The sequence below is a fragment of the Megascapheus bottae genome, chromosome 25, assembly GCF_031878675.1.
Source record: "Megascapheus bottae isolate mThoBot1 chromosome 25, mThoBot2.hap1, whole genome shotgun sequence".
Lineage (NCBI taxonomy): Eukaryota > Metazoa > Chordata > Mammalia > Rodentia > Geomyidae > Megascapheus > Megascapheus bottae.
The window spans coordinates 5847092-5949662 of NC_143533.1; the positions used below are offsets into that span (position 1 = coordinate 5847092).

General features: G+C 48.8%; 5 protein-coding genes across 8 annotated transcripts; 4 read left to right on the forward strand and 1 right to left on the reverse strand.

The window, feature by feature from the left end:
* The first annotated feature begins 208 nt into the window (after positions 1-208).
* On the forward strand, positions 209-12937 carry Gde1 (glycerophosphodiester phosphodiesterase 1). Of its 3 annotated transcripts, none has more exons than XM_090358105.1 (6): positions 209-609; positions 4243-4414; positions 6819-6924; positions 8211-8303; positions 9078-9289; positions 11960-12937. In XM_090358105.1, the coding sequence occupies exons 2-6, from the start codon at positions 4308-4310 to the stop codon at positions 12105-12107; spliced, it is 666 nt and encodes a 221-aa protein (XP_090214231.1). In that variant the 5' UTR covers positions 209-609; positions 4243-4307; the 3' UTR covers positions 12108-12937. The 3 variants fall into 3 exon arrangements, with proteins under 3 accessions (XP_090214231.1, XP_090214229.1, XP_090214230.1); XM_090358103.1 differs by having other exon boundaries at positions 273-609; positions 4239-4414; XM_090358104.1 differs by lacking the exon at positions 209-609 and adding an exon at positions 1249-1266.
* Positions 12938-14364: 1427 nt separating this feature from the next.
* Positions 14365-52573, reverse strand: Tmc5 (transmembrane channel like 5). The gene is made up of 22 exons (XM_090358106.1): positions 52501-52573; positions 41804-42595; positions 39580-39698; positions 38003-38092; positions 34069-34168; positions 33366-33453; positions 31531-31779; positions 30679-30830; positions 27812-27956; positions 26903-27058; positions 25623-25774; positions 24392-24470; positions 22992-23089; positions 22432-22527; positions 21173-21248; positions 20826-20959; positions 18687-18860; positions 17306-17384; positions 15823-15961; positions 15773-15777; positions 15250-15292; positions 14365-14548 (listed from the first exon to the last, which is right to left on the reverse strand). Exons 2-22 carry the CDS (start codon positions 42517-42519, stop codon positions 14505-14507), a joined length of 2934 nt encoding a protein of 977 aa, XP_090214232.1. The 5' UTR covers positions 42520-42595; positions 52501-52573; the 3' UTR covers positions 14365-14504.
* A 3832-nt stretch (positions 52574-56405) lies between these two features.
* Tmc7 (transmembrane channel like 7) lies at positions 56406-83671 on the forward strand. 2 transcript variants are annotated; one of them, XM_090357728.1, is made up of 16 exons: positions 56406-56527; positions 65147-65387; positions 66769-66917; positions 68055-68222; positions 69402-69484; positions 71699-71844; positions 73004-73151; positions 73795-73968; positions 75542-75699; positions 76282-76399; positions 76530-76627; positions 77520-77706; positions 78451-78581; positions 79316-79471; positions 81120-81198; positions 82220-83671. In XM_090357728.1, the coding sequence occupies exons 1-16, from the start codon at positions 56461-56463 to the stop codon at positions 82292-82294; spliced, it is 2178 nt and encodes a 725-aa protein (XP_090213854.1). In that variant the 5' UTR covers positions 56406-56460; the 3' UTR covers positions 82295-83671. The 2 variants fall into 2 exon arrangements, with proteins under 2 accessions (XP_090213854.1, XP_090213855.1); XM_090357729.1 differs by having other exon boundaries at positions 82224-83671.
* A 1462-nt stretch (positions 83672-85133) lies between these two features.
* On the forward strand, positions 85134-90199 carry Coq7 (coenzyme Q7, hydroxylase). Its single transcript, XM_090358107.1, has 6 exons — positions 85134-85284; positions 86098-86264; positions 87252-87366; positions 88112-88251; positions 88787-88855; positions 89159-90199. The coding sequence occupies exons 1-6, from the start codon at positions 85212-85214 to the stop codon at positions 89234-89236; spliced, it is 642 nt and encodes a 213-aa protein (XP_090214233.1). The 5' UTR covers positions 85134-85211; the 3' UTR covers positions 89237-90199.
* Positions 90200-94515: 4316 nt separating this feature from the next.
* On the forward strand, positions 94516-98731 carry Itpripl2 (ITPRIP like 2). Its single transcript, XM_090318678.1, is given in 4 exon segments — positions 94516-94632; positions 95563-95702; positions 95869-97777; positions 97779-98731. Coding segments are annotated over 4 exon segments (2292 nt in total). The 3' UTR covers positions 97905-98731.
* Positions 98732-102571: the final 3840 nt, after the last annotated feature.

Consider the following 102571-nt stretch of genomic DNA (forward strand, 5'->3'; position numbering starts at 1 on the left):
ATGCCCTGTGGCCTCTGGGCCCAGGTCCGATCGCTCCCGGAGGTGAAGTCCTGACCCCAGATAACCCAAAGTGTCTTTGGAACCTGAGCCTGGGGCCTAGGCCCGCCCCCGTTGCCATGGCAGCGGCTCCGCCCCCTGTCAGCGCCGGCGATCCTGGCTTCTGATTGGCTATCGGGGCAGCTTCCCTTTCCGGATGGGGCCGCCGACGCCATTGTGCGGCGCTGGTCCCCGCGGAGGGAACCGGCTACGGCCGAGTCCCCGGACGCGGCCCCCCGTCGCTTTGTGGCTGTGTGGTTCCGGGAGCCCGGCGGGTCCGGGACTCCGGTCCGTGCCGGTGCGGGCGCCGGCATGTGGCTGTGGGAGGACCAGGGGGGCCTCCTGGGTCCCTTCTCCTTCCTGCTGGTGCTGCTGCTGCTGCTGACCCGCAGCCCCTTCAATGCCTGTCTCTTCACCGGCAGCCTCTACCTCCTGCTGCGCCTCTTCAGCTTCGAGCCCGTGCCCTCCCGCAGGGTCCTGCAGGTCCTCAAGCCCCGCGACCGCGTCTGCGCCATCGCCCACCGCGGCGGCAGTCACGACGCCCCCGAGAACACGCTGGCGGCCATTCGGCAGGTGAGTCCGTCCTCCCCCCACCCCCTCCCCCCGCTCACAACCCGGCCCACCCGGGGTCCCGGCTGCCCCAGGACCCATCTACCCACCCCCCCACACACACTCACACACCCCGGCCCGGCCGCCCGGGACGACCTGTGTCCTCAGCTCCTCCTCCGGGGAGCACTGCCCAGGGATGCCCCCCCTCCCCACTCCTCCTCTTCTCCCAGTCTAGGAATCTCCCGACTGTAGGCCTTGGTATAAGCTGCCACGTGCCAGGGCCTGAGCAGGACCACTGGTGGGGTGGAGTTGGGGGTTCCCCCCTGCTTCCATCACAGTGGGGTGGGGGAGGCACCTCGTAAACAAAGAGAAGTGTAATAAAGTGTTGGGGTGAGGAGATGAAAGACTGGGAGCCCTGGAGTTTGGCCAAGGGGAAGGCTCCAAGAAATCCTCTCCAAAGCGTGGTTATGTGAGGGAAAACCAGAATTGTTATAAAGAGCCAGCAGCCATGCTTGGGATCGTGGAAAAGGTGGAAAGGGAATGTGACAAATGCAAAGATCCTGAAGTGGGATCGGTGTGGAAGGAACCAAAGAAGCTGTGTGTGAGGCCTGACTTCAAGGTAACAGAGCAAGAAGCCAGTGTGTGGATGAAGTAGGACCTGGACCAGGTCCAACAGTTTGGGTCAGTAAATGAGTTTAAATCTCAATGGACCACATGGATGGGTCTTCTTAGAAAGTGGCTTTGTTTGCCCTCTGAATTATTGGGAGCATCCTTTTATCATCATTCTCCTCCGATCTATACCTTCACACTCAACTATCCTGGCAGCCAGCCTTGGGACTAATTACCCCTACTCTACAAGGCACTGGCTGAGAATCCTGGCAGACTCATTCCCTCCTTCTCCCTCTCTCTCCCCACTTCCAGCCCTTTTAGGTTTAGGGTCATTCCCTCCCTTCCCTAAGATCTCATGTTCCCATGTTTTTGTCTTGAGCCTTCACCTCATTCTTCCCTATCTGAGTCTTCCTAGGAACTAGGGATGGACAGTATGGGACAATGATTACAGGCCTGAGCCAGCTGCACTCAGCTGAAACTTACCTTTATCCAAATTGCTCTTAAAGGCTGTCTCCCAAGTGGAGCCTTAGGTATTGATAAGTGTTGCCAGAGCTTGTGGTGGTTTGGCAAGAGTAGCTAGGCTTTCAGGTGTGAGCCACTAGTGCCCAGCGTAAGAGTATGTTGAACTGAACTCCTACTGGGTCCGGGAGGAAATGCTTAAGTGAACTACGTACACTGTTTCCTGTCCTGTGTGTCCTGGATTACAGCAAAATGACGTACATATTTGCATATTTACAGTGTGCATGTCTTTAGGTAGCATCATAATCATCACCTCGATAAAGCCACTTCTGATCAGAAGGGGAAGTGGGATGTGGTGATTCAGCTTCTTAGAATCCCAGGTCACCAGCCTTGACCTTTTTAGCTATGACAGTATTTAGCTACCCTGTGGAACAGGGCAGAAAGCCAAGTGCTGGTGGTTCACACCTATAGTCCTCGCCTCTCAGGCTGAGATCTGGATGATCGGAGTTTGAAGCCAACCCAGGCTCTATACATTGAAAATATGATTGTGTTTTATATTATAAAATACTTAACCCTCTACCATAGACTTTTTTGATCAATGTAGATGTAAGTATTATTACAAATTTCACTGGTCACTTTGCTTTACCATAATAGCAGATATGAAATGCAACCAAGTCAGGTGCCAAGCTTCATAATTGACATGCATCATTTCGTTTCTAAATCCTCACTGCATTTTTTTCCCCTTCAACATGAGGCTTAAACTCAGGACCTTGACCTCACTCTTGGTTTTGCTTGCTCAGCTTGCCTGCTCATAGCTTTGTATTCTTATCATTTAAACCATACTTGCAGTCTTGCTTTTTTGTAAGTTAGTTAGCGATGGAATCTATATAGACTTTGGGCTGGCTTTGAACCTTGATCCTCCGGATCCCAGCCTATTGAGTATCTAGGATTTCAGGCATGAGCCACTGGTGCCCTGGCTTATCTTGATGGTGAAACTGAAGCTAGGGCAGATGAGTTGACTCCACCTAGATGATAGGCCATGTGAGGCTGGAATTGGGCATTTATTTATCTTAGTACTGGTAACTAATAGCTATTGCTTTTTTATTATTATTTTCTGTAATATCTATTGTCTTTATGTATAAACTATATATAGATACATATGTGTATACTCTCTAGGGATCCAGACTTTTTTTTGTGTATACGCTAGTCCTAGGGCTTGAACTCAGGGCCTGGGTGCTGTCCTCCTGGAGTTTTTGTGCTCAAGGCATTTTACCACATGAACCATAACTCCACTCTGGCGTGTGTGCTTGTGTGCGTGCATGTGTGTGTGTGTGTGTGTGTGTGTGTGTGTGTGTGTGGTTAATTGGAGAGAAGAGTTTCATGGACTTTCCTGCCCAGGCTGGCTTTAAGTCATGATCCTCAGATCTCTGTCTCCAGAGTAGCTAGGATGACAGGTGAAAGCCACAGGTACTCATCTATGTAGATATACATACATATGCATATGTATTGTGTGTATTCACAAAGCATCCTACTTTTACCCTAAGAATCATTTCCCATCTTCACAAGCCAGGAAGCAGTTAGACAGTGGATCCCTGTACAGAGCTGGAGTTCTCCGTGTACCCTTCGATTGGTTTGCTGTGCAGGGCTAGGGATGACCCCAGCACTTGGCGGGTGCCCTCTCCCTCTGCATGTAAGCCACCAGGGAGCACCCCGACCCTGGGTTCTCCTTTAGATGCTCGCTAGCACACACCTTGCTCAGCCTGCCAGCTGGGGCTGCAGATGTAGCACATGACACCCCTAGAAGTGGTTAGGTGTGTAGCTTACAGAGTTCAGGGCTCAACTTCCAAGAGGCTGACTCATCTTGTGGAGGCTAAACTAGTTTATCATCTGCCACTCCCAGAGTGTAGGAGCTGTCAGTGCTTCAGCCATGCAGACCTGTGGTTAGAGCATCAAGGGGAAACTTGGCCTCCCAAGTGAAAGCAGGTGTCTCTACCCCACCAGCCCTGCAGGCCTTTTTTTTTTTTGCCAGTCCTGGGCTTGAGCTCAGGGCCTGAGCCCTGTCCTTGGACTTTCTCAAGGCTAGAGCTCTACCACTTGAGCCTCAGCACCACTTCTGGCTTTTTTCTATGTATGTGGGGTACCGAGGAATCGAACCCGGGTCTTCATGCATGCTAGGCAAGCACTTTAACCACTAGGCCAAACTCCCGGCCCCTTTTTTTTTTTAAATTATTGTTTTGTTTTGTTGGTTGTGGGGCTTGAACTCGGGGCCTAGGCTCTAACCCTGAACTTCTTTGTGCTCAAGGCTAGTGCTCTACCACTTTGAGCCACCAGCACCACTTCTGATTTTCTGGTGGCTTATTGGAGATGAACCAACAGATGAAATTTTGGTGGTCATTGGAATCTCTTGTGGACTTTACAGTCCCAGGCTGGTTTTGAACCATGATCCTCCGATCTCAGCCTCCTCAGTAGCTATGATTAGGGCTGTGAGCCACCAGGGCCCATCTCTGTAGGTCTTCTTTGAGTGCCTTGCTGCAAAGGGGATGTGTCCAACCCTTGACATTAACATTGCTGATGCTTTTGTTAAGGCAGCTAAGAATGGAGCCTCGGGCGTGGAGCTGGATATTGAGTTCACTTCCGATGGGATTCCTGTCTTAATGCATGATAACACAGTAGACAGGACCACAGACGGTTCTGGGCGACTGTGTGATATGACGTTTGAACAAGTCAGGAAACTTAACCCTGCCGCAAATCACAGACTCAGGTAAGTAACCCGTGGCCCTTCATAGAGCTCCAAACCTCTGGGGGGCAGGGAGGACTCCACAGAGATACTGGTACCTTCTAATTAAACCTTGTGCTCTAGAGGACTTGTTTTGTTTTGAATTGTATACGGGTTTCCCAAGTAATGAATGGGCACCAGGAACAATAAAAATACAGCGTGGGTATTTTTAATCTTTCCCACTGAGGCCAAATTTGGCCTCGGAATTATTCTCGTGAGAAGTTGTTTCTGTTCTCATTTTGATCATGTTTCATATTCGGCCTTGAGTGTTAAGTCTTTGAACTCTTCCGGAATTATCTGTAAAAGCAAGTGTTTGGCAATCACTGGTATTAACATAAGAAGCTAGGACTAGAGTCTTGATGTCCCATTTTTCAGTTCAAAGAAATGTATGCTCCTCCAAGCTATTTCTCATTTGCTTGATGTCTCTCAGTCCTGCAAAGCTGACAGTTCTTTTACATGTCTAGTTAAGTGTTCTCTTGGCATAAAATGATTTCCAAAGAGGGCAGGGGGCCTGGGAGTGTGACTTAGTGGTAGAGTGCTTGCCTAGCACTCATGAAGCTCTAGGTTCGATTCCTCAGTGACACATAAAACAGAGAAAGTCAGGAGTGGTGCTGTGGCTCAAGTGATAGAGCACTAGCCTTAAGCATAGAGAGGCTCAGGGACAGAGCCCAGGCCTTTTGTTCAAGACCAGGACCAGCAACAAAAAAGTGTGTGTGTGCATGTGTGCATGAGAGAGAGAGAAAGAGAGAGGACAGTCCTATAAAACATTTCCACAAGAAGGGAATTGGGTGATCTAAGCAAGCATTTTACTCCGAATATTCTAGAAGATAAATTGCCCACATCAGTTCTGACTTTTAATTTAGCACATCTCAAACTTACCTGCCAATGATCCCTCCCACCCCCACACAGCATGGAACTGGAATGCTGGGTAATGGGCTTTGGAATGTGGTGGTCCGTATCCCTGTCCTCTCGGCCTTGGCTTCTTTGTGCAATGGGAGCTGCTCACTGTTCACGCAGCTCATTGGCTCTCTAGGCGATGAATATGGATGTATGACCCAGCCATACAATACAGTCCTCCTTGCCCAGGGACCAGAGCTTGCTTCCCTAGGATCTGAACATAGAGGAGTTAAAAGTCGATCAAAGCAAATGTTAGGGTGCACAGAACATCAACAGCCAAGAGCTGTTGTGAGTCCAGGTGCCAGGATTGCTGCTCAGTTGCCAAATGTTTACCTGCTCTGCTGGATGTTTTATATTGAGCAGCCTTGCAGCTAAGATGCCATGTTCCACATCACACTTCAGGAAGAAAGGTACTGGCTTAGTGTCTCTCCAGTTACACTGTCTGTGCTGAGATTTACTCATCCTGAGAGCATCAGAAAAACTTGAGTGGCCATGCGCGCGATCAGTGGTGGCCAGAGTGGCTGGATTGAAGTTCCATTGAGAGAAAAGCTGATTCCTGATGTGTGGGAAATCGTGTGTGTGTGTGTGTGTGTGTGTGTGTGTGTGTGTGTGTGTATGTTTGTGCGCGCGCATGCACGTGCTGCTCCTTGGGCTTGAATTCAGGTTCTAGGTGCTATCCCTGAGTTTTTGTGTTCAAGGCTAGTACTCTACCACTTGGGCCACAGCTCCACTTCTGGCTTTTTTGGTGGTTGATTGGAGATAAGAGTCTCAAGGACTTTCCTGTGGCTTTGAACTGCAGTTCTCACATCTCAGCTTCCTGAATAGCCAGGATTGCAGGCATAAAACACTGCCATTTAGCAGTGGGAATGAGTTTTGGTGATGTGGCTGTTCTTTGGTTGGGAATAAGTATCTTAGTGAGAGCTTGGGGTTAAGGGGGATAGAGAAGGAAGTTGGGGAAACACTTGGCTTTGGTTTTTTTGTTGTTTTTTGCCAGTTCTGGGGCTTGAACTCAGAGCATGGGCACTGTCCCTGCTCAGTGCTTTTTTGCTCAATGCTATCGCTCTACCATCGAAGCCACAGTGCTACTTCTGGCTTTTGCTGTCTATGTGATGCTTACGAATCGAACCCAGGGCTTCATGTATACTAGGCAAGCACTCTACCAACTAGGCCACACTCCCAGCCCATTGACTTCTGTTTTTTTTTTTTTTTTTTTTTTTTTTTTGCCAGTCCTGAGATTGAGCTCAGGGCCTGAGTACTGCCCTTGGGCTTTCCTCAAGGCTAGTGTTCTACCCTAAGCCACCACACCACTTCTGGCTTTTCTGTGTATGTGGTACCAAGGAATCGAACCTGGGTCTTCGTACATGCTAGGCAGACACTACCACCAGACCAAACACCTGGCCCTGACTTGTGTTTTGAAACAGGCATTTGTACCCAATGCACTGAACTTGTCCCTTTCTCTTTTCCCTATGTTGTGTCCCCCACCGTCCTCCAGGAATGATTTCCCTGATGAAAAGATCCCCACCCTTTGGGAAGCCGTTACCGAGTGCCTCAGCCACAACCTCACCATCTTCTTTGATGTCAAAGGCCATGCAAATATGGTGCGTTTTACACAGCAAATCCTTCCCACAAGCAGCTGTTTTCTGTTCCTTTCTCTTCTTAAGAGATAGATGGATGCATGCATGCATACATATTTCCCACTGTTCAGCAGCTAGCACAAAATGGCAGCGTATACCTTCTTTTATGTACACAAAGCAGTTACAAAAGATGATTACAAAAGCAGTACAAAGGTGCCCCTGGACTAGACATTAGAAAAGGGAAGGAAGAATTGGACACAAAGGTGACTTTAGCTTCCCTGGAGACGAAAGAAACTTAACATACGGGTTGTTAAAGAGAATTAAATAAACAATGTGAAGCATTAGGACAGTGCAGGTGTTCCTTCCACAGCCAGGGAACGACCTGGGTCTTGTACAGCATGCTCATCTACATTAGTGAAGTCACGGCCTCACCTGAACCATCTATTTCCCTGGTACTGGAACTCAGAAGAATCAGTCTCCTTTAGCTCCTTCATCCTGGCTGGGGCTGTGATACTTCAGCCCCAGCTCCACTTTGAATTTTTTGGTGATTAATTGGAGATAAGAGTCTCACACAGGCTTTCCTGCCTCAGGCTGGCTTCAAACCATGATCCTTGAGTAGCTAGGATTACAGGCGTGAGCTGCCTGTCTCTGTTCTTTTTTTTTTTTTTTTTTTTTTTTTTTTTTATCAGCAGCGGTGTATCTTTTTGCTTACAATGTTTTGGGTACATGCCACGTTCTGGAAGCTAGTGGTATTCCAGGAGTTAGGACACACGCAGTGTCTGATTGATTGTGGCGTTCCCTGCTTTTGGTGTTAGTGTTCACAAGAGTTCCAGAATGTTAGTATTTGAATGTTATCATTTCTTCCTCATTTCTCAGCAGTTGAACTGCTACATAAAGGGGGTTTCTGTTGAATTAGAAGTTCCTCTCACTCTGGCTTCTCCCCTCACATTGGTGATGGATTGTGGTCCCCTCGGGCCTTCTTTCTGTCTCAGATTCCCCAGAAAGGCAGACTGTGTGGGTAAAAGGGCTTTCATCATGGCTAAACCAGGAGAGGAAAGGATGACCCTGCATCTTATCATACCTTCCAAGATACACATGGGGACATGTCCCCCACAAAGGGGTGAGCAGCACCCCTGGCTGCTGGCATGAATTGGAAATGTCCCAGTGGCTGTCTCCTCACTTTGCACATCACCTATGCAATATTAGTGCACTGGTTTAATGCATCAGGATCTTGCTTAATATAACTAACTACTGGCTGGGACTTCAATGTTTCATTGGGTTTTAAATACATGAATGTCTCTATTTCACAGGCTACTGATGCTCTGAAGAAAATATATATGGAATTTCCACAGCTGTACAATAGCAGTGTGGTCTGCTCCTTCCTGCCGGAAGTTATCTATAAAGTAAGTTCTGGATAACTTGTCTCATGCATGGCCACAGCTCTCCACTTCCGGCTTCTGGCTGGTTAGTTGGAGATAAGACTCTCAGGGACTTTTCTTCTCGGACTGTTTTTAAACCTTGGTCCTCAAATCTTGGCCTCCTGAGTAGCTAGTATTACAGGTATAATCCATCAATGCCTGGCTCATTTAAATATTTCTCAACCATTAAGCTGGGTATGGTGATACATGGCTGTAACCCAAGAGGCAGATGCAAGAGGACCAAGATCTAGAGACCAGCTTGGACTACACAGCCAGACCCTGACCCATTAAAAAAAAAAACCCAAAAAAACAAAACTAGGTTTTTCTGGGCACCAGTGGCTCACTCCTGTAATCCTAGCTACTCAGGAGGCTGAGATCTGAGGATCAAGGTTGAAAGCTCCATTATTGCAGACTCTTATCTCCAGTAAAAAATTGGAAGTGGCACTGTGGCTCAAATGGTAGAGTGCTAACCTTAAGCACAAAGAAGCTTGACAGTGCCCAGGCCCTGAGTTCAAGCCTCAGGACTGGCCAAAAAAGAAAAGAAACACTAGGCTTGCAGTTCTCAGCTTGTGGAAATGGCCTCCATTAAACTGCAGGGCAATGTCCTGCATCCATTATTTTCTCAAAGCGTTTATGGTATTTCATACACATAGTGCCAAAAACCATGTCTCCCTCATCAAAGCCAGCACGTCGGCTAAGTCTAAGCTATTGAGGTGCTAGAGTCTGAAGTATGATTGTTTTGTTTTTCAAAATTCCCAGATGAGACAAACAGACCGGAATGTCATAACAGCTCTAACACACAGGCCATGGAGCCTGAGCCATACGGGAGATGGGAAAGCCCGCTACGAAACATTCTGGAAGCAGTCCATGTTTGTGGTGATGGACATTTTGCTCGACTGGACCATGCACAATATCCTGTGGTACCTGTGTGGGGTCTCGGCGTTCCTCATGCAGAAAGACTTTGTATCCCCGTAAGTCAGGAGGTTTTCATCTCTTCTGGCACATTTCCAGATGTCTGGCTGGGAGGGAGGGATTGAGGAAGTGGACAGCCTGAAAAGCCCACCTGGTCTCTGCTAAGGTGAATCGCTGCTAGGGAGAGTTCTGACTCATTTTACTGTTCATAAACAGGATCGAGAGGTTTAGGGTTTTTTGGTTTGTTTTTGTTTTTGCTTTTGGTGTTGGTACTCAGCTTGAATTCACAGCCTCAAGTGTTGTTTTGTTTTGTTCTTTTTCTGTTTTTGTTTTTTCTTTTTGGCTGGTCTCAGGGCTTGAACTCAGCTTCTGGGCTCTGTCCCTGAGCCTTTCTGTGCTCAAGGCTAGTGCTCTACCATTTGGGCCACAGCACCATTTCTGGCTTTTTCTGAGTAGTTTATTGGAGATAAAAGTCTCACAGACTTTCCTGCCCAAACTGCCTTTGAACCACAATCCTCCTATCTCAGCCTTCTAACTAGCTAGGATTACAGTCATGAGCCACCAGTGCTGAGTTTTCATCAGATATTTTTTTCTTCCCTTCTTTCCAACTGTGTGCATTTTAAAGGTCGGGGGAGGGGGGAGAATCTTTATGCTAAGAGGGCTGAGAATGTGGCTTAGTGGTAGAACGCTTGTCTCGCAATCATGAAGCCCCGGGTTCAATTCCTTAGTACACATAAACAGAAAAAGCTGGAAGTGGCTTTGTAGCTCAAATGGTAGAGCTCTAGCCTTGAGCAGAGAGAGGTTCAGGGACAAAGCCCAGGCCCTGAGTTCAAGCCCCAGGAAAAAAGACCATGGTAAGTGAAGGATTGCATTTCTTGTGCTTATCTGGCTTTGAGTTGCAGCCTAGATCCAGGGTGGAACTGAAGCAGAGGCATCCTGTGCCACCAGCCATGCCCTGCACAAAACTGCTTTTTTCAGCCAGCTGGCTCTCGCCTGTCATCCCAGCTGCTCAGGAGACTGAGATCTGAGAATTGAAGTTCAAAACCAATCTGGGCAGGAAAAGTTCATGAGACTCTTTGTTTCCGATAAGCCACCAGGAAACAGGAAATAGTGTTGTGGCTCAAAGTGATTCAGTGCTAGCTTTGAGCACAAAAGCTCAGGGACAGTGCCCAGGCCCTGTGTTCAAGTCCCATGATCACTGCCACCACCACCACCACCAACAACAACAACTCCTTTCCATTCTCTTGCTAACACTTAGATTTCCCTGGCTAGCTTAGATTTCAGCTCATTACAGTTGTGCATTTCCTGTGATTTCAAGCATACAGGATTTCCATAGCATTTGGTTGCTTCCAACAATGTGGTAAGGTCCTACATTAGTCAGTTGGAGATTCTGAGAGAAAGACAAAATGATGATGCTAATTAAATAGGAATGATGTAAATGTGAAAAATCAGAGCTGAACCAGATGTATAGGAGGGGCAGGGTGCATAGACCATGTACCCTGACTTAAAGGATCCCCAATGAAGTGGAATAACGTGACTACAAAAGGTTCTGTTGGGGCCAGGAATTTGGCCTAGTAGTAGAGTGCTTGCCTAGCATGCACAGAGGTTTGATTCCTCAGTACCACATACATAGAAAAAGCCAGAAGTGGTGCTATGACTCAAGTGATAGAGCACTAGCCTTGAGCAAAGTGTCCAAGGACAGTGCCCAGGCCCTGAGTTCAAGCTCTAGGACTGGGGAAAAAAAGAAAAAAAAGCATCTATTGTACTGTGGCCTGAGAGGAACCAGGATAGGAGATAAGGCTTTGTTAGCCTCTAGCTAACAAAGTGAATTAGAAGATAAGAGGTGAATGCTTTTGTTGTTGTTGTTTTTGCTTGTCCTGGCCTAGACATGGTCCCTGAGCTTTTGTGCTCCTGGCTGGCACTGTACCACTTAAGCTACAGTTCCATTTTGAGCCTTTTGTAGTTAAAGAGAGATAAAAGACTTTCAAGACTTTTCTGCGCAAGCTGGCTTTGAACTACGATCCTTAGATCTCAGCCTCCTGACTGGCTAAGATTGTAGGAATGAGTCTGTAATCCAGCACATGGCTGGAGAGGTGAATGCTTTCAGGCAGGCTGAAAGAGCATCAGCACCAGGGCCATGACAAGTGGCCCAGATTGTTCTGAGCTTGTTGTTAAAAGGTGTGTCTAGTGTCCATTATAGCCAAACCACTTACCTTTTGCTCTTGACCTTGACTGGTAAGCTAGGAACGGAAAGCTGGGGGCATTCAACAGTTTGGGTTGGTGCATTGAACTGTTTCTATCGTTAGTTATAAAGATGTACACTGAGAACCTTAGAAGAGCCAGCATGTACGACATTCTACTTGCCAATTGAATAGAAGACATCGGGGAAGGAAACCTTCCCTTGGAGTGTGGGCCAGTAAACGAAGCCATGAAGGACGAGTGGAAAGTGACAGGAAGGCATGTGAGGTGTTTGTGTACCTGGTGTGGTGCAGGTCAGAATGTGGCTCTCAGAAATGGAAAAGGGCTCAGTAATGTAGAGAAGGAGGGGAGGTATGGGGTGAGATCGGGTAGGGATGGGTAGGGTGAGGCCCATCATTGTGGAGCCAGGATTTGGAGCAGGATGGGGCCCCGCTGGGTTGGGAGACTGCATCGCACTGCAGGAAGGGCTTAATGACCATCGCACTGAGTGACCACACTTCTAACAGAAGGAAGTTCTCTTCTCTCCCCAGGGACTACTTGAAGAAGTGGTCAGCTAAAGGAGTCCAGGTGGTTGGTTGGACTGTGAATACCTTTAACGAGAAGAGTTACTACGAATCCTATCTGGGCGCCAGCTACATCACAGACAGTATGATAGAAGACTGTGCACCCCAGTTCTAGAATTCTCCCTGGGACGAGGAAACTCAAGGGTCAGAAACTGCCTCTTGGCCTCAAACAGGGATAGCAAAATGTCCCCCTGAGTGCTGGCCCAAGCCCTCGGGATCGGGCAGGCCCACACAAGCACTTAGTAATTGCATTTTCACCTGAACACACCAAAACCCAGGGCAGCCACCATGCTTCGTGGAATGCCTACGTTCAGCTCTTGAGCTTGAGAATCTGGGTCTGAGAAAAGGCCGGATAGACCCTGCCCAACCTAGCGAGGCGCCGCCCCGGCCCAGTGAAGGGCCGGTGTGAGGCGGGTCTGCAAACGCAGACGCATGAGACCTGCATGAGTATTTGCAGTTGACCTTTTAAAGCTTGCCATACCTAAGTCATTTAATTATTTCCCATGTTTGTTCTCAGCTGTTAACTTGGTACTGTAGATATCAAACTTCTGACCATACTAATAAAAATCATTAAAAGGGATGCCAGAGGAAAAGGGTGTGCCAAGCCTTGCATCCTGCTGTGGGAGGAATTTGAGGAAGCCGCCACTGGATATAAACATGCAAACCACCAGGGGGCAGAGTTGCACTTCTACCGAGCTCCAGTGTCAACCAAGGGCCTGTACACTTCAGGCCTAAAACACTGGCCTGATCTCACTCAGCCCACAGAAGCCATTCTCTTTATTGATGCTGGAACTGAGAGCTCTCTGCAAAGTTAAAGTCAGGCATGTGAATGTGGGCTTCAAATCCAGGCAGATCTAACCCCAGGGTCACACCTTTTGCCATTCACCATTGCCCTGCTCTTTCTCACACGAACGTCTCAGAATATATTGTAAGCTTAAATCACAAGATTTAAGCTGAACCCGAATTGTTTTTAAATGCCAAAGCTGCCTCTCTTACAGACGCCCCACTTGGTCATGGTTTCCCTTTGGGTCTTCCTTGCGCTCACAGCCTCCTAAGAAATAAATGGCTGTTGGTTCCTGATGCTGATGGCTCACACCTGTAATCCTAGCTACTCAGGAGGCTGAGATCTGAGGATTGTGGTTTGAAGCTAACCTAGGCAGAATAGTTCCTATGAGACTCTAATCTCCAATTAACCACTCAAAAAACCAGAAGTAGAGCTGTGGCTCAAAGTGGTAGAGGGCTATCCTTGAGCAAAAGGCCTCAGGGACAGCGCACAGTTCATAAGCTCAAGCCTTAGGACTGGTACCTTATCCCCCCCCCCCAAAAAAAATGTCTATTAGTGTTAAGAATATTAGTGAGCCGGGTGTGGTGGCTCACACCTGTATTCCTAGCTACTCAAGAGGCTGAGATCTGAGGATCATGGTTCCAAGCCAGCCTGGTCGCTACAAGTCCGTGAGACTCTTACTTCCAATTAGCCACCAGAAAACCAGAATTGGTGCTGTGGCTCCAGGGGTAGGGCTGTAGCCTTGAGCTGAAGAGGTCAGGAACAAGACCCAGCCCAAGCCCCATAATTGATCCAAAAAAAAAAAAAAAAAAAAAGCAGTGACTATTCCTGCAAATCTATGAGACAAAAGTATCCACACAGTTAATCATCTCCCACACCTATTAGTTTTGTGTCTGGTTTGATGTATGACTTGTAGCAGTCATGTATGAGACAGACCTCCTAGGAGCAGAGTCTCCCTGCCCTCGGGCATCCCCTACCTTGGTCCAACCGCTAGGATTTTTTTTTCTTTTGCCAGTCCTGGATCTTGAACTTAAGGTCTAGACACTGTCCCTGAGCTTTTTTTTTTCTGCTCAAGGCTAGCACTCTACCATTTGAGCCATAGTGCTACTTCTAGCTTTTTCTGTGTGTGTGGTACTGAGGAATCAAACCCAGGGCATCATGCATGCTAGGCAAGCACTCTACCATTAAGCTACATTCCCAGCCCAACCCCTAGGATTCCTGAACTCAATATATACTGGTTTAGAGACAAAATCTCTGATTGTATTTCAGCTTTGGATAACCTGGGAATGTGTTCAGCTCTAAATCACAAATACAAACTCAACAATTCCAGTGTTTTAGATTCTTGATTAAGGATCACATTTTTATTCACTCTGGACCCCTTAGCATGGGTTTCAAAACCTGCCAGATCGGGAGTGATTTAGGCGTAACATTTCTTGGAGATAAAATACATCCTTCTCTGGTGACCTCTTCCCAGGTGTATGCATGGGTTAATTTCAATATCACAACCATCTTTATTGGAAAACCCTAAGTATTTTTTTGTCTTAAAAATCTGCAACCCAGGTTTGAAAAATAACAGCACACACCTCCATTTTACTTGACACTGAATTAATTTTCCCTCTTGGCTTAGAGTCCCCTCTGAGAAGCTCTTCCAGGCTCTGACTCCAGTGTACGGGAAGAAAATCCATTTTTGTTGTCTTTCCTGATTGGGTCTGCCAGCCACAGTAGTCATCAGGCTCTTAGGTTCTCTTGAACGGATCTCCTAAATCGTAGGTCTGGATTTGACACGGGAAGTTAATTGAAGATGAAGAGAAATTCATTGATAGTCACCCAGTCCCATCTCCACAATGAACATAAGCGCTTCTAGAAGATTCCACAAGCTGCTCCTGCCTTTCTTGCTTCGGTTCCCCTTTAGTTACTATAATGCCCTCTCCGAATTCCCTTTGTGGGATATCAGCAGGAGATGCTTTCACCCAAAACAAGGGAATTGGCTTATTTCCTGCCCACTTCCTTCCCCACTCTAGCACCAGCCCTCCAGATTCTTGGAAAGCCTCCTTCCTATGGGTGCCCAATCTGTACCCACAGCTCAGTCACACAACTCAGATCTGACGTAAAAAGTGCTGTGCTTTATAAAGCATAGCAACTGGCTCATAATGGCGGCGTCACCCCATCAGACCCAGGGATACACAGAGACATCTGGGCCCTGCTCTTCCCACTAGGCTAAGCCTGAGAGAAGATGGAAGAAATTGACGAAGCAGTTGCCTAGTTACTAAGAAGGGCCTGTTGGTGAAAGGAACAGCACAGAGAAAGAAGGCTCTGACATTAGACACGTAGCATAGGAGACAACTAGATTTCTACTGTAGCCAATTTGGGCCAAGTTTATGACAGAGAAACCCATACAGGAGCAAGTCCAGCATCTACAATGGGCTACATGGCTTGTGGATAAGTTATGCAGTGAGTCTGTGCTTTTACTCACCGTGGGCAGAACCACTGTCCTCCCAGTACAGAGAGTCTTGTTGCTGCCAAAGCAAAACAACAAAAAGTGAGGAATACAGTCCCTGGGTCTCGTATCATTGGCATAATCTATGCACCCCCTCCCCACCCTAGTATAATTATGTTTAGTGCCAATCCTGGGGCAGCTAGAATGATAGGTTTGAGCCGCCCAGTGTCCAGTGCCTGGCATCATTTTAAAAAGTAATAAAGGGCCGGGAGTTTGGCCTAGTGGTTAAAGTGCTTGCCTAGCATGCATGAATACCCGGGTTTGATTCCTTGGTACCACATACTTAGAAAAAAGCCAGAAATGCTGCTGAGGCTCAAGTGATAGAGCTCTAGCCTTGAGAAAAATCCAAGAACAGTGCTCAAGCCCTGAGCTTAAGCCCAAGACTGGCAAAAAAAAAAAAAAAAGTCAACTCTCCTAATTGCTTAAATATAGAAAGCCAAGTATCCCTGTCATCTCCCCTCCCCCATCCTCCCCTCCTCCCTCCCCCAGGAGAGAGAACTTGGTCTCGGTGGGCTGGGCCCCTTCTCACAGGAGGCCAGTCTAAATGGCAGGGGTTCCCAGCAGCATCAGGCCTCACCTCCAACTCCGGCTCCCTCTTTTCCAGCACAAGTGCACTGGGGTTTGCTCTCTTCTCTGCATCCTGCAGCTTCATCAACTTTTCTATCAGGAACATCTTGTCTTTACCCTCCTGCCAAGAAGGAAGGAAAAAAAAACAAACCATCAAGAATGGATGATAGTACTAGGTTAAGCAACAGTCGGTGAAAACGAAGATTCTAGAAACTGCATGGAGATGGCCGCCATCCTTTCTTCTACTGGATCAGAAAAAGGACCATTTCACAGCAAAGTTAATGGCGCCTGCCCACAAAGCCTTCCTGCCTTGGGTCCCGAAACCATTCCCTGCCCTGTTCTCCAGAGCTGCTTGTGTCAGCCCTGTTTTCATCAGTTTTCACATGGGGTCTCGTGTTTAATCCTGGCCAGCCTGGACCACGATCCTCCTGTTTATGCTTTTGTTTGGTGAAATGCAGGGCCTTGCACAGTTGTGAGCCCTGCTTTCCGCGCCCCCCTCCCCATTGGTTCTTTTCAGGATAGAGTCTTCATGCCTGGATTGCAGTCCTCCTACTTGTGCTTCCTGAGTTGCTGGGATACTAGGCAGGCACAACAGCTATTGGTTGAAATGGGAGACTCACCATTTGTTTTTCCCTGAACTGAGTTCAAATCTCAGTCTCCCAATCCCTGCTTTTCAAGTAGCCAGGATTATAGGCGTAAGCTATTTGGTGCCTGGTATGAATTTGTATTTGTAAATAGTACCTGGGTAGGTTTTTTCATTTTGTTTAACCAATTTTGGGCTTGAACTCAGAGCCTAGGTACTATCCCTGACTATCCCTGAGCTGCTTTTTTTTTTTTTTTTTTTTTTTTGCCAGTCCTGGGCTTGGGCTCAGGGCCTGAGCACTGTCCTTGGACTTTCTCAAGGCTAGAGCTCTACCACTTGAGCCTCAGCACCACTTCCAGCTATGTATGTGGTACCAAGGAATCGAACCCGGGTCTTCGTGCATGCTAGGCAAGCACTTTAACCACTAGGCCAAATTCTCAGCCCCCTGAGCTGCTTTTGCTCAAAGCCAGTGCTCTCCCACTTCAGCCACCATTCCACTTCAGGTCTTTCCTGAGTTTATTGGAGATTCTTATCTTTCTGCCTGGAGTTGGTTTCAAACCATGATCCTCAGATCTCAGCTTCCTGAAGAGCTAGAATTACAGATGTGAGCTATCAGTGCCTTACTACCTTGGTATGTGTGTGTGTGTGTGTGTGTGTGTGTGTGTGCGCGCGCGCGCAAGTGTGTGTTTAATGTATGTGGTCATTGAGAAAGGCTACTGAGAGTGTGCTCGGGATCTTTGGGAGACAGGCTCTGTGGGAGACCCTCAAGCAGGCAGGCCTGTGGTAAGATGCCCCAATCCTCAGATTACCCAGCACCGCACCCCAAGATTCTCCTGAGAGCTTCCCAAAGCTCTCACATTCCGGGTTGCTTTCAGGACTTACGTTAATGATCTGTTCATGAAGCAGTCTGATCATAATCTTCCTTCCCTCTGTGATCTGCCAGTAAAGATAGGTGATGATTCTGCAAGGAGGAGACAGAACCCCAGACATGCTGGTCAGGGCTTTGAGACTTTAAATCGCAGTGGTGCAAAAGGAGCCAGCACATTTGCTCACAAGGGTTATTTTTTTCTTTTTGTCGGTTTGTTTCTGTGCAAGTCCTAGGCTTAAACTCAAGGCCTGGGCCCTGTCCCTGAACTTTCCTGCACATGGGATTTCCAAGCCTTCTATTTGGTGCTCCCTTAGCCCATAGTAAGGCAGGAATACATTCCTGACTTCTGAAGCATCTCAACCCATGATCCAATGTGAGGAGGGGTTCTGATAACCTGGCGTCTGACCTTACAGTGAGTCAGATGCACAGCTGCATCCTGGGACTCGCCACTTACATCACAAGTTAGAACCCTTAGCTTGTGAGGTCTGAGGCCAATTCCAAGTCCACGGAAGTCATGGGACATGCCATTAGTGGCAGGGGAGCATTGCCTGTAGAATCAGTGAATAGAAAGTCTGGACAACTCAGAACAAAGCCCTGGGCAAGTCACCACTCTGGAGAGTCACTGGCAACCTGGGGTACGGGTGGGAGAGCATCAATGAAAGCAAAATGGTTGGGGTGGTGGCTAGAGTGGTAGAGTGCCAACTGAGACAATGCAAGGCCCTGAGTTCAAATCTTAGAGTGGCCAAGAAAACAAAAGAGATTAAGCAAATTATTTCAAATTGAAACAAAACAAAAATGACTTATTCAGCTAAGTGCTGGTGGTTCAAGCCCGTCATCCTAGCTGCTCAGGAGGCTGAGATGTAAAGATTTCAATTCAAAGCTAGCCCACGCAGGGAAGTCCATGAGACTCTTCTCTCCAATTAAGCACCAAAACCAACAAAAAGCTGGAAGTGGAGCTGTGGCTCAAGTGGTAAAGCACTAGCCTTGAGAGGAAAAGTCAAGGGCTGGGATTGTGGCTTAGTGGTAGAGTGCTTGCCTAGCATCCAGGAAGCCCTGGGTTTGATCCCTCAGTCCCACATATACAGAAAAGACCAGAAATGGCACTGTGGTTCAAGTGGTAGAGTGCTAACCTTGAGCAAAAGAAGCTTAGGGACAGAGCCCAGGCCTGAGTTCAAGCCCCAGGACTGACAAGGAAGGAAGAAAGGAAGCAAGCAAAGCAAAGCAAAGCAAAGCTCAGTGACAGAGCTCAGGCCCTGAGTTGAAGACTCAGGACCGGCACAAACCAGCCAACAACCCCCCCTGTTGAAGAGTAGAGTCTTGAACGTAGAGCCATGCTGTGGCAGGGTTTCTTCAGAGCTCTCCCCTCACCCTGAGTGTCCCACAAGCCTAGCTTACAGCACGATGAGGGTGAGGGTGAAGAAGAAGTGCACCCGGCCGATGAGATTCCGATAGATCCACACCACCCACTGGTAGCCGGGCGTCCTGCTCAGGGTGTCGATCCAGCGGTAGATGGCTTGGATGAAGGAAGACAGGCCTCGAAAGGGGCCGCAGTCAGCTGAAGGCTGCAGTCTGGGAAAGACAAGGGGTGGGAGAGGTCACTGACAAGAGATTGGAATGGAAGCAGCCAAGTTGCTTGTCCACTAGTGATGGCATCTCAGGGACTCTTCTGCCTGGATTGCCTCTACACGAGCTACCAGTGTCCAGTTTGTTATTAAGCAACTTTTAAATTCTGTTTTAACAACTGGGATCTGACCAACCCGGGGAGACTGTCTTCTCAGAGCTAGTCTCTGAAGCACGACTTTCATATGCAGACCAACCAACACACAGACAACCCTCTCTCTCAGCCACTACCTTTAACAGGCTCAGGTCACTGATCAAGTTCTAAAACAACACAGAACAACTATACAACTTGTAGATGGGAATGATAGGGAGAAACTGGGAGAGAGAACGAGGGGAGGGCTGACATTGTCCAAAAAGAGATGTATTATTATTATTTTTTTTGCCAGTCTTGGAGCTTGAACACAGGGCCTGGGCTCTGTCCTTGAGCATTCATAAGGCTAGAGCTCTATCACTTGAGCCGTACCACCACTTCTGGCTTTTTCTGTATATGCGGTACCAAGGAATCAAACTCAGGGCTTCATGCATGCTAGGCAAGCTCCCGACCCAAGGAATGTATTCTTTACCTGACTTGTATAACTGTAACTCTTCTATCACAACAATTTAAAAACAGAGGGAGAGGGGGAAAAGGCTAATATCAGAGGCAAGCCTGTGATCTTAGGCCAAAACTGTGAGCCAAAACAAACCTATTTTCTCTATGAAGTTACATAGCCTCCAAAATTTCATTACTTGGAATGAAAAAATGAATAAATATACACTTGTCAATATTATCACTGGTGTTAGAAGTGAGTTTTCTGTAGAAAAATGTGTTGTTGGGCCATGTGTTTCTAGCTGCATTGGTAAGTACAATCTTTTAGTTGTACACTTAGATAATTCACAATTTTAATATTTAAGAAGGGGGAAGGGGAATATGGGATAATGATGGGGATTGGGTTTATTAGGGATACATTACATGCATGTGTGGAAAAGATACAATTTACAACTAGTGTGTGCTAATAAAAACAGTAATGTATAAGACACACACACACACACACACACACACACACACACACACACACACACACACACAGAGCAGCCCTGACCCCAGAGCCTGCTGAAATTATCAGCCAATCCCAAGCCTGCTGATTCCTTGTCACCTGCTCCTTAGCATGGAAACCAAACGATCCAGGCTCCTGACCTGACTGCCTTTTTTTCCCGCTCACATCCTCTGCCTCCTGACCCATTCTGGGTCTTTTCTTCATATGTGGTCCTATCGGGCATTGACTCTCCCCCTCCCTTGGGAACTCTGAGAAACAACACAATGATTTCAGTGGTGACCATCTCAATCAAGGCCTGCTGTCCTTTCTTCCTGTTTGGATGATAATAATACCTCCATGTTTTGTTATTGTTTTGCCAGTCCTGGGGCTTGAACTCAGGGGCTAGACACTGTCCTTGGGTTTTCCTCAAGGATAGCATGCTACCACTTGAGCCACAGTGCCCCTTCTTGTTTGTTTCTGTGTATGAAGTACTGAGGAATCGAACCCAGGGCTTTGTGCATGCTAGGCAAGCACTCTACCACTAGACCACCTTCCCAGCCCAAACCTGTGAGGTTCTTTGTTTTGTTTTGTTTTTTGGTGGGAGTGAGGGTGGCTCTGGGGTCTGAGGACAGTACTCTCTACCATGTGAGCCACATCCTCCAGCCTTTTCCTTTCTTTACATCTCCTCCTCACCTACCTATGCCTCCTGCATAACAGTAAGTATGGGAGTAAACCACAGCGCCCACTTAATTCTGTTGAGTCTTACTTTTGTGGTGGTGGTGGTGTTACGAGGCTGGCCTCAGACCCGCACCTTCCTATCCCTGCCTCCCAAGTGGTTAGGGTGACAGGTACCACTAAGTCTGGGTCTCTTAAGCCTCCAGCCAAAGCTGCCATGCCCTACCTCCAGATGGTGATAGCCAGGGTACACAGAACTCCAGTGAAGGAAGGGAAGAAGAGCAAGAAGATGAAGACGGTGATCATCTGTGAGGCCCGCCAGGCTTTGCTTGGGGGCTGGAAGTTCATCATCAGGCTGATCTGAGGAGAGAGACACACAAGTTACCTCCCATAGCTCCCTGGGCAGGGACTGAGCCACACCTCCCTCAGTCTCCATCACTCCTCCTCAACCCCCGCCTCCAGGTTCCGCCCCAGTCCTGCCCCCCTACAGGCCCCACCCCTCCCAGGAGAGATTTGGGTAAAGCTGATTGGCTGCAAGCTGATTGGGAGGAAAGCAGACTGGGGCTGACTCACATTTTTGACATAAAACATGATAAAGAGCATCACCATCTGGATCAAGGGCAACAGAGGGCTGAAGAAGATTCCCAGCCTGTGAGGAAAAAAAAGGGGGTGAGTGTCAGAGGTCAGGGGAGAGGGCAGAGTGGAGGGGTGGGTGAGGAGGGGAGAGAGTATGGAAGTGTATCGCCCCTGGAATTCTTGTGATGGTCAGGAACCAGTGGCTCACGCTTGTCATCCTAGCTAGTCAGAAGGCTGAGATCTGAGGACCACAGTTTGAAGCCAGCCCAGGCAGAAAAGACCATGTGACAACTTCCTCCTCCCCCTCCTCCTCCTCCTCCTTTTTCCTCCTCCTCCTCCTCCTCCTCCTCCTCTTCTTCTTCTTCTTCTTCCTCTTCCTCCTCCTCCTCCTCCTCTTCCTTTTCCTCTTTTTCTTCCTCCTCTTCCTTCTCCTCCTCCTGCTTCTTCGTTGTCATCATCGTAGACATCATCATTTTCTTCTTCCTTCTTCTTGTCCTGGGGCTTGAACTCAGAGCCTAGGCACTGTCCTTGAACCTCTTTTGCTCAAGGCAAGCACTCTACCACTTGAACCACATTCCCAGCCTCATGACTTTTGTTTCTAACCCGCAGGAAACAAGAAGTGATGCTATGGCTCAACATGGTAGAGCTCTAGCCTTACACACAAAAGCTCAGGGACAGTGCCCAAGCCCTGAGTTCAATAACAACAAAAAAAACCAATAACAACAAAAAGTTCCTATGATGTACACACACACACACACACACACACACACACAACCTCCAAAGATGCCTGCATTTGGACAAAGGGGGTGGTCTTTCAAACAATAATTGAGTTAAAATGATTGTGGTGGGCCCTAGTGCAATGTGCTTAGTGGCCTTCCAAGAAGAGATTAGGCCACAGATGTGTGGACAGATGATCGTGCAAACCCCCAGGGAGAAGACAGCTATCAGTCAAGGATGGAGTCCTGGGAGAAACATTTCCTTCCCTCACAGCCCTCAGAATGTATGTACCACTTCCACAATATATTGACACAAACACTCAGACACCCTAGGGGACCATTCTACTTTCCCTTTTTCCTTCCTTCCTTCCTTCCCTTCTTCCTTTCTTTCAAAAAGTCACTGTCTGGGATTCAATATCCTCTCCTCCCCACCACCCCCACACCACATACATATACCACCATGCGGCTTTCAAAACAACAGATCTGGGAGTTTGCCTCCAAAATCTCAAGTCTGCATTGAGGTAGAAGCACAAAACTTACCATGCCAGAGTTTGCGAGTAGATCAGTTCCAGAACATTCCTGGCAATGTCAAACTCCTGTAAGCCACAGCTGGTAATAAACTTCGCCCCAATGAGCCTGTGAAAAGATACTGAAACTAGCTCCCCCCAATTGTAAAGACAAACAACAACACAAAACAAAACACCTCCCTATTTAAAGATCTTCTACAGACCAGAAACACTGAGTGTGAGATCCAGCACCAAAAATGAACAACAGTTGATTAATTCGAGCTATTGACAAGGGGAGGTGCAGTGTGTACCTGGGTTGTGAACAATATTTAATAGCCGATAGCCAGAGGCTCACCACCTGTAACCCTAGCTACTCAAGAGGCTGAGATCTGAGGATTGTGGTTTAAAGCCACCCCAGACTGGGGGGGTGGGTGGGTGGGGGAATGTCAGTAAGATTCTTTTTCAAAAGAAATGATCAAGGGTCACCTGGATACAGTGAATCATGACACCAGGTTGAGTCCCTAAGTCAATGGGCAGATCAGATACACACATGTGGGATCAACACTAGGAATAATTAAATAATTAATTATTTACCTCCTAAGAAATTCCCCCAGTAAAGAATCTGCTATGGAGAACACGAAGTCCATCAGGAGGAACCGGTAGATTTCCTGGCCAATCAGGGTCTCCCAACACTGGAAGGCAGACAAGAGTCAGGGTGCAGGCTCTGAGCTCATCTGTTCTGGCCCTGGCTTAGCATGTTTAGGGATGACTGGGGATTCAGCCAGTCCTGGGTATCCAGAGAAGCAGATCCCTTTTGGCACTCATGGAGCCAAGTTTATTTTCAAGGATGCTGATCCTCTTTGTGCTTCTTCTTCTGCCTCTCCCTCCATACATGCCCACTCCCCCTTCCCACTAGCCCTCCTTTTACATGATTCCATCTCTGTCCTTTTCCAGTCTACATCCTATTTCTTGGCCAAGGCTAACTGGGCTCCTTAAGAAAGTGAGAAGCACTCGTGTTAAGAATGCTTCTCTTTCTTTCGCCCATAGGCCACAGAGAAAAATCTATCAGTATCTACTTGATGGAGATAATGACTCTGAGGTGTAGCAGGCTAATGTAGACTGGAAAGCTGGTCAGTTTATGAAACTTGTAGTTAATATGTTCTACAGAAAGCCAGTACAAGGTGCTGATAGGCCAGAAGCTTTGAGATTTGGTTTAGGAAGGAGAGGGAAGTTTTATGTGTGCAGGCCAAGGATGGATAGTTGAATGGATGGGTAGATAGATGGAGAGATAAAAGGATGAATGCATGGATGGATGGATAGATAGATGGATGGACAGGCAGAAGGACAGAGAGATGGATCGGTGAAGAGAGGGATAGGTGAGTGGATAAGATAGAAATGGATAGATTGATGGATGGACAGATGGATAGACAGATGTATGGATCAATGGACAGAGGGAGGGATGGACAGATGAACAGATAGATCAGTGAATGGATGGATGGATGAGTGGATAGATGGATAGATGGACAGATCAATGGATGGATGGACGGATAGGTGGAAGTGTAGTAGAATATCTTCTCTAACCACCTAATAAGGAAGGCTAGTTTGAACTTCTTCAATAACACAGATGAAATAGTGAGGGTGTCATATTCATGCAAAACAATTAGAGTCTGTGGAAGAGCTAGGATGTGTCGAGGGTGGGACACAGCCACAGTGTGTCCAGTATATTCTGGGCAGTTGCTTATTCCACCCATGACGTGATAAGACAGTGTGCCCACTTTATAGATGGGAAGACTGAAGCTTCAGGAGGTTGAGTGACTGCAGATGATACAGCTTTCCTTTGACTGGTGGCCTCTCCTGACATGTGCTCTCTCTACCCCAAAGGGATTCGTGCCAAACACTGAGTGATGGCGATCCAAAAACTCACATCCTCCACGGTAATCCAAAACCCAGAAAAGACAAGTCAAGAAGGAGGTGAAACTGCCCTGTGATCTCACCTCTCCTCCTGACAGAGCCACGATGTTGAGCCAGTAGTAACAAAGAATGCCAATGATGGATATTTTCAGCAGGATGTTTCTAGATGAACAAACAGCTCTCATTACCCTCCATGGAGTCTCCCGCACTGCGTCCCCCGCCTCCTTTCTTCCCCCCACCACCTGTGACTGATTAGATCTAGACAATGGCAGGTGAGCAGGAGTGAGGTGGCTCACTCTATGGCCCCTAAACCAGCATATGATCCTCTCATGCTCCCCAGATATGTCACTGTGCTCTCAGCAATGCGCTGGTGACGTGGGCATGGAGTAAGCCATTGTGTCCCAGGCTGTGGAGATTTGATCTGTTTTTTTTTTTTTTCCTTCTGGAGTAATTTCATTATCTTTAAGTAGTTACCCTTCAGCAGAGCATGCATCTTGATCAAGATTGTCCCTTTCAACATTCTCACCCATCTTTCCTAACCTCCCCTCCCCACACCTCTCATCTTCACTTTAGGTTATATATTGAGTTTTATCTTATTTTATTATATTTTTTTCCGGTTGTGGGACTTGAACTCTGGGCCCGGGCATTGTCTCTGAGCTCTTCAGCTCAAGGCCACCACCCTACCCCTTGAGCCATGACGCCACTTCCAGTTTGTTGGAGGTAAGTCTCGTGGACTTTAGTGCCCAGGCTAGCTTTGAACCGAGATCCTCAGATCTCAGCCTCCTGAGTAGCTAGGATTATGGGTGTGATCCACTGCGCCCGGCTTTCAATTTTATTTTTTGCATTCGCCTTTGTTTTTCAAACTCTGGGGTCACCTCGAGAACATAGGATGCCACTGAGTGTGACCCCTGCCACCTATCTGTATGTGGGCAGCTGGGGCACATAAATGAGTCTCCCCCAAAAGTGGTACAGTGGGAACCAGGGCTTGGTTTAACACTGGATGGTTTCAATCCCCCATGATTCCTCAGTGCACCACCTGCTCATCCTTTCATGTCCTCCTGGAGGGCTATGAATACGCTGATGGCTCTTGAGAAAAGTTAAGAGATTATTTTGAGGGATCGGGACCTCAAAAACGCATCTGTACTCAAGAAGTGTATTTTCCCAGGGTTCTTCTGTGGCTCTTCACCCACACTCCGTGCACCTGCGCCACACTGGGAATTCTTTCCTTCTGGAGTTTAGAACTTTGGGATTGCAGCAGAATCTGTCTTAACTCCCTAGAAATGAAGCTGGCTCAGGGGTTACAGACACACCTACCGGATCAAGAGGACGTAGACTTCGTGCCGTGGCATCTCGAACCTCTCCACCAGCCTGAACATCGAGTAGAAGCGTGGCACAGCCAGGTTGATACAGGACACGACGAAAGGGAGTAACAGCACTGCCCCAGGGTTCCTGTGGGTCTTCAGGAACTATCAAGGTGGCAGAAGAGAGAACAAAGTGCCCGCTGAGTGCTTGCCTGTCTTTTTTTTTTTTTTTTGCCAGTCCTGGGCTTGAACTCAGGGCCTGAGCACTGTCCTTGGGCTTTCTCAAGGCTAGAGCTCCATCACTTGAGCCACAGCACCACTTCCAGCTTTTTCCTACGTGGTACCAAGGAATCGAACCTGGGTCTTTGTGCATGCTAGGCAAGCACTCTACCACTAGGCCAAACTCCCGGCCCCCTGAGCTCTTTTTGCTCAAGGTTAGTGCTCTACTGATCTGAGCCACAGCTCCACTTCCTATTTTCTGGTGGTTAATTGGAGATAAGAGTCTCATGGACTTTCCTGCCCTGGCTGGCTTTGAATCGAGGTCCTCAGAGCTCAGCTGCTGAGTAGCTCGAATGACAGGTGAGCCACCGTGGCCTGGTGGCTGTGTGATCATGGTTTACAGATGAGGATTCACTGGCTTGGAGAGATTAAATCACTTGATGGAGTTTAGCAGTTAACTACCCTTGAGGGTCTATTCTGTGTCAGGTACTGCAGGAGGCACAGCAGAAGGGAGAGGTGTTTAAAAGTAATATAGAAAGAAATGAGAACTTGATATTGGGTCTTTGGCCAAAACCTCATTTTTTCCCCACTGACCTGAAGCATGTTAACCTGAAGCCCACACACACACATGAACTTCATGAAAGCAGAAGGCTGAGCCATGGCCAAAGACAGGGGAGATGTGAAGGTCATCTTAGTTTTGGTTTGGTTTGGGGGGTCTTGTACCAGAATTTGACCTCTGTATGGTACACTTTTGCTTGGCTAGTTTGCTCAAGGCTGGTGCTCTAAAATTGAGCCACACCTCAGCATTTTGCTTTAATGATTCATTGGAGGTAAGAGTCTCACTTTTCTGTCTAGGTTGGCTTTGAACCTCAATCCTCAGATTGCAATCTCTAGATTAGCTGGGATTATAGGTGTGAGTCAGTTACCAGTGCCCATTCTCAAGATGGCATAGTTTCAAAAACACCCAGCCACCCATCCAGGCTGAAAGGAAGGGCTCTGCTCCACCTCCCCTCTTCCCAGCCCAGCCTCTGGCTCTTTGCTTCTAGACACCATCATCCTGCCTGTCTGCTTTACCTCAGAGTTGAACTCAGACAAGTAATACACAGCTACACCGCAGGCGGCAGCCATTCCTGTGGAAACAAGCCATGCCATCCCGTGGGCAGATAAGCGGGTCAGCTGCTGGTGGAACGTGAGCTTGGTATTCTCTTGACGAATCTCTGACAGGTTCTCCTGCAAACACAAGCCCATCAAGTTGACCCACAGATCCCTTGTTCTCCAAACACAAAGCCACCCTCGAGCTCCTTCTACTCTACCACTTGAGTTACAGCACTGCTTCTGGCTTTTTCTGTGATTAATTGGAGATAAGAGTCTCATGGATTTTCCTGCCCAGGCTGGCTTCAAACTGCAATCCTCAGATCTCTGCCTCCCCAGTAGGTAGGCTGACAGACAGGCAACTCTTTTGCATCCTTTCCCCCACCTACCAGCCCCTATTAATCAACAGCCTCCATTGTGATTCCTTTTATCATGCGGTTGTTAATTTTGAGACAGGAGTCTTGCTATGGAGCCAAGGCTGGTCTGGATCTCCCAGTCTTCCTGCTTCAGCTTCCTGAAGACTGGGATCTCAGGTATGTTGCCATCATGCCTGGCACAATTTAAGACTTTCACATGAATGGCTAATCTGGCCTCTAGGAAGGCAATTATCAAACTCTCCAGTCATAAAAATATCCATCTCCCTACACTATTACATATAGTGTACAAATACTACTTAAAGCACTATGTATTACAAATATTTTAATTAAAAAAAATTGCCAGCCTCAGAAGTAGTGCTGTGGCTCCAGGGGTAGGGCAATAGCCTTGAGCTGAGGAGCTCAGAGATAGCGCCCAGGCCCAGAGTTCAAGTCCCACAACTGACTAAAAAAAAAATGGCAGCTTTATAGAGGTACAGGAGCGGGGAAGGGAGCTAGTGTGGAAAACATGCCTTACCCTGATCTCAGTGCTGAGGTTCTTTTGTTTCAGCTTCACGGCCTTTCCATGGGTGACAGTGAAATCCCAGCAGAACACCAGCTTGGCGATGCCTCGGGAGTAGATGTGGGGGTTAATGAAGTTGTTCCGGAAGTACTTGGCCATGCTGGGGGAGGCAGAAAGCAGAGGCCCTCTGGTTATTAGGATGGCAGAGATTAGACCAAGGACAGCCCTTGGCTGGCCACAGGGAAGGGTTTGATGGAGCTTCTCACACAGAACCACACAGCCATCATGGTTTTGGAACAGACAGGCCAGGCTTCCAATTGTGGATTCTCCAACTGTGCCATCCTTGACTTGTCAACTGCTCTGAACCTGAACCTTGCTTTCTACCTTCACACAATGGGGAGAAAAATAATGGCACCTGCCATGGAGCGACTGGGAGTCTTCTCTAGTTGCTGCAACAGATTCCCACCAACTAACAACACACATTCCTCATCTGATGCCTTTGGAGGTCAGCATTCAGAACACGGGTTCTATAAGGCTAAAATCAGAATGCTAACAGGGCTTGGCTCCTTCTGTATGAAGAAGCACAAAAGGCACTGGACGATCCCTGTAAGATTCATTTTCTGCCTCTTCTAGCTTCTGGAAGCTTCCTACAACTCCTCGATTTGTGGCCCCTTCTCCATCTTTGAAGCCTTCAGAGAAGCATCTTCCACATCTCCCTGACCTCTCAGCCTCCCTCTTAGAAGGGCCTTTGTAATTCTATGATTCCCTCCTGAGGAAATCCAGGATACTCTCCCATTTTAAAAGTCTTCATCTTATCTGCAAAAGTAATATAACCTGTCTACAGGTTCCAGGGATTACCATATGAACATCTTGGGGGGGGGGCGGGAGGGAGACACTACTCAGCCAATCACAAGAGGCATTGCTCAGCCAATCACAAAAGGCACTACTCAGCCAATCACAAGAGAACTACTCAGCCAATCACAAGAGAACTACTCCCCCATTACAAGCATCAGTGTAGAACTTTTAATAATAGCAACTGCTCCATAGTGGCTATTGTTAAGATCCTAAGGCTGTGGTCAGGCCCAGAAATCCCTTGGTGATGACCCTGGCATGATTTAAATTCTGAGCAGAACCGGCCCTGCCTCTCCAAAATTTGTCATCCCTGAAGATGACGCATTTCCCAGTTTTCCAGGACAAACTAAAATCTCTTTTGAGTTGTAATGCCATCCTAGCAGTGAGGCTGTAATGACTGAGGTGTGGGCTCTACAATGTGCACAATGAAGTTGTTAACCCAGAATCCTTCAATATGCGACTGTGTTTGGAGCCTCTTAACCAGTGGTGATTAAGAAAAAAATAAAGTCATTAGAGTGGGTCCTAATCCAACAATCCTTCAAGAAGAGAAGAAGGAGGGCCAAGAGCATAGCCTAGTGGTGGAGTGCTTGCCTAGCATGCAGGAAGCCCAGGGTTTGATTCCTCAGTACCACATACACAGAAAAAGCCAGAAGTGGTGCTGTGGCTCAAGTGATAGCGAGTCTTGAGCAAAACCCAGGCCTTGAGTTCAAGCCCAGGACTGGAAACCAAAAACAAAAAAGGAGGAGGAGGAGGAAGAGGAGGAGGAGAGGGCACAATGGGCAGAGCTCAATGGCAATGCAAGGTCATGGCTTCAATATGTAACATAGCAAAAGAGAGAAGAAAGGCCAGATACCAATTGCTCTGATTTTGGTTCAAAGCCAGAATTGGGTAGGAAAGTCCAGTAGATTCTTATGCCTACTAAACTACAAAACAGAAAACCAGAAATGGAGCTATGGCTCAAGTGGTAGTGCATTAGTCTTGAGAAAAAGAACACAAGGACAGAGTCCAGGCCCTGGGGGAAAGAGAGAGAGAGAGAGAGAGAGAGAGAGAGAGAGAGAGAGAGAGAGAGAGAGAGAGAGAGAGAGAGAGAGAGAGAGAGAGGGGGGGGGGGGGAAGGACAGGAGAGGAAGGGGGAAAAAGAGCAAAGCAAGAGAAAGAAGAGGGGGATAAGGATGAAGGATGAAGAGGAGGAGAAGGAAGAGGAAGAGAAATAGAACTTGGAAACGGATATATGCAGAATAAGAACTCCGTGAAGACCCAGAGAGAGAACAGCTGCGGTCATCAGCTTTCTATCACCACCTCATGCAAGTGAGACTGCCAGCTTATAAAGAGAAAGGTTTATTTTGGCTCATAGTTTTTTTTTTTTTGGCCCAGCTGCTTTGGGCCAGTGGTGGCACATCATGGCAGGCAGAATTTCTCACTTTGTGGCCAAGAAGCCAGAGAGAGACATAGGGAGAGAGTCCATGGCCCCATAATCCCTTGAGAGAGCCCCCTCCCAAAGATCTAAAGACCTCCCCCACTCTTCCCCAGGGGACTGAAATTGGAGCCAAGCTTTGAACACATGGGCCTTTGGGAATGTTCTAGGATCCAGACTATACCAACTTGGTATCAATAAGCCAAGGAGAGAGATAGTAAAGAAAGCATCCTTCCTCTTCAGCTACAGCTCCCCTTGCAGCTTTGTTTTTTTTTTTTGTTGTTTGTTTGTTTTTTACTGGTTCAGTGAAGGTAAAAATTTCACAAAATTTAATGCTTGGGCTGGCTTTGAGATTCTCAGATCTCTGCCTCCTGAGTAGCTGGGATTACAGGCGTGCACGAGGTACCAGCACCTGGTCTGTTCACTTTCTTACAGGTACTCAGGACCTCTCTTTTTCTGTTCAATTCTTGTAACTGGGGACAGGAAGGATTCGATGGCAGGGGCAAGTCAAAATTGCAAATAATACTACTTCCTTGTTTTGATTTTTTTTTAACTTTCTTGGCTTTTGCCCAAACCTAAAATAAGGTCCAGAGTCCCGAGCACTGGTGCCGTGTACCTGAACAGCAAACTGAAGAAGCAGATGATCAAGCACACGCCAATTGTGAAGATGTAGGCCAGCTGCATGTTGTAGGAGGCCCCACCAATCCTGTGCCGGATGGTAGAATTGGTGTAATAACCATAGTACATTACCGTGTCCCGAAAATAACCCTGGATGGGGCAATAAGGAGAATCAAGTCAGGTAGGCTGGGCAAGGTAGAACATACACAGCTGTCATCCCTGTTACTCAAGACACACACGCATGGAGAGGACCAAGGTCCAAAACCAGGAGGGAAAAAGCATGAGCCCTTGCCTAAAACTTGAATATGGACTGGATTTTAGATGACCTTATCTTATAGCTTTGTTAAGTCTTAAAATAATATTGGGACTGTAGACATGTAGCCTTATTTCTCAGAGAGGCCTGCTGAGACATTTCAAAGTGAAATCCTTTGATGTCTGTAATCTATATTATTTAGTTAGGTTTTTTTTCCCCCTTATGGTGGCGTGTTTTCTTGATTTTTGATATGTGTGTGTATGTCAGCTCTGGGGCTTGAACATAGGGTCCGGGTGCTATCCTTGAGTTTTTTCACTCAAGGCCACTTCCAGTTTTCTGAGGGTTAATTGGAGATAAGGGTCTTATGGACTCTCCCATCTGGACTTTGCTACCATCTTTAGATTTCAGCCTTCTGAGTAGCTAGAATACAGGTGTGAGCCATGAGTCTATCTTTTGTAATAAACAAAAGACAGGGATGCCTGAATCCCCACCAAGCTGGATGGGCACTTTCCCTTCTCAGTCAACCCCCAAGTAACACAAGAGTTCTGGGCGGGGGGGTAGTGAGGAGAGGAGGGGAGCAGGAAGTAGAGAACTTACTGCCCCCGTGAAGAACTCCAGCCCGGTGAACTGGAGGGCATTCCTTTCCCCCACTGTTAACTGAGGGATGACGAGGAAGCTGAAGTTCACAATGAACAAGAAGATGTTGAACTTCAAAAGCCACCTGAGGAAGCTGAAATAGGAGAGGACGCTGGTCCCGAACTTGCCACCGATGACTTTGAACCTCTTCTGCCACAGACTGATGGAATTGAGGAGTTCTGAAAGGCTGTTCTTGCACCTCCGGTAAGCCTAGGGGGTGGAGGCAGAGCCCATGACTGCATACCCAAACACCTCCTTGTAGTACAGGACTGGGACAATGACCTCCAGAGCCTTTACCCTCTGCCTGGTAGCATCTCCACATCCACCCTCTATGGCACAGACTGGTTGTTGCCAGGGATGCTCAGATGCCAACCTATTCAACCAGCTCCTCCTCCTCTTCCTCCTCCTCCTCCTCCTCCTCCTCTTCTTCTTCCTAGACCTTCCTGATGTCTACCTCCTGCTTCCACACCCATGATGAGCTGACCAGCACCCAAGTATAGGTCCTCTTCCCTGTGTTTCCTCCCATCCACACTCTGGGCCCTCTACGTGGTTCTTTTCTTGCTATGCCCATTTTATGGCAGGAATGTATATTAGCACACTCTTTACAGATGTGCTTCAAAACACTAAGTGGAGATGCAGCTTTCTCCCTGGTGGGCATATCTCCAAAGGAAATGAATCTGCCCGCCTAGTGGGACTATCTGCACATCTTTGGTTATTAAAGCACTATTTATGAGAGCTAAGATAGCTAATCCACTTAGATGTCTATCAACAGGTGAGCAGAGAAAGAAAATACTGTGAAACCAGGTGCTGGTGATTCATGCCTATAATCCTAGCTACTCAGGAGACTGAGCTCTGAGGATCCCAGTTCAAAGCTAACCCAGTAGGAAAGTCTATAAAGTTCTTGTCTCCAACTAACCATTCAAAAACCAGATGTGGAGCTGTGGCTCATAGTGGTAGAGTGTTAGCCTTGAACAAAAGAAAAGAAGCTCAGGAACATTTCTCAGGCCCTCAGTTCAAACTCCACCACAAACAAAAAGAAAACAAAAGAAAATGCACTGTATCTGTACAATGAAATGATTTTCAGCCATTAAGAAGAGTGAAATTTGCAGCAAAAGGTGACTAAGTGAAACCAGACAATCACAGAAAAACAAGGGTCTTATTCTGCATGTGTGTGTGGGGGGGGATATTCAATCTGAATCATTGGGAAGGGTTGCAGGAAGGGAAGATATCAAAACGTATGAGGATGAACTCTGGCATTCCATGGCTGACTACAATCCCCAAACATGGATTATGTACTTCTTGAGACTCTAGAAGATAGCCCTAAAGCTCTAAAGAAACCAGAAGGGCCAGGGATTGGAGCTCAGTGCTAGCTAGAGCGCATGCTCAGAATGCATGACCGCTAATGACCGCTTGAATTCAATCTCCAGCACCAAAAAGAGGAAGAAGGAAGGAACAAAGGATGATTGGGGTGGTTGGGGGACAATGTCAGTTCCCAAGGTCCAGGAGTGTGTGTTGTTCACATGGCCTAGTGGTAGAGTGCTTGCCTAGCATGCATGAAGACCCGGGTTCAATTCCTCCATACCACATACATAGAAAAAGCCAAAAGTGGTGCTGTGACTCAAATGGTAGAACTTGAGCCTTGAGAAAGCCCAAGGAGAGTGCTCAGATCCTGAGTTCAAGTCCCAGGACTGGCAAAAAAAGAAAGAGAGAAAGAGAGGAAGGAAGGAAGGAAGGAAGGAAGGCAGGCAGGCAGGCAAGAAATTAAAAAGAAAGAAAAAAAAAGAAATCCCACCTACCCGAGAGACAGAGTTCAAACACTGAGTACAACACTTCATCTTGAGGGCACTGTGGGATTGCTTACTTTTCTCTTTGTCAACTATTCTCCTGTGGGAAACAGAGGATGGGAATTAGAAGTTCATTTATTTGTTCATAGCCAGCTCCAGGCAAAATGACAAGGCTCTATCCAAAAAATAAACTAAAACCAAAAGAGCTGAGGCATTGAATAGTAGAGCATAGACCTGTTAACTCTAGGACTGTAAGGAAAATCAAGGGGGGAAGGAAGGAAGGAAGGAAGGAAGGAAGGAAGGAAGGAAGGAAGGTAGGTCAGTAAGCAAAAGAGCAATTTCTTGCCTAGTGGAACTGTCATCTGTGTTGGGAAAGAAAATAATAGTTAATATAATAATGAGTAAACTCTATCATGTATGAGAAGGTGACTTATATTACAGAAAGTTAAAAAGTCCTAGAGTGGTCATGGGGTCACCACTAAGCATTGCTGTATTGGAAGGAGAGGAGGGATAAAGAATCCTAAGGAAGAACCCTGGGGAACAGACAGTGCAAAGCTTCCGGTGGAAGCTGGACTTTAGGAGGTCAGGGTGGCTGGAGGACCATAGGCAAGCTAGAGCCAGAAGCTATGAACCCCGAGAACCTCAGCTGTGCTGAAACCCCTTCCCCCTTATAAGGGTTGACATCTGGAAGAGAGAGGAGGGGTCCAGGGCCTACCTGAGCCTCCTTTTCTCTTCCATGGTTCTTGGCTGGCTCCGGATGGTTTTAATCCTGTCTCTGGAGGTCATGGGTATGAGAAAGGCAATTAACTTTTGTCCTGCAGAAGAGAATAAATGGAGTTCAAAAACTTTTCTTTTCTTTTGTCCATCATGGGGCTTGAACTCAAGGCCTGAGTGCTGTCCCTGAGTTGTTTTGTTTTGTTCTTTTTCCTTCAAGGCTAACACTCTACCACATTGAGCCACAGTGCCACTTCCAGTTTTCTGGTGGTTAACTAGAGAAAAGAATCTTACAGACTTTCCAGCCTCAGCTGACTTTGAACCATGATCCTTAGATCTCAGCCTCTTGAGTAGCTAGGTTTATAGGCATGAGCCACCGGATCTCTTTTTTCTTTAATAGTCACAGTGTTGTAAAATATGGCACTGCAAAGTGGAGGTGTGATTCAAGTAATACAGCACCAGCCTTGATAAAAATAGCTAAATGAGTATAAGGCCCTAAGATTAAACCCCAGCGCGCGCGCATACACACACACACACACACACACACACACACACACACACACACTCTCTCTCTCTCTCTCTCTCTCTCTCTCTCTCCACACACACACACACACACACGCACATGCACACACGCATACAATTAAAGTATGATACTAAATCTAGAGCCATAAGGAAAGAATAATAAATGTGCTCATTGATTTTAACAGACATAAGCAAAATCAAGACAAATATACATATGGGCTACAGCTCAAAGGAAAACCAAAGATAACATTTGAACTCTGTCCTCTTCATTACAAAGCTCAAAGAGCAAAGCCAACAGGACTTTACATTATAGTCAGGTTGCCTTTTCTTTGTCACCTTAATATGCCATATTGCTTTTTCTTTTCTTTTCTTTTCTTTTTTTTTTGCCTGTCCTGGGCTTGAGCTCAGGGCCTGAGCACTGTCCTTGGACTTTCTCAAGGCTAGAGCTCTAGCCCTTGAGCCACAGCACCACTTCCAGCCTTTTTCTATGTATGTGGTACCGAGGAATCGAACCTGGGTCTTCATGCATGCTAGGCAGGCACTCTACCACTAGGCCAAACTCCCGGCCCTGCCATATTGCTTTTTCATCGGCTCTTCCATCTCTCTCCTCTCCTCTCCACTTTCAGCCCATGCCATAGGCTATTGGTTTCCCAGCCTCAAGTCATTTCTGCCTTCTTCACAGTGTACTGAGTGTGCTAGGCTCTATCCTAAGCTCCTTAGTAGGCCTGGTGGATCTGAGCCTTACAGATGACTGGTTTAGCCACAAATTAGCCAGTGTTCTCTAAGGGTGGTCTGCCAAGTTTCTTGGGAAAGGGATTCTTTCTTTCTACTCAAAATAGCAAGATTAGCCGGGCACGTTAGCTCACACCTGGAATCCTAGCTTCTTAGGGGGACCGAGGTCTGAGAATCGCACTTTGAAGCCAGCTTGGGCAAGAAAGTCTGTGAGATTCTTATCTCCAATTAAGCAGCAAATGACTGTGGCTCCTGCGGTAGAACGCTAGCCTCCAGAGGGGAAAAAAAAAAGAAAGAAAAAGAGCTCAGGGACAATGATGTCCAAGTCCTGAGTTCAAACCACAAGACTGGATTGTTTTGTTTCTCCGTTTTTGTTTTTGTTTCTTGCTTTTTGTCGTAAGGCTCAGCTCTTTTGCTCAAAGCTAGTGCTCTGCCACTGTGAGCTACAGCTCCCCTTCTGGTTTTTGAGTGCTGAGTTGGAAATAAGAGTCTCTGTGAGACTTCTGTCCAGGCTGGCTTGGAATCAGGATCTTCAGCTCTCAGTCTCCTGAGTAGCTAGGATTACAGGTGTGAGCCACCAGCACGTGGTCTGGATTTTTGTTTTAAAGTATCAAACCCCTCAGTGGTCATCTTGGCCACCTTCCCCACTACTCCATTATAGTTCTGCGGAGTGTTTTCTACCTTGAATGGTGTCATAGGAGGTGGAAGGAGACTCAATACCAGGGCATCCTGGGCTATGGAGGATCTGAGACATGGATTCGTTCAAAGAACCTGAAACTCCTAATACATGGTGATGCTTTTTGCCGTTCCTGCGGCTGAGAACGTGAGAGCTGATGGCATCGGTGTCAGACATGGATGAAACTGCACTGGCAGCAGGGTTTGCCGCTGACTTTCCTTGAAGAACCTGACTGCGGACCCCTGATGGAAGATTCTCAAACTCGATGATGATTTCATTCCCCTGGCTCTCTGGCAACATCCCCAGCCTCTGGTGAGTCTTCTCCCCTACCTGGCAGGTTTTCAAAGACCCCCCCCTCCTCTAGGTGCTCACACTGGCACTGGGGGGCTCTGGTGGGGAGGGGCACAAGGAAGATCAGAGTGCCTCATGTAGAGGTTTTCAATGCCAGGATGAATGCACCCAAAGCCAGCACCTCAAAAATCACCACGTAATTCCCCCCATCTGCTCTCCTCCCACCTCCCCACAAGAGGTGAGAACTGTTATTTCCTGCAGAGAATTCAGTCTTGGTAGCTAAGGTAAGAAATTAGAAACAGAATCCTTCAATGGCATTCTAGAAAGAGAAGACAGAGACGCTTCTAAATGATTCAGAACCCAAGGGAGAGCCCTCATTTCTCCCTTTTAGTGCTTCTGGCCTGCAATTTATAATTGTCTATGCCTGTGTAAATCCAGATTCAGTCTTAGTCTCCTGTCTGTCTCAGATTATGGACTGAACTGTCTGTCTCCTTAATCTGCATTCTTTTCCCTTGTACCAGCAGAACCCACATTATCTGGAGTTCAGATTCTCCCAGCTTCCTTTGTGGCTAGGGGTGAACCTGTGACCCGACTTCAGTCAAAAAGACAGGTGGTGGCTTTCAGGGATGCTCTTTTAAAGAAGATAATTCAAACATGCCGAACATGGTGGTTCAAATCTGTAATCCCAGCTTCTTGGAAATCAGGAATAAGAGGACCACCACCTGAATCAAGCCTGGGCAAGAGCATAAGACCCTATCTGAATACACAAACCAAAGCAAAAAGGGCTGGGGATGTGGCTCAAGTGGCAGAGTGCCTGCGTCACAAGTGTAAGGTCCTGAGTTCAAACTCCACTACCACCCCAAAATAATGATGATGATAATGATGATGATGATGATGAAGGAGACAGTTGTCTCCTGGTTCACCTCTTTCCTGAAATCACTTTAAAAACAAGAGAATGAACATTTACCTGTGAAGGTGGTGAAAGAAAGATGCTATAGAGGGGTAAGTGGTTTGTTTGTTTGGATTTGTTGTTGTTGTTTTGTTTTGTTTTTGTTGGTTGTGGGGCTTGAACTCGGGGCCTGAGTGCTATCCCTGAAGTTTTGTACTGCAGGGTACCACTCTACAACTTTGAGCCACAGTGCCACTTCTGGTTTTCTGGGAGCTAATTGGAAATGGTCTCATGGACTTTCCTGCCCGGGTTAGCTTGGAACTGTGATCTTCAGATCTCAACCTCCTGAGTAACTAGGATTATGGGCGTAAGCTACCAACATCCAGCTAAGGGGAGAAAGTTTTTGGGTGTTTTTTTGTTTTTGTTTTTGCCAGTCCCAGCGTCTGAACTCAGGGCCTGAGCACTGTCCTTGGGCTTTCTCAAGGCTAGTGCCACAGCACCATTTCCAGCTTTTTCTGTGTATGTGGTACTAAGGAATCAAACCCACAACCTTGTGCACAGTAGGCAGGCACTCTACTGCTAGGCCACATTCCCGACCAGGGGGCGGCAAGTTTTGCTGTTGAACTAACTTTGAACTTCCTGCCTCCACTCTTCTCGTGGTGTGAGAAAATAAATCGCTTTATTGCCACACCATTGCTCTTTTAATGCTGAAACTGAGAGCGCAGATACAAAGGACCCGGTCAGGTGGTATCATTACCACACATTGCCTCGAGTAAGTTTCTTTACCAAGGCTGCTGGCCTTGACCTTGGTTCATGAAGACTTACCCTGGGGTGATTTGTGCCAATCATACTCAGTCAGAACTGGATTTCCATATGCACAGACAGGGATGTTTTCACCCACATAAGCAGGGTTCACTAAAAGGAAGAGAAGGGAAGTGTTAAACATTAATCCCTTCATTCTCAGTACTGTTGAGTGTATAATAGCTACAATGTACTTGAAATGGTTAGTGTTATCACTGTTACTTTGCCTTGGAGGTCCTAACAATCGCATAATTAAGAGCTAAGCATGGTGCTACATGCCTGATAATCACAGCATTCACAAGGCAGACACAGAAGGACAATGAGTTCAAAATCAGCCGGCTGCTATATAGGAAGACACTGCCCAAAACAAAACCCTCCTACAACGAACAAACATGATACAAAACTTCAGTGGACAATAGTATAAAAAACTGTTTTTAAGTCTTCATTAAATATGTTAGCCTGGATCACTGGTTTTCATCTGCCTATCAGCCATAGTTAGAAATAATTGTCCTGGGAGAGAGTAAGGAAAGGGGTAACATTGTCCAAAAATAAATGTAATTTTTTACTTGACATCAGGCAATCCCTTTGTACATCAGCTATATAATAACAATGAAATGCTTTTAAAGAAATAATTGCCGGCCAGGAGTTTGGCCTAGTGGTTAAAGTGCTTGCCTAGCATGCATGAAGACCCGGGTTCAATTCCTCGGTACCACATACATAGAAAAAAGCCGGAAGTGGTGCTGAGGCTCAAGTGGTAGAGCTCTAGCCTTGAGAAAGTCCAAGGACAGTGCTCAGGCCCTGAGCTCAAGCCCAGGACTGGCAAAAAAAAAAAAAAAAAAAAAAAAGAAATAATTGCCACACAGCCATCTAAGACACACTCGTATTTATGTAATTAAACAATAAACTTCATCAACATAATTTAATTACTGGATCTGCACTCTGACACATACATATTTTTATCCCAGTTCTTAAAAAATGTTTTTAATTTTTCTTTGCTGTCATGGGGCTTGGCTGTCAGGTCCTAGGTGCTATCCCTAAGCTCTTTTCTCAAGGTTAGTGGTTAGCACTCTACCACATTGAGCCACTGCTCTACTTCTAGTTTTTTGAATAGTTAATTGGAGATAGAGTCTCAGGAGAAGTGAGACGCTGGTGACTCATGCCTGTAACCCTAACTTCTCTGGAGGCTGAGATCGGAGGATCATAGTTCAAAGCCAACCTGAGCAGAAAAGCTCCCCGTGAGACTCTTATCTCCAACTAACCACTCAAAGAACTGGAAGTGGAGCCTTGAGCACAAAGAGCTCAGGGACAGAACCCAGACCTTGAGTTTAAACCCTACAACCAACAAAAAATACAACAAACAAATAAAATAAAATAAGAGTCTCACAGGGGCTAGTGAAAGATGGTATGTTCCCCAGGCAGACTCAGGATGCATACGTGTGTTTCCCACACACTTGACCTAGACTTCTCTGATCACAGCTTACACTTGGCTTTCTATGACTCTCTGGTGTGTCTCCAGTCTTGAGTCTAAGAAGGGTGTCTGAGGACAGAGGGAGACGCCTGTTCTACTGCTCAAACCCCCTGCGAGCGCAGGATGTGCTTACCATAGCCTATTCCAGGAGAGCCTGGCATATAACGGCCCTGTGGATTTGCCATTTGCATGGTTGCCATTTCAATGCTTTCAGAGTCATCTTCATTCCCTCTCCCAAGGATGCCAAAGGGGCTCCTGCAATGAAACGAGGACTGGATGGAAGCAGTTCTGATGGACATCCTGAAATCCCATCCATCCATAAATGGGGAGGATAGTCATCCATTCACCCCCAACCCATCCACCCAACCACCCACTGCCGTCACTCATCCATCCAGCCACCCACCCATCCACCCATCCATCCATCCCTCCATCCCTCCATCCCTCCATCCCACCATCCCTCCATCCCATCCCAGCCATCCATCCATCTATCCACCTACCCATCTATCAATCCGACCATCCCTCCATCCCATCCATCAGTTCATTCATCCATCAACATATCTGTCTACTCAAACTGTCAACTGTGCATCTATCTACACACCCATCCATTTAATCATCCATTCATCCATCCATTAATTCATTCATCCATCTACCTAATTTTTTTTGCCAGTCCTGGGGCTTGAACTCAGGGCCTAAGCATTTTGTCCTTGGGCTTTCCTCAAGGACTCTACCACTTGAGCCACAGCACCACTTCTAGCTTTTTTTGTGGATGTAGTACTGAGGAATGGAGCCCAGGGCTTCATGCATGCTAGGCAAGCACTCTACCACTAGGCCATGCTCCTGGCCCCATCACCCATCTATCTATATATCCATTCACCCGTTAAGTCATCCATTCATTCATCTACTCACTCAACCATCTATCCTTCCATCTATCCACTTACCCATATGTGTATAGATATGCATATATTTATATGGATATATATATATATATATATATGAACCACAGGTAGTAAAACAATTTTAAGGTCAAGAAACACTGGTCTGGAGTACAAAGGTGAGGAAGGTGGGGGTGGGGGCGGGGGCAGGAGAGAAAGATGTGTCAGGCTGGTTTGAGGCTGGCACCTTAAGTTGTTAGTATGGCACATCCTCAGTTCTGTAAGTGCAGCCATGTGACCTTTCTCTTTCAGTTATGGAGACAAATAGAAAATGAAAAGCTGAGGGACAGAGCCAAAGGTATGTCTTGGGATGATGAGTCAGACCCTGAGAGGAAAGACTAAGAGGGGATTTTGACTTGGTTAGTTCTACTTAAATCCCATTTTAGTATGTCCTAAAGACATTTGAATTGCTGCACACCCAAGTTCTACAACCCACTTTCTGGAGAAGACCGTAAGTCATTATTTTGTTTTCTTTTGGACAGAGTCTTACTATGTTAACTCAGCCGTTCTCAAGCTCTTGATCTGTAGTGACATGATAGATTAAAAAAAATAAAGTAAAATTCCTACATATCACTGGCATACATATCAAATGAAAAGACTCAGACTCGCGAAAAAATTACATGATAAAATTTGTTATAGATTCAACCCCAAATATTGTGTTGTGAACATGTACGCTGAAAAACTTAACCTAGGAAAAAAATCAAGTTAGGTATAATTAAGTCACCCAATGAATGCCATAAATAACTGTACTGGGTAAACTTCGTCAGTGCTGGTGGCTCACACCTGTAATCCTAGCTACTCAGGAGGCTGAGATCTGAGGATCACAGTGCCAAGCCAGTCCAGGCAGGAAAGTTCAAGAAATTCCAACTAACCACTAAATAAAAACAGAAATAAAGTTCTGGCTTCAGTGGTAGAGCACTAGCCTTGAGCAAATAAAGCTCAGGGACTAATTCCAGGCACTGAATTCAAGCCCAGGACTAGTGGGTGCATGCACATGCATACACACACACAGACACACAGACACACACACACACCAGAAACAAAAACATTAAAGGCTTTTGGGCAGGACTAAGTGGGCTCAGTCTCTAGTATTACTAAAAAAAATGTTTTAAGGAATTAAACTCTATAGATCTTTAATGTCATCCCATTACCGCTGATGTGATTCTGGTTGCAACATCTGGATTTATGACCACCGGAATCATGACCTCAGCCTCACTGTTAATGGAGAGAGTGGTCTTTCAGGGATTGGACAAGGCTGAGGTTGGTGTATGAGAAGAGAGGTGAAGATTGTAAGGGATCAGAGCTTGAGGCTGAGAGCTGTAGCCCACAACTTCTGGTCATTGAACCCGCCCTTCACCCAAACCCCACTGACCAGATCCCATGGACTTGATCCAGTACTCAGCCCCCACCTGTGATGGAACTTACCCTCTGGCTGTTCCTGGGGTCTCAGAAGAGTCGTAAGGGCGACTATCCTCAGCACCTGGGTAATCAGGTTCTCCCCAGGTCTTGGGAGAGCCAACCCCATCCTCACACCCTGGGTAGTCTGGTTTCTCAAGCACGGGCCAAGTGTTAGGCTGATGGTGAATGCCTGGATAGTCAGGCTCAGCCAGGAAGTCTGTGTCGGGACTGACTCTGGAGCCCGTGTGTTCTAGAATCCTCCGGGGGCCTCGATGGCTGACACTGGCTCTGGAGGAAGGCTGGTGGAAGCCATCCTGAGCTCCAGGGTAGTCGGGTTCTTCCAAAGACCCCAGATAGTGTGGACGTGTCCTGGAGCTGGCTAAACCAGGATTCGGTTGCCATTTGGGGGAGTCAGGCCCTCTGGATGATGGATTGCTTGGAGCGTCACGATAATCGGGTGCTGGCAGAGATGTGTGAAAATCTGAGCCTGTCCTGGAGCCTCTGGCATAGGGATCGCCCCTGGTGCTCAGATAGGCCGCATTCCTGGGAGATCCAGGGTAATCTGGTTCTGAGAGAGACCCGGGGTAATCAGGGTTCATCCTGGAACCTGCAGAGGAGGGATTGCTCCTGGTGATGGGGTACCCCTCGGTTTTCGAATATCCTTGGATTGGGTTCTGATGCCCTGGATAGTCAGAATACTCTGCGTCCTCCTCATAACCATCGTTTCTGTGGTAAGCAGACATGCTAGCAAAGTCTTCAACCTGGGCTGTTAGAGCAATCCTGCATTTGTAGCCACTCAAGGATCTTCTTTGTTAAGATCTGTAGACAGAGGGGAAGGAGAAAATGTCACACCTCTCTCTCTCTCTCTCTCTCTCTCTCTCTCTCTCTCTCTCTCTCTCTCTCTCTCTCTCTCTCTCTCTCTCTCTCTCTCTTCCATGCTGAGATTTTCAGTTACCTTGCAATATCTACTCAGCCCCTCTCACAGCTGGATAAACAGCTGTCCAGAAGGCTGACTACATTTCCCAGCTTCCCTTGCGTTTAGGTATGCACATGAGAGCAGTCAGAGGGATATGGGCGAGAAAAGGCTATGCATACAACTTCCAGGTCATACTGTTGAAGGTCATCCCTCCCTTTCTTGGTCTAGGCTGGAACATGGATGTGCTGTACCAGCTTGGGCTATGTGTGCAAAGACACAATATCTGTAATCTTAGCTACTCAAGAGGCTAAAATCTGAGAGTCATGGTTCAAAAGAGCTCAAGCAGGAAGACTCTTATCTCCAATTAACCACCGAACAGCCAGACTGGAGCTGTGGTTCAAGTGGTAGAGTGCCCACCTTGAGCAAAAAAGCTAAGGGATTGGGCCTGATTTTAAGGCCCAGTACTGGCACACACAAACACGCACACACACACACACACACACACACACACACACACACACACACGATTAGGATTGAGGGTGACTTCACAAACCAATCATTGTACCAGTTCTGACATGAATGACATGTACCAGTTCTGAAAATGAATAAACTTGTGTTTTGTTACAATGACTGGGTTTTAAGAGGATGTTTCATACAATCAACCTAAGTTCCATCTTAACCAATGCATTCTTCTGGCTGAGGGCTAGGGGAAAGCAATGAGGTGAAGCATGAGAAGGAAGAAGGAAATACTGAGATTTGAGTCAAAGGCTTTATCCTCACTAGAAAGGGACTCTACTACTTTGAGCCATATCTTTGGTCCTTTTTCGTCCTGGTTATTTTTGAAATAAGGTCTTGCTTTTATTCCTGGGCATAAACCTGGCTCACGATCCTCCTCTTTCACCTCCCAGGGTGGCTGGAATGACACACATACCTGGCTGCAGGTGGAGATGGGATCTCTGGAACCCTTTCCCCTAGGCTGGCCTTGAACCTCAACCCTCCCAATCTCTATCCCCTGAGTACCTAGAATTTCAAGTGTAGACCAGCAGCACCTGGCTCATTCAGCATTTCGATTATACTTGGGTTTCTGGAGTCTAATGAACAAATGAGTAAGAATGCTCAACAGGTGAATAGTTAATGGGAAATAGAGCCCTGAGGACAGTTGCCCTGACCTCTTGCAGTAGGAAAACATGGTTTTGGTGTTGTTTTGTTGTTGTTGATTTGTTTTGTCAGTTCCACACACTCTCACCCTCAGATACAGCATTACGACTCAGACCAAAGGGAAGAGAATTAAATTCCTATCTGATTTGCCTGGTACCCATGCCCCTGCTCTGGGCACCTTGCCATGACGTTTTTTTTTCTCTGCACATCTTTTCCTCATCACTTGGACCAGGTGATACAGGAAGTATCCACTGATGTTTGACCAGCTCTAGGGTAGTCACATGACCCCAGACTGACCAATCAGCGTCTACCATCCTTCTGGGTGGGGCACGGGGTGGGGGGCTGGTCTTAGGAAAGTGTTCCTGATCAAGTTGGGGGGCTCCAAGGTCTGAACTGGACTTATTGGAAAGCCACCCCTATAGCAGAGGACTAAGAGCTACAGTATAGGGTCAGAGGCAAGAAAAGGAGATGTGTGTGTGTGTGTGTGTGTGTGTGTGTGTGTGTGTGTGTGTGTCCTGGGATTTGAACTCAGGGCCTAAGTGCTGTCTCTGATGATTTTGTGCTCAAGGCTAGCTCTCTACCACTTGAGACACGGCAGCACTTCCAGCCTTTTCTGAGTAGTTTACTGGAGGTTAAGTGACTCATGCACGTTCCTGGGCTGGCTTGGAACCAGGATCCTGAGACCCTTCTGAGTAGCTTGGATTGCAGGCTGTGAGCCACCAGCACTCCGCTGAGAAGAAAATAATGTTAAAAAGAAAAGTAAGAGTCAGTAGGGATTTGTTGTATGAGTCAATGTAGGAAGGATTAGAAGGAAGGAAAATAAAACCCAGGTTTGATCAGTGGTTCCCAGTCAGCTCGGTGGATGAATGAGGAAGAAGGAAGTAAAATGTTGTTAAAGCTCAAGCAACTACCCCAAGTTTATCTCTAGGTAAATGACCGGGATTAGACTTTTTGAGTCATCACACTGAGGACACCTGAATGCTGGCTGGCCTTCTTGGGGTCACATGCCGGGTTCAGTGCCATGTCTGGTTTTCCTAATTATGATGCTGCAAGCACCTGTTTGTCTCTGCCATGAGAGATAGTGTGGCACTAATGCTTTTCCTCCAATCCTGTTCCTTGGGGACTGAAGGTGGAAACTGGACCCCATTGTGGCATTATTTCCATTTTTTTCCTGGCTACAATAATTAGGCCAGGGTATATAACCCAGTCAGTGCCAGTGGGATATAATTCTAAAGAAGAAAGCTTTTCTGGGTCTCTGCCCCCCGCCCCCATCCTGCTAAACTTGGAAGTTAGAAAGTTTACTCCAGAAACTGCCAATAAATCAATAAGTAGGGAAAGTCTGCAAGGAAAGACCAAAGCAAAGGGATACACAGGAAGAAGAAGGACCCAACGCTGATGGCATTTTTGAACACCTGGATGCAGCCATACCTGAAGGCAGATGACCACAAGGAAACTTGAGTCATTTTCAGTTTCTTTTTGACTTAAGTTACAGCTGGATTTCTGTTATTTGTAAACAAAAGAAAATAATTCTGACTACTTAGCAAGTTTTGTAAGCAAGAACAGCTATACAAACCATCCATAGTGCTGTGGAGATTAATGCTATGCTTTCTGGCACATTTTGGGGTTTCTTTTGCAACGTGGATTTGAACTCATTAAACTTATAGAAGTTAACATGTTTATGTTCTAGGAATTTCCATCACTACTATAGCCTACATTCTTACAACTAACAAGCCACATGATGCCTAGTGCACTTACAATTTTGTGAAAAACATATATTTATACCAGTCCAAAAGAAACGAGTCTATCAAAAGTCAACAGGTGGGCTGGGAGGTAGCTCAGTGGCAAAGCGCTTGCCTAGCAAGTGCAACATCCTGGGTTCTATCCCCTTCCTGGGTTCTATTCCCAGTGCCAAAAAAGAAAGAAGACAAAAAAAAGTTAAAAAAAAAAAAAGTCAACAGGCCAAGAATGGTAGTGCATGTCTGTAATCCAAGCTACTCAGGAAGCAGAGGTCAAGAAGACTGCAGTTTATTATCAGCCCAAGCAAAAAAGTTAGTAAGAACCCCAGCTATTGTCCCCAGTTACAAGGAAGCCATAGATTGAGGATATTGGTCCTGGCTGGCCCATGCAAAACCAGGAGACCTCATTTATAAAATAAAGCTAAAAGGTGTTGAGAGTATGGTTCAGATGGTAGAGTGCCTGCCTAGGAAGAATGAGACCCTGCGTTCAAACTCCACTAGTGAAAAAGAAAGAAGAAGAGAAAGAAGAAAGTAAAAACAGCTGGTAATTCTGACAACTGTAATCCTAACTACTCAGGAGGCTGAGATCTGAGGCTTGAGGTTTGAGCAGAAAAGTCCATGAGATTCTAATCTCCAATTAACTAGAAAAAAAAAAAGCCCAAAGTAGATCTGTGGTTCAAGGAGTGGAGCACTAGCGTTTCTCCTTATCATGCTTCCCTGAGGAATACACCACAGAGTTGATTGCCCCAGCACTGCCATTGTAGATGATATTTCATGTCATCAGAGGTGATTTAAAGTCTTCAGGAGGATGTGCATGGGATTTTCAGATACCATAGCCTATTTCTGGGCTGCATCATGGTACATTTCCCCCAGTGCATTTCTGCATGTATCTACAGAGTGATACGAATTACACAGGTATATACATTCATATCACATGAACACACATAGATTGGGTAGACGATAGACTGAGACAGACCAACAGATGTGCCATGGGGGATGGGAGCTGTGATAAATGATTTGCTTCTGTGTCTTGATTCCGTTGTGAGTGTGAGTGTGTGTGTGTGTGTGTGTGTGTGTGTGTGTGTGTGTTGGTGGTGGTGGTGGTTTGGGGGCTTGAATTCAGGACCTGGACTCTGTCCCTGAGCCACTCTGTGCTCAAGGCTGGTACTCTACCACTTCCCATTTTTGAGTGGTTAATTGGAGTTAAGAGTCTTACAGGGACTTTTTGCCTGGGCTGGCTTCAAACTGCAATCCTCAGACCTCAGCCTCCTGAGTAGCTCAGATTACAGGCATGAGTCACTGACCCCAGTGGGTCGCAGTTCTTTTTTTCTTTCCTTGCCAATTCTGGGACTTGAATTCAGGACCTGGGCACTGTCTCTGAGCTTCTTTTGCTCAAAGCTAGCACTCTACCACTAAACCACACCCCCCCCCAACACAGTCCTTTTTGTGTCCTGTCATTTAACAGGAGTTTGTGTACCCAGTGTCTTCTCCACTGGCCGGGTGCAAGATGATTCTCTGCCCATTCTTATCTGCACAGAGACAAATTCCTACACAAACAAAAAAGCTAAAGCCACAGAAAAGGGTGGTGAGTGGAGAGGGAGGAGGAAATGGACACAAAGAAATAGCATCTGGTATTGACCTTCAGATGAGGTGGGTGGGGCCTTCTGAGAAGCCTGTTCCTATATTGTTATTAACCATTAAAAGACCAGATGCCCAGCACTGTCCTGGGAGGCAAGGTTACTGGATAGCACTGGAGAGAGCACAGGGAGGGCTTGATTTTACCCTGGAGTTTTGCTTCACTAAGGACCTTCTGAATATAGGCCTTTGAATTATCTCGCCCTGGTCCTCCTTTTGCTGTCTGACTTGAAGTTTCAAATCCTAGCGTGCGTGCATGCGTGTGTGTGTGTGTGTGTGTGTGTGTGTGTGTGTGTGGACTTGAACTCAGGGCCCTGAGTTCTTGCCTGATTTTTTCACTCAAATGTGGCACTCTGCTTGAGCCACAGCTCCATTTGTGGCTTTCTGCTGGTTAATGGAGGATGAGAATCTCATGGACTCTCCTGCCTGGGCCGGCTTTGAATTGCAATCGTCAGCTCTCAGCCTCTTAAATATAGCTAGGAAGACGGCCCTGAGCCACTCATGCCCAGCGTGTTTTGATAGCAATGAAGACTGCTCAAGCAGAAACAGGAACAAAGATTGTGACTTCCTTGGCCCAATTAAAGATTAAAAAAAAATAGCCTGGTCCAGAAAACGATAGGCAAGAATTTCCCCAACTTATAATCACTTAAAAATAAAAGCTGTGTCTAGAGAAAAAAGGAGAGAAAAGGCTGGATCAAGCCGCCAGTGGCCAAGCCTTTTCTCTCAAGTTCTGTCTGGGTAACAGATGCTTTAAGAAAAAAAAAAAGTCAAAGCCCATTCAAAGACCAGAGGGGCTAGATGTAGAGGCAACGGCTATGCAAGAATATAAAGCCCTGGGTTCAAGCCCAGGTACTAGCACTAAAAGAAAAAAAGATTAGCCTCTAATAAACATAGTAAGTTACCTTTCCTCCAACCATGCAATTGGTTAAATTTTCACTCAAGTGTCCACTGCAGGATAAACTCTACCTCTCCTTTCAAAAATCGCTTTTGCTCTTGGCTTTTTTTTTTTTTTTGAGGCAAAGTCTTTATGGAGCCCAAACTGGTCTGATATTCTCCTTCCTCTGCCTTCCAAGTGCTGGGATTATAGGCATGAGCTACTATTCTTGGTTTCTGCTTCTTTCTTTTCTGTCTTTCAAAATGCTACAAGAAATAGAATATGCAGCTAGGCATGGTGGCTCATGCCTGTAATCCTGCATGTAATCCTAGCTACTCAGGAGGCTAAGATCTGAGGATCGTGGTTCAAACCCAGCCTGGGCACTAAAAAGTCTGCGAGCTTCTGATCTCCAATTAGCCATCAGAAAACTTGAAGTGGTGATGAGACTCGAGAGGTAGGGCGGTAGTCTTGAGCTGAATTGCTCAGGAACAACACCCAGGCCCAGAGTTCAAGTCCCATGACCGACCTAAAAACTGTGGAACAACTTTTGTCATGTCATTTTATTTTTATTTTTGGTACTGGTACTCAGGGTTTGAAATCAGGGTCTCATAGTCTTGCTTGGTTTTTGCACTCAAGGCTAACATTCTACCAAGAAATCTATACCTCCACTGCTTTCAACATTCCTTCCCCCTGGTTAATGGGAAAAAAAGAGTCTCACAGACTGTCCTGCCTGAGCTGGCTTTGAACCACATTCTTCAGATCTAGAATGAAAGGCTTAAGCCACCATCTCCTGGTGTACTATTTCATGTCTTATGAATCTCTTTCCAGAAGTGCCCAGCTGTGAGGGCTGCTGGGGTTTATCTCTGCAAACACTGAACTTGAGATGACTGGAATTAAATTAAGCAGTAATAGTCATCTCTTGTCATCTCCGGGAAAGCGAGGGGGGGGTGATTATACAGGGTGATTCATTGGGCTTTGATGAAGATCTTTATAGCTTTAACCTGATCCTATGGACTTTCCCAGCAACTCTTTCCTCTAAAGTACAACAAGACAACAAAACACTTCATAGTATTTGCCTGTTGTCCCCAAGCACAGAGCTACATTCTTCCTCCTTCTTCTTCTTCTTCCTCCTTCTTCTTCTTCTTCCTCCTCCTCCTCCTCCTCCTCCTCCTCCTCCTCCTCCTCCTCCTCCTCCTCCTCCTTCTTCTTCTTCTTCTTCTTCTTCTTCTTCTTCTTCGTCTTTCTTTTGCCTGTCCAGGGGCTTGAACTCAGGACCTGCGCATTGTCCTTGAGCTTTCTTAAGGTTAGAACCCTACCACTTGAGCCACAGCAGACACCTCCAGCTTTTTTCAATGTACGCGGTACCGAGGAATTGAATGCAGAGCTTCATGCATGCTAGGCAAGCACTCTACCACCAGGCCAAACTCCCAGCCCCAAAGCCACGTTCTTCTAATGCACTAGGGATTGGGTCTTCAAACAACCTAATTCCCCTTTTCTGACAAGCAACATGGAAGCCCAGGAAGGTTGATTCATTTACCCAAGATCACACAGCTGGAGAGAAGTAGAATGAAATTCAAGCCTGTGCCTGGCTGTCTATAAGCCACTAAACTTTGATCAGCCTCATCAAGGGTGTTACGAGAAGGATAAGAAAATGACACTTGTGGGGGTTCCTAGCTCACCAAATATTCTTAGTGGTTCTGCAGGGCATGGATGGAGCGTTTTCGGCAGCTGCCCATTCCACACTTGGGGATAGCAAGGCCAGAAGGGTTCAGTAATTCACCCAGGGTCTCACAGCTAGGATAGAAGGCAGGGAGGGTCGGGGGGGGGGAGCTCAGATTCCATCTCCAGTTCCTACCCCTGAACCTGCATCTCCTAACCTACATGCTCTCCTCACAGTCAGTCTCCCCAATAACAACTATTTGCCAGGCACTGGATTTCCCCGTGCATCTGGCTTCCTTTTCTCCCAGGGTCTGCCAGCTGTTTCTGTGGCCTCTGCCCACTCCCCCTCCTACCTGTTTCTCAGTCCTGCAGAAACTTCCAGATCCCTGGCTTCTGTCCACTGGCCAAAACCAGGGAAAAGTGCAGAGAGCACTTTCCTTCCTCTCTCTGTCTCCCCCCCTCCCTCCCTCCCTCCCTCCCTTCCTTCTTTCTTCTTGCCTGCCTGCCTCTTTTCCTCCTTTTTTCTTTCCCTCTTTCCTGTCCCCCCTCCAACTTTTCCAGCCTCACTCCTGTGTCTTCTGCACGCAGCTATCTTAGGCCAGTGTGGAGCAGACCAGCCCGCAACTAGGGGAAGGGATGTTTCCCTAGCTGGTAGCAGTTCCAGCGTCTCTCCTGTCCCCTCCCCAGTCATGGAGGAACCAGATCTCACCTGTTACCCTGCAGATCAGATCCGGCTCCCGCTCTGCTCTGCTGCTCTGCAGCCTGGGTCCTGGGGAAGGAAAGCTACTCTCAGCCTGTGCCCAGCTCCTCCCTCTCACTCGTGCTTTCTTGGCATTAGTACAATAAAAAGAACAAAGTCCTCCCTAGAGTTTACTTCATTTCAGAGCTGCCATAAGGAAGTAAGTAGATACCCCCTAACCCCAGGAGGAGGTATGAGGAGGGGCTGCAGGGAAGATTTTACCCACCCAAGCGTCCATTCTCCTCATGGCACAGAGCCCTATCCAGTAGACACTGCCAAGCCCTGGGTGCTTGCTGCTCAGTCACCATCCCAAGTAACAATCAGCTCTGCAAAGATGATTACAAGTGGTGCCAAACAATTTTAATTTATTCAGGGGGGGGGAGAATATAAACTTATACATGGTATTCCCAGCCTGGGTATATTAGCACCACATTAAATGGAAAACAGCAATTGTTCAAAGGAGAGCTGGAATTTCTCCGACCATAGACTCCCATCATTAATTCAGGAAAGGCCTTGAAAACAGGAAGGAGGTGTCTTGCTTTTAAAAGATGCTTTAAACCAGGCATGGGTGATTCACATCCATATTCCTAGCTACTGAGGAGGCTGAGATCTGAGGATTGTGGCCAGAAGGAAGAGTTGTGGCTCAAGTGTTAAAGCACCAACGTTGAATGAAAAGGCTAAGGGACAGCACCCACGTCCTGAGTTCAAGCCCCGGTACCAGCACAGGAAAACGATTTTTTCATTCCTGGGTGACACACTGTCCCTAGTGATGTGAGACCCCTCCCCGCCCCCCTACAACCCCTGAATTGATGGTTCTGCCCATCCATCGGTGAGGGACTAGCCCTGCTAAAGCATGGTTGAAAAGACACCTCAGTAGCTGGGATTCTCCTGTGCCTGTGGCTCCCCAAACCTCTCAGCTATTGACAGGAGAGCACAGAGCAGTGTCTTGTAGCCCTGGATGTCCAGCTTCAAGCTGGCCTCTACCTGTTCAAGAACTTAGAGCACCCCATCCACTAGCTCCAGGTGAGTCCTCCCCCCACCCCACAATCCTATTCTCTCCTCAACCCTATATACAATGAGCAGTTTCTGCTCCTCTCCTATCCACTCCTGAGTCACAGAGGAGCCAGATATGCCTGCTTCCCCGCAGAGCAGATGGGCAGATGGGCCTGCCTCCAGTATGGCACTGTGCTTACTCTGTATTTGCATGATGCATTTCCACTTTGTTTATACCTGTCCCGGGGCTTGGATTCAGGATCTGGGCACTGTCCCTGTGCTTTGTAGCTCAAGGGTGGTGGTCTACCACTTGAGACACAACTCCACTTCCAGCTTTTTGCTGGTTGAGTGGACATAAGAGTCTCATGGACTTTTCTTCCTGGCCTGGCTTTGAACCATAATTCTCAGATCTCAGTCTCCCGAGTAGTTAAGATTCTAGGCGGGAGCCATTAGCTCTCTGCCTGCAGAACTGAGCTGGTGAGTTTCTTACTTTGTGTCTGCATTGGATTGTGAGTTGACAACAGTGAGCATTTCTTTTCCTTCTCCCTGCCTCCTCCTTCTCTTCCTTCCTTTTCCTTCCTTCTTTTTGGCAATGATGCTGGCATTTGAACTCCGAGCTTTGCCCCCCCTCCTTTTTTGTTGGTCGTGGGACTTGAACTCTGGGCCTGGGCGCTGTCCCTGAGCTCTTCAGTTCAAGGATACCACCCTACCCTTGAGCCACTGCACCACTTCCTGTTTTCTAGAGGTTAATTGGAGATAAGAGTCTCAGGTCCTGTTGTGCCCAGGCTGGCTTTGAACCTGGATCCTCAGATCTCAGCCTCCAGAATAGCTAGGCTGACAGACGTGAGCCACCGCGCCTGGCTGAGCCTCGTTACCCGGTCTTTTCTGCTTGGCTGTTTTGGGGGGGCTTTTTGTGGTACATGGTCTCAACTTTTGGGTCATCACCCATGTGCGCAGCTGGAGTTCCAGGCTGAGCCCCCAAATCCTCCTTCCCCTCTTTGGCGCATGACCCACCTGCGGGCTCCCGCGGCGTCCTGGCCCTCGCGTCCCTGGCACTCGTCGCCCATGGCATCTCTGGTTCCCCGCGCGTCCGCCTGCGGGTCCCCTTGGCACCGGCTCTCCAGTCGGACTTGCGGATTGTTGTGTTTGGCACCGGGCCCGGTTCCTGCTCGGCTGGGGTTAGGCCGCGTGGTGGCATCAGAGCCTGCATCCTTGCCTTCCCCGCCCCCACCAGATGCGGGGCAAGGGCTGGGGGACCCCAAGGACCCGAGGGCGCACGGCGCAGACGCGAGGGCTTAGCTCCCAGAACGCAGGGCAGGGCGTTTGGATTCAGGCACAGGAGCCCAGCAATTCACTTCTCAGCAAGGCGCTGTCCGAGGGAGGGACAATTATGGCTGGGTGGGAATGGAAAACGGGAAAATGGAAAGTGGGGCTCCTGCTATGGAAAGCTATCCTGGAGGTTCTTCAAGAGAGGTAGATCCAGCAGACCCAATTCCGGGTATGCATACCTTCCCCCCAATAAATCAGAACTCCCTACTGTGACCCTAGTGGTCCTCTTATGCCTGGCCTGGTTACCTCTGACTACACCTCCCCACAATTTCCCACCTCCACCCCCTCTGCTTGAGTGCTCTGGGCATGGTTCTGTCTCAGGGCCTTTGCACCTGCCACTCCCTCCAGCAGATGCTCCAAACTAGATCTCCATACCCCAACCCTTACATTTTATTTCTGGCGGAGGAGGAGGAGGAGGAGGAAGAGGAGGAGGAGGAGGGGGAGAGGAGGAGGAGGAGGAGGAGGAGGGAGAAGAAGAAGAAGAAGAAGAAGAAGAAGAAGAAGAAGAAGAAGAAGAAGAAGAAGAAGAAAGGAGGAGGAGGAGGAGGTAGACCAACCGTCCCAGAGACAGCATCAAGTCCCACCATTGACAAAACAAAACAGTAACAATAATAGTACCATATGCTTGAGCTGGGTGCTGGTGATTCATGTCTGTAATCCTAGCTGCTCAGGAAGCTGAAATCAGAGCACCAGTTTTGAAGCCAGCTTGGGCAGGAAAATCCATGAGACTCTTTTTTTCCAATTAACCACAAAAAATTAGAAGTGGAGCTGTGGCTCAAGTAGTAGAGGGCTAGCCTTGAGCAAAAGAAGCTCAGGAACAGTGTCCAGAACTAGAGTTTCAAGCCCTATGACAACAACAAACATATAAGCTTATTTTGTGGTTCTTTCATGTATGTTTTTCACAAGGCCCTGACTCGGCCACAATTTCTTCAGCTAAGCAGAGAGAGAAAGACCCAGAGAATGACATTCCAGCTATCTTGAATTTGGAGACACCTGATCACTGGAGGGCTGGAGTCCAAGCTTTGGGGAAGAGAGGACAGGTGATGCCAAAACCTCAGTGTTCTGAGGTCAGGCTCCCTAGAGGCAGAACAGAACTTGTCACCCTTGGAGCGCTCATTATCAAGGACACACCTGTGCCCAGGCCCTCTCCTGAGAGTCGGTGTTTACTCAAAGCATGGCTGTCCCAGGTGACTCTGAGCCTCCAAGGGAAGGCACTCCTTTCCACAGCCCCAAAGGCACACTCTGTTCACCGCCGCCATCTGGCGGCAGCCTGCAGCCTGTCCACAGAGGCTGTGGCTGAAATCTAAACCCAAAGAAATCTAGACTAAAGAAGCTAGCTAACCTAGACTAAAGGAAGAAGGTAATCCAGGCTAAACACTTCAGACTAGGGTCTTGCCTGGCACATGACCCCCTTCTTGGCTCCATTTGGCATCTCCAAGAAGTGGCTTTGTAAATACAGAAAAATAGGGTGGCTGCCGTCACATGATTCCAGCTACACAGTGAGAACTCACGAATTCAAGATGATCAGACCAGTCTGGGAAACATGATGAGACTCGATCTCAAGAGACAAAAAAGAGGAAGAGAGAGAGAGAGAGAGACAGAGAGACAGAGACAGAGAGACAGAGAGACAGAGACAGAGAGACAGAGACACAGAGACAGAGACAGACAGAGGGAAAGGAAGAAAAGATAGGAAGGAAGGAGAAAGAAAGAAAAGAGAAGGAAAAAAGAAAGAAGAGAAGGAAAGCAAAGCAAGTACAAAAAGAACGATAATACTGTGGTACTGTTGCTATTATCCGGTCCAAATACCCTAGAGAATGAATTTAGGAAAAGGCAAGGTCGCTTCAGGCTCAGGTTCCAACTCATGACCATGGTAGATGTGTTATTTTCAGCATGATTGGGATAGGAATAGAGGGAGGGGAAAAAGAGACCCTGGAGTCCCAAAGCCCCTTTGAGGCCACACCCCCAACAACCTGTAGACCTCCCAACAAGCTCCACCTCCTGGAGGCCACGCCCCCAAGTATCTCCACAGGCCCTCCACAGGCTTCCCCTCTTACAGGTCTCATCACCTCCCACTAACACCCAGGCCTCTGAAGACATTCCAGATTCATGCTTAGAGCAGTAAGGAATCCAGAGAAGTCTGCAAGTCACCAGTGTCCACAGTGTGGAACACCACCGCACTGATAGATAACATCTTCATAAGCACAGACAGAAACAAACAAAAAAACTGTGTCCAAGGAAAGGAGCCTGACCATAAAGGATTCAGGCCAGGCCCAACAGACCCATCCAGATTGCTTCCTTTCCTTTGAAATGTCAGCGATGACAGCTCTCCTCCGAACTTCTTGACAAGAATCAACCAATCTCTAGGCAGGCCTTTCTCTCCCCGCCCCTAATTCTTTGTCTGAAGATGAGCTCAGGTGCTGACTTTGCCTCTTCCTGTGGCATGCTGAGTTAATATATGGTTTTCTGTCTTCCATGACTTGTGGTCTCTTTATTTATCCCTTTGGGGTGAGCTCTTTTGCTCAAGGCGAGCGCTCCTAGCACTTTGAGCCACAGCTCCACTCGGGTTTTCTATTGGCTAATTGAAGATAAGAGTCTCAAGAGACTTTCCTGTCTGTGCTGGCTTTGAACTGTGATCCTCAGATCTCAGGAGCCTTGAGTAGCTAGGATTATAGGCACCAGTCCAGGCATGGCGACCAGCTGGATTCAGACTACTTGATCCTGTTTCTATTACCATTGGTCTGCCTGCGTTCTGCCTTTAAAGTGTTTTGCTTTAAAAAAAAAATTGCTGCCTCTTTGTCCCAGTGGATTTATGCCTTTAATATATCTGTGTGCGTTTACTGAGCTACTAATAGGCACTGCAGCTGGAGAAGCAACAAGCTATGAATTCAAATGCCGTAAAGGAAAAAGACTCCTAGATCTGTCTTAGACTAGCTTTGAACCATTCTCCTCAGATCTCAGCTTCCTGCTGAGCCAACATCCCCAGCTCTAGTTTGTTTGTGTGTGTGTGTGGGGGGGGGGGTCCTGGGGCTCTAACTCAGTCTGGGCGCTGTCCCTGAGCTCTTCAGCTCAAGGCTAACCCCCTACCTCCATCCAAGCCCCACTTCCCATTTTCTAGAGGTTCATTGGAGTCTCAGGTCCTTTCTGTGCCCGGGCTGGCTTTGAACCTTGATCCTCAGATCTCAGCCTCCGGAGTAGCTGGGATGACAGGCGTGAGCCACCGCGTCCTGCTCAGCTCCAGTTTATTCTTGAGCTGAGGTCTTGAAAACCCCGGTGTCCCGAGGTTTGCAGCTCAGGGCTTTGCCAGGCAGAGGCGCACCTGGCTGCTCCGTGCCTCGATTTCCTTTCCTTGGACTCCAAGGACACCTCGTGTGTTTGTGGGGACGGGGGGGGGGTCTCAGTGGTTCATGAGGCCTCAGTGCGAAGTGGCCCGGCGCCCCGGCTGCCGCACGCACTCCCGGCGCCCCGCGGGGGGCTCGGGGCCGGACCGTGGGAACGCCGGCCGAAGCCACGCCCACCCGAGGCCACGCCCCGCACACAGGCCACGCCCCCGGCGCCGGCGTCAGCGGCGGAACCTGGAACCGCAGGACGCCGGGCTGCGGGCGGCGGGGGTCGGCGGGGTCCCCGCTGCCTTCTTGGGGCGCCGCCATGAGCGAGTCCAGCGTCGGGGCGCTCCCGGCCCACAGGTCTAACCGACAGCCGGCCACACACCAAGGTAAGGCGAGGGGCTCGCGGGCGCGGTGGCGGGGTGGGGGGGGGGACGGGGGGCTCCGGGCTGGGGGAAGCGGGGCCGGCCTCGCCCTCCCCACCCGCGAGTCCCCGTCCGCCCCGGGGGTGCAGGCCCTCCCCTCCCCACCCCCCCAGCGAGCTCGGGAGGGGCGATCGCCCCCTCCCACACAGCCGCCGCGGGATCTGGGCCCCTCGCTAGGTAACAGGCTTCTCCATCAAAGGGGGAAAGAACGTGGGAACCCCGACATTCTAGCCCCGCTGCCCCCCACCCCATGCCGGCCAGGTCCGCTCCCCAGTCCCCGGGGTGCGTGCCGGGGTGAGGCGCCCGCCGCCCAGACCTGCGGGGACCCGTCTGCCCCTGAGCATTGCAGTTAGGTTGTGTGTATGTTTTTAATTGCTGGGTGATTTGTCTTCTCTGGGCCTCATCTCCTTGCTGAGGTAAAGCAAAAAGTGTGGCTTAGCCCGGGAACCTAGAAAGGCACAGGACCAGTAATCAGTCAAACACCGTCATGTTTGTCTGTTTGTTTTAATGGGGCAAAAAGTAAATTATACTGTGCTGAGATGTCTTTCTTTCTTTTAAAGAACGTAACTATGTAAAACCACTACTCTGTCACGATAACAAAGTTGCCAGCACCCAGGCAGGCTTCTTTTTGTCGCTTTTTTTTTTTTTAAATCCTGAACTCAACATTAAGATGCTGCTGTGAATTTTATTCAACAGTGTTGTCTTTACTCCTTTGTATCTTTGGTGCTTTCTTAGTTCAGTTTCAGAATAAAGAATGAACAAAAACCACCTCGGGCTTAGGGTAAAATATGGATGTATTTGGGATTGCTCTCACAAAGAAAAATCTAGGACAGACCTAACTCTAGACTCAAATTTACCAGGGACCCAAAGTGCTCCAAACGGGGGTTGGTGGGGGGGAGGATTGAATGATAATGATTTTCTAGCTCAATATTAACCTTGTTTTCACCAGCTCAGTTTAGTCTTTATTAGTAAAAGCCCAGGGTTTGGGAGCTGTAACTTGACTGACATAAATGGGATTCCATTCTCAGCCAGCACCTTTAAAGAAAAAACAAAAGCAATTGTCTTGTTTTCAATGTACCTTCCTCTTATTCAGCACACTCCCTTACTTCTGTCTGGGATCTTTGCTGAGCATGCTAGGAGACTCTAAGTCCCTTTAAGACACACACACACACACACACACACACATCCCTTCCCCATCCCCCATGCTATTTTTGTCCTTGTGTTCTCCTGCAGGGGTGGGGAGCTCGGAGACAGACTCAGGTCCTTAACTTTATAGTACTTTGGAAACAGAACCTTCTGGGCTAGGACCAGGAGTGAGCACGTCACAAACACCTGAGCCAGTCATTTATTTTGGCTTCCAGTTAAAACTAGAGGCTTTTGTTCACTGTCTGTCGGCCTAGATGCTTTGGGCTTACTGTGGAAGCAGGTGGTGGGGCAAGCCTAGCCACTCAGGGAAGAGGGAGCCAGAGAGGTTGAGTCTGGGGCATGCCCCCAGGGACCTGGATGAGTTCCCCACCACCACCACCATCTCAATGATGTCAGGAAGGGGACTTGAAGAGTTTGAGCTTTGAGTCTAGACTGTGGGTGCCGCAGAATACAACTTCATCATATTTTCTTTTTTCTATTATTTTTATTTGGTTACTCATAGGGCTTGAACTCAGGGCCTGGCGCCGTCCAGGAGTTCATTTGCTCAAAGCTAGCATTCTTACTGCTTGGAGCTACAGCACTACTTCTATTTTTTGAATGGTTCATTGGAAATAAGAGTCTCATGGACTTTCTTGCTCGGGCTGGCTTTGAACTGTGATCCTCAGATCGCTGCCTCCTGAGTAGCTCAGATTACAGGCCTGAGCCACCGGTTCCAGGCTTCATCATGTTTCTCTAGAACCTTTCTAGGTCCTTTCTAGATCCTCACCCTTAATTTGTCTTTGGACAGACAAAGTAAAATGCTCGATGGCTCAGTTTCTCGCATGATGAAAGGAAAGGCTTGGATGAATTTGGCAACTGGTTACTGTGTTACCTCAGTTCCTATGAGACAGAACCTAGGGGTGACTCCTGCTTGCCTGGGGTGGTTCTGGCTTAGGGTTTCCTCTGAGACGGCTTCAAAAGTGCTCTGTGGACAGGTTTTTTTGGTATGTTTTTTGACATTTGCTTTCAGGACCTGCCTAAAAGTGGACCTTGGTGGGCCTGCCTTTAATTATTCCATTCTGCCACATTCAGTCTCTTAATACTTCTGTGTGGGCGACCATGAGCATTGCTCAGTATCCAGGAAGATTCCCAAGTGACTCAGAATCCTGGGGGTGGTGGTGGGGGGGGGGAAATCAGGACTCAGAATTGGACCCTGCATGTGTTGGCTGCAGAATTCAGGACCCTTCTCTGCTGGAGGATCTGCTCTGGGCAGAGGACCCAACTGGCTGGCTTGGAACTTGCATGCTGGAAGGTAGACTTGGCAAGGAGTGCCAAAAGGCAGACTGCCTGTGGAAGAATCTAGACCTTTTTCCATTTGGCTTACCAAACTGGTCTTAATCAGCTGTGTGGCCTTGGGCAAGTCCTCAACTTCTCTGAACCTTAGTCTTTCTCTTCTGGAAAGGTTACATACACTCCTATTCCAGGAGGATTGAATAAGATTGGAAACTGCCACATATCCTTCAGGGCACAGAATTGTAGGGGATCAGGAGGTGAGAGTCACCATTCCTTACTCACTGGGTCACCGTTAGCACCCTGAGACAGAAGGCAGATTAGCAGGGGAAAGCCTAAATCTATTCCACCTATTCAGGTTTTATGTGCTTTTGAAGATCCAGGGTGAACTTTCCATTTTTATGACTATGGTCCTGAATGTAGTGTGACCTGCATTGGACAAAGGCATGAGCTAACAGCCCTGCAGATAGGTAATTGAACAAAAAGTGGGTTAATGGTATTGCAGACAGGTGATTGAAAAAAGGAGAGTGAGCTAATGGCCCTGTAGAAATGTGATTGGACAGAGAGAACGAGCTAACAGTATTGCAGAGGATTGGACAAAGAGTTGCTCTTGGTCCCTCATTTATGTCTTCCTTCCTTCTGAGATAGAATATTTTTCTGAGCGTTATTTGTCTTTGGAATCCTAACATCCTAGGGTTTGATGACTGCATGTGCAGTGTCTAGACCTTCCTGGGGATGTGCTAGTAGGTATGTAACAGTGGAGGAGACTATTGCTTGGGTCTGAGTATTGTTCAGTCTTAAGCCTGAAGACAAATAGCCATGTGACCTGTGGTTTATTTTTCTCCCTTATCTAAGCCAGTTTGCCCAATGACCAATACCCTTCAAAGTCATTCAGGAGGGTGGAGTGTTCAGGGCAAAGTAGAGACTTGTTTAGGGCCATTTCCTGGCTCCACTGATTCTTTGGCTGGCTTTTTTTTCCCCCCTCCTCTGAAGAAAACTGAGCTCTGCCCAGCAACTAGGGCCCTGGGTGGTGTTTTTGTTTTTGCTTTTGGTTTTTTTTTGTTTTCCAGTAAGTAAAGAATTTGGAGGGATGAAGGGAAATGATGGTGCTGGGTTGTGATATTTGCTGCAGACTGGCTACTTTCCCCAAAGCATTGTTTGGATCTGGGACCACCCAGACCTTCTGCTGGGTTGTCCTCACCCTCCGCCTTTCTGGAGGAGGAAGAGGAAAAGAAGGGGGAGAAAAAAAGGGGAGGAAGAAGGAAGGGAGAAGCAACAGACTGAACTGGGGCTTCATTCTAGGCTCTAGGGAACTGGATGGAGATGGAGGGGGTGGGGCTGGGGTCCTGGCATCCACAGACTGGACCTCTTGCTAAGCAGGGGTGAAGGGGGAAGGAGCAAACTGGAGCCCACTGACTGCTGGGAATGAAGTGAGGAGAAGGGGAGCCTGTGGATGGGAGGGCCAGCTAAGGCCTCTGAGGAGAGTCTGTGGAAGGAGGCTGGGGAGAAGAAGCTACAAAGGCAAAGGATTGGGGGCAGGCCAAGCCTGGTGGGTGCCCCCTCTAGAAGAAGCAGGGGTGGGAGGAGTCAGCCTGACAGAGTTCATGAGGATGAAGCCGAGTAAGGTCTATAGTTAGTTTTTGCACTACACACTTTTGTGTGTAGTGAGTTTAATTCCTCACAGCTGTGTCTCATGAGTTGATGACTATTTGCTCATTTTACCCTTGTGGAAAGAGACTGAGAAGTTACTTGACAAGCCATTTGCTTGTTTTTTTAATTGTCCCCCAAGGGGTCTCAGTGTGGCAAGCCATGCGTGGTGGCGTTGGCCCCTTTAAGAGGCAGGGCCTAATGGGAGGTTCTTAAGTTATTGGGAGTGGTGCCCCCCCCACACTATCACAGGAATTATAGGTTCTCAGTATGATGGCCCTTCCACTGCCAACCTGAGGCATTGCTGAGAGAGCTGGCTCTGTGTGGGCCCTGAAGTTAGACCTCCAGGACTAAGAGCTAAATAAACAAGCCTCTTGTAATGTTAGGACTGGCAATGGGCCTCAAGTGTTAGAGCACCTACCTATCAAGCCTGAGGTCTTCCAGGATGATGACATAGAACGAATACATTGCAGAAACAGGATACTCCATTACCAGAGTACTGAGGACTGGGTGCTTGTGTGCAGATGACTGACTGCCTTTCGTCCCGTACAGTCTGGTGTTAATTGCCAGCTCTGAAGTAGTGAACAGGACCAGACATGCCTCCCCGCCTCCCAAGGCCTGTCCCCTGGAAAGGCTCCTTCAGTCCCTGAATCGCCCCAGGGCAGAGTTCTTCTGTCTTTAACATTTGCAAAGTGAGGCCATACCTGCACTGTAAACCCATAGAGTCACTCCCAGGGGCTTCCTGGTGGATCCTGGTGCAGTTCAAAGCTCCAGAAAGGCCTGGTGGCTGCCTCTAGCAGCCTCTGGCACCTTCTCTTTGCAAGAGGCCCTAGCTAAGGCCTGAGGCTGCTTCCCATAGGGGCAGCGTGGTCCATGGAAAGAAGAAGCATGATGGCAAATTCCAAATCAGTGTGTGTATTCAGTTAACTGGTCAAGAGGCAGAGCCACACACAGCCTGCCAGCGTCCAGTATGATTAGATGTAGCCACATTCTAAACCAGACGTCTGTAAACTTAACAGTCTCTGGGCCAACTTCCAGCCTTCCACCAATCTTTGTAAGTAAGTTTTATCAGGACATAGATATGCCATTCATTTATGGGTTGTCTGTGGCCCTTTTCGTATGACAAGCCACCTAATCCTCTGTATACACCTACAGGAGGTGGAAAAACTGCTCTCCTCACCTGACAGGAGGGGAAATTGAGGCACTGAATGGTCAAGAAACTTGACGGGTTATACAGGGACAGGTGGAGTAAGTGTTTGGCCCCAGGGAGGTGGCGTTAGGTACTGGGCCCTTGCCACCTCCTGGTAGTTGCAGCAGTAGCTGCTCCACACTGCCCTGCTCCCTTCCTCCTCCCCCCAACACTGTCTTCCCTGGCCTGAAACTGGCAGACCTGGGTATGAAGTCCAGCTGGGGCTCTGATTAGCAAGTTAGTCACCCAAGGCTGGAGAATGTGAGTCCCAGCCAGGCTCTTGCCACACCCAGGTACCTGTTGTGACTCATTCCACATCTTCCCAGCTGAGCTCTTTCTGACAGAGGAGGCCTTCACCTCCCAGATCAGGCTCCCCGGACTGAAGCCTCTCCATCCCATCTGGTAGAACAGCCAGCCACTCACTGGCCACAGGCAGTGTGATTTCCTGCAGTTGGAGCAAACTATTTTCTGATAGTTCAGCAATATCTCAGTAGTATGATGGTCCCTTGTGACGCCCGCATGTCATGTTGTAATGGCAGAGAGATCATTTTCTTCATAGTCTGGATCCAGCCTCCAGTCCTGCAATCCTCTGGCATCAGCCTCCTGCTTCATAATTGATTCTTAAGATGGAAAAGTACTTAGAGCTTAGCACTGTTGTTGGTTTCCAGGATCCGGGAATAGGTGATGTTTCAGGATGTGCCCCTGAGAAGGAAGGGATATGCCTGGAATTCCCACAGTAGCTGGCAGGGCCGGGGCCCCACAGCCTGCAGTCTCCTGACCCAGCGTTTCTTTAGTCCCATGGTGGGGATCAAAGCAGTCAGCATCCAGGGTAGTGGCAGTGGTCTTGGCAAGTGTGCTTGGCCCACATCTGGGCAGGTCCTGTCTTTTGGTGGACTTGATGTCCTCTGCAGAGAGGCACCAAAGGAGTCAGGACTAAGGAGGCTGTCCAGGAATACCTGCCTCCTGCTCATTCATTCATTTGTTCATTCATTCATTCATTCACTTATCTGTTCACCCATTCATGCATTCATTCATTCATCTCCATTATCCATTTTTTTCCTCCATTCATTAATTTATCTGTTCACTCATTCATCCATGCATTCATTCATCTACTCATTGTCCATTCATTCATTCATTCATCTGTTCACTCATTCATTCATTCTAGTATTCATTCACTTATTCTTCAAGTAGAAGCCTTCTTGAAGCCAGGCACCATTGTATGCTTTATCCTTGCCTGAAGAATACTCAATGACAGGGAAGATACTTCTCCTACTCCTGGCCCTCCAGCCCCTGTAGCACTATCCTCCCACTTCTGTAACAATCTCATTGCTGAATCCTGAAAGTTCTGGGTATTCCTGAATGGTGGCACCCCCCACACACACCCCCACCAGGGCGAGAAAACAGCCACACCTCGACTGGACCACCTCAGTGATCTAGTAACTATGAGATGCTTTATATTCTTCCAGCTGCTCAGAAGGTAGAGAGGAGAGGCTGGCAATTGGAAACCACCTCAGGCCCAAGTTAGCAAGACACTATCTCAAGAAGATAGGAACTATGTAGTCACCTGTAATCTCAGCTACACAAAAGGCAGAGATTAAGATGAGCTCCATCTACCACAGCCCTGAGCAAAAAGTACAAGATCTCCTCTGAGAAATCACCTGAAGTTAAAAGGGCTGGGTATATGGCTCCAGTGGTAGAGTGCCTGCCTAGCAGGCACAAGGCCCTGAGTTCAGAATCTCAGTACTCACCAGTAGTCAAAAGTAATTCAGGGTAGAGAAACCTCTGGCGTCTGCGTGTGCAGGTGAGTAGGAAAGCAAGTGATCCTTTGCAGCGTTCTTGCAGAGAGGGAATGGAACCTCTTAGAAAGTGAAGAGGCCACATTGGAAGTCCACTTGGATTTGGTTTTGTTTTGTTTTGTTTCTGGTACTGAGGTTTGAACTCAGAGCCTTATGCTTGCTGTTTAGGTACTCTAAGCCTTTTTTGCTTAGTTACTTTTCAGATAGGGTCTTGATGCCTGGCCAGCCTTAAACTACGATCCTCTCACTTGTACCTCCTGCGTCACTGGAATCATAGACATGAGCCACCGTGCCTGGCCTACAGCTCGGATCATTGTCATCAGAGTTGGGGTGTCACATGCGATGATGGCCCAGTCCTCACTCACAGGCCACAAACATGAGCTCCCAGTGACTCAGCCCGTGGGAGTGGACATTGTATGAAGCCCCTTCCTCAGCATGTGGACGAGGCCCCAGGGTGGTGTACTTCACGCCCACAAGAGACTCACTGCTGTCCCCTTTCTGGAGTGGCTGGGTCAGTGGGTGACAGGCCACCCAGTCAAGCCAGCCAAGCTTCATCCCCTGGTTGGGACCCTACAGCTGCTGAATATTTAGTAGCCTGATGCTCTTTGTTTAAAGGCCTTTGTTTGCTTCATAATAGTTCTTTGTGGCTGCTTGTGGTGGGTGGGGCCTCCTGGCAGTATTTGGATTTGTGCCCCCCCTCCCCCACTCCTCCAGTGAGTCAGGGGGAGTCTCTGTTACTAAGCCTGTGTGTCATATCCTCAAGGCATGTTGAGGCAGAAGATAAAAGGGTGGGGGGAGCTCCCAGAGGGAGTGTGGTCACTGATAGGGCCCCAGGTACTGGGCTCTGTGTATGTCACAGGAAGAAAGTTGTGACAGGGGTCCATCCTGCTGGGCTTTCCTGGAGCCTTCTAGGAAGGCCTGGGGCTCTGCTGCCCTGTGTCCTGTTCACAGCCTGTCCCCAGCAACCGTGCTAAGCCAGGTTGGAACATGACATGCCAGGACCACCATCCTCAGTAGCCCCTGTCCCGGTCCCACCTACAGCACTGCATCTCCACACTGTGGGACCAGAATATTACCAGTGCCATTTGGCAGACAGCCCACACATTTTCCTGGTGGCTGCAGCCAGACACAGCACTCAGATGGTCACTTAAAGTGTGGTTGGGAACACATCTCCAGTTGGCCAACCTACCTGTAGATCATTTCTCAGGCCCCAGGGGAGTGGCTATCTGCAAGATTTGGTTATTCGTTCTCCCCCTCCCCCTCACATTAGTTATGTGGCTTGAACTCAGAGTTTGGGTGCTTGTCTCTGAGCCTCTTTGAGATCTACCATTTGAGCCACAGTGCCCCTTCCAGTTTTTGAGTGGTTCATTGGAGATGAGAGTCTCACAGGGACTCTTCTGTCCAGGCTGGCTTCAAACTGCTATCCTCAGATCTCAGCCTCCTGAGTAGCTAGGATTACAGGCATGCGCCATCATCGGTGCCTGTCTAGTTACAGTCTCTTAAGGAGTGACTGACGCCTTCCCTTTCCTTCCTTAGAGAACCTCTCTCTGGATTCCAGTTGCTTCTCTCCACCTGTGAACTTCCTTCAAGAATTGCCCAGCTACCGGTCAGCCACGCGCCGGAGAACCACTGTCCTTGCTCGGGATAAGCAGAGTAACATCTTGCTGAAGCCATCAGACTCTTACAGCTCCCAACTAGAGGGGGAAATCACAGAAAACCTCAACAGGCAGTCCATCCGGAAGTATGCCCTGAACATCTCTGAGAAGCGGCGGCTGAGGTGTGTTCAGTAGCCACCTCGAAGCTGTCTAACAGCTTATTAAGTACTTTTCTTTTTTCTTTTCTTCTTTCCAAATGTGAGGCTTGAATTCAGAGCCTGGCCGCTGTCTCTGAATGCGTTTGCTCAAGGCTCGTACTCTGCCACTTTGAGCCACTCCCTGAACGTATTTCTTGCTTACGTAGAGTCCTTGCTTCAGATCATTGGAAACTTGCTAGCACTTGGCCCCAGGCTCTTTCAATATTGTAGCTCCTCATTCTACCTCCTGAACCCCTCTGCCCATACCTTATTTGAATCTGGCTAATGGGAAGGAGTGAGCTTATTCTCTTTGAAGCTGGGTAGATAGTGAATCACCCCCTGGTTGGAGAGTTAGCTGTATCCAGGCAGGTGCCTCTGTGATCCTGGCTGGGGTCAGCTGGCTGCAGGCCTGTCTAGCTCTGACTTCTTCTTCTAGTGTTAGCCTGGCTCCAGGAGGGTTAGTTGAGTCCAGGCCTCCTCAGGCTAAGTTTAGAGCTAGCATGACTTTGCTTGTACCACATTCTGTGGTGTAAGCAGATCATGGGACCACTCTAAATGCTATGGATGGAAAGATTTGTGCTCAGTAACATAGCAGGGAAGGGTGAGGAGGAAGGAGGAAAGGAGGGAGGAGGAAGTGGAAGGAAGGGGCAAATGTGAGTGATTACTGACTGGAAAGGGGCAAGGGCCAAGATCCTGAGGTAGGGTCAAGAAATCAAAGAGATACACATGGTTTGGGCCTAAGAGAGAGGTGGGGGATGGATGAGAAGACGGGTGGACAGAAGGGTGGATGAATGAGAGGCCTGGGAGCCAGGATCTACTTAAGGGGGACCTTGAGTGCCATGTAAAGGATATTCTTTTATTCTCTAAATATAGATGGGTCATAAAACTAAAATATGTATCTCTTTGTTCACTCTCCCATCCAGCCATCTTCCCAACAATCCATTATCCATCTATCCATTCTTTCTCCCAACTCCCAGTCCTCTCATCCATCCATCCTTCTGTCCACCCATCCTCCCATCCATCCCCCATTTACCTTTCTTCCCATCACCCATTCATTCTCTCATCCACCCGTCCATCCATCCTTCCATATACCCTCCTGTCCACCCATCCATCCATCTATTCATTATTCATCCATCCACCATCCACCCTCCAATCTACCCACCCATCCATCTATCCATTTGTCTATCCCCTCATCCATCTACCCATCCATTTGTCCATCTATTCTCTTGTCTATCCATCCATCCATCCTTCCTCTCCTCTCCCATATGTGGTGTCAGCTTTCTTTCACATGATCAGCTTACTTTTCATGGTTGAGTGTTATTGCAAGGTATGTATAGACCACCATTTATCTGTCCATTGTCACCAGGGACATTCAGGAGACGCAGATGCAGTACTTATCGGAGTGGGACCAGTGGAAGCAGTACAGCAGCAAGTCATGGAAGCGGTTCCTGGAGAAGGCTCACGAGATGACTGCTCACCTGGAGTTGTGGCGGAAAGACATCCGCAGCATAGAAGGTGCCCTGAGGCTCAGAGCCCTGTCACCTCTGCACTTCTGATCTCCTCTATGATGAGTGTGGGCAACAAGCCATACAGTAATTAGGCTCCCTTAGGGGTGTGTGTGTGTGTGTGTGTATGTGTATGCTAGTACTGGGGCTTGAACTCAGGGCCTGGAGACTGTCCTTTAGCTTTTTCACTCTGTGATGTGAGCCACAGTTCTACTTGTGGTTTCTTACTGGTTCACTGGAGATAAGAGTCTCATGGACTTTCCTGCCTGGGCTGGCTTCAAACCTTGATCCTCAGATCTCAGCCTCCTGAGTATCTAGGATTATAGGCATGAGCCGCCAATGCCTGGCTATACACATGTCTGGTAATGGCAAACTGCCTGCACTTGACACACTTCAAAGCATTAATGCAATGTGAAGTTCAATGGTGGAAAAGTTTCCCGTGGCTGTGAAAATACCCAGAATGTCTGCTTTTCCCATAACAGTGAGATGTGTGGGGCACAGCTCTGTGTTTGTCAGTTTGAGCAACCAGAATAAAGTGCTGTAGACCAAAGGACTTAAGAAACAGAAATTTGGGGACTGGGAGTTAGCTCAGTGTTAGCCTGCCTAGCATGCATGAGGTCCTGGGTTCTATTCCCAGAACTATAAACAAACAAGGAAAAAAAGGAGAAAGGAAGAGAGGGAGAGAAGGGAGGAACAGCTGTCTGGCTGTGCTCATCTTTATATATTTGGGGTGCCAAATGGAGGAAGAAGAAGGTAAGAGGTAGGGAGGGATGGATTGTAGCTGGAAAACAGTCTTCATCGCAAGCTAGGGCCTCAGAGGCCCTGAGTTCAAATCTCCCTGTACTACCGAAAGAGAAAAGTCTCGATTCAGACAGCCAGGAAGCAGATTTGTAGCGAGGTAGGTGATTGTGGTAAAGACAGTCCATTAGCCATGGGTGGACAAGGAATTCCTTGGAGAGAGGTGTCACCTGACACTTTCCTCATGGGAACAAGTTTAGAAAGCGCTGGGAAGTGGCGCTTTGAAGCCCCAGGTAGAAAAAGCCAGGGTTCGTTCCTTCTGTGTCCCCAACTGCAGCCCTGTGTGGTTGCTGGAGGATCTCCTACTGCCTCCCATGGGTCCCTGATGCCTTGAATTTCTTCTCTGCAGGGAAGTTTGGCACTGGGATTCGGTCTTATTTCTCCTTCTTGCGGTTTCTGGTGGCGCTGAATTTGGTGATATTTCTCATCATCTTTATGCTGGTTTTGCTCCCGGTCTTGCTCACCACGTACAAAATCACCAACAGCACCTTTGTGTTCATTCCGTTTAAAGACATGGGTGAGTGGAATGCCTGCTTTTCCCTTTGTGTGTGTTGGAATTACCCAAAATGGACTAGGTAAAGGCTGCAGGAAGAAAAAAGGAAAAACTCCATAGTTCTCAAGGCGCTGTCATTGGGAAGTTTTTTGTTTTTTCTGCCCCATGGTGTTCGCTGTAAAGCCCCTGCTTGGTGGGGCAACTGCTGTTTAAAATCCTCCTCCTCCTCCTCCTCCTCCTCCTCCTCCTCTTCCTCCTCTTCTTCTTCGGACTGGCAGTGTGGGGAGGGGATCTTTCCTATCCCATTGCTGTGTGCCTTGCCTTGCCTAAATCAAGACTTACCTTGAAAAATCTTCCTGTGATTGGCTCCACTGTATCATGTGATCTTCCAAGAGAAAGGCCTCCCCAGGCCCCACAGTGAGATCATTAGGAACAGAGCTGGACCCAACCAGAAGCCCCGAGTCTCTCCCGGTTCACCTGAATGTACTTAAGCCGATGGCTCCTGAGTGTTTTCAGTTACTGACACCTTGAGGTTGTCTGTTACACACCAGAGATGACTGATACAAAGCAGAAGTGAATTGCTCACTCAAGCCTTAGGTAGCATGAAAACTGGTGTTAAAGAAATGAATCCAATAAGCTGGGCACTGGCGACTGTAATCCCGACTACTCAGGAGCTTGAGATCTGAGGATCATGTCTTGAAGCCAGCCTATGCAGGAAAGCCTGTGAAATTCTTTTCTCCAAAAAAAATACTGGAAGTGGAATTATGGCTCAAGCGGTGGAGTGTTAGCCTTGAGCTAAAAAGCTAAGAGACAACACTCATACCTTGAGTTCAAGCCCCAGTACTGGGACGAAAAAAAAAATTGAATAATGAATAAATATATGCATTTTTATGAGATGTGTTGAGATGGAATGACAATGCAGAATCCTGAAACACACAAACATGAGCCCAAGACACAAGAGAACCCCTTCACTGTCTGTGCATAGTGCTAGGATGCACAGAAAGGACACCATGCAAGGAGGTTCAGGGAGCAGAGGGAAGGAAAGGTGAGGAGAGAAATAACGGGAATGGTGGCTATGTTGGATTTATCAGGGTTTGGCTTCTTGCATGTAGATGCATGCAAAACACATGGGACCATCTCTAAAGGTGTGTGCCCACACCTTGAAGCCGCCTGCAGCTCCTCTTCTTGTTTCCTTCCCAACAGACATGCAGTGTACCATCTACCCCGCGAGCAGTTCCGGACTCATTTACTTCTACAGCTATGCCATAGACCTGCTTTCAGGCACAGTGAGTGTCTCCCCTTGCTCTGCTGCATCCTTGCTGTATACCAGCTTAGACTTCATAGTTTGCAGGTGTGTGTGTGTGTAGGGGCACTGTGCCTTCTCCATTCAGAAATGTCAGGAGGCACCTGTAGCATGTACATACATGTACACGTGACCATGTGTCCCTGCACATACACTCTGCCCAGGTACACACACACACTTTCCTTGAAGTCTCTGAGAAGTTTATTAATCTTATTAATAAACATAATCCTTATTAATCATAGAAGTTTATTAACACCCTCTGCTCCAAAGTGGAATATGAGTTTATCCTTCTTGTAGTTACTCTGGAAGTCATTATTAATTTTTTGTTGTTGTTGTTTAGTCCTGGGATTTGAACTCAGGGCCTGGAAGCTGTTTCTGAACTCTTTTGCTCAAGGCTAACACTCTGCCACTTTGAGCTACAACACCATTTCCGGTTTTCTAGTGGTTCATTGATGATGGAATTTCACTTTCTAGACTTTCCTATCCAGGTTGGCTTTGAACCTTGATCCTCAGATCTCGGTCTTCTGAGTAGCTAGGATTACAGGTGTGAACCACTGGCATCCAAGTTATTATTGTTATTATTATTTTTTTTTTTTGATGGTGATATTGTGATTTGAACTCAGGGCTTCACCCTTGTTTGCCAAGTACTCTCCTGCGGAGTCATGCCTCCAGTCCTGATTCACTCTGTTCCTTTTCATTAGTGAATAATATTTACTTGCATGCTGAGTCACATTTTAATGACTCCAGATGGTCATTTGACTTGTGTCCATCTTCTGGCTGCTGTGAAGACTACTGCCATTGTGTGCCCGCACTGCTCTGGCTAAGCACCTAAGGAGTTTGAATCCCTGGTTCACATGACAGCCATGGGTTTCAAACTTTCTGAAGAACAGCAGCCTGACTTCCCAATCAGTGCCACTGTCTTACATTCCCACCGGCAGTGGAAGCATTCCCTTTTCTTCCACAGGCTGTCACAGTTTTAATTAGAGCCCTCCCAGGCACTGGCCTAATGTGGGATTTTTTTTTTAATTCAAATATATTTTAATATTAATCAACATTTTTCTTTGCCAGTCCTGGACTTGAGCTCAGGGCCTGAGCACTGTCCTTGGACTTTCTCAAGGCTAGAATTCTACCACTTGAGCCTCAGCACCATTTCTGGCCTTTTTCTATGTATGTGGTACCAAGGAATTGAACCCGGGTCTTTGTGCATGCTAGGCAAGCACTTTAACCACTAGGCCAAACTCCCAGCCCGGGATTTTGGTTTTTGTTTCTAATCTTGTTTGGTACCTAGATTTGAACCCAGCGCCTCCCACTTGCTTTCCTGCTGAGCTATGCCCTCCCCGGCCCTCATTTTTTCTGCATGTGGCTATTTAGCTATGTTGGTATGATTGGCTGGAAAGCCTTCATCTTGAGATGAATCATCAGTGTATTGATTCATTGCTGGACAAGATAATGTCTGTCTCTTCTGCCAGTGCCGGTCCTGTCTCTGTTACTCCTGCTTCGGAGTTAAGTTTTGAAGCCTAGACTTGGCGAGTCCTCCAGCCTCATTCTTTTCCTCACAGTGTTGATGATCCCTTGCAGTTCCCTAAGAGCTTTCAAATGAGCTTGTCGGTTTCTCCCCAGAAGCCAACTGGGATCTGATAAGGGTTGGGTGGGGGTGGTCTCCCTTCCAGGAGGCTCCCCAACCCTGAATGTGGAATGCTTCCCCAGTTATTTTGGTGATTAGTTGAAGAGTTCATTTTCAGCATGGTGTCTAGTGAGTAGGGCGGCTGCATTTGATCATCCTTTGCCCCTCCATGTCTGTGCCTCCCCTTTACCATCCCAGAGACAGATACATGAATAAGCAAGACCCCCCCCCCAAAAAAGAAGAAGAAACAAAAAACCTCATTTTCTTTTCCTCGTGTTCATTTTGATAAATATTCTATAGGATCAGAGGCACATAGGCGTTGTACCTTTGTGCTCTTCCCCTAAGAGTATCTTCCTCTGGTCTCACTGCCTGTGGGTGCCAAGAGCCCTGTATCATTTATCATTTTATTCTTCAAGATTTATCAACCCCTTCTATCCCATCCCCACTCTCCCCAAACGCTTACTGAGTTACCCCTAAGGCTGTTTTGGTGTCTAGGGATACAGGATGAGCAGGGATGCCCCCCCCCCCCCCCCGGTCATCTGCACTGAGCTTCTGTGCTGGCTTCTGTTCCAGGGTTTCTTGGAGGGAACCAGCCTCTTCTATGGACACTACACCATTGATGGGGTGAAATTCCAGAACTTCACCTATGACCTGCCTCTCGCTTATTTGATCAGCACCATTGCCTACCTGGCCCTGAGTCTCCTTTGGATTGTGAAAAGGTAACCTGGTGCTGTCGTCGTTGTCATCATCGTCATCGTTGTCATTGTATTGTCCTTGAGTTGCCCTGCGTTGGGAGAGTCTCTCACAGCTCTGTAGGCTCAGATTGCCATGCCCCAGAGGATGAGCGGAGTCCAGGACTGGGCTTGGTAGGGACGGATGTGTACATGGGCTGCAGCTGAGGAGACCGAGGGAAGGAAGGAGAGAGGAAGGGGCGGGGCTGGGTCCCCACACTCCCTCTGAGGCCAAGGCCCCAATGACCTAACTTCCTCCCACCCCTGTATCCCACCCCTTCCCAGTAGTCCTGTGAGATTAGAAACCCAGACTTCAACGGGAGGGCTTTGAAGGTCACTCCACATCCAGAAGGAAGAAGCCAGCTAGGGGGAGAAGAGTCATGGGAAAGAACCATTTCTGGGATCTGTCAGGTGTCAAGGCTCTGGGACAGCAACCAGAGTTTAGTATGTTTATGCATAGTATGTTTATGACCACCAAAGTCCCGGTCACGTGACCTCAAGGAAGGAGATTGTGTGGCATCTTCACACTATATTGAAAAGATGAGTTTGGAGCTAAATGTGGTAGGGCATTCTTATAATCCCAGCTCTCAGGAGGCTGATGTTAGGAGGATTGCAAGCTTAAGGCCAGCCTGGACTCACAGGTGAATAAAAGAAAATACTTTTGAACAGTGACATGTCTGGTTAGCTGACACAGTTGTTTAGAGTGGCTTAAATCTTGACTGTATCAAGTGGACCTAAAATTCAGCCACATGGAACTTCTTCCTAGAATTAAATATTTATTGATTGGAATTAAGTAGTTAATTCTGTGCCAGTGCTGTGGCTTGAACTCAGGACTTTACATTGTTGCTTAGCTTTTTCACTCAAAGGGCTTGAACTCGGGGCCTAGGCTCTGTCCTTGAGCCTCTCTGTGTTCAAGCCTAGTGCTCTGCCTACACTTCCACCTGCATCTTTTGGCTGGTTCATTAGAAGGAAGCTCTCAGATTTGTCTGGCTGTGCTGACTTCAATCCTGGATCCTTAGATCTGAGCCTCCTGAGTGGCTGGAATGACAAGCTTGAGCTATCGCGAGGCTGAGTTCTTAGATTGTCAACACAACTCATCCATAGGCCTTGTCTTTAACTGCTGTGTACTTGTGTTTTGGGGAGTCAGGTCGGTGGAGGGGTTCAAAATCAACCTGATTCGGAGCGAGGAGCACTTCCAGAGTTACTGCAACAAGATCTTCGCAGGCTGGGACTTCTGTATCACCAGCTACAGCACGGCCAACCTGAGGCACAGCAGCCTGCGGTATGAGCTCCGGGTGAGTGCCGCCAGCCTCTTCCTTGTGGGGTCCCTGCTGGCTTGCCTGCGCCTTGGAAAGGATCCTTGGGAGGCTATCATAGGCTTTGGCGAGTTTCCCGATGAAGGGATGAGCAGCAAAAAGCTTGATAAAGTAATCAAATCAAATGTATTTCATATACTAAACATAAACAGACCAAATTCTCCTTTTAAAAGCATAGACTACCAGGTTTAAAAAAAAAAAAAATAATAGCATGCTTTTAATCCCAAGTAACTACCTGGAAGGCTGAGGCAGGCAGATCATATACTCAAGGTTGCCTCAACAACTTAGTGAGAATCTGTCTTAAAGAAACAAAAACTTTTAAGGATTGGGGAGGTGGCTCAGTGGTAGAATTCTTGCCTGGGATCAGCCCTCAGTTCTGAAGAAAGAAAAATAGCATTAACCTGTGTACTGTTGAGATAAATGGTGAACTCTTTGTGGGTGTGTGTGTGATCATGAATAAAGTACAGTATTTGCCTTGAGCCAAATAGCTTAGGGACAGGTTCCCCAATTCATGCCTTACCACCGACCCCCCCCCCCAAAAAAAAAGTAGATGGGTGGAGACCATACCAGTTTTCATCCTATATACTTCAGTCCTTGCCAGTAAGTTTTCTTTGGTCCTCAGGCAGACCTGGAAGAAGAAAGAATCCGGCAGAAAATAGCAGAGAGGACCTCAGAGGAGACCATACGTATTTACTCTCTGAGGCTGGTGTTGAATGGCTTTGTTCTGGCTGTGTTAGCCATGTGCTTTTATGCCATCTACATGGCAACTATCTTCTCCCAAGAACACATGAAAAAAGTAAGTGCTCCTTCCCCTGGCTGGCACTCTGCCAGGTGTCTGGCGGATGCCACTGTCTCTCCACCCCTCGTTCATGTGGGGTAGAGGAGAACAGAAAATCAGAGGTGCTCAGTTTCCACTTTGAAAGGAATTTAGAAGCATCCTAAATTGAATGTGTGAGATTCTTCCTCTTCCTCCTCCTCCTGGATTTTACAATGTTCAGGTCTGGCTACCTAAATTTTATCTCTAGTTCCTCTACTTATAGCTGAGGCCCCAACTGACATAAATAGCAGTGGGTTTTTTTGTTTTGTTTTTGTTTTTGTTTTGGCCAGTCCTGGGGCTTGAACTCAGGGCCTGGGCTCTGTCCTTGAGCTTCTTTTGCTCAAAGCTGGCACTCTACCCATTGAACCATAGCACCATATCTGGCTTTCTGTTTGTGTGGCAAACCCAGGGCTTTATGCATACTAGGCAAGCACTCTACCACTAAGCCACATTCCCCAGCCACAGTGATTTTTTTAAAAATCATGTTGGAAGATCTGGGCGCCAGTGGCTACTCAGAAGGGTGAGATCTGAGGCTCATGGTTCAAAACCAGCCTGGGCAGTAAGGCCCATGAGACTCTTATCTTCAATTAACCATTAAAAAAAGCCAGAAGTATGGGCCGGGAGTTTGGCCTAGTGGTAGAGTGCTTGCCTTGCACGCACAAAGACCCAGGTTCCATTCCTCAGTACCACATACATAGAAAAAAGCCAGGAATGGTGCCGAGGCTCAAGTGGTAGAGCTCTAGCTTTGAGAAAGTCCAAAGACAGTGCTTAGGCCCTGAGCTCAAGCCCAGGACTGGCAAAAAAAAAAATAAAAATAAAAAGCCAGAAGTGGAGCTGTGGCTCAAGTGGTAGAATGCTAGCCTTGAGTAAAAAAGCTCAGGGATGGCACCCAGGTCTTGGAATTTGAGCCCCAAACAAAACAATCACATTGGAAGCTGAGCACAACCCCGAAATCACAGCACTGTTTGAGTTGTAGAGCAAAACCTTGTCTCAAAAGAAGAAGAACTAAGCCAAAAAATCCAAGTCAGAACCTCATACTGGTGGCTCTCACCTGTAAAATCCTAGCTACTCAGGAGGCTGAGATCTGAGGATCGTTGTTCAAAGCCAGCATAGGCAGAAATTCTCAATGAGCCTCGTATCTGCAGTTAACTACTCAAAAACTGGAAGTGTCGCTATAGCTCAAAGTGGTAGAGAGCTATCCTTGAGCAAAAGCTCAGGGACAGCACCCAGGTCCTGAGTTCAAGTCCCATGACCAACAACGTGGTGGGAGAATGTGTTTACTTTGGACAGCTGTGATTGATAACTGTGAAGGAATGAAGACAGTTATAACAAGTCAATTATTACTGCATTCTTGAAAACCCTTTAACTTACTCATTTGTATAGGATAGATGGCTTTAAAAAAAAAAATTAAAATTTACTTTGTAAGTCCAGAAGCTTGTTTCTTCCACCAATGAAATGGCCTACAATTCAAGCCATGTTGGAGGAAGGACGTTTGGCTCAGCTCCTTGGTGTGTCTTCTGCTCAGGACCTGTGCGTGCTGTTTTCTCCCTAGGAAATCGACAAGATGGTTTTCGGCGAGAACCTCTTGGTATCATATCTGCCATCTATTGTGATCACACTGGCCAATTTCATCACCCCCATCATCTTTTCTAAGATCATCCGCTATGAGGATTATTCCCCAGGCTTTGAGATCCGACTCACCATCCTCAGGTAAATGTCTAACTATGGGGGTACCTAACCTACCAAGTGCCTTACCACTTGGGTCACAGCTCCGACTTAGGCTTTTGGGATGATTACTTGGACATAAGAGTTTCCTTGTCTGAGCTGGCTTTGAACCACGATCCTCAGATCTCAGCTTCCAGAAGAGCTAGGATTATAGCTGTGAACTCCCAGCACTGGGCTTACATCTTTAGTCAGGCACCAGTGACCCATGCTTGTAAGCTACTCAGGAGAATGAAATTTGAGGATCACCATTTGAAGCCAGTGCAGTCAGGAAATGAGTCTCTTATATCCAGTTAACCAGCACCCCTCTCATATCCACAACAACAACAAAAAAAGAGGGAAGTGGAGATGTGGCTTAAGTAGTAAATCACACCAGCCATGAGTGAAAAAGATAAGGAGCAGCGCCCAGGCCCTGAGTTCAATAAATAAAAAGCCTTCGTATCACCAGCAGCCGCCTGCAGGACTTCCCATTGTTTCTAGCACAGAAACCGTCCCCCCCAGGTGTCTTCCTGATGCTGGCAGGGCAGCCTCTGCAGTGCCTCTCCCTTCTGTCCCCCCACCGCCCTGCAGGTGTGTCTTTATGAGGCTGGCTACCATCTGTGTGCTAGTTTTCACACTGGGGTCCAAGATCACATCCTGTGGGGATGATGCGTGTGAACTCTGTGGCTACAACCAGAAGCTGTATCCGGTGAGCCATGGAGCGGGTAGCTCGAGCCATGGGGTGTGTCTGGCACTGGGCACTGTTGAGGACAGTGGGGTGGGAAGGGTCTGGGGTTCCAGCTCCCTCTCGGTGTGTCTTTTGTTCCCTTTGGTTTCAGTGCTGGGAGACTCAAGTTGGGCAGGAGATGTACAAGCTCATGGTTTTTGACTTCATCATCATCATGGCTGTGACGCTGTTTGTGGATTTCCCTAGGAAGTAAGTGTAAATTGGGCGGCGCTGAGGGTAGACATGGAGCTACCTCCACAAGGCTTCCTGCCCCTGGGCTCAGTTTAACACCCTGTCCATGTGGACCCCTGGATTGCAGGCTTCCTGACCTGTCCAGCACTGCTTCTCACTCGCCATGATCTGAGCAGCTGTGGAGCTCATAACCTGAGAGGTTAAATCAGATCATAAATACCTCAGAATAGCCAGGGGTTGGGTGGCTCACATCTGTTCATCCTCGATACCTAGGAAGCTGAGATCTGAGGATTGAGGTTCAAAGCCAGCCCAGACAGAAACGTCTATGAGATTCTTATCTCCAGTTAACGAAAAGGGAAGTAGAGCTGTAGCTCAAGTGATAGAGCACCAGCTCTGCGTGAAAAAGCTAAGAGACAGTGTCTAGGCCCTGAGTTCAAGACCCAGTAGCACAAAACTAAAACAGAACAAAGAACCAAAACTTTAGGCAAACACTAGTGGCTCGTGCTTGTAATTCTAGCTTCCCAGGAGGCTGGGGTCTTTAGGATAGTGGGTTGAAGCCATCCCAGGCATAAATGATGAGTGATGATGAGACAAAATAACCAGCAAAAAGCCAGGAGGAAGCCTCTGGTGTGTTGGGAAGGTGTTTGGCCTACAGTAGAATCCTTGGAAACTGTTTTCTGCATGGATTGCAATTTCATACCAGTGAAGAAAACAGGCCTCACAGAAATCTGAGAACTTGTATTGATTTCCCCCTTGGTGCACCTGAGATTCAGAGCCTGGTTTTCCTCATTCCAGAGTTCAGTAAGTTCCAAGTATTTAAGGACAAAGTGTATTTCTGTATATTTGAGACTCAGCAGTTTCCGTGGCCACAGCCTGGCTTTGGTGAGCGATGGTCTGGTTTGTTTTCCAGGCTCCTGGTGACATACTGCTCCTCTTCAAAGCTGATCCAATGCTGGGGACAGCAGGAGTTTGCCATCCCAGACAATGTACTGGGGATTGTGTATGGACAGACCATCTGCTGGATCGGAGCCTTCTTCTCCCCGCTGCTCCCTGCCGTCGCCACCTTGAAGTTCATTATCATCTTCTATGTAAAGAAGGTAGGCCCATGAACTCCATCTCAGAAATACCACACAAGCTGGGCGTGTGCAAGGCTCACTCCTCTCATCCCAGCTGCTCGAGAGGCTGAGATCTGAGGATCGTGATTCAAAGCCAGTCCTGGGCAGGAAAGTTCCTGAGACTCTTATCTTCCAGTTAACTACCAACACCAGCTACTGCTGGTTCAAGCAGTAGAGCTAACTGTCCATGAGCACAGAAGCTCAGGGGCAGAGTTCAAGACTCAGGACCAGTGACAAAAGCAAAAAACCAGGTTGATGGCATGGCTCCAATGATAGAGCACCAACCTTGAATGGAAAAAGCTAAGAGACAGTGGCTGGGCCTGGAGTTCAAGCTCCAATACCAACACACACACACACACACACACACACACACACACACACATGCCACACGGGCATGTCATATTCCACAGTGCCACTAGAGGACGTGACGCACTCATCCTTTTTAAGGGCTGTGTGGTAGTCCCTTGTATGCTTGTACTTTAAGGAAGCCATTTTACATCTGCCTTTGTGTAGGTTGCCTATTATCCATGGCTGTGCCCTGAACATCCCCATTCGTGACCCCCTTTTTCTCACCATACTCTCCTAAAGCCAGATTAGACTCACTTGGACCTGTACTTGTGGACCACACTCTAGAGAGAAGGTATCACCTCCACTGAAAGGCAGGAGTGGTTGCACTGACTCAGGCAGGAGCCATACTCACTTTTCTCGTTTTTTTCCCCTCTTCAGTTGAGCCTTCTCTACACCTGCAGACCCTCCCCCAGGCAGTTCCGAGCGTCTAACTCGAATTTCTTCTTCCTGCTGGTGTTGCTGATTGGCCTGTGTTTGGCTGTCATACCTCTGACCATCAGCATGTCACGGTAAATAGGACTGATGGACAGAGCAGTCAGTCCCCCTGCTGACACCACGGATGCCATCTTGGCTTCCAGGTCTCGTGCAGGCTGGAGCTTTGTGGTTCCTCCAGGAAGGTGGAGTAGAGGTGGTGATCATTTTTGTGAAGGGCAATGGGTCTTTCCTATCCGACACTCTTTTCTGAGGACTTCTTGTGTAGTATCCTGTTTGGTTTCTTTTTTTCCCTCTGTTTCTGATTATCGAAACAACACCTGGTCATTATAGAAGACTTAGAAGTGAGCCAGGCGCTGGTGGCTCAGGCCAGTCATCCTAGCTACTCAGGAGGCTGAGATCTGAGGATCTCAGTTCAAAGCCAACCCAGGCACAAAAGTCCATGACACTCTTATCTCCAATTAACCACCAGAAAACCAGAAGTGACGCTGTGGCTCAAGTGGTAGAGTACTAGCCTTGAGCTGAAGAGCTCAGGGACAGTGCCCAGGCCTAGAAGTTAAACCCCTATGACTGCCCACCTCCCCCCCCCAAAAAAAAAGACTTAGAAATGTGGAAGAAAGCAGGCATGAAATTGCCCTGTTCCTTCCAGTTACGGGGGCAGGGTGGGTGGTGGGGAAGGCTTGTGCTTAGAAGACACTAAGCATTGAGTGTGTTCGTGCATGCTTGTAATCCCAGCTGCTCAGGAGGCACAGATGGGATGCTAAGCCTGTGCGGAGTGCCTGGGTCTCAGCCCCTGGCTCTGTCCTTGCAGCATCCCTTCCTCCAAAGCCTGCGGGCCGTTCACCAGCTTCAACACCACCTGGGATGTTATCCCCACGATGGTGAACACCTTCCCCAGCTCGCTGCAGTCCCTGATCCGAGCCGTCACGTCGGAAGCCTTCGCGGTGCCCTTCTTCATGATCATCTGGTCCGTGAGAACCTCCCAGGGCCTTGTGGGTGTGGTGCACACGTGCATGCAATGGCTCCTCTGGCCAGGAAACTGTGTTGCTCAGCCTTCCCCTACTGTGCAGAAATACCCAAGAGAACCAGGGGGTGTGGTCTGTTTTGGTGTTCTGTCTCAGAGGTTTCCATCTGTGGTCACTATGCGCTGTTGTTTTGGGCCCGTGGCAACAAAGTGCAGGGAGTATATGGAGGCCAAGAAGCAGAGCGAGACACAGGAAATGCTCAGAGTCCTGATATACCCTTCAAGGCCAAGCCCCTAATAACATACCCTCCTCCTCCTCCCAGCAGATCCAACCACCTAAATTAGCTCCGCCTCCTCCCAGAACAGCCACAAGGCCAAGCATTCATCAAAGGCCTTGGACACCCTAGATTGAAACTGTCAACACCTGCTCTACTTGACAAGCTACCAAACTTCTCCAAGCCTCAGTGTCCCTTCTGTAGAATGGGCGGAAAGCAGAGAGCAGAAAGGTTGACCCCTGTAAGGCACCCAGCTCCAGGCCTGGTTCATAAGTCCCAATAATTTTGCCTGTTGTTAATATTGCCGCCGATGGTACCTTCCAATCGCTTGCTCTTTGAAGAAGGAAGGGGTTTGTGGCAGAGCCACCAGTACCAGGCAGGGAGTATTCACTTGAACCCTGGCTCTGGCATTTCTAAGCCAGGAATGTCTCATACTTCGCCAGATGCCCATGCCATTGCAACAAAATGCAAGACAGAGGTTTAACAAGTCCCTTTTGAAAGAGGCTCCTGACTCCTTATTGAGATCAGTGAAATAACTTGGGGAGTGTCGCCAGCCCTGCGGGAATCTGCAAGCCCCAGGAGTCCAAGTCTGTCCTCCCAGCTGTATTTGGCTGGCGCCACCTGATGGTGATTATCTTACCTGACTCTTATTTTTTTAACTATTAGGGTTTGGAGGTTGAATGGGGGCGGTATGGGGGGGCACTTTGTGCTTGCCTACTTGAGCCACACCCTAGCTGGTTTATCTCTCTCACTGTCTCACTTTTTTTGACCTACTAGCTTCCTGCTCTATACTCCTCCTACCTCTGCCTTTTGAGCTGGGATTCCGAGCATGTACCACCACATTTAAACTTTCTTTGTTTTTGTCTGCTTGGTTGTAGGGCTTGAACTCAGGGCCTGGTCGTTGTGCCTGAGCTCTTTTGCTCAAGGCTATCACTCTACCACTTGCACCACAGCACCACTTAACAATTTTTAAGTAATTAAATGGAGTCTTACCAGGGTCTTTTCTGCCCTGACTGGCTTCAAACCACAATCCTCAGATCTCAGCCTCCTGAGTAGCCAGGATTACTGGCATGAGCCCTTAGTTTGTTTATTGAAATAGGGTCTTGCTAACGCTTTTGCTAGTCGGGCCTCAGGACCGAGATTCTCCTTCCTCTGCCTCCTAGGTTGCTGCGATGATAGATGGGAGCCACTGGGTTTGGCCCCTGGGTTTATTTTTCTTCAAGAAATGCTGTTCCAGATGACATGTGTTGGGCTTCTTTTCTAGGGGCAGCCCCTGCCTCTGGCCCCTGGGCACCCATCTGTCTCATTATGTCTTTTCTAGGGGCAGCCCCTGCCTCTGGCCCCTGGGCACCCATCTGTCTCATTATGTCTTGCAGTCTCATTATGTTCTACTTCATCGCCTTGGCTGGAGCACACAAGCGGGTGGTGGACCAGCTCCGGGAGCAGCTGTCCCTGGTAAGGGAGCCCGGGGCTGGAGTGTCCCAGCGGGGCATTGGACCAGAAACTGTACAGACATGAGGTTCACAGGAGGGGTGCGGTTACCCCTACTTTACCACCACTTCCCCACCCCACACCCCTCCAGGCCCTGTCCATTCGCCCACCACCCACTCCAGGCCCCGCCTATACCCCTCCTGGCCCCACCCCCTCACCACCACTCCCTCTGCACCACGTCCCCACCATCCCTACTCCTCCAGGCCACGTTCCCTCCTACTGTATCATTCACATCCTTTACCAAGACAGGTGAAGAAGGACTAAGTGGGTAAAGAAAGATCAGTTCTCATAGCTGTAACTGCTGCCAAGATGGTCAGTGGGCTGTGGAAGGCTCATTGGAGGGGGGAGGCTGGAGCCCTGCGTATGGTGGTTCCTAATTAGGAAGGGACACAGAGGCAGAGGCTAGAGTAGGCAGTGAGCTGGGCATTTCTAGGGCACAGGGGAACAAGGTGGACTGTGTGGCTACAGAGCCAGGAAATTAGGAGGCAAGGCCAGCGTAGCCTGGGGTTTGGGATTGTGTGAGATGGGAAGCCAGACCTCTAAACCCACTCCATTCTTCCTTTCTCTATTGTCCCCTCTCTCCACTCTCCCTCCCTCCTTCCTTCTCAACTGTGGGTTTGAACTCAGGGCCTATGCTTGCTAATAGGCAGGTTCTCTTACCACTTGAGCCACACCTCTATCCTTTTCGATTTAGTTATTTTTCAGAAAGGCTCTTAGTTTTTTTGCCTAGGATCCTTTTGTTTCTGCTTCCCAAGTAGCTAGGATTGTAGGCTTGAGTCAGGCCTCTCAGATGCCTTTGAGTGGCTGTGTGAACAAAGAGGTCAGAGAAGAGGTTACAAGTGAAAGACACAAAGCCAGGTTAGAGGTCTGGATAGGACTCTCCCCTACCCCCCCCCCCCCGAGTCTGAGTTGTAATAGGGAGAAATGTCATTTGTTCCCAAGTATATGAAATACACTGTCCAACTCTTCTTTCCTTTTCTTTAAGGAAGGGCGAGACAAACGCTATCTGATCCAGAAACTAACAGAAGCTCAAAGAGACACAAGGAGCCAGCTTCTCTGACCACAAAGCCATTTCTGTCTCCTTTCTCAACTGGCCCAGAGACTCTGCTAAGTCCACTGGGCCCTTCTTAATGGCAGCTAGTCCCTTGTTTAGAAATATGGCCACTTAGAAAGGCAGGTGAAACTCAGGTCTTTATCTGGTCACCAGCTCAGTGACAGCTTTACCAAAAGTCTCCTCCTTCACATTTACAAAAAAATTGAGGCAGAGAGGATTTTATGTTGGTTATTTTTTAGTATATATATACTACAAGTTTGTGTTATCATTCAAAGCTGACCAGAGGCCACCTGGCTGACTCTAGGGGTTGTTTAGACTGAAGGACCTTGTGGATGGTTCTAACGAAGTGGAACTCTTAACATTATTATTTAATGAAGAGAAATCCATGCGTCGTGCTGTTTGGAGCAGGGGTAGAGAATTGTGGAGAGGACTGTCATGGAATGTCAGCCCTATGGGGAAAGGAAGACATCCATACCCAGGATGCACACAGCTGTCCTTCCCTGCCTGTCCTCTGTGAAGCCCAGGAGACCACCAAGTTGGCAGGCATGATTGCCTCCCTGTCTTGGCCTTCCTACAGCTTTAGTTATTCCCCAGGGATTGCTGGAGAATTCAACAGATTGTCCATGGCTTTCTTTACCATCAACCTGACAAGGCCATCTCTCTATGTCTCCCAATTGCCATTTCCCTTTCCACCCTGAGGCCCCCATTTTTGAAAGACAGCTGACATTTCTGAACCAGGCTGGGAGAGGGATTATTTTTTTTTTGTATCAGAGCAGTGGGTAAGACTTTTGGGTTTTATTTTCGTGCCTCTGTGTTTTGAGGACTGGATCACAGCTCCATCTGTTTATGAGACCAGCCTGTGATGCCTGACTACATAGGAGTCTGGCTCCTTAAATCCATAGTTGTAAGGGTGGCTGTTTATATTTCTCCATGTGAACATTTTTCACGTCTTTGTTTTACAGATCATTAAAGCAGATTCCGTTGTGGTAGAAACCATATATAATAAATACCTCATTGTAAATGTACCCCAAATAGATTGTTCTGAACCTTTGAATAGAAGCCTAAGTTATTGTTTAATCTGTTGTGATTTTAATGTTTTTAAACCTCTCTAAGTACTATAGTTCTCTGATGGACCATTTGAGACTTCCGTTGTGTTTCTTCCATTCACTGGCTCCAAACCTCGCATGGAATTTAGGGTTGTGTGTAGTTTTCTAAAGCATAATTCCATTTTCTAAGCATAATTCACCCCTCCCAAAACTCTTACCACACTGCCTCAATAGCTACTTGAGCAGAAAAGATTATGGCAGCTCATACATTTCTGCATTTCTGATTCTTTGTGTGTGTGTGTGTGTGTGTGTGTGTGTGTGTGTGTGTGTGAGAGAGAGAGAGAGAGGGGGGGGGAGGGAGAGAGGGAGAAAGACGGGGGGGGGGGGGGGAACACTGGATTACTTGTACAGATGTGCTAAACCATTGAGCTACTCTTGAGCTCCAGTTCTTGCACAAGGCAGTATTAACATGAGATATTTTTAACCTCGAGTTTCTATATTTGATTAGTATGGAATTTTGTCAGTCAAAATCAGTTCAGTCTTTAAAAACGAATTATAATTGTTTTTTGTCTAGTGCCTATATATATTATATATAATTTGTATGCATGTATGTAAATATGTGTATATAATGTACCACCTTTAACCATTCTTCTCAGCATTGTTTTCTATTTGTGTCTGTGTGTTGTAGATAAAAAGTGAATATATATTGTTTTCTCTCCCTGGTGTAAATCTAATAGGGAAATATGCTAATCAAAGTATGAATTTTAGTTAACTGCTGCTAATTTGTATACCTCTTAAATGTTTTTGTATGTTTTTATAACTTTAATAACATCAGGTGAAATCTGTATAACTTTTTTAACATGCAGCTCTTTAACAAGTGTGCATTAAACTACTGATGGATTAAAACGTCTTGAAGGTTGTAAAATGTGATTTGTGTATACTTGAACTCAACAGTCTTCTCAGCAAGAGTAGGAGGTGGGGGTTCTCCAGGCTTTAGAGGGCAGAGACATATCTCTAGTCTCTCAGGTTTTCCCTCTGGGCTTCGGACACCAGGAGTTTACTTGGCAGCTATTGTAGGCCTCAGGTTCTAGCACCACCACCACTAGCAGCAGCAGCAGCAGCAGCAGATAGCTTTCACACAGGCCTCAGCACTGGGATCCTTTGCACTGACACAATTCCCAGGTCTGTGGTGTCAGAGACCCTTGGACCTTACGATCCAGTTCCAGATCTCTGGGACTCTTTAGTGACCAGGATCCAGGTTCTTGTTTTCGCTCTTCATAGCCCTCATGATCTCCATCCCCTCCTGCTCTCTTGTCATTTCTGCCACAGCCATTTCTTGTCAATAGGACTGTCTCTACTGCTGCCTCCATTGCCGCCAGTCCACTGCCTTGCTGCCATCCCGTCTTCTTAGGACCGGGTCAGCCTCCTGTAGTCTATGAGGCTCCCATCTCCAAAGGTCGGGGCCGGTGGAGTGGCTCGGGTGGTGGTGTGCCAGCCCAGCGAGGATGTGGCGCTCGGTTAAAATCCAGTGATGAGGGAGAAAAGAGAAAAAGAAAAGAAAGGACTACCTGGAGCGATCGCTCAGGGTCCGGGTCCCAGGACTTGGGTAAGAGGTCTCGGTCCCGGAGTCTCTCAAACTGCACTTTCGCCTTTTCGTCTCCATGACAACCTGTACCGACAGGCTCATGAATGAGTGATAGATTTTCCAGCCAATAGGGAGTGAGCATTCGTCATATTTTCACCAATAGAACAGAAGTACGGCCTGGGGGCGTTCCCATCGGTACGGGGGCGCTGCCTGGCGTCTGCTTGCGTCATCATCCCGCGACAAGAGCACGATTGGCCCGCTGCGCTCCACAGTGGCGGCTGTTATCCGGGCAATGAGTTGGTCCGGGACGGCCAGGGCCGCCCCCGTGTGGCGGCTCCGCGCAGGCGCCTTGTGGCGCCCTTCAGGTAAAAGCGGACGCGCGGTGGTAACCCTGTGTCCTGGGTTGGCGGAGCGGGTGATTTCCCTTTAGAAGCTGAGGGAGAGGTCACGGGGGACGGAGGGTGTGAGAAGACGTGCATACGTCACCGTGCTGCGACGGAGCTCGACGGGGGGGGCCGTCGCGCCGGGGCGTGACGTCAGTGGCCGCGGCGCCGTGACGTCACTGCAGGCGCGCCAGGGCCCGTCGCTGTAGTCCCTCCAGCAAGCGGAGCGCGGTGTGCTCCGCACGCCCCGCCGCCCCGGGAGACTCCGTGGGCCCCGCCCCTCATGCGTGGCCCACGGATGCGCCCCGTGAAGACCTTCAGACGATTTCTACGCGCTCGCTCTCCAGTCCGAGCGGCCCCGGGGCTGGAGGGAACCACCGGGTCTCCAAGGGGAGGCACGCTGGGTGGGATGCTGGTCGTTACTGCTGTTGATTGATGGCTGTGCCGACCCCTTAGGGCTTGAACTGAGGGCGCGGGTGGTGTCCGTTGTGGGACTTGAACTCTGGGCCTGGGTGCTGTCCCTGAGCTCTTCAGTTCAAGGCCACCCGCGCTCCCACTTGAGCCACAGCGCCACTTCTGGTGTTCTGATAGTTAATTGGAGATAAGAGTCTCACGGGCTTTTCTGCCCGGGCCTGGCTTTGAGCTGTGATCCTCAGATCTCAGCCTCCTGAGTAGCTAGGATGACAGGCGTGAGCCACCAGCTCCAGCTCATTTGTAACCTTCCTGTCTGTGAGAAGAAGCGTGGATTTTTACCTCCGAGCAGTGACTAACAATGTGTTGTGTCCTCTGGACAAGGAGGAAGTGTTAGATTTCGCAGCTCGGGAGCAACCGTAGGCAGTGCCAGTCGTGCACTCGTGGATCGAGTAATCCGGGTAGACCACGCCGGCGAATATGGAGCAAACCGCATCTACGCGGGGCAGATGGCCGTGCTGGGCCGTACCAGCGTCGGACCTATCATTCAGGTGGGCACCGGTCCGTCTCTCAGCCTGGCCTCCTGCCCTGGTGACCACATGACCTCATGATTCCCTAGAGGGAAGCACAGATGGGTGTTTAGGGGGAGGAAGCCATCTTAGTCTTTCTATGGACAGCATATTGTTCCTTTACAGACAAAGCACCAATAGATAAGAGTGAGGAGAAGACATGCAGTGGTCTCTGCTGTTAGCATTTTCTTATCAGAGGTGATGAGGTTTCTCATCAGGAGAAACACCACATGCAGAAGTGGTGCTCCAGAGAACACCCAGACAAGGCCTGTGCAGTCCACACCTGTGGAGCTTTAAGGAAGTCAGGCACCCTGTGTGGTTGTCACTGCCCCGAGGGCAAAGTCCACATCAACAGGAGTCAGTGCATTCCTGTAGGCACCTGGTACCATGCCTTCCCTCTAATCCATGGGGGATTGGCTCCAGGACCCCCACAGCACCCCCTCGCTTAGACCCTCAACTCCCTAAAGAACCTCCATGCTACACTGTGGATTGAAGCCATGTCTAGATTACAAATGTCACCCTCTACTGGGCTGTTAAGTGCCTTCAGACCTGCTGTGCCTCCAGCTGGGCGGTACACCACCAGAGGGGATAATAGCAGTTTGGGGGATGGAGGGTATTACAGGCAGAAAGCCCTGAACAACACAAGGTACTTAGGCCAGCCAGCTGCATGGCAGCTGGCCCCACCCTCCACCTTTGATGTCATGATGGGAGTTGAAGCGGCTCACTGTGTCCTCAGCTGTGGGCCATGTCACCACCCAGACATATCTTTGGTCCCAGCGCTGCTGCAGTTTGCCACCACTCTTCCCCATATGGGAGGGAGACTTCTTAGCTGGCATCTTGCTTCTCACTTTGATGTGTCAGGGCAAGGTACAGCTTCCTTCTTACTGCCCAGTGTAGTGGCCCTGGAGTGCCCCCCAGGGACAGCAGGAGGCCACCACACGGACACTTGTCTTTTTGTGATCCTTACAGAAAATGTGGGATCAGGAAAAGGAGCACTTGCGCAAGTTCAGTGAGATGATGGTTGCCTCCAGGGTCCGGCCGACGGTGCTCATGCCTCTGTGGACCGTGGCAGGCTTTGCCCTGGGTACGTCTGTGCATGCGCACTAGCTCAGGGAGCCGGTCAGGGACCGTGTCCGCTGTCCTCTCCTTGGCTGCACACAGCTGCTTTTCTTTACTTGGTATTTTCCTAAAGTTAAATAGAATGTGATTGAATTTCCTTCCTTGTTTAAATTTCTGTAAGATAAAATCAGTGCTTTTATAAATAGAAAGTATAGTAAAATTTAAAGGAGCATGGAATAAGCTAGTATCATTTGATCACGGTTATGTACTGTTCCTTGACCCAGGTTCTAAACCCTAAGATCTGCTCAAGCTTTTAAAAAGGGAGAGGAGAGAACAGGACAGAAGATCAAAGACTAGCACACACACAGACTTAGTCTTGGCTGTAAACAAAAACAGTTTTTGGATCTGGGCATGGTGTCATATGCCTATGATTCCAGGGGAGGCTGAGACAGGAGGATTATTTCAAGGCAGTTTGGGCTTCATAGGAAGACCCTGAATCACAACACAAAAGTGCCTTGAACAAGAAGAGCATTCTTACCGTGCGCTTCAAGGTTTACTTGGGATCTGGTGCCTGCCCCCAGCTGTGTGTCCAAAGCTGGGGTGATTTTGTCCCCCAGAAGACATGAGGCCATAGCTGAGGACATTTTCCGTGGTCACAGCTTAGCAGGATGGTGTTAGCTATGCTGGGATGGAGAACAAAGTCCCCAAGGCCCATCGACCCAGGTGCCAGGGAGCTGGGCCTCATGGTCTCGCTCTGGATGACCCCGCAGGGGCTGGGACCGCCTTGCTGGGGAAGGAGGGCGCGATGGCCTGCACAGTGGCCGTGGAAGAATCCATCGCCCGTCACTACAACAACCAGATCCGGACGCTGATGGAGGACAACCTCGAAAAGCACGAGGAGCTGCTTCAGGTCAGGGGCTGCGTCAAATGGGGCTGCTCCAGGGGAGGAGGGCAGGTGGGGCCTTTGTCCTCAACAACTAGGATAGAGGAGAAGCCCCTTGTCCCTATCACTGCCAGGCAGAGGGCCATAGGAACCCGCATCTACAGAGCCCTGGCCTCTGCCCCTGTGCAGGCATTGTGTGTGTGACGCCATGCCCATTCTCCTCCAGCAGGGGGCAGTGCACTTTTCTAGTTCTGTTACTTTGCTTTTTGTGATGGGGTTTTGCTGTGGAGCTCAGGCTGGCTTTCAACCCCCAGGCTCAAGCACATTCCCCCTGCCTCCCTCTTCTCCCCCAGTATCTGGGACTCCAGACACACCAACATGCCAGGCTCTCCAGGCTGTGCCTGACCCCTGTTTCTATACATGACAAAGCCACACCCATGTTTACATGCCCTGGGCAGCTGTCCCACTCCCTGGGCAGAGTGCAGTCCTGTGTCCTGTGTGACAGGGACAGCACAGCCAGAGAGGGCCACCCACAGCCTTAGCCAGAGCTTTCCTTTAACAGGTGATAAAGAAATTTCGAGATGAGGAACTAGAGCACCATGACATTGGCCTGGACCACGATGCAGAACTGGTAGGGCCCTGCTGCTGCTGTTCCCGCTGAGTGGGGTGCCTTATCTGGAAGTTTGAGGGGGATGGGAGTTTCTGTTCCAGAAAGGAACACGTTTAAGTAAGTCCAGAAGGAAGGAAGGCAGTCACTGGGGAAAGCAAACTGGCCGAGCTGCCCCACCCAACCTCACCCTCAGGCTCTCTCCAGAGCTGCCTCCCCTCCTCTGCCCTGGACACCCTGGAGGGCAGACCTCACTTAGAGAAGTCCAAACCCACCTTATACCCAGAAATGAACCAATGAACATGAGTGATTTCTTGTGTGTCCCAGGCCCCTGCCTACGCTGTGTTGAAGAGCCTCATCCAGGCCGGGTGCAGTGCGGCCATCTATCTATCAGAAAGATTCTGAACTCTGTTCCCTCTGGTGTCTGCCAACCTGGTGACCACAGAGAAAGAAGTGGACGCTTGGCGTTGTGTGAATTTTGTTAATAAATTGTAAGAGTATTATTTTTCATTAAAACTCCCCAGTTTGGAGGTAACATAACTTCAAGAGTGTATTAACAAGGTGAGCTCGGCTCCTTTGGCCCCATACCTTTTGTCCATTGGAACCTGTAGCTCATGCCTGCACCCAGAAGAGAGCTGAAGATGTATCAGAGGGGCAGCTGAGGGGTCCCCCAGCTTCCCCGGCACTTGAGGTCTACACTGGAAGACATTTTGTGGGGGTCTCACAGGAGAAGCCCACAGAGTGAAGGTTTAGTTAAACAGGATAAAGAAGGGATCAAGGGGGCAGGGGGAGGGGAGGTAAAGAAGACTCAGTGTGTGGCCTGACTTCCTGTGTCCATACCTGCTCCATTAGCAGCAGCCCTTAACAACAATGCCTCGTTCCAAGCACTGAGACCATGGGTTAATCACCCAAGACCTGGCAGAGGTGGTCCTTAAAACTCAAACCAGAGGCACATGAGGTGGGCTCGCCCAAAACGTGGAGACGGTGTCAGGCCTCTCTGTGGCTAGACATGGTCCTTCATTTTCCTGTCTCTACATGGAAAAGGAAGCAGGGAGGAATTTTGTTTTAATTATTATAAAGGTGGTGATGTACGGACTGAGGGGTTACAGTCACATAAACAGGTAAAGAGTACATTTCTCACTGGGTGCCAGTGGCTCACACTTCTAATCCTAGTTACTCAGGAGGCTGAGATCTGAGGCGTCAGCTCTGGCATGAAAGTCCATGTGACTCTTACCTCACTGGTCAATATCACCTCTTCAAATTGTTATTATAATGTATCTATATAAAGGAGTTACATTCCTTAAGTCATGTTATAAGCGCAGTGCTTCTTGGTCAATCACTTTTTCCTTAGGTCTCCCCACCCCCTTCAGCCCTGACCTCAAGTTTATTTTTTACATAGTGTACATTTAATCACTGCAGTCACTTGATGAATTCTTCTGTTTGACCTCCTGATTTGAATTCCTAAGCCTGCTATTTGCAGTCCATCATGCAGAAGGGTCCATGGTAAGACACCAGCAACACGGAAAGGCGAAAAAGCGCCGGACAAAGGCGGGCTGCTTGCTGGTTGTGATCCTTTTCCTTGCGTGCCACTCAGCTATGGCCGCCTGCCATACAGCACAGCACACTTGTTCTCACTTCTGAGAGGGACATGTGCTTCCTGCCTGCAACTTCCCACCAGCAAATTCCAGGGCAACAGATGAACCAAGGCCCTTGAAGTGTTTATTAAATAAGTACTATGCCAGTACCACCACGGGGTGAGGAACAGTTCAACCCAAGGTGTCTCCCCGACCTCCACTTTCATCACGTCATCATTTCACTCCAGTTTGGCCTAGGACCATCCTGAGGGGGTCAGCCAGCTGTGGGGGGCCATGGATGGGGTGATTCTGCAGATTGTGGGATGAGTCCTGCCCTCTTCTCCCTCACCCCAGCTCTGGCTGGTATGGCTCTTGCCTCCTGGCTTTATGTGCATCTCCCACCTGCCCCGTCACTGCAGCTCAGCCAGGCCTGATAGATTCAGCTTCACTTTCAAAACACCCACAACAAAACACGTTCAGGCTCACAGGTGCCAGACAATGATGACACACAACACAAGGATGGATCCTCCTGCCTTCAGTGTCCTGCAGTCCTCCTGTCCATATGCACCCAGGGAGACTTTAGCCCAAACTGTGCCTCCACCTTTCCTCCCCCAAGTGCTATTTACCTGTCTGCCTGCCTGTCTATTTAGGGGCGATGCTGTGGTTTGAACTTGGGGCCTTGCTCTATCACTGAGCCGTACTTCCAGACCCTCCTCCTTTCTTAAATGCCTTCTAACTTATTGTAGCAACAAGGTGGTTTGGTGCTTAAGAATTCCTTGGTATTTTTATAATGTTCTTTCCTTAAAAAAGAAAAACTTAATTATTTTTCCAGTATAGACCTAATTACCAAATGCTTAATCTTGTGTTTTTGGTTTTGTTTTTAAAAAGTTTTACAGGGACCAGGAGTTTGGCCTAGTGGTAGAGTGCTCGCCTAGCATGCACAAAGACAGGTTCGATTCCTCGGTACCACATACATAGAAAAAAGCTTGAAATGGTGCTGAGGCTCAAGTGGTAGAGCTCTAGCCTTGGGAAAATCCAAGGACAGTGCTCAGGCCCTGAGCTCAAGCCCAGGACTGGCACAAAAAAAAAAAAGAGTTTTACAGACTCTTCCCCTTATAGACGAACCCACCAGCATAGGCCTCCTGGATGAATTTGTCTGTGTGTGTGTGTGTGTGTGTGTGTGCGCACACGCAAGTGTGTGCATGGATATGTCTGTGTATATCTGGGATTTGAACTCAGGGCCTCATGCTCTTACTCAGCTTACTTACTCCAAGGGGTACTCTACTACTTGAGCCACACTTCCAGCCACACCTCTTGCTGGAAGAAAAACCTCACAGACTTTCTTGCCTGGGCTGGCTTTGAACCTTGGTCCTCAGATCTCATCCTCCTCAGTAGCTAGGATTAGAAGCATGAGCCACCAGCGCCTGGAGGCTCAACTATTTTTCAGATCGATTTTGGGGTTTTCCTTGGGTCTGACTTTGGACAGAGATTCTCCTCCTGGTGCGGTGTTCTCTACCTCCTGTGAAGCAGGGATTGCAGGCATGTACCATCATGCCCGGGCCATCGTATTTTTTAAAATATAATTTCAAGTCAATTGCTGAGGTCACTATACTTCACCTCTAAACGATTCAGCCACACATCACTGAGTAGAATCCAATTTGCACTTATGGGTTTTGTGAGGTGGATAAATGCTCAAACTTGAAGCAGAGCATTCTGTGAGTTTTGATGAATGTGTGATCCAAATTCTTATGCCAATATAGCAGGCAGAATGCAATTTTCTTTTTCTAAGTGCTGGCTTTGAAATGCCCCTGCCCTGAAAGATAAGGCTTCACTGCAAATTAAGCTCTGTGAAACATTTTCTTCATATATCTTACTATGCACTCTTCACCACAGATGAGAAAACATCAAGCAGGAAGCTAGGAATTTGGAAACAGCTAACTTGAAGCATTCACATGCGCATGCGTGTATATGTGTGGTGAGTGGGGAGGGTGGCTGATACCTCCAGCTTGGGAGACACAGTTCCAAATCCCAGCTCTGCTATTTTCCTGCTCTGTGACCCCAGGCAATGACTATAACCTTCCTGTGCCTTTGTTTTCCCTGTCAGTAAAATAGGAATAAAGCTAGCACCTACCTCTTAAGGTTGCCTGTTGTCTAGGAAACACTGAAGATGGATAAGATGCAGCCACATGGGTTTAAAGGCTCCCGCAGACATAGGTGAGCGACTGTGGTAGAAGCTGATGGTGGGCTTGGAATGTGGCTTAATGGTAGACGGCTTGCCTAGCATGCATGAGGCCCTGGGTTCAATTCCCTGGTACCACATAAACAATAAAACAAAAAATTAAGCTGATGGCTATTCCTCACTCTTTCTTCTCCCTCTTTTTCATAACAAAACTCAGTTTTAGCAGGCCACATGGAGTCTTGGTCCTTGTTGTATTTCTCCTTCACTGTTACGGTGGCCATAAAGAAGCAGGTGTGGTACTGGGCACATTTCATGATGGCTGTTGACAGTGCCTGGATGTGTTGCCTGGAATCACAGCATCAGTTTTGTTACCAGGAGAAGAGCAAATCTGTAAATGGTAAAGGAGAAAGACGAAAGAAATGGGGCATCGTGATTGAACCCCTGAGACAAGCAGGCAAGCCTCAGACCACTCCATCTCCACTCCCTGTTATGTAAGATAACGTGTGGTTTTGTTTCAGTTAGACTAGCCACATCATTCCGAGGCTGCACAGTGTCCTCCCGTATGGCCTGCTGTCCACTCTTCTCTCCAACAACCTCTCCCAACACATGAAGCCTGAAACACAGAGCCAGCCCTCCGCTTCTCCAGGAGTCACCCCTGAAGTGGGGACTTCCAGGAAGCTTTGGGTACCAGCTTAGAGGTCACCCCCCCCATCCACTCACCCCATAGGTCACCCTGGGACTGGTCTGCTTGGAGAAGCTGCAGTGCCAGCTCCCTCGGTCTGCTGAGCTACAACTAGCTCTGCCCCAGACCTGGAGCTTCCTGCCTGAGCTTCCAGCTGAGAAGGGAGGGGGCTGAGCTGGACTTAAGGAGCCCTGACTTTTCCACAGTGCCCTGTGAGCGTGGTGTGACTTCATTGCTTGCCTTTGTTTGTCCTGGCTTCTGAGAATTCAAGATACTCCCTGCAGCCTTGGAGGGGACAGGGTCCAAGCAGGAGCTGGAGAGCTCTCCCCGGGCCCTGGCTCCAATCTTACATTGCCTGCCAACACGCCCTCGGCCTCTGCTTCGTTGGGACCCAGAAATGCCTGTCCATCTCAGGCCACCCCCAACCCCAAGAGGCAAGGAAAAGACACAATCTTGTGACCTCAGACCCCCACGGGGAATCATAAGGGTCGTGAGAACCAAGACAGCTGCTTGAAGTAGAAGGAGATCTATCAAGCCAGCTTCAGCTTCCTGCTCTGCTTGCTTGTCCATCTTGCACCCCCACCCCGCCCCCCAATCCCAAGGCTTGCCACAGCTCCTGCTGCCCCAGGACCTTTGTCTATCCTAGAACCTCAGCTTATAAATGGTTTTGGCAGCTGGACGAGGTGGCTCACGCCTGTCATCCTAGCTACTCAGGAGGCTGAGATCTGAGGATCAGGGTTCACAGCCAGCTCTGGCACTAAAGTCCGTGAGACTCTTATCTCCAATTAACCACTAGAAAACTGGAAGTCCTGCTGTGGCTCTAGGGGTAGGGTGGTAGCTGTGAGCTGAAGAGCTCAGGGGCAGCCCCCAGGCCCAGAGTTCAAGCCCCAGGACCAACTAACTAAATAAATGATGTTGGCTTATTTCTCCACTAGGTACCCTCAGGGCCCCTCTGTCCCACTGAGACTCGGAGAGAAGGTTATATTGGTGGCAGTGGCTGTGCAGTTCTGTGTCAGGCCCTCTACCTGCCTGCTTTTCTGGCCCCAGCACTTGAGCCTGTTTATAAACACCAGCATGAAGTTGACATGGCTGTGTGTGTCATCAGAGAGTGGGTGGCATGCTCCTCTCTCTTGGTGAGGGACAGACAGTGTTGAGAGTTGTGTAATAACTCCGCATAATGGAATCAACAGGAAATACCTTAAAACACAGTAGCAGAGAAACTACCTCTGATAGTTGGAGAATTCCCAGTATGGCTGTAAGAAAGGACATGGAATGGAACTTCCAAAGAGGACACCTAAGCCCCACAGCAGAGCTGGACCCCGTAAAGGAGCTGCTCCTTAGGTATTACCACAAAATTGGCTTGCAGGTCAGGGCTGCACCAGCTGCAGGCTTCCGAATGACCCATCCCCTGCTCACCACTGCCAGCCACACAAGTAGCGTTAGTATATTGGGAGGGAAGGGAACAGGAGAGGAGGGGCGGGATGAAGAGGGAAAGAGGAGAGGAGATAAGGAGAAGGCACACATGCATGCATGCAGTTCTTGGTCATGTCTTACAGCAGCTACAGGCAATGCATAGAACAGTGTCCTGGTCAACCATAGACTGCATCTGACTGGCTGGGTGGTCCCACCGATGATTATATCCTCTCCAGTGCCCCGACTTTATAGGGCCCTTCTAGGATGCTCACACCAGGAAATCGCCCAGCCATGCACGGTTCAGGACACAACCCTGTCATTAAGCGTCTGGGCATTTACCGAGCCAGCCAATGCTGCTATGCTTTGGGCTTTGTTCTTGGAGCTGGGGGCCCAGTGGAGACGCATGGGTGACCAGGGAAAACCTCTGCCTTGTGACACTGACATTCTGAAGGACCAATAAGCAGATGCAGAGATAAACAGGCAGGCAGGCCTTGGAACCTGGAGAGCCCTGAGTTCAGGATCCTCCTGGAAGCACAGTCCCTAATTCCACAAGCCACTGCATCCCTTTAAGCACAGCCCTTCTGTGGCTCCGGGGGTCGAGGCAGGGGGTGCAAGCTCTTCAATTGGGCAACCTCTGGTGTTTGTTTGGACAGTGACCAGACGAGGCTGCTGTGTGTTCCAGTGTGTGTGTGTCGGTCCTGGCTCTGAGCTTGATTCTCTCAAGGCTGGCCCTGTACTACTTGAGCCACAGCTCAAGATGAGTCTCCTGGGCTTTCCTGCCTGGGCTGGCTTCGAACCACGATCCTCAGATGTCAGCCTCCGGGACAGCTTGGGATTACAGGCGTGAGCCACCATTTTTTCTTTCTTCTTTCTTTTTTCTCAGTCCTCCCTCTTCCAGCGCCGTTTCCGCAGCATCGCCTCCCCGCCTGGCACCCGGGAGGCGCCGGGTGCGTCTCGGGTGAGTCCGGAGGCCCGCGGCCCGGAGCACTTCCGCCCCGGGGCTGCCACGCCGCCCGGCTGGGGGTGGGGCCGGGCGGGGGCGGGCCGGGGCCCGGGGCCGGCCCGGGGCTGGGGCGGCCCAGCGCCGCGCGGGGAGAGCGGCGGAGGCCATCGCGGGGAAGCCAGGCCTTGGCCGGCGGTGACTTCGAGAAGGGGCCGGGGTGGCCGAGCGGCCCGCGCGTCCTTGAAGGCCGAGGCTCCGCGCGCGCCGGTCGGCTGCAGACTTGGCCGTTTCCTCCGGGGAACGAGCAGCGCCCCGGGCCGGGAGCACCGGGGCCGATCGGCGATCGCAGCGGCCCGGGGAGCCCGCGGGACCCTGGGGTAGGCGGCGAGCCGGGCGGAGCAGCGCGCAGGGCGGCGGAGGCGGGAAGGAGGAGGAGACCGGGAGCCCAGAGCCGGGAGCCGAGGCCGGGCTGCGGGACGGCGCCGCCGCCGCCCAGGACGGGGACACGGGGGCCGCGGGGCCGCCGCCCGGGCGTGGCGCGCATGGCGGGCCGGGCGCGCCGTCGGGGCCGCCGCCGTCGGGAGCTCGGGCCCCGCGGCCCCGGCCGGCCCCCGCGCGCTACTCGTTCAACCCGCGCGCCTTCTGGCCCCTGGTGAGCGGCCTGTGCGCCGCGCTGCTGTGCCTCGGCCTCGCCCTGCGGGATGGCGGCGAGGACGCCGGGGCCAAGCCCCCCGACGGCGCGGACGGCGGCTTCCCCGCGGCGCTCCCCGCGGCCTCGCTGCTCCTGCTGGGCTACGTCCTCCTGCGCTGCCGCCGCGCCGTCCGCCAGCGCCTGCTGCCCGGCCCGGCCCGTCCGGGCGGCCCCTCCGCCCTGCCGGCCGCGGTGCCCCCACAGCCGGGCCTGGGCGTCCTGCTGGAGAGTTTCTACGAGCACGAGGTGCGCCTGTCGCCGCACGTGCTGGGCCACAGCAAGGCGCACGTGAGTCGGATCGTGGGGGAACTGGTGCGCGCGGGCTGCATCCGAGGCTCCCCGGGGCCCCTCCCGGGCGGAGCGCTGGCCCTGGCCTTCCGCGGCGACTTCATCCAGGTGGGCAGCTCCTACGAGCAGCATAAGATCCGCCGGCCCGACAGCTTCGACGTGCTGGTGCCGCTGCGCCTGCCGCCGCCGGTGGCGCTGGAGCCGAGGAGCCTGGGCGCCGAGCCCGCGCCGGCCCCGGCCTCGGGCGGCTGCTTCGTGGGCGCCCTGAAGGCGCCGCCCTCGTCGTCGGGGGGCCGCTGGCCCCGCGATTGCAAACCTTTCGCCGACGGCTTCTGCGTGGACGCGGCCGGGCGGCGGCTGCTGTCGGCCTGGCTGGTGCTGCGCTGGTTCCAGGCGCACCTACAACGCTGCCTGGCGGCCGTGCGCTACAGCCTGGAGGGGCGCTGCCGAGTCAGCCTGACCCCGGGCGGCCTGGAGCAGCCCCCGACCCTGCACGTCCTGCCGTGCCGCACCGACTACGGCTGCTGCCGCCTGTCCATGGCCGTGCGGCTCATCCCCGCCGTGCACGTGGGCGATGGGGTCTTCCTCGTGGCCCCCGCCCCGCCGCCCTCGGCCCTGGGAGCCCCCGCCGGACTCCCCCCGGGCCTGCTGTGGGGCGTGAACACGTCTCGCCAGGAGCAGAAGCTGCTGAGCTGGCTTCAGGACCGGGCGGCTCCGGGTGCCTGCTACCTCAAGGGCCTGCAGCTGCTCAAGGCCCTGCGCGACCTGGGTGGCCGCGGGCTGGACCCGCCGGCCGCCGCGCAGTGGGGGCGCATCCTGTCCTCGTACGTGCTCAAGACGGCGCTGCTGAGCCGGGCGGTGACCCCGGATGGGGTCCCCGCGCCGGGCTGGGATGAGGCCCACCTGTGCGAGCGCCTGGAGGAGCTGGTGCGGTTCCTGCGGGACTGCCTGCTGCGCCGGCGCACGCTCTTCCACTGCGTGCTGGGCCCCGGCGGGGCGGCCGCCGACCTGGGCCCCCTGCCCAAGGCCCTGCGCCAGGCCCCGCCCGTGGACCTGCTGGCGGCCTTCGACGGCCGCGCCCGGGAGCTGGCAGCTGCCAGGCTGCTGTCCACGTGGCAGAGGCTACCCCACCTTCTCCGGGCCTACGGGGGACCCCGCTACCTGGCCAGGTGCCCCCCAGCCCAGCCAGAGGCAGCGCACCCAGGCCTTCCCTGAAGATGGGCCCCGATGGCGCCCCTTGCCTGGCCACACGGGCTCCTTCTCCGGGTCGGGGTGCCAGCCGGGCCTTCCCACGTTCTTCTGAGTCACTGTGGCTTCCTGGGCAACCAGCAGAAGACGCAGGACGCTCCGGTCCAGGCGCCCATCTGCCCAGAATCCGGTGACAGGACGTGTCCGTCGAGGAGCAGAGACCGGCCGCTGGCCCCCTTCCGCCTCTCCCCTCGACCGAGATCTCTGTCCCTGGCTCACTGTTTGTAAATCGCTTTTCCTCCCCCGCCCTAGAGGGGAATCCAATCTTCAGGCACAGTCGAGTTCGACCCCAGCAGAGAAACGTGATGTCCCCGTTTTTTCCATTCCTATCCTTGTTACAATGGTGCAGTTTCAGGCGTTGGCTGGGGGTGACCAAACTTGGGGCTGGCTGAAGAGTTCCAGAACAAATAGCACTTTATGTTGGCTAGTGATGGTGTTGGGTGTTGATGGTGTCGGTGGCATTCCGTGGGAAGAAGTGTACAACTCTGCCAGGCACTTATGAGCCAGGTACAAAGAGCAAGAGAGAGAGAGAACACAGCAGGTCTTGAGCAAGAATGTCAGACTTTGTCTATAAAGGTGTCTAGCCAGGGCTTGCCGCCGGCTAGACGCAGCCCTTTTGGGTTTCAAGGCTTCTCAGCAATCTCCTTCCCAGGGAATTCTTTCCCTAAGGTTTTTTTTTTCTTTTTTTAATTTTATTTTGTTTTTCAAAGGAGAGGAAGTGCCTGTCCCTGGGCCTGGCCAGTGTGAGAGCTCAGTGACCCGGTGACTATGAGTAAATGGTTGGGGGGGGGGGTTCTAGATAGCCCAGCTTCAAAGGGATCTTGATTTAGCCTGGGTCTTGCCAAATAGTTTGTGTGTGGGGCTCAGTCTCTTGAAGGGGTTGCGGGGTGTGTGTGTGTTTGACTATCAGTCTGTCCCCACGGATGGGGAGAGTGGAGCTGACAGACGAAGGGAAGGAAATTAGCAAAGAGGGAGGCTCAGAACCCTGGACAACACTGCTCTCCTTTTTTTCTTCCTTCCTTCCTTCCTTCCTTCCTTCCTTCCTTCCTTCCTTCCTTCCTTCCTTCCTTCCTCTCTTTCTTTCTCTCTCTCTTTCTTTCTCTCTCTCTTTCTTTCTCTCTCTCTTTCTCTCTCTCTCTCCCTCTCTCTCTCTCTCTCTCTCTCTCTCTCTCTCTCTCTCTCTCTCTCTCTCTCTCTCTCTCTCTCTTTCTTTCTCTCCTTCTTGATATAACTGTCTGGGTTAGATGTATTTTTCAGCCTGTTCTGAAAACAGTTCTCAACTGTAGTTGAGTTTTATGAGGGACCACCATCCCTTTGCCTGGTTAAAAATGCATCCAGTCTCAGCCTTATACTTGGGGATTTTTTTTTTTTTTGCCTGTCCTGGGGTTGAACTCAGGGCCTGGGTATTGTCCTTGGACACTTTTTGTTCAAGACTAGTGCCCTGCCATTTGAGCCACAGCACCACTTCCTGCTTTTTTTCTGTGTATATGGTACCAGGGAATCGAACCTAGAGCTTTGTCCATGCTAAGCATGCACTCTGCCACTAGGCTACACTCCTGGCCCCTACTTGGGGATTTTTAAACACACCAAAACAAAAAACAAAAAAAACCCAAACCCAACTAAATAAAGGTTTCTTTGTCCTTCCTTAGTTCTTAAAGGCAAGACCTGGGAGACAAAAATGAAATGGTTTCATGAATAACAGGGCCATTGTTAAATTTCTTAGCTACTTTATTTTTGTGCTGGTACTGGGGCTTGAACTCAGGGCTTGGGTACTGTCCCTCTGTTTTTGCTCAAGATTAGCTTTCTACGGATTGAGTCCTAGCTCCAATTTTTTTTTTTTTTGCTTTTTTTGATAGTTACTTGGAGATCTGACTCCTGTGGATTTTCCTGCCCAGACTGGCCTTGAACTTTACTCCTTAGCTCTCTGCTGTCTGTGTAGCTAGAATTACAAGTGTGAGAGCCATTTGTATGAACTCTTGAAGGGACCCACTTGACTGCTGTGGGATGTTAATTTACGGAAAATCTTTTTTTTTTAAATCAGTGCTGCATACACTTTGGTGGGCAAAAAGAAATGGCTGCAGTGGGGTGGTGGCTATTTTGTTTTGGGGAGCAATTCCCCTTGGTATCCCAAAAGTTATTCCAGTAGCTTTTGAGACCAATGTTAGGTTGTAAGGTACTGCACTGAGCTAAAGGATCAATTTACTAGCTTCCTGCAAACATATAAACTGCACAGTGTTTTTTTTTAAGTTAGTTTTTTTAAGGATTAAATACTAAGAGTAAACTGTATCTATATATTGATATATATTGATGTAATTAATAGACCCAGCCCAACTTTTCATTGAGTCAGTCATTTAGGCAATAGAAATGGGAGATAGCAGGGTTTAAAAAAAATGTATTTCTAGCTGGGTTCTTGTTTTTTTTATTATTTAATAATATTTTAAAGTATAAATAAATCTGGAAATATACAGTTCTTGTAGGATTTCCTTTTCTATTAGTATTTCTTTTAGATTAGTAACCTAAAGCCTTATCCATCCTGAAGGTTTTTTTTAATATTTTTTTAAATTAATGGGCATTGTGTTGATGAAGTTTTAAAGCTAGGAATGTCTTATTTAAATGCCATGCTGGACCATTGTTCTCTGTACATGGTAAGCCAAAATACAGTGATTTAGTTCAGTTTTTTTTTTTTATCACTGTTTAGTAACCTCAGACATGGACTGTGTACTAATGAAATAAGGTATGGTAAGGTGGTACTGATCCAGGGAGTTATTAAGTTTTTTTGGTCCTGAGGCTTAACTCAAGGCCAAAGTGCTGTCTCTGAGCTCTTCAGCTCAAGACTAGCACTCAGCCATTTTGAGCCCCTGCTCCATTTCTGATTTTCTAGTAGTTAACTGGAGATAAGAGTTTCATAGCCTTTCTTGCCTAGGCTGGCTTTGAATCACAGTCCTCAGATCTCAGCCTCCTGAGTAGCTAGGATTCAATCACAGATTAAATCCTAGATTCTGTTCTGGAGACCATCATGAACTTAAAAAAGCAGGATTTTTTTTTTCTTTTTCCTGTGGGACTGATACAGATTCAGATCTGCAGAGTCCCCTACCGGAAGTCTCTATTACATTTTTTTTTTTTAATTAGTTCTTTAGCCAATGCCCCCAAAGAAAACGCATGTGGGACGGTGACTCAGCCATTATGTGGCTAGATACCCCTCAGCCACTCCCACACCCGGGGCTTGGAGTCTTCTGGAATGTTCCAGGGCTGAGCTAGGAGAAGTGTTTTGCAAAATGAAATGGAGCTGAGAGGAAGGAGGACTGGAGGGGACTGAGAACATTCAGGAACCCTTTCTGGAAGGACTGCAGACAGAAGTGAGAGGAAGAGGAGCCAAGGAGGTGAAGTGGGTGTCACGTAAGGTGCAAGGGAGATTGAGGCAAGGAAAGCCACGCTAGCTACTGTTTGTAGGGGTGGGGTCACGAACTCAGCAAACTCAGCAACCTGAAAGGAGCAAGCGCTGCCAGGGAGTAGAAAGGAAAGAAGCAGGGCTGGATGGGCCAGGGGACTGTGTTCACCTTGAAGGGAATCAGGATGGTTCTATGAACTGAATTTTTAAACAAGTTATTTCCAGTTGTCCAGAACACCACATAGGCCAGACAGAACATAGGGGGCCAGCCAGTTAGCAACTCCCCTGGCCTCCCCCTCCAAAAAAACCAATATGTATAAGGTTACATTAAGTTTGTTTTGGATCAGCTGGTGGAATGTATAGTGGAAGATGTGATAGTTCAGTTCTTCTGTATCTTTCAGACTTAAGGTTTATTGTAGAAACAAGCCAGCAGAAAATTAACACAGCCACAGATAACAACTAACTCAGTATGCAGAGGGGACTTCCCAGCTTGGAGCCATTTCTTTTATTATCATTATTTCTTCTTCTCTCTCTCTTTTTTTTTTTTTTTTTTTGCCAGTCCTGGCCTTGAGCTCAGGGCCTGAGCACTGTCCTTGGACTTTCTCAAGTCTAGAGCTCTACCACTTGAGCCTCAGCACCACTTCTGGCTTTTTTTTTTTTTTTTCTATGTATGTGGTACCGAGGAATCGAACCTGGGTCTTCTTGCATGCTAGGCAAGCACTCTACCACTAGGCCAAACTCCCGGCTTCTTCTTCTTAAATGAGATTCTTCATCAAACCACAAGTGGGGGGAAGAGGAGGAGGAGTGGCGAAGAGGAGGGATTTTTGGCATTAACTTCCAGGTGATTTGGGGTCAGCTGCTTGGCTCTGTTGGAGTTTGCCAATGACTCATCTGGAAGGACTGCAGAGTAACTTGTTTTGTTGTGTTTGATTCTAATATTAAAAACCAATTATGTTTGTTCCTGGTGTTTGTGGAGGCATCAGGAAAATCAGGACTTCATCTCTGGGCAGAACTTAAGCTTGTCCTATCCTCACTGCCAAGAAGTATCTGGTGAGACTCCATTGCCAAATTTTCTGTCTCTTTCTGACTTCATGGCTCTTGCCTTGTACCTTGTCCTGGTCCAGATATGCTACCAAAACAGGACATGTCACTCCTGCACTGTCAAATTCTCTTTTTGTTTCCTTTCTTCTTTTTCCTTCCTTCCTTCCTTCCCTCCTTCCCTCCCTTCCTTCTCTCCCTCCCTTCCTTTCCTCCCTCCCTCCCTCCTTCCTACTCTCCCTACCCACTCTTCAAGGCTTCAAGGCTCTACCGCTTGAGCCACAGCTCTTCTTCCA

What these genes read in the sequence shown, in the direction of transcription:
- Gde1 (XM_090358103.1), top strand. Translation starts at nt 349, where the DNA reads ATGTGGCTGTGGGAGGACCAGGGGGGCCTCCTGGGTCCCTTCTCCTTC. An exon ending in CGCTGGCGGCCATTCGGCAG is followed by an intron (nt 610 to 4,238) that starts GTGAGTCCGTCC and finishes GCTTTTGTTAAG; the next exon opens with GCAGCTAAGAATGGAGCCTC. An exon ending in TGCCGGAAGTTATCTATAAA is followed by an intron (nt 8,304 to 9,077) that starts GTAAGTTCTGGA and finishes CAAAATTCCCAG; the next exon opens with ATGAGACAAACAGACCGGAA.
- Tmc5 (XM_090358106.1), bottom strand. Translation starts at nt 42,519, where the DNA reads ATGTCTGCTTACCACAGAAACGATGGTTATGAGGAGGACGCAGAGTAT. An exon ending in TGGAGTTCTTCACGGGGGCA is followed by an intron (nt 30,831 to 31,530) that starts GTAAGTTCTCTA and finishes TGCCCCATCCAG; the next exon opens with GGTTATTTTCGGGACACGGT. An exon ending in CTGGGGGAATTTCTTAGGAG is followed by an intron (nt 22,528 to 22,991) that starts GTAAATAATTAA and finishes ATCTTTTCACAG; the next exon opens with GCTCATTGGGGCGAAGTTTA.
- Tmc7 (XM_090357728.1), top strand. Translation starts at nt 56,461, where the DNA reads ATGAGCGAGTCCAGCGTCGGGGCGCTCCCGGCCCACAGGTCTAACCGA. An exon ending in GCCTGCGGTATGAGCTCCGG is followed by an intron (nt 73,152 to 73,794) that starts GTGAGTGCCGCC and finishes TTTGGTCCTCAG; the next exon opens with GCAGACCTGGAAGAAGAAAG. An exon ending in TTTGTGGATTTCCCTAGGAA is followed by an intron (nt 76,628 to 77,519) that starts GTAAGTGTAAAT and finishes TTTGTTTTCCAG; the next exon opens with GCTCCTGGTGACATACTGCT.
- Coq7 (XM_090358107.1), top strand. Translation starts at nt 85,212, where the DNA reads ATGAGTTGGTCCGGGACGGCCAGGGCCGCCCCCGTGTGGCGGCTCCGC. An exon ending in GCGTCGGACCTATCATTCAG is followed by an intron (nt 86,265 to 87,251) that starts GTGGGCACCGGT and finishes TGATCCTTACAG; the next exon opens with AAAATGTGGGATCAGGAAAA. An exon ending in AGCACGAGGAGCTGCTTCAG is followed by an intron (nt 88,252 to 88,786) that starts GTCAGGGGCTGC and finishes TTCCTTTAACAG; the next exon opens with GTGATAAAGAAATTTCGAGA.